The sequence below is a fragment of the Ranitomeya imitator genome, chromosome 2 (genome assembly GCF_032444005.1).
Source record: "Ranitomeya imitator isolate aRanImi1 chromosome 2, aRanImi1.pri, whole genome shotgun sequence".
Classification (NCBI taxonomy): Eukaryota; Metazoa; Chordata; class Amphibia; order Anura; family Dendrobatidae; genus Ranitomeya; species Ranitomeya imitator.
Window position 1 is genome coordinate 354,447,635 of NC_091283.1, and position 144,179 is coordinate 354,591,813.

The window sequence follows — 144,179 nt, forward strand, 5'->3', positions numbered from 1 at the left end:
GAGCCAACGGCTGGGTGGCAGATGTTTATAGCCTGGGAAGGGGGTATTACCCATGGAGCTTCCCAGGCTGTTAATATCAGCTCACAGCTGTATAATTAGTCTTTACTGGCTAGCAAAATGTGGGACACTAAAATAAAACGACGTAGGGTCCCCCTATAATTAATAATCAGCAAAGGCTATGTAGACAGCTGTGGGCTGATATTAATAGCCTAGAAAGGGGCCATGGATACTGACCCCCCCCTCCCCCAGGCTAAAAACATCAGCTCTCAGTCGCCCCAGAAAAGGCGCATCTCTAAGATGCGCCAATTCTGACACTTAACCTCGCTCTTCCCACTTGCCCTGTAGCTGTGGCAAGGGGGGTGATAGTTGGTGGGGTTGATGTCACCTTTGTATTGTCCGGTGACAGCAAGCCCCAAGCTTAGTAATGGATAGGCATCAGTAACATGCCCCCATTACTAACCCCATATTCACATTGTAAGAAAACACAGACACCCAGAAAAAAAGTCCTTTAATGAAAGAAAGACACAGACTCCTTCAATATTCTTAATTAAACCATACTTATGACCTCGCCTAATTCCACCGAAGCCCTCATCCTCCTGTAATAAACCAAAAATAAAAAAACAACAATATCCCTCACCTCACCGTCGTTCTGTCTTATGCCGTAATCCATGTCTGGGTGAGAAATAGTTTTCAACCTGGACGGTGCCAAGATGCGACTGTCCAGGCTGAGAACCACTGGTGAATGAGATGCTGTGAGTGCAGCCTCAGTGACTAGCCGTGACATCACTGAGGCTCCGTTCCCAGCCGTGCTGAATTGCTGTGACCTCGGTGAGATCACTGTGAGAAAGTCGCATGGTGCAGAGGCAAGTTCACTGGGAGAATAATCCTATTTCTCGCACCTAGACATCAAATGCATGAAATGAATGAAGGAATGAAAGCTACCTGATAAGTGGTGCCACAACACCAGTGCCCAGGCGTCCCCCACCCTGATGCGCGTTTTACGACCAGGTTCTTCTGGGGGAAGAAGCTTCTATTGAGAAGTTATGAGCTTTCCTAGGTTTTGGGAGATGTAGTTACAAACCTCCAGGGAAAAGTGATAAGGACCCTCCCGGGTGTGGAAAAGGATGTGACCAACCAAGAGGATAAAGGCTTGTGTGAAGCCATATGTTCTCTCTCTGTTATGCTTGCTGTTCAATTTGAAAGTGGGGACCATGTCGCGCAACGTGCTATGAAGAATCTAGGAACCAGCTGGCAGTCCATGCCCCCTGCAGCCCAGTGCACACTCTGTTGAACATCAAACGGGTAATTGACATGATTCGTCTGCTTATATCTTTTGTACTTCACCTGTATTTGCATATCTGACCATTGTATACGTATAACCATTGTGTATATAGTGTATTGTATAGTGTGCCCTTAAAGCGATCAAATATACAGTTAGGTCCATATATATTTGGACAGAGACAACATTTTTCTAATTTTGGTTATAGACATTACCACGATGAATTTTAAACAAAACAATTCAGATGCAGTTGAAGTTCAGACTTTCAGGTTTCATTTGAGGGTATTAACATTAAAATTGGATGAAGGGTTTAGGAGTTTCAGCTCCTTAACATGTGTCATCCTGTTTTTAAAGGGACCAAAAGTAATTGGACAATTGACTCCAACGCTATTTCATGGACAGGTGTGGGCAATCCCTTCGTTATGTCATTCTCAATTAAGCAGATAAAAGGCCTGGAGTTGATTTGATGTGTGGTGCTTGCATTTGGAAGGTTTTGCTCTGAAGTAAACATGCGGTCAAAGGAGCTCTCCATGCAGGTGAAACAAGACATCATTAAGCTGCAAAAACAGAAAAAACCCATCCGAGAAATTGCTACAATATTAGGAGAGGCAAAATCTACAGTTTGGTACATCCTGAGAAAGAAAGAAAGCACTGGTGAACTCATCAATGCAAAAAGACCTGGGCACCCACGGAAGACAACAGTGGTGGATGATCGCAGAATAATCTCCATGGTGAAGAGAAACCCTTTCACAACAGCCAACCAAGTGACCAACACTCTCCAGGAGGTCGGCGTATCAATATCAAAATCTACCATAAAGAGAAGACTGCATGAAAGTAAATACAGAGGGTTCACTGCACGGTGCAAGCCGCTCATAAGCATCAAGAATAAAAAGGCTAGACTGGACTTTGCTAAAAAAACATCTAAAAAAGCCAGCACAGTTCTACAAGAACATTCTTTGGACAGATGAAACCAAGATCAACCTCTACCAGAATGATGGAAATAGAAAAGTATGGCGGAGGCGTGGTACAGCTCATAATCCAAAGGAAACCACATCATCTGTAAAACACGGCGGAGGCAGTGTGATGGCTTGGGGCATGCATGGCTGCCAGTGGCACTGGGTCACTAGTGTTTATTGATGATGTGACACAGGACAGAAGCAGCCGAATGAATTCTGAGGTATTCAGAGACATACTGTGTGCTCAGATCCAGCCAAATGCAGCAAAACTGATTGGTCGTCGTTTCATACTACAGATGGACAATGACCCAAGACATAAAGCCAAAGCAACCCAGGAGTTTATTAAAGCAAAGAAGTGGAATATTCTTGAATGGCCAAGTCAGTCACCTGATCTCAACCCAATTGAGCATGCATTTCACTTGTTAAAGACTAAACTTCAGATAGAAAAGCCCACAACCAAACAGCAACTGAAAACCACCACAGTGAAGGCCTGGCAGAGCATCAAAAAGGAGGAAACACAGCGTCCGGTGATGTCCATGAGTTCAAAACTTCAGGCAGTCATTGCCAACAAAGGGTTTTCAATCAAGTACTAAAAATGAACATTTTATATAAAATTATTGAATCTGTCCAATTACTTTGGGTCCCTTTAAAAACAGGGTGGCACATGTTAAAGAGCTGAAACTCCTAAACCCTTCATCCAATTTTAATGTGGATACCCTCAAATGAAAGCTGAAGGTCTGAACTTCAACTGCATCTGAATTGTTTTGTTTAAAATTAATTGTGGTAATGTCTATAACCAAAATTAGAAAAATGTCTCTGTCCAAATATATATGGACCTAACTGTATAATTTAACCTTGGGCTTCTTTTTTGTCTCAATCTGCGAATCCACACATCCGTATACTGGGTTTAACTTTTCATGCAGTTTCTGGCTTGATATATTCTCGTTAACGGACCGGGCTTATATCGAGAAACTGGTGGTAGTCCGACCAGTCTGACCATGCACTGTTTTATTGGTGCTAGTTAAAGGGGCCTCTCAGCGAATCAGGGTTGTGGGCGAGTGTCTCCCTGGACCCGTGTGGACAGGGGGCATCTGTAAAACTGTACTAATCTAACGTGTATTCCCATGGGGTGCAGAGCATTACATTGGTGCAAGTAAGGAGACTGCACTATGTGATCCTTCTGACGTAATAGTGGCATCAGGCGGGGTATCAAGAGGCGGGTTCCTCACATGGGGTGGCAGTGAGGTGGGATTGAGACAATAGTGTGTGAGTGTGGGACCCATACTAACAGACAGTAAAGACTACCTTGAATATATTTTACCTCTGGGGTCTTAAGATCAGCTCAGCACTAGACAATATGAGTGAAAATACTGTAAGGTGTGTCAGGCTGCAGCTCTGTGCAAGTGACCAAAGATTGCAAGGATGTCCAGAGGCAGAGCCAGGGAGATGGCACCGTAGCCTTATCAATTCCATACTTGGTCATTTTTTCAATAAGGATAGTATGAGATACTTAATCAAATACTTTGCTGAAGTTGAGATATACTATATCTACTGCATTTCTCTGTTCCACCCATTCAGTGATTCCATCACAAAAGGAAATTAGATTAGTATGACTTGTTTGCTACAAACCCATACTGGCTCTGGTTAATTACTGCATTCTTATCCAAGTACTTACATAAATGCTGTTTAATAATTTGCTCAAATATATTTCCTAGTATAGAAGTAAGGCTCACTGGCCTGTAATTTCCTGGCTCCGTCTTCTTTTCTTTTTTTTTGGACTATAAGGACATCATTTGTCCTTCTCCAATCTTCTGGGACTTCTCCTGCTTTCCAAGATTTTTCAAAGATTTTGGATAGTGATTCTGCAATTTCCTTTGCTAACTCTTTCAGTACCCTAGCATGTAATTCATCAGGACCAGGAGATTGAAATTAATTTAAATTAGCTAAGTTTTCCCTCACCATCCCTCTGTTTATGGATAGAGAGGATTATTTTATTCCATCGATGGCACCATGAAGATCGGTTAATGATATATTTGCTTTCTTAGAGAACACAGATGTAAAATAGGAATTTAAAAGTCCAGCTTTCTCAACATCAGTTTTGACCACTTCACCCTTTTCATCCTGTAAAAATCCTATAGCATCTTTGACTTTTCTTTTTCTTTTGACATCCCTCCAAAATCCCTTTTTTATGCTTTTGGTCTCCCTTGCAAGCCTTACTTCATTACTGGCTTTAGCTCTTCTAATGCTTGTCCTGCATTCCCTTCTCTTTCCTTTTGTTATACATTTCTTTTTTCTGCTTTAACAAGTGTTTAAGTTCTCTGTTCATCCACCCTGATCTCTTTAAATGCTTTCAATTTTTCCTTCTTTTCAGGTTTGTTACCGATTGTGCAGTAAGAGTTTCATTGAGCAAAATCTCCCATCCTTCTTGGACATTTCTGTACTTTAGAACATCCAGCCATTGGACCTTTCCTACCCTCTTTCTGAGTCCATTAAATTCTGCCATTCTGAAGTCCATCCTTAAAGTCTGAGTCCACGCTAGTCTTCCTCCTTTTGTAATGCCGATTTAGCTACTCTGGTCTAAACATTTCTCCGCTCTACCACTGTTAGTGTTTTACCCAGATATTCCTCCCACTTTAGCATATAAGAGTGTCTTGTTAAGGAATCTGTGTCTGGAGTCTGTAGAATAGTGTATGGAAATTGTTCTCGTATAGAGTGGAGTACGAGCTTGTGAGATTGATTCCTAGGTATTTGAGCGAGTGGTATTTAAAGTTACACTGGAGATAATCTAGATGAAAGTCATTTATGTTAATTGGGAGGGCTTCAGTTTTAGTTGTATTCATTTTATTCCAATAATTGGCCAAATTGTAAGAGCAGTGAATGGAGAATGGAGGTTGGAGAGCGATGTATGAGGTTTTGTGAGTGTTAGGCCATGTTCACACAGTGCGTTTTTTACCGCGGAACCGCGGCGGTTTAGCCGCTGCGGTTCCGCAGCTGTTTTCCATGCAGGGTACAGTACACTGTACCCTATGGAAAACAGGACACACTGTGCACATGGTCCGGAAATTGTAAAAAAAAAGCCGCGCTGAATAGCTCCCGGAAAAAAGAAGGAGCATGTCAATTCTTCTTCCTGAACCGCAGCGGTTCTGCACCCATAGACCTCCATTGTGAGGTCAAAATCGCAGTAAAACACGCAGATCAAAAATATATCTGCGGGTTTTACTGCGATTTGATGTGCAGAACCGCTGCAGCAGGAAGTGCGGGGGAGCGGGCGGAAGTGCGTGGGCGGAGTGTGGCTGCCCCCCCGTGCTCCGATCCCGCCCCCCCGTGCTCCGATGCCCCCCCCGTGCTCCGATGCCCCCCCCCCCAGTGCTCCGATGCCCCCCCCGTGCCCTAATCTCCCCCCCTTATACTTACCCGGCGTCCCGGTGTCCGTCCGGCCGTCTTCTCCCTGGGCGCCGCCATCTTGCAAAATGGCGGGCGCATGCGCAGTGCGCCCGCCGAATCTGCCGGCCGGCAGATTCGCTCCAAAGTGCATTTTGATCACTGAGATATAACCTATCTCAGTGATCAAAATAAAAAAATAGTAAATGACACCCCCCCCCACTTTGTCACCCCCATTGGTAGGGACAATAAAAAAATTAAGAATTTTTTTTTTTTTACTAAGGTTAGAATAGGGGTAGGGGTAGGGTTAGGGGTAGGGTTAGGGATAGGGGTAGGGTTAGGGGTAGGGTTAGGGTTAGGGTTAGGGGTAGGGTTAGGGTTAGGGTTAGGGGTAGGGTTAGGGTATTTTCAGCCATTTTAGCCCTAAAAAGCTTCCTAGGAAACACACAGTCTCTGCATAGAAAACTGCATAAAAAAAGGATAAAAAAACGCATCAAAAAACGCATCAAAAAAGGACAAAAAAAGGACCAAAAAAAGGACCTGCGTTTTCTGCCAAGAGCTGCAGTTTTTTAAAAAAAACTGTCCTGAAAAAAAAAGGATGGAAATCCTGAACGTGTGAACATACCCTTAGGAAGCTATCATTGGCAAAAAGGGATCATTTGAATTCTTTGTCTTTAATCACTCATGGTAATTCTGCTTCATGTCATCTGTCTTATCCATGTTTTTTTTTTTTTTCTGTGCTATGTTGTGCATAAATATGTGATTCTTCAGAATTTCTTTTAGTCTTTGCCTGATGAAGAGACCTGTGTAGTCTCGAAAGCTTGCAATTTGTTACCATCTTTTCAGTTAGCCATTAAAAGGTATCAACTACTGAGGACTCTCAATTCTAAATATTTTGGTATTTTGTAAAAATGCGGAGGGTGATGTCTGCATAACATGTGTATAATTGGGAGTCTTCAGCAAAGAGATGGTACTGAAAACCAAATCTACTGATGGTTTATCCAATAGAGGCGGTGTATAGAGTGAAGAAGAGGGGGTCTAGGACTGAATCCTGAGGAATGGAACCCGACAGTAAGGGGAAGAGGACAGGAAGAGAAGCCACCAAAAAATACAGTGAAGGAGCGGTTAGAGAGTTACGAGGAGAACCAATAACTTGACCACCAAAATATTTCTCTTTCAGCATAATTTTGTGATGCAAAGACATTGCTCCAATCGAGCTGTAATACTTATTGATCTGATGCCTTTGGTGAATAAATGGATTTTGTTGTTCTTTAATCACAATTTGAATTTTTATGTGTTAGATTTTCTTGCACAAGGGCCGGACTGTGTATTGAGTCTTCTCCTCCCTGTCTGTGAGTCCCCGGCCGTCCACCTGCCTCTGAATAATTCTCAGATGTTAGAGGAGGCAGTTTGTTCACAGATCGGAGGCAGGCGGAGGGGCCGGTGAATGACAAACAGGTAAAAGACCCAGTGCACAATCCAGCCCCTGTGTACCGAAATCTAATTAGAAATCTTCAAAAGTGGATTTATTCATCAAATGTATCAACTTTTTTTTATAAAGTTTGGCCAAACCCGAACATCCATCCCTACTCTTTATATGAACCAGATCAGATTCCCCCGGAACTGAACTTAGAACAGAGAAATATAGCTGCAAGGCCAAAACTGGATGTTCCAAAGGGAAAACATAATAATATACACACGGCTCCGCCCTGTACACACACAGCTTCACTCTGCACACATCGTACACACACAGCTCTACTCCGTATGCATCATGCCCACACGGCTACACTCCACACATATTACACCCACATAGCTCCACTACATACATGTCGTACACACAAGGCTCCGACCCATACACACACGGCTACACTCCGCACATATTACACCCACATAGCTCCACTACATACATGTCGTACACACAAGCCTCCGACCCATACACACACGGCTACACTCCACACATATTACACCCACATAGCTCCACTACATACATGTCGTACACACAAGGCTCCGACCCATACACACACGGCTACACTCCGCACATATTACACCCACATAGCTCCACTACATACATGTCGTACACACAAGGCTCCGACCCATACACACACGGCTACACTCCACACATATTACACCCACATAGCTCCACTACATACATGTCGTACACACAAGGCTCCGACCCATACACACACGGCTTCACTCTGCACATATTACACCCACATAGCTCCACTACATACATGTCGTACACACAAGCCTCCGACCCATACACACACGGCTTCACTCCACACATATTACACCCACATAGCTCCACTACATACATGTCGTACACACAAGGCTCCGACCCATACACACACGGCTACACTCCACACATATTACACCCACATAGCTCCACTACATACATGTCGTACACACAAGCCTCCGACCCATACACACACGGCTACACTCTGCACATATTACACCTACATAGCTCCACTACATACATGTCATACACACAAGGCTCCGACTCATACACACACGGCTACACTCCGCACATATTACACCCACATAGCTCCACTACATACATGTCGTACACACAAGGCTCCGACCCATACACACACGGCTACACTCCGCACATATTACACCCACATAGCTCCACTACATACATGTCGTACACACAAGGCTCCGACCCATACACACACGGCTTTACTCTGCACATATTACACCCACATAGCTCCACTTACATACTTGTCGTACACACAAGGCTCCGACCCATACACACACGGCTACACTCCGCACATATTACACCCACATAGCTCCACTACATACATGTCGTACACACAAGGCTCCGACCCATACACACACGGCTTTACTCTGCACATATTACACCCACATAGCTCCACTTACATACTTGTCGTACACACAAGGCTCCGACCCATACACACACGGCTACACTCCACACATATTACACCCACATAGCTCCACTACATACATGTCGTACACACAAGGCTCCGACCCATACACACACGGCTACACTCCGCACATATTACACCCACATAGCTCCACTACATACATGTCGTACACACAAGGCTCCGCCCCATACACACACGGCTACACTCCGCACATATTACACCTGCATAGCTCCACTACATACATGTCGTACACACAAGGCTCCGACCCATACACACACGGCTACACTCCGCACATATTACACCCACATAGCTCCACTACATACATGTCGTACACACAAGGCTCTGACCCATACACACAGGGCTTCACTCCGCACATACTCCGCACATATTACACCCACATAGCTCCACTACATACATGTCGTACACACAAGGCTCTGACCCATACACACACGGCTACACTCCGCACATATTACACCCACATAGCTCCACTACATACAGTTAGGGCCAGAAATATTTGGACAGTGACACAATTTTCGCGAGTTGGGCTCTGCATGCCACCACATTGGATTTGAAATGAAACCTCTACAACAGAATTCAAGTGCAGATTGTAACGTTTAATTTGAAGGGTTGAACAAAAATATCTGATAGAAAATGTAGGAATTGTACACATTTCTTTACATACACTCCACATTTTAGGAGGTCAAAAGTAATTGGACAAATAAACATAACCCAAACAAAATATTTTTATTTTCAATATTTTGTTGCAAATCCTTTGGAGGCAATCACTGCCTTAAGTCTGGAACCCATGGACATCACCAAACGCTGGGTTTCCTCCTTCTTAATGCTTTGCCAGGCCTTTACAGCCGCAGCCTTCAGGTCTTGCTTGTTTGTGGGTCTTTCCGTCTTAAGTCTGGATTTGAGCAAGTGAAATGCATGCTCAATTGGGTTTAGATCTGGAGATTGACTTGGCCATTGCAGAATGTTCCACTTTTTGGCACTCATGAACTCCTGGGTAGCTTTGGCTGTATGCTTGGGGTCATTGTCCATCTGTACTATGAAGCGCCGTCCAATCAACTTTGCAGCATTTGGCTGAATCTGGGCTGAAAGTATATCCCGGTACACTTCAGAATTCATCCGGCTACTCTTGTCTGCTCTTATGTCATCAATAAACACAAGTGACCCAGTGCCATTGAAAGCCATGCATGCCCATGCCATCACGTTGCCTCCACCATGTTTTACAGAGGATGTGGTGTGCCTTGGATCATGTGCCGTTCCCTTTCTTCTCCAAACTTTTTTCTTCCCATCATTCTGGTACAGGTTGATCTTTGTCTCATCTGTCCATAGAATACTTTTCCAGAACTGAGCTGGCTTCTTGAGGTGTTTTTCTGCAAATTTAACTCTGGCCTGTCTATTTTTGGTATTGATGAATGGTTTGCATCTAGATGTGAACCCTTTGTATTTACTGTCATGGAGTCTTCTCTTTACTGTTGACTTAGAGACAGATACACCTACTTCACTGAGAGTGTTCTGGACTTCAGTTGATGTTGTGAACGGGTTCTTCTTCACCAAATTAAGTATGCGGCGATCATCCACCACTGTTGTCATCCGTGGACGCCCAGGCCTTTTTGAGTTCCCAAGCTCACCAGTCAATTCCTTTTTTCTCAGAATGTACCCAACTGTTGATTTTGCTACTCCAAGCATGTCTGCTATCTCTCTGATGGATTTTTTCTTTTTTTTCAGCCTCAGGATGTTCTGCTTCACCTCAATTGAGAGTTCCTTTGACCGCATGTTGTCTGCTCACAGCAACAGCTTCCAAATGCAAAACCACACACCTGGAATCCACCCCTGACCTTTTAACTACTTCATTGATTACAGGTTAACGAGGGAGACGCCTTCAGAGTTAATTGCAGCCCTTAGAGTCCATTGTCCAATTACTTTTGGTCCCTTGAAAAAGAGGACGCTATGCATTACAGAGCTATGATTCCTAAACCCTTTCTCCGATTTGGATGTGGAAACTATCATATTGCAGCTGGGAGTGTGCACTTTCAGCCCATATTATATATATAATTGTATTTCTGAACATGTTTTTGTAAACAGCTAAAATAACAAAACTTGTGTCACTGTCCAAATATTTCTGGCCCTAACTGTACATGTCGTACACACAAGGCTCCGACCCATACACACAGGGCTTCACTCCGCACATACTCCACACATATTACACCCACATAGCTCCACTACATACATGTCGTACACACAAGGCTCCGACCCATACACACACGGCTACACTCCGCACATATTACACCCACATAGCTCCACTACATACATGTCGTACACACAAGGCTCCGACCCATACACACAGGGCTTCACTCCGCACATATTACACCCATATAGCTCCACTACATACATGTCGTACACACAAGGCTCCGACCCATACACACACAGCTACACTCCGCACATATTACACCCACATAGCTCCACTACATACATGTCGTACACACAAGGCTCTGACCCATACACACAGGGCTTCACTCCGCACATACTCGCACATATTACACCCACATAGCTCCACTACATACATGTCGTACACACAAGGCTCTGACCCATACACACACGGCTACACTCCGCACATATTACACCCACATAGCTCCACTACATACATGTCGTACACACAAGGCTCCGACCCATACACACACGGCTACACTCCGCACATATTACACCCACATAGCTCCACTACATACATGTCGTACACACAAGGCTCTGACCCATACACACAGGGCTTCACTCCGCACATATTACACCCGCATAGCTCCACTGCATACATGTCGTACACACAAGCCTCCGACCCATACACACATGGCTACACTCCGCACATATTACACCTACATAGCTCCACTACATACATGTTGTACACACAAGGCTCCGACCCATACACACACGGCTACACTCCGCACATATTACACCCACATAGCTCCACTACATACTTGTTATACACACAAGGCTCCGACCCGTACGCACAGGGCTTCACTCCGCACATATTACACCCACATAGCTCCACTACATACATGTCGTACACACAAGGCTCCGACCCATACACACACGGCTACACTCCGCACATATTACACCCACATAGCTCCACTACATACTTGTTATACACACAAGGCTCCGACCCGTACGCACAGGGCTTCACTCCGCACATATTACACCCACATAGCTCCACTGCATACATGTCGTACACACGTCTCCGCCCCGTACACATACGGCTACACTCCGCACATATTACAGGTCGTATACACACAGCTCTGCTCTGTACGTCATACACTCCTACGTTCTGTACACATACGGCTCCGTTCCGTACACCTCGTACACACACGGCTCTGCTCTGTACACCTCGTACACACGGCTCCGCTCTGTACACCTCGCACATACGCGGCTCCGGTCCATACACCTCGTACACACACGGCTCTGCTACATCCACACTGTAAACCTCTTCTGACCCCACACATAAACTTCCCCTCATCCAGCACCATGACAACCAGCACAGCAGAGTCCTGCATACACTGAGGCCCCTGATCATGTGACCCCTGACTCCTCCCCTCCTGTGACCTCATCACAGGTCCTGTGCACAGAGCAGCCATATATGTGGTGTGCGGCTCTGAGGGTGGAGGTAGGTGCTGGAGATTCCTCATTACTGTGTGGGGCGGGGGGGACATTAACCCCTTGAGCAGTGAGACTATTTCGGTGTCTTTTAATGCCATTTTCTGAGAATCATAACTTTTGGTTTCCTTGTCATATGATACATACGACTCCACTATGAAAAACAGGAAACATAGTTTGGTGTCCACTTCTTGACCTCACCCACAGTATAATGCTCCCCCAGTACCAATATGGCACCACTAATACAGTGAGAAAAATATTTATTTGCCAATATTGCTAGTTTTCCCACCTACAAAGAATGGAGAGGTCTGTAATTTTTATCGTAGGTACAGTTCACCTGTGAGAGATAGAATCTAAAAGTAAAAATTTGAAATTCACATTATATGATTTTTACATAACTAATTTGAATTGCATGAACTAAAGATTTGATACAATAAACAGAACTTAATATTTGGTACAGAACCTGTGTTTGCAATTACAGAGGTCAGACATTTCCTGTAGTTCTTGACCAAGTTTGCGCAGAATGCAGCAGGGATTTTGGCCCACTCCTCCATACAGATCTTCTCCAGATTGTTCAGGTTTCGGGGCTGTTGATGGGTAACATTGCGTTTCCATTCCCTCCAAAGATTTTCTATTGGGTTCAGGCCTGGAGACTAACTACGCCACTCCAGGACCTTGAAATGTTTCTTACAGTGCCACTCCTTAGTTGTCTTGGCTGTTTCTTTGTGTTCATTGTGATTCTGGAAGACCCAGCCACGACCCTTACTGAGGGAAGGAGGTTGTTGGCCAAAATCTTGCGATACATGACCCATCCATCCTCTCTTTAATACAGTGCAGTCGTCATGTCCCTGTTGTGTGATGTTTCCCCCACCATGCTTTACGGTTGGGACGGTGTTCTTGAGGTTGTGCTCATCCTTCTTCCTCCTCCAAGGACAGTGAGTGGAGATGATGACGAAAAGTGTTATTTTGGTCTCATCTGACTAGATGACCTTCTGCCTCCTCTGGGTCATCCAAATAGTCATTGGTGACCTTCATATGTGCTGGCTTGAGCAGTGGTGACCTTTGGTGCCCTGTAGGATTTTAACCCATGACATTGTAGTTTGTTACTAATGGAAATGTTTGAGACTGTGCTCCCAGCTCTATACAGGTCATTGACCAGGTCCCCTCACGTGTAGTTCTGGGCTGAATCCTGACTTCTCTCAGAATAATGCCTTATCCCGAAAGGTGAGATCTTCCATGAAGCCCCAGACCAAGGAAGATTGATAGTCATCTTGTGTTCCTTCTGTTTTCTAATAATTGTGCCAATGGTTCTTGCCTTCTCGCCAAGCTGCTTGCCTATTGTCCTATAGCCCATCCCAGCATCATGCTGGTGTCTTTAGACTGCTCTATTGTCTTGACCATGGTGGAGAGGTTGGAGTGTTATTGAGTGTGTGGACAGGTGTCTTTCATACAGATAACGAGTTCAAACAGATGAAATTAATACATGTAATGAGTACAGAGTAGGAGGGCTTTTTAAAGAAAAACTAACAGGTCTGTGCCAGAATTCTTGCAGGTCGGTAGGTGATCAAATACTTGGTTCATGCAATAAAATGCAATTTAAATATTTGAAAATAATGCAATGTGATTTTCTGTGTTTTATTTTTAGATTCTGTCTCTCACTGTTGAAGTGTACCTATGATAAAAATTACAGACCTCTCCATTCTTTGTAGGTGGGAAAACCTGCAAGTTCAGCAGTGTATCAAATACTTATTTTCTCTACTGTAAATAAATTCTTCCACCCCCATTCCTGATGCAGAAACAGATGACCCCGGGACATAGCATTGACCTCATGGATCAGTTTTCCAAGTCTGGAAATGTGGATCCGGGACAGTCGGCAACTATGCTACAGATCATGGATAGTGAACTTTTTTCTGCCAAGGGCCATATGTTAACTTATAACCTCATTCGCAGACAATGCAAAATTATTAACTTCTATTTGGTCAATCAAGTATTTATCTCACTTCTAATTTGATAGCTGGAACTGCTTCTCTTTGGTGAGACATTGTCACTGTGTGACCCGACCCAACAGGTGGTCGGTCAAGGGATGGCACAACTCAAAAACAACGGAATGGGAAAGTTGAGAGGAAGGCCCTACCCATAGGGAATGGGGGATGGTCACCACCTGAGCGCAAACCTGAACCTGTCCCTGCACTCCCTTAACGCCCTATACGGGTCCTTCCCCCTACCGCCGTCAGGATACCTCATCCCTAACAGTCACCTATTATTGCCCTGGCTAGTGCACTGGCCGGCAAGGAGCATTAGCCTCACCTCTGCAGATAATACACACAGGGGAAAGTGACAAACACCAAAGGGACAGGGTGAAATAAAAAAAAACACACTTAGCTTATGAACACCGCTGCTAAGCACCACACCGCAGATAACAGTAGCAACTGGACTCCAATCACCAGACGTAGCTGACACCAGAGCGCTGCTCCTGCTAGGCTGGTCTCCAGAAAGAAACTATCACCAACAGTGAGCTGATGCATAAGGTGACCTTTTAAAGGATGGTGGGAGTAGTCACCACCTGCATCAGCAGACCCAGCAGCACTGCAGTAACATCAAATAGCCAGCGGGGAAAAACTGACATTAACCCCCAATAGTCCAAAAGGAAAAGGTTTTAAACTGAGTGGAACTAGAACTGCCACCAATCCAAAAATGGATCATGACAGACGTGATGTTAGGTAGTGTTCATGATGTTGCTACTTTTAACTGATTTTCCTGGTCTATGTTGGACTAGAGCGCAGCTGACTCTTTGTGATGATAAGTTTTGTAAAGAACTGATCACAGCAGTAAGATTTTTATTTCAATGCGAGTCTCCTCACAGTTGGAAATTCATCACTACTAATGTAATGTTTATAGAATTCAAGCATTCAGAGGTTTGCATCACATAAGACACTGAGACAGCTGCATACATCACATAGGTGATACTGAGATTGCTGTGTACATCACATAGGAGACACTGAGACTGCTGTGTACATCGCATAGGAGACACAGACTGCTGTGTATATTACATAGGAGACACATACTGCTCTATACATCACATAGGAGAGACACAGACTGCTATGTATACATCACTTAAGAGACACTGAGACTGCTTTATGTACATTACATATGAGAAATCAAGCCTGCTGTATACATCACATAGGAGACAGTGTGACTGCTGTTTATAAATCACATGGGAGTCAGACTGCTGCATACATCACAAAGAAGACAGTGAGATTGTACTGTATATACATCTCATAGTATACACCACAACTAATATCCACATCACATAGGAGAAACTGAGACTGCTGCATATATCACACAGGATACACCGAGACTGCTATATACACATCACATAGTATACACTGTGGCTGCTGTACACATCACATAGGAGACGCTGAGACTGCGGATACATTACATAAGAGATAATACTAAGACTGTGCTGTATATACTGTACATGACACTTTTGCAAGTGTAACAGGATGAAATGAACCATATATTTTGTTGTGCAATTTCTCCTGAGTACGCCGATACCCCATATGTAGGGGAAAACCACTGTTTGGGTGCACAGCAGGGCTTTGAAGTGAAGGAGCGCTATTTGACTTTTTGTATGCAAAATTTGATGGAATGATTAGTTGACGCCATGTCGCTTTTGAAGAGCCCCTGATGTGTCTAAACAGTGGAAACCCCCCACAAGTGACACCATTTTGGAAACTAGACCCCTTATGGAACTTATGTAGATGTGTATTGAGCACCTTGAACCCATAGGTGCTTCATAGAAGTTTATAGCATAGAGCCGTGGAAATAAAAAAATCACTTTTTTCCCAATGTGAGACAGTGACTGGTGTTACATATGAGGGTCACTGTATGTTCCCCCCAAGATGCGCATGGAGGCGTATTGAGGACATGGGAGTGCATTGCAGTCACAGGCGTAGCTGTGATTGCAATGTGGAATAAAAGTAAGTGTTAGTCCTGGACAAGCTATTTGTCCAGGGCAGATATAAGAAAACCTGCTGGGCTTTTGTGTTTTGAAACGAACTACAGGATGGTAGTCGTGCAGTCCATTTCATTCTTGGCCGGGATTTCCATGTGGCTGATGGCCAGAGATTCCAGTTAAAAACTCTGCGGTATAGGGTTTGGGTGTGTCAGGTTGAGAGTCATTGTCAGTCTGGTGTTTGTAGGAGTACAGAGCAGAAGGCTCTGCAGCGCTCCACCTGTGTGAGGCAACACAGGCCAGCGGAGCCAAACAGCCAAGGCACCTGAAAAGCCTGGCACCCCACAGCCGTGCAGTCGCTCACAGCAACTAGTCTCAGGAGGTGGACTGTCATGTTTAGTGACTTTAAATTTTAGGATATGGTTCCCGGCTGAGATCCGGAGGATATCGGATATTGCTATGAGTAAAGAGACATTAACACGGCGGTGTAGTCTCCCACAGAAACCAGTCAGAGGTGGACTGGCATGTTTAGTGACTGTAATCCAGAGGACATGTGCCCTGCTGTTATCCGGACGATATTGTGTGCTGTGTTTTTCTTGAGTGGAACATTAAAGAGACGTTTTGCTTTGAACTTTGCTGGGTCACAGCCTCATCACTGCATAAGTGTGCTACCGCTGCACTACATCAAATAAATCTTTTTTAGCTCCATATTTTGCATTTTTACGAGGGTAATAGGAGAAATTGCTCATTACAATTTGTTGTGCCATTTCTCCTGAGTACACCGATACCCTATATATGGGGGAAAACCACTGTTTGGGCACATGGCAGGGCTTGGAAAGAAAGCAGCGCAATTTGACTTTTTGAATGCAAAATTTTGATGGAATAATTAGCGGATGCCATGTCCAGTTTGAAGAGCCCCTGATGTGCCCAAACAGTGGAATTCCCCCACAAGTGACACCATTTTGGAAATTACACTCCTTTGGGAACTTATCTAGATGAGTATTGAGCACCTTGAACCCCCAGGTGCTTCACAGAAGTTTATAACGTTGAGCCGTGAAAATAAAAAAAATCTATTTTTTCCCGCAAAAAATCTTTTCAGCTACAAATTTTGTATTTTTGCAAAGGCAAAAGGAGAAAATGAGCCCCAAAGTTTGTTGTTCAATTTCTCCTGAGTTCACCGATACCCCACATGTGGTCAAAAACTACTTTTGTGGCACAGTGCAAAGCTCAGAAGGGAAGTAGCGCCATATTAGGCTGCGTGTCCACGTTCAGGATGGCCGGCGGTATCGCCGGAGCGGCTTAGCCGCTCTGCGGTAAGCCCCGCCCCCTTTCTGGGACGCGATGATGCCGGATGTGTTCACAGCACACATCCGGCATCATCGCTCCCCACCATAGGGCCCTGTGCTATATCTTGCGGCGACGGAGCGTCGCCGCAAGATATACGGACATGCTGCGATCTGAAAAGACGAAACAGAGGAGGAAACAGAGGAGGAAGAGGAAACAGAGAAGCACATTGCTAAGGAGAGTAAAACTAATCCCAAACTGTTCTTCAACTATATCAATAGTAAAAGAATAAAAACTGAAAATGTAGGCCCCTTAAAAAATAGTGAGGAAAGAATGGTTGTAGATGACGAGGAAAAAGCTAACATATTAAACACCTTCTTCTCCACGGTATTCACGGTGGAAAATGAAATGCTAGGTGAAATCCCAAGAAACAATGAAAACCCTATATTAAGGGTCACCAATCTAACCCAAGAAGAGGTGCGAAACCGGCTAAATAAGATTAAAATAGATAAATCTCCGGGTCCGGATGGCATACACCCACGAGTACTAAGAGAACTAAGTAATGTAATAGATAAACCATTATTTCTTATTTTTAGGGACTCTATAGCGACAGGGTCTGTTCCGCAGGATTGGCGCATAGCAAATGTGGTGCCAATATCCAAAAAGGGCTCTAAAAGTGAACCTGGAAATTATAGGCCAGTAAGTCTAACCTCTATTGGACTTGGGGATCCTAGTTAATGATAAACTTACCTGGAGCAGCCAGTGCCAGGCAGCAGCTGCCAAGGCAAACAGGATCATGGGGTGCATTAAAAGAGGTCTGGATACACATGATGAGAGCATTATACTGCCTCTGTACAAATCCCTAGTTAGACCGCACATGGAGTACTGTGTCCAGTTTTGGGCACCGGTGCTCAGGAAGGATATAATGGAACTAGAGAGAGTACAAAGGAGGGCAACAAAATTAATAAAGGGGATGGGAGAACTACAATACCCAGATAGATTAGCGAAATTAGGATTATTTAGTCTAGAAAAAAGACGACTGAGGGGCGATCTAATAACCATGTATAAGTATATAAGGGGACAATACAAATATCTCCCTGAGGATCTGTTTATACCAAGGAAGGTGACGGGCACAAGGGGGCATTCTTTGCGTCTGGAGGAGAGAAGGTTTTTCCACCAACATAGAAGAGGATTCTTTACTGTTAGGGCAGTGAGAATCTGGAATTGCTTGCCTGAGGAGGTGGTGATGGCGAACTCAGTCGAGGGGTTCAAGAGAGGCCTGGATGTCTTCCTGGAGCAGAACAATATTGTATCATACAATTAGGTTCTGTAGAAGGACATAGATCTGGGGATTTATTATGATGGAATATAGGCTGAACTGGATGGACAAATGTCTTTTTTTCGGCCTTACTAACTATGTTACTATGTTACTATGTCCGGAGTCGCAGGGCCGCCGCGTGCGTGTTACCACGCATAGTGGAGACGGGATTTCATTAAATCCCCTCCACTATGCTGTAACATCTGGACGCTGCGTGTCTGACGCTGCGGCTCTATGCAGCGTCAGACACGCAGCGTTTACTGCACGTGGACACATACCCTTAGAGTGCAGATTTTGCTGCAATTGTTTGAGGGTGCCATGTTACATTGACAGATCCCCTGAGGTGCCAGAACAGTAGAACCCCCCCATAAGTGACCCCTTTTTACCAATTAAACCTCTCAGTGTTTTCATCTAGGGGTGCAGTGATTATATTGACACCACAGGTGTGTCACAAACTTTTATACCATTGGGAAGTGAAGAAAAAATAATTTACATTTTTACCACCAAGATTGTGTGCTAGTCCCAAGTTTTACATTTTCACACTAGGAAACGGTAAACATGGCACCAAAATGTGTCCAACAATTTCTGCTGAATGTAGAAATACCCCATATGTGGCTGTACAGTACTACTTTGCCATATGGAGAGACTCGGGAGGGAGGGACAGAGAACTATTTGCCTCCTGGAATGCAGATTTTCCTTTACTAGTTTTGTGGATTCCACATAAAGAGCCCCTAAGTGCTAGAAAAGCAGAATCCCCCCTATTGTGACCCCATTTTGGAAATTATAACCCTTTGGGAATTTATCTACAGATGTAGTGACGATTTTTACTCCATGGATGTTTTCCAGAAACAGGCAGCAGTGGATGTTGCTGAGTAGAAATTGCGAACTGCCGTTGTAGTGACCAGTATGTCGTAGTGTCCATACATTGTGCCCAGCTCATTCTTCTGGAGAGATGCACCTGTAAATTAGGCGGGCTCTCATCACTACAGAAATGCCAAACGTGGGTGCTTAATGTAGTTTAGGCACACTGGGGCTCAGAAGGGAGGGGGACATTTAGATTTGGGAGCGGAGAATTTGCTGAATTTCTTTTGGCGATTGAGGAGCCATTTCGCTTTTCCAGCGGCTTAGTGCTAACAGTAACGTGCAAGCCCCCTATATTTCTGTTAACACATGATGGATCTGAGTTGGGACTTGTGTTTTTTTGTGTTCTTAGTGGAAGCTTTTATTGGGAACATTTTACATAACGTTTGGGAACACAGTTATCCAGCGCTCTATCTTGGGCACTTACTTTGGGGTTTCCATCTAAATCTCTGAATGACGTTATTCAGATGAAACCCCCGAGGGATCCATTCACTATTGTGAGGCAGCAGATTTACTGTGGACTCCATCTGGCCTCTGCTCCTCGGTTTCCTTTTTTTTTCAGAAGTGCACAAAATTGTGGCCAAGGTCAGTATGATTACAGCGATACCTCATTTATATCATTTTTTTTATTTTGGTGCTTGTATATAATGAAAACCATTTTTTAGAAAATATAATTATTTTTGCATCACTTTATTCTGAGTGCTATAACTTTATTTTTCTGCTGATGCAGCTGTTTGGCTGCTTATTTTTTGCGGGACAAGTTGATATTTTCAGCGATACCATTTTTATTTACATCTGTCTTTTTTTTATCACTGTTTATTACACTTTTTGTTCGGCGGTATGATGATAAAACATTGTTTTTTTTACCTTGTTTTTTATTTGTTTTTTATGGTGTTCACTGAAGGGGTTAACTAGTGGGACAATTTTATGGCGTGGATCGTTACAGACGTGGCGAAACCAAATATATGTACTTTTTTTTTTTTTTTTTTTATACATAAATGTATTTATTGGTAAAATATTTGTTTTATTTTATTTTTCTTTATTTGGGGATTTTTAAATATTTTTAGACATTATAATATATATATTTTTTACTTTATTACATTGCCCCAGTATGGGACATTACTATATAATGTCAGATCGCTGGTCTCTATTTTTCATGATCTCAGGTTGGGTGAGAGTTTATTTTTTTGCGCACCGAGCTGATGTTTTTAATGATACCATTTTGGTGTAGATATGATCTTCTGATCGCCCGTTATTGTATTTTAATGCAATGTTGTGGTGACAAAAAACGTAATTCTGGCGTTTTGACTTTTTTTTATTGGTACGCCTTTTAACGATCAGGTTAATCCTTTTTTTTATTGATTGATCGGGCGATTCTGAATGCGGCGATACCAAATATGTGTATGTTTGATTTCTTTTTCATTGTTTTATTTTCAATGGGGCGAAAGGGGGGTGATTTGAACCTTTATATATTTTTTATATTTTTAAAACATTTTTGTTTTTTACTTTTGGCATGCGTCAATAGTCTCCATGGGGAGACTAGAAGCTGCCACAATCCGATCGACTCTGCGCCATCAGGCGATAATCAGATCACCTGTATGTAGCAGAATTACTCATTTGCTATGAGCGCAGACCACTGGGTGGCACTCACAGTAAGCCGACAGTGACAACCATAGAGGTCTCCAGGAGACCTCTGGTTGCATTGCCAACCCATTGGTGACCCATTGGTGACCCGCGATGAAGTGACGGGGGCCTCTGATGGGCATATTTTCGGCGCTATTGCCGGAAGCGCATGTTAAATGCTGCTGTTGGCGTTTGACAGCAGCATTTAACGGATTAATTGCCGCGGGTTGATCACGATTCCACCCGCGCCTCTTCCAGGCACATGTTAGCTGTTCAAAACAACTGACATGTGCCGGGAAAGATATGGGCTCACCGCCTGAGCCCATATGAAAGGGAGGGTGTCCGATATCGGCGTACATTTACGCCCGATGTCGGGAAGGGGTTAAGCACCAGGATTATCAGCCGTGTGAAACCACAGACATTTTATATCATCCCGAACTATGGGTATATTATAGTTACGTTTGCTGTGTCTAGGATGGTGAAAGTGTGCTCAGAAACATGGTGGTCATATTATTCCACATGGAGATTCCCTTGGGAATATATTACATAAATTAGAATCATGTCTTTACACCATCTTTTTGTACATAAAATTACCTATCCTCCTCTCACCTGACCAGTTGGAGAGATGATTGTTGTGGATGAGACTCTTTAGGGTATGTGAACTTAATATCTTTTTCAGGCACATTCGAAGCTGGACACTGCTTCAAAAACTTATGAGAATTTTATTTTGTGATATACATTTATTCTGAAAAAAGAAAAAATTTTTGGTGAAGACAATTTGTTTCTTCTAGCAAAATGGCATGTATTGGATCGCACCATTTTAAAACAATTTTTTCTTCAGAATAAATGTATATCACTAAAATAATTTAATGCATATTAAAGATGCAATCATGCTGCATAGCATGCGCCGCCTGCCTGCTGAATGTGAATTTTTTTTTCAATAAATATTGTATTCAGTATGTAACATAAGGGGCATAAGCCATACAGATGAATATATAAGCAGAGCACCACATAAAGCCCCCCCTACAGGACGCCCCGAAGCACAAGAATCTCATTAACTGAAAACTACAAAGATTAAACAACAACCACAAGACGGATTTCATCAGCCAAGGTATCATTTTAACGGCGCTAACATGACAGTGCCTGTAGGTTACTGAGCACAATCATGCTGACAGAGTCCCTTTAACTCTAAAATGAAATAAGTTGTTCCTTGGTGCTCTGTACCCACAACCTCGAAGAGGGAAAGTATAGAGAGAACCTATCAGGTGCTTTGGAAAGGTAGGTGTGCATGTATACTAGTCTACCTCCCAGGGGAAGACTTGCTGACCTGTGAAAATGGTGAATTTTGGATGCAAGAGGTGTGGTGTGGATGAGTGAGTGTGAGAAGCGGACTCCAATTTAAAGTCATGACAGCAGAGAGTGGGTAGTGTTTGTTACATTCTAGTGTATATGATCAGAAAATATAACACATCTTTATATACCATGTTTTGAGGACCATAAGACACATCTCAAATTTTGGGGAAGAAAATAGGGCAAAAATGTTTTTGTATAAAATCGTGGTCCGTCTTATAGTTGAAATTTACGGTAGCTTTCCAGAGAGGAGGTGGTGAAGGGTCTGCAGGCGGCTGGTGGTGGCAGGAGTTTGGCTATGCTGCAGACCCTGGGCCGGGAGGAGGGCGAGTCCCGGCGGTGTGAGGCTGCAGGTCCCTGGCTTCCAGAAAATGTAGGCGCTGAGCGGAGTACCACCCCTGCCCATTGATTTCCTGGAGGTGGGTTTCAGGAAAACGGCCGCCAAAGGCGACACATGAGCAGATTGAAATCAAATTTTCCCCATTTCCCCCAAGTGTGTTTTATAGTCTGAAAAATATAGTATATTCACCTTATCTCCAGTAATTGTATTATTACATGGGATCTTTATGATGTTAAATAGGCCTCATCTTCTTCCCAGACAGCTCTCTACAGTATCTATGTAAAAGAATTTTCCTGATTGATCCATCAAGGATGGAAATAAATGGGGACAAGATAACGGAGAAGATATTACACCTCAGCCTAGAGATCCTATTCCAGCTTACTGGACAGGTGAGATATTCTGATGATGTCTCATTACATCATTCTTATCTATGGGAATAACAGATGGAGAGAACTGGAGAGGTGAGGGCTCTGGAAATATTTGTAGTGGAATGTATTAATGTGTCTCTCCATAACCAGGATTACACAGTAGTGAAGAAGAACTCTAGTGAGCGCTGTCAGGACCTTGTGTCTGAGGGATGGGAAAGACCCCTGAGCCCAATCATAGTGGCTACACCTCACCCCCTGATACATGAGGACATCAATGACCAGAAGATCCTAGAACTCACCTACAAGATGCTTGAGCTGCTGACTGGAGAGGTGACACTGCTGGGAATGCTGGGACATTATACAGTAATGCTATGAAGGGATCGGTGGATGACAATATCATTGTATGTGTCAGGTTCCTGTAAGGTGTCAGGATGCCTCCATCTATTTCTCCATGGAGGAGTGGGATTATTTAGATAGACACAAAGATCTGTACAAGGACATCATGATGGCTGTTCCCCAGCCGCTCACATCACCAGGTAATAGACAGGACTAAATAGACACGGCCTGTAATTATCTGTATGTAGAGAAGGAATTCAGTCCCTGTTTGTGTTTCCTCCAGATCTATCCAGTAAGAGGACAACACCAGAGAGATGTCCCCATCCTCTTCTTCTACAGGACTGTAAGCAAGAATATCCCAATGTTCCTCAGGATTATCAGGTAGATGGAGAGAAGGTGTCAGAAGATCTCCCCTACGATGTGTAGACGGATGTGAAGTTCTTGCTTTCAGTATTGTTTTATCCACTAGCATTATAAAACTGCACCCCTCAAGGTGCTCAAAGCCACATTCAAGAGGTTTATTAACCCTTCTGGTGCTTCACAGGAATTTTTGGAATGTTTAAAAAAAATGAACATTTAACTTTTTTTTCACCAAAAATTTACTTCAGCTCCAATTTGTTTTTATTTTACCAAGGGTAACAGGAGAAATTGGACCCCAAAAGTTGTTGTGCAGTTTGTCCTGAGTATGCTAATACTTCATATGTGGGGGTAAACCACTGTTTGGGCGCATGGCAGAGCTCAGAAGGGAAGGAGCGCCTTTTGAATTTTTCAATGCAAAATTGGCTGGAATTAAGATCGGACACCATGTCACATTCAGAGAGCCCCTGATGTGACTAAACAGTGGAAACGCCCTGCAAATGACACCATTTTGGAAACTAGATCCCCTGCGGAACTTATTTAAATGTGTGCTGAGCTCTTAGAACCCCCAAGTGCTTCACAGAAGTTTATAATGTAGAGCCGTAAAAATAAACAATCATAATTTTTCCACAAAAATAATCTTTTTGCCCCCAATTTTTTATTTTACCAAGAGTAATAAATAAATTGGACCCTAAGAGTTATTGTGCAATTTGTTCTGAGTACACTGATACCCCATATGTGAGGGTAAACCACTGTTTGGGCACCTGGCAGAGCTGAGAAGGGAAGGAGCGCCAGATTTTACTGTTATGGTTTGCAGGTACAATGACCCACTGGGAGAGCCCATGAGGTGCCGAAATAGCAGAACCCCCCATAAGTGACCCCATTTTATGAATTACACCTCTCACTGAATTTATCTAGAGGTGCAGTGTTCATATTGAATTTTATACCATTGGCCAGCCATGCGGAGAGACTCTGGAGGAACGGAGGGTTACGCTGACGTCCGTTTTTTAATGTCAGCATGGGCCACAAAACAACCAGCACACGTGCATACGCATAACACACATAGATGTCATCCATGTGACATGCATCGGCGCCGGGGAAGAAGCGTTACAGTAAGCGCTGTTCTGCGGCGCTGGGTGCTGAACACGACTCTCATCATTCTCCCCTACTCCGCCGGCGATCGGCATAAGCAGGGGACAATGATTCTCCCCTGCTTGTGCCGATCGCCGGCAGAGCAGGGGAGAATGATGAGAGCCGTCATTCTCCCCTGCTTGTGCTGATCGCCGGCAGAGCAGGGGAGAATAATGAGAGCCGTGTTCAGCACCCGGCGCCGGGGAACAGCGCTTACTGTAACACTTCTTCCCTGGCGCCCATCCTTGTACTAGTACAGCGCACGCATGCCACACGTGTGCCACAAGTATTACACACATGGACACTGACATCTCCGGTACCGAAAATATCAGGACATGTGAAAGAGGCCTACTAGCAGGTTTTTATGTTTAGTTGCTGTCACACACTAAAAGACGCTTTTGATTGCAAAAAAGTTTTTGCATCACCACATTTTGAGAGCTATAATTTGTCCATATTTTGGTCCACAGTGTCATGGGAAGTCTTGTTTTTTGCAGGGCAATTTGACATTTTTGTTGGTACCATTTTCAGGCACATGACATTTTTTGATCGCTTTTTATTCCTATTTTTGGGAGGTAGAATGAACAAAAACCAGCAAATCATAAATTTCTTTTGGGGGGGCGTTTATACCGTTCTGTGTGTGGTAAAATTGATAAAGCAGTTTTATTCTTCGGGTCAGTGCGATTACTGCGATACCTCATTTATATCTTTTTTTATGTTTTGGCGCTTTTATACAATAAAAACTATTTTGTATAAAAAATAATTATTTTTGTATCGCTTTATTCTGAGAGCTATAACTTTTTTATTTTTCCGGTGATGGAGCTGTATCACAGCTTGTTTTTTGCAGGACAAGATGACATTTTCAGCAGCACCATCATTATTGATATCCGTCTTTTTGATCGCATGTCATTCCACTTTTTGTTTGGCGGTATGATGACAAAGCATTGTTTTTTGGGTTTTTTTATGGTGTTCACTAAAGGGCTTAACTAGTGGGACAGTTTTATAGGTCGGGTCATTACGGACGCTGGGATACCAAATATGTGTACTTTTATTGTTTAGATTTTTTTAATGCAAATATTTATTTATTGATAGAATAAATATTGTTTTTTTTTATTATTTTTTTTTAATATTTTTACAATTATTTAAAAAAAAATTTTTAATTCATTCTAACTTTTACACTGTGTCCCACTATGGGACAATCATTTTTTGCATGCTGATTGCTTCTATAGCATGCAGATCTGCATGCTTTTGAAGCTGTCAGCGCTGCGGTTTGTGTGCACTAACCTTAGAGACTTCCGAACATGCACTGAGCATGACAGGAAGTTTCTCATCTCAGCTCTGGAGACCCGGATGTCATCATGACAACTTCAGGTCTCCATGGCAGAGATCGGGACCTCGCGTCACGCTGCAGAGTCTCATCCAAAGGCAGAGGAGGTTCCGTCAGCCCCTGTGCCGACTCCGGAATGCTGCAAACATGTTCGATCGCAGCATTTTGGGGGTTAGAGTGCCGGGAGCGGTCAGTGACTGCTCCTGGCACTTAGTGCCAAGTGTCAGCTGTGAGAATCAGCTGACACCCGGCCGCACACCACCTGTGTGCGCAGCGGATCGCTATGACGTACTATCCCTTCCATGGTCAAGACGGGCCCAAGGCACATGGACGGGATGGTACGTCAGATGTCAGAAAGGGGTTAATATCTGATTGGATGAAGCCGATCAGGTGATGTGTATTTGTAATGACGAAAGTGAGGCCTAAGGATACAACGTCTTTATCATATGCAGAATTATTAGTTTGTTTTCCTCAGTCGAAATGGGCCAAAAAAAGAGATTTAGCGGACTCTGAAAACTGAAAAATTGTTACAAGTCTTACGGAGGACCCAGCTCCTGAAATTGCTCAGTTATCGGGGTGTGATAAAAAAAATTTTTTATTTGTTTTAAATAGTTAACATAGTTGCAAAAAACATGTTGCAAAGAAAGTTGCACATTAACGACCAAGATGCATGGTCTGAGCTTTACACAGAAGTACAAGATGGAGGCAGAAACCTGACCACCACTGAGCAAGACACAGAAGTACAATATGTTCAGTGCTCAGAGACACAGCTGAGGTGAGGAGGCTAAAATCTGACCAATACTGAGCAAGACACAGAAGTACAAGGTGTTCAGTGCTCAGGGATATGACCGAGGCGAGAAGGCCGAAACCTGACCACCACTGAGCAAGACACAGAAGTACAAGGTGTTCAGTGCTCGGAGACACAGCCGATGTGAGGAGGCCAAAAACCGACCAATACTGAGCAAGACACAGAAGTACAAGGTGTTCAGTGCTCAGGGATATGACCGAGGCGAGAAGGCCGAAACGTGACCACCACTGAGCAAGACACAGAAGTACAAGGTGTTCAATGCTCAGAGACACAGCCGATGTGAGGAGGCCAAAACCCGACCAATACTGAGCAAGACACAGAAGTACAAGGTGTTCAGTGCTCAGGCATATGACCGAGACGAGAACGCAGAAACCTGACCACCACTGAGCAAGACACAGAAGTACAAGGTGTTCAGTGCTGAGACACAGCCGAGGTGAGGAGGCAAAAACCCGACCATCACTGAGCTTGACACAAAAGTACAAGATGTTCAGTGCTCAGGGATACGACCGAGGCGAGGAGGCAGAAACCTGACCACCACTGAGTAAGACACAGATGTGAGGAGGCCAAATGTTCAGTGCTCAGAGACACAGCCGAGGTGAGGAGGCTAAAACCCGACCAATACTGAGCAAGACACAGAAGTACAAGGTGTTCAGTGCTCAGGGATATGACCGAGGCGAGAAGGCCGAAACCTGACTACCACTGAGCAAGACACAGAAGTACAAGGTGTTCAATGCTCAGAGACACAGCCGATGTGAGGAGGCCAAAACCCGACCAATACTGAGCAAGACACAGAAGTACAAGGTGTTCAGTGCTCAGGCATATGACCGAGACGAGAAAGCAGAAACCTGACCACCACTGAGCAAGACACAGAAGTACAAGGTGTTCAGTGCTGAGACACAGCCGAGGTGAGGAGGCAAAAACCCGACCATCACTGAGCTTGACACAAAAGTACAAGATGTTCAGTGCTCAGGGATACGACCGAGGCGAGGAGGCAGAAACCTGACCACCACTGAGTAAGACACAGATGTGAGGAGGCCAAATGTTCAGTGCTCAGAGACACAGCCGAGGTGAGGAGGCTAAAACCCGACCAATACTGAGCAAGACACAGAAGTACAAGGTGTTCAGTGTTCAGGCATACGACCAAGGCGAGGAGGCAGAAACCTGACCACCACTGAGCAAGACAAAGAAGTAGAAGGTGTTCAGTGCTCAGACACAAAGAAGTAGAAGGTGTTCAGTGCTCAGAGACACAGCCGAGGTGAGGAGGCAAAAACCCGACCATCACTGAGCTTGACACAGAACAGTATTATTATTATTATTTATTGTTATAGCGCCATTTATTCCATGGCGCTTTACATGTGAGGAGGGGTATACATAATAAAAACAAGTACAATAATCTTAAACAATACAAGTCATAACTGGTACAGGAGGAGTGAGGACCCTGCCCGCGAAGGCTCACAATCTACAAGGGATGGGTGAGGATACAGTAGGTGAGGATAGAGCTGGTCATGCAGCGGTTTCGTCGATCGGTGGTTACTGCAGGTTGTAGGCTTGCCGGAAGAGGTGAGTCTTCAGGTTTTTTTTGAAGGTTTCGATGGTAGGCGGAGTCTGATGTGTTGTGGTAGAGGGTTCCAGAGTAGATATAGTACAAGATGTTCGGTGCTCAGGGATACGACCGAGGCGAGGAGGCAGAAACCTGACCACCACTGAGCAAGACACAGAGGTACAAGATGTTCAGTGCTCAGAGACAGAGCCGAGGTGAGGAGCCTAAAGTCTGACCAATACTGAGCAAGACACAGAAGTACAAGGTGTTCAGTGTTCAGAGACACAGCCGAGGTGAGGAGGCAAAAACCCGACCATCACTGAGCAAGACACAGAAGTACAAGATGTTCAGTGCTCAGGGATACGACTGAGGCGAGCAGGCAGATACCTGACCACCACTGAGCAAGATATAGAAGTACAAGATATTCAGTGCTCAGAGACACGGCCGGGGGTGAGGAGGCTGAAACCTGACCATCACTGAATAAGACATTAACTGATACAGATTGTTCACAGGTTTTTTGGACTGAGGGGATGAGAGAGACTCCTGATGGAGCAGATGGATGGGATCATGGCAGGATAAGTAATGGGCACAGACCTCCTCTTTCACTGAGATGCCAGCGAGGTGGAGGTGGGCACTGCTATGGGCTGGTATTATTACAGATGTGCTAGTTGGACCTTTTTATGTTGAAGATGAGCTCAAAAGCAACTTCCAAACCTAGTGCCAGTTTTGAGACGTTTTTATTCCAGCAATCATGCAGGAAAAAGTCTGCACTAAAATTTATATGCAGGACAAGGGTCCATTGCAGTATGACAGTCTCCACATACCGAGGTCAAGGCAGGACGCATTACCATAATGGGTGATTATTTTACTAACATCACTTTGTATTGGTATTGGGTGCAACAGAAAGATTCAGAGGTCATTATACTGGACTCTTAAGGTTAATATGGTTACACACGTCAAATCCCTTTGAAACTGTCTATTGCAATGTATCACATGTCGTCCTTTTCTTCTGTTTGCACCTCATGTATATGAATATTCTGACCTTTTCTTTGGCTCTTTATTTACACCTGTGGATATAATCACTTGGTGACTAAAACCCATGTATTATAATTTTGTATTTATTTACTTAGTACAGATTTTATGTTGTTGCTTTAAAAAAAAACACTTATTATTTTTTCTAGCTTTAATGGTAACTATCGTCGTGCTGCTAGCAAGTAGCGAGATACCAATGCTCTGCTTAACCGCATAGATGTAACAGTCGCTAATTATCGAAGCATCTATGGAATTAAAATTCCATCTTTTGATTCCATTCAATCAGTGCCACACAGTAGTACAGGTGTACATATTGCCTCACCATTGGTTTACATCGCCTCATCTTCTTCCCATCCAGGTCTCTCCAATATCGGATCCTCTTAGCGGAAATCTTCTATATAATAGAATTGTCCTGACTGCCCCATCAAGGATGGATAAAGACAGGGACAAGATGGTGGAGAGAATATTACACCTCACCCTAGAGATCCTCTTCCGACTTACTGAAGAGGTGAGAGATTCTGATGAAGTCACATTACATCAGTCTATGGGAATAACAGATGGACAGAACTGGAGAGGTGAGGACTCTGGAAATGTCTGTAGTGAGATTTATTAATGTCTCTCCATAACCAGGACAAGGCATTGAAGACCTCTAGTGAGCATTGTAAGGCCACCGTGTCTGAGGGATGGGGAACACCCCTGAGCCCAATCATGGGGCCTCGTCCTCATGTATCAGGAGGTGAGGTGATCAATGACCAGAAGATCCTAGAACTCACCTACAAGATGATTGAGCTGCTGACTGGAGAGGTGACACTGCTGGGAATTCTGGGATGTTATACAGTAATGCTATAATGGGATCAGAGGGATGACAGTATCATTGTATGTGTCAGGTTCCTATAAGGTGTCAGGATGTCACCGTCTATTTCTCCATTGAGGAGTGGGAGTATTTAGAACAACACAAAGATCTGTACAAGGAAGTCATGATGGAGGTTCCCCAGCCCCTCACATCACCAGGTAATAGGGCTAAATACACACGGCCTATAATTATCTGTAGGTAAAGAATGAATTCACTCCCTGTATGTGTTTCTTCCAGTTCCATCCAGTAAGAGAACAACATCAGAGAGAGGTCTCCATTTTATTCTTCCAGAGGACTGTAAACAAGAAAATCCCGAGGATCCTCAGGATCATCAGGTAGATGGCGAGAAGGTGTCATGAGATCTCCCCTATGATGTGTAGATGGCTGTGAAGTTCTTGCGTTCAGTCTTGTTTTATCCACCAGTATTATATGTTTTTGTGTAATGAGAACGGTGGAGATGGCAGGATTAGAGCTGATCAGAGATGTGCCTCTTCCATCTGTCTGAGACTTTTACAATATTTGTTTCAGGGTGAAGATCTGACTCATACTAATACTACAGAGACATATGTTAAGTGTGATGAGAGGTGTAAAGAGGAGCTTCCAACAGATAACTGGCTAGGTGAGTAGTAACCACTAAATGCATAGAAGTCACAGATTGTTCTCAGTCACCGGCTGTGGATGCATGCATTATTGGTCGTATCACAATCATGTGGTCTCTAATTTGCAGTTCAACCACTACATGCTCCTTTACTTAAAACTGCTCCCATTACGTTTTGGCATGGGTCGCCTTCCTGTTGGAATGAGATCTGTACTGTTCAAAGCTTACAGTCGGGAGGACCTCCCTACCCCCTGGAATTAGAAGATGTTGGACCTTAGCTTTGCACATATTTAAATTGAAAATCCAGTTGACAGCGTACGTAGTACGTAAAATGTGCTGAGAGCTTAGAAAATCATTTGATGAATATCTGTATGGTGGACTAAGAAATAACAGAGGGTGATGTTGCTGATGCCCTCTAGAATCCTGCAGTGTTGGTGGAAAATATTCCATCCATTGTATGGCTACAAATTTCCTCCGAAGAAATAGGATTTCCGCAAAAAAAGTTTTTGTATAATGATGCCATCTCTTCTTAAGTCAACTGAAATAGGAAATGACATGAAAGATAAGAAGGAGGATATGGGTCAGCTGACATAGGAGTGGCTACTGAGGATGATAGAAAGGAGATGACTAATCAAAATGAGAAAATATCAGGGTATCAGGTGATATGTCTGTATGAGGTGCAGACATCACAGGCATTCAGAGGACGCTACTCTACCCATCCAACGCCATCTTAATGGGGTCAAATAGGATGGGTATATGATATACAGATGAATCATTTTATTGTTTATTTGCAGAAGGAAATACATGAAGAGAAGATTATAAAACATCCTCAACCATGATGGATATTATCAATGACTTCCAATCATTGAGGCATAGAGATCACCTAGCGTAATGTACATTGTAAGGAGACCAAAAAGGAAAAGACGGTAGAGTTTCAAAAAGGGGAAATATGAATTCTACCATAAAGGCATCTCAGATAACTCATCAGTAAAGTTAACCTCTCATTTCACCTATCTCCATACTAATCGTGCAGATTTATGTGTAGGCAGTAGTTTAGGAGAAGAGGGAATACTGGACACCTGGCATTTTCCCCTCCATCTCTACAGTAACAAAATCTCTCTTTTGTCCCACTGTAACAGTAGCTTCAAAAAATTACAATACAGTAGTGATATTCCCCTATGTGTCCCCCATACATACGCTTCCGCTTATGTCTATTTGTGCCAAAATATAGTAGAATTGCCTCCACCATGGCAGCCATACAGTCCAAATATTATGCTCCCATACTGTTATAATGTACCTCAATATAGTAGTAATATTCCCCTTCGAGGTCCATTTGTCACTCTATGACGGTCTTCGTTAAGGAAAGGGGGCCTCAAACTGTCCCTGGAACTGGAACCTTAACTATCCCTGTCCCGGCGGTACTCTTGATGGTGGAGAGGACCAAGTTTCCGCTATGCTCCTGTTCTATCCTAAGCTGCCCCTCCCTCTTCCCCAGGAGGCCTGGATCAGATATGTTAGTGTATAAACATGCAAGACAAACAGGGATAACAAAAAGCAACTTGCATACAAAAACACTCACCAAGGGTAGGGAGGAATATAGGGAAGGATAGGCATGTACTAACCAAATGGGAATAGGATGATGGAGAAAGAATACACCCCAAAACTGCATACAACAATCTCCTGCAGCATCTACGTTGTCCAATTTCAGCACACCAACTCCAACAAACGAGGAAGTAAACTATCAAAGGCGGGGATGAAAAGGTCTGGCCAGTTTTTATAGAGGGAGGAAATGAGCAGTTGTGAGATGGAGCTGCATGTCTCTACCCAGAATGCAAAGAGTTGTTAACCTCTTCAGCGCCAAAGGAAACAAAGTCCATTTAATATGAGGAACAAAACACACAGGCTAAATGGAAGACCTGCGATTCACAGTACGTAAAGATCGCCTAACCCCAAATCTCCCGGGAGGACGTGATACACTCATGACACCAATACAATACATCATCCCTCAGTGTTGTCCTCATACATTAATGGTGTCAATTTATGTGGCCGCCTTACATTAAATAATATCCATCGATGTGGCCACCTTACATTAATAACATCTCCCATGTGGCACTTATACATTAATAATGTCCACCTTTGTGGCACCCATACATTAATAATATTTAGATGGCAGAAATCCCCATAATTCATCAATAGATGTAATGACTAGTTTGACCCCATCGGCAGGTTCTGGAAATTACCACGCAGTGGATGTTACGAATGAAAATTGCAAATATGGGGCATGGCCTGGTTGGACATGTAGAAGGAAACATGCAGTAAGAGCTCCTGCAAGTTCCTGGTTAACATTCTGTTTGCCTGGGAAGTGAAAGGCGCTTTGGAGAGCTTAAAAGATGAAACTGTGGTGGCAGAACCTCCAGGTACAGACAGATATATCTCCCGTCATGACAAGGCAGGAGAAAAAGCTTAAACAAGCTGCTTCACAGGCAGAGAGCAGTCAGCAAGATGGCACCTCTGCTAAAACAATAACTGAGAAGGGGAAGTGGAGGAACATTTGCCGTGCCTGGAACAATATGCTAAGACCCCCAGGAGCAGTGGAGTCTCACTGCTACCAAGCCCCTCAGCTTGCTTGGATTGTGTGTCACGGAAGGAGAGTGATGTGGAGATTGAGCAGAAAGATAAGTCAGCAATAAATGCACCTCTGACTACTACCACCCCCATCATTCACCCCACTAGTAAGAATGCAGTGCCTAATAACAATGAAAGTGAGGAAGCAGGACCAACAATGAAAGATATATATCTAGTCCTAACATCCCTAAATGGACATATCGGGTCTCTACATATGGACGTCTCCATAATCAGACAGGACATGCAGAAAATGAGAGAACGCATTACTTCTGCAGAGGGCAGAGTAGGGTAGTGGAGGACACTTTGCCGCCATTAATAAAGGAAGTTAAAAAAGACTCAAAATACTGAGACATTGATTAGTAAAACTGATGATTTTAAAAATCAGCTTCAGCGTAACAATATTTGCCTTGCTGGAAAACCTGGAAAAAGCTGAGGAGAATAATTCGGTGGACTTCTTTGAGAACTGGCTAATTACTATTTTTGGCAAAAATGAGCTCTCCAACATGTTTGCAATAGAAAGGGCTCATAGAGTCCCCTCAAAACCCCTTCCATCGGGAGCTCCGTCGAGGCCAGTTTTGATCAAAATGCTCCACTTTAAAGACAGAGACAAAATCCTAAAGCTAACATGGATATCTCAAGACATATGGATTGCAGGCACCAAACTTTCCATTTTTCTGGACTTTTGTGCTGAGATTCAAAGAAGAAGAGCACAGTTTCAAGACATTAACAAGAAACTCCTTCTGCTCCAGGTCCAATATACTATGCTGTATCCAGCAAAGCTAACAGTGTCAGCTCTTAGGGCAACGAATTTCTTTGACAGTCCCAAGGACGCCCTGCGGTGGTTGCATATCCATGAACGCCAACTAGGAAACTGTTGAGATATATACAAATTTCTTATCCTTTTATAGAGGTTTCTGGATGTGCCTCATACATATAGCAAAATGTTTGAGTACATTGTGTTATATTATATACACTGCTCAAAAAAAAAAGAGAAGACTAAAATCCCACATCCTAGATATCACTGAATGAAATATTCCAGTTGTAAATCTTTATTCATTACATAGTTGAATGTGTTGAGAATAGTAAAACCTAAAAATGATCAACGTAAATCACAACTAATATCCTACGGAGGTCTGGAGTTGGAATGATGCTCAAAATCAAAGAGGAAAATGAAGTTACAGGCTGATCCAACTTCAGTGGAAATGCCTCAAGACAAGGAAATGATGCTCGGTAGTGTGTGTGGCCTCCACTTGCCTGTATGATCTCCCTACAACGCCTGGGCATGCTCCTGATGAGGCGGCTGATGGTCTCCTGAGGGATCTCCTCCCAGACCTGGACTAAAGCATCCGCCAACTCCTGGACAGTCTGTGGTCCAACGTGACGTTGGTGGATGGTGTGAGACATGATGTCGCTGATGTGTTCAATCGGATTCAGGTCTGGGGAATGGGCGGGGCAGTCCATAGCATCAATGCCTTCATCTTGCAGGAACTGCTGACACACTCCAGCCACATGAGGTCTGGCATTGTCCTGCATTAGGAGGAACCCAGGGCCAACCGCACCAGCATATGGTCTCACAAGAGGTCTGAGGATCTCATCTCGGTACCTAATGGCAGTCAGGCTTCCTCTGGCGAGCACATGAAGGGCTGTGTGGCCCTCCAAAGAAATGCCACCCCACACCACTAATTACCCACTGCCAAACCGGTCATGCTGAAGGATGTTGCAGGTGGCAGATAGCTTTCCACGGCAACTCCAGACTCTGTCACGTCTGTCACTTGCTCAGTGTGATCCTGCTTTCATCTGTGAAGAGCACAGGGCGCCAGTGGTGAATTTGCCAATCCTGGTGTTCTGTGGCAAAGCCAAGCATCCTGCACAGTGTTGGGCTGTGAGCATAACCCCCATCTGTGGACGTCGGGCACGCAGACCATCCTCATGGAGTCTGTTTCTAACCATTTGTGCAGGCACATGCACATTTGTGGCCTGCTGGAGGTCATTTTGCAGGGCTCTGGCAGTGCTCCTCCTGTTCCTCCTTGCACAAAGGCTGAGGTAGCGGTCCTGCTGCTAGGTTGTTGCCCTCCTATGGCTCCCTCCACATCTCCTGGTGTACTGGCCTGTCTCCTGGTAGCGCCTCCAGCCTCTGGACACTACGCTAACAGACACAGCAAACCTTCTTGCCACAGCTCGCATTGATGTGCCATCCTGGATGAGCTGCACTACCTGAGCCACTTGGGTGGGTGGTAGAGTCCGTCTCATGTTACCACGAGTATGAAAGCACAACCAGCATTCAAAAGTGACCAAAACATCAGCCAGAAAGCATTAGTACTGAGATGTGGTCTGTGGTCCCCACCTTCAGAACCACTCCTTTATTGAGTGTGTCTTGATAATTGCCAATAATTTCCATCTCTTGTCTATTCCATTTGCACAACAGCATGTGAAATCTATTGTCAAACAGTGTTGCTTCCTAAGTGGACAGTTTGATTTCACAGAAGTTTGATTTACTTGGAGTTATATTCTGTTGTTTGAGTGTTCCCTTTTTTTTTGAGCAGTGTATATACTCTTAATGCATAGGGTAAGATACATGTTATAATCGTTCATAGAAATGTTATGGGTCTGTTGTCTTTATCTTTATATCCTGTTACACTAGAAAGTGTTAAAAAGAAGAATAAGGGGAGAAAAAAATGGAGATATTCCTTCAGAGCAGATAATATATTTGTTTACAGCGCCTTCCCTAGTAAACTGAACTAATAATGTATAGAATATACGGGAACTCGTTGTGTCCCTGTATATAGGAGTTCTTCGTCTGTATGTCATCTACATGGGGTGTAAACGAGGGCTGGTTCCTGACACTCTTTGGTAGCTGCTTAGAGTTCAGTGGTTACATTTCCTAGCCTTTGGTATTTTTTTGCTTCAAGTTGTTGGGTGGGGGAGGGAAGGAGGGGAAAGGTTGTCTTGTTCTATTCAAGTTGTGTCTAGACCTTTTCATATGAATAGTTAAAGTGATAAAATGCGAGGGGAAATTTATACAAAGTCTCATGAAAATGGCAGGTCAGGTTAAAATTATTTCATGGAACGTGCGGGGACTAGTGAACCTAACAAAAGTCATGCCATCCATGAAAACCTCAAAGGATTTAATCACGTCGTGGTGTGCTTACAAGAAACATATTTGCTACCAGAGAATGCTCACTCCCTAACCAAATGCTGGAGAGGCCCTGCCTTCCAATCCACATTCAGCCCATTTGCCAGAAGAGCTGGCATATTAATACATTGAAACTTATCATTCACCTGTAAAAAAATCTTTGATAGAATCGGAAGATTTATCAGTTTAGTGTGTGTTTTGTATGGGGTACGGATGTGTATAGTGGCAGTGTACATTCCGCCCCCTTTTTCCATGACAGTTATACATCTACCCCGTTGATTGTTATTGGAAATTTTAATACTTACCTTAATGTTACTCCAGACAAATATCGTAGAGTACCGATTGGGGGGAGAGGACAAAACAACCATAGCCCATGTGATACAGGAACTACAATGGGTTGATGTTTGGCATAACAAATTTCCACTGGTTCGTCAATGTTCATGTTTTTTGGCTTCACATTTGTCCTTGTCAAGAATAGATCTTGCCCTGGAAAATAAGTTTCTGCTACCTTGGAGTGCTAAAGTAGAATATCTCACAAAGCAGTTATCTAATCATTACCCATTATTAGTGGTTCCTAGTATTCTCCCTTGATTTAATCAGTGAGGTGTGGAAGTTGTGAACAACTTTTTTCTTTGTGAATAATTGAATGTTTCTACATAATTTGCAATTTGTATGGACATTTTATAAAGAAATGTTGTAAAAATATTATATGAAATATATATATTTAAAAATATATATGCAATTTTTAAAGATATTTTCTTCAAAAAGTAATAATTGGTTTCATTCTTGCAGATGGCTGTGACAGGAGATCAGAGGAACATCTGACATCTTCAATTTTTAAATCAAATAAACTTGATATCACACAAGATTCAAATCAAGTATATCCCATTATCCCAGGTATCCCATCATCCCTTCACAGCAAAGATCTCTCATCTAACCCTACCGATCAGGTCCTATCTTCTGATTCATCACAGACTATTAAGAAAAATAAAAGTCAGGAAAGATGCATTAAAAATAAAACTGCTCTAACAGCAGAGAAGCCATTTACATGCTCAGAATGTGGAAAAGATTTTTCCCTTAAAAGGTCGTTTGTTAGTCATCAAAAAATTCACACAAAGGAAAAAAGATTTTCTTGTTCAGAGTGTGGGAGATATTTTAACAAGAAATCAGAGCTTGTTAAACATGAGAGAACTCACTATGCGGAAAAAACACATTCATGTTCTGAATGTGGAAAATGTTTTGTAGATAAATCAAATCTTATTTTACATCAGACAAACCACATATGCAAGAAACGTTTTTCATGTTTAGATTGTGGGAAATGTTTTAAAAAGAAAACGTACCTTGTTAGACATCTTAAAACGCACTCAGGGGACAAGCCATTTTCTTGTTCAGAATGTGGGTATTCTTTTGCAGAGAAATCAAATCTTGTTAGACATCAAAGAATTCACACAGCGGACAAGCCTTTTTGTTGTACAGAATGTGGTAGATGTTTTACAGATAGGTCAAGTCTTATTAGGCATCAGAGAATACACACAGGGGAGAAGCCATATTCATGTTCAGAATGTGGGAAATGTTTTACAGAAAAATTAGATCTTGTGAGACATCAGAGAATACACACAGGGGAGAAGCCATTTTTTTGTTCAGAATGTGGGAAATGTTTTACCATCAAATCACAGCTTCTTATGCATCAAAAATCTCACACAGGGGAGAAGCCATTTTCCTGTTCAGAATGTGGAAAATGTTTTGCAGCTAAATCAGGTCTTGAGAACCATTCTAGAATACACACAGGGGAGAAGCCATTTTCATGCTCAGTATGTGGAAAATGTTTTACAGCTAAATCAGATCTTGCGAGACATAGGAGAATTCACACAGGGGAAAAGCCATTTTCATGTTCAGAATGTGGAAAATGTTTCATAGCTAAATCAGATTTTGTGAAACATAAGAAAATTCACACAAAAGAGAAGCCATTTTCATGTTCAGAATGTGGGAAATGTTTTACCTTCAAATCACATTATCTTCAACATCAAAGAACTCATGACTCATAACTAGAAGTGAGAATTGTTTTACTTGAAAATCACAAAGACAGAAGCCATATATTACATTTTCAAATTATACAAGCACACATATAACAGAGAAAATCAACGTAAAGTCAAATAAATAATCAAGAATGGGAAAGCTTAAGGGAGGTCCAGGCAAAAAATATTCATAATCTATCAACAGAACAGGTAATCAATATAAGATTGGTGGGGATTAGTGATGAGCGAATGTACTCGTTGCTCAGGTTTTCCCGCGCACACTCGGGTGATCTCCGAGTATTTGTTAGTGTTCGGAGATATAGTTTTCATCGCCTCAGCTGAATAATTTACAGCTATTAGCCAGCTTGATTACATATGGGGATTCCCTAGCAACCAGGCAACCCCCACATGTACTCAGCCTGGCTAGTAGCTGCAAATCATTCAGCTGAAGCGATGAAAACTATATCTCCAAACACTAACAAATACTCGGAGATCACCCGAGCATGCTCAGGAAAACCCGAGCAACAAGTATACTCGCTCATCACTAATGGGGATCTGTCACCTGGTACATCCTCCAATCAGTCAGTATAAACTCCAGCATTGGCTTTATGCAGACACATAAAATAGAGCTGGAAATCACAGCATTCAATGTGTAGTAGTCCAAAAAAAGAAACAAATGTCACCGCACTGCTGCTATAAGCCTGACCCTAAAATCTTCAACCCAGTACATGCGAACAGCATAGGATACCAGCTAGAAGCGTTCCTCTCTATAACCGATGGGGGTGCAGCTCCAAGGGAAAAAAGCAATCCAAATCTTGCAAAAGTATAAGAAAAAAGCGCACTTACCCCAGGTGTGGTGGTCACAATTTATTCGGACATATAAAACAACAACGGCAGGGAGGAAAGTGAATGAGAACGGACTACGGCCGTTTCGTGCTATGCAGCACTTCAACGGGTCCTTGATCAAGGACCCGTTGAAGTGCTGCATAGCACGAAACGGCCGTAGTCCGTTCTCATTCACTTTCCTCCCTGCCGTTGTTGTTCAATGTGTAGTGACTGCTGTCAATTACTGCAAATAATTGACATTCAAAAGTCTAGGATCCGTTTTACAGTACTGAGAAGCTGCTACTACTCATTGCATTAAGCCGCACATTGCAGCTCTATTCATTGTGTTTAAATACTGCCAGCCTCTGGAGCTTTTTGCAACAGATCGATGGGATTCCAGGTGTCGGACCCCACCGATATGATATTGAATACCTACAGTGGGGGAAATAAGTATTTGATCCCTTGCTGATTTTGTTCGTTTGCCCGCTGACAAAGACATGAACAGTCTATATTTTAAGGGTAGGTTAATTTTAACATTGAGAAATAGAATATCAAAATTAAATTCTAGAAAATCGCATTGTATAAATTGTATAAATTTATTTGTAATTTGCAGTGAGAAATACGTATTTGATCCCCTACCAACCATTAAGAGTTCTGGCTCCTACAGACCAGTTAGACGCTCCTAATCAACTCGTTACCTGCATTAAAGACAGCTGTCTTACATAGTCACTTTTATAAAAGACTCCTGTCCACAGACTCACTTAATCAGTCAGACTATAACCTCTACAACATGGTCAAGACCAAAGAGCTTTCTAAATATGTCAGGGACAAGATCATAGACCTGAACAAAGCAGGAATGGGCTACAAAACTATAAGTAAGACGCTGGGTGAGACGGAGACAACTGTGCAATAGTAAGAAAATTGAAGAAATACAAAATGACTGTCAGTCGACATTGATATGGGGCACCATGCAAAATCTCACCTCGTGGAGTATCCTTGATCATGAAGAAGGTGGGAGATCAGTCTAAAACTACGCTGAGGGAACTTGTTAATGATGTCTAGGCAGCTGGGACCATAGTCATCAAGAAAACCATTGGTAACACATTACGCCATAAAGGCTTAAAATCCTGCAGTGCCCGCAAGGTCCCCCTGCTCAAGAAAGCACATGTGCAGGCCCCTCTGAAATTTGACAATGAACACCTGGATGATTCTGTGAGTGATTGATAGAAGGTGCTGTGGTCAGATGAGACAAAAATTGAGGTATTTGGCATTAACTCAACTCGCCGCGTATGGAGGAAGAGAAATGCTGCCTATGACCCAAAGAACACCGTCCTCTCTGTCAAGCATGGAGGTGAAAGCATTATGTTTTGGGAGTGTTTCTCTGCTAAGGTCACAGGACTACTTCACGGCATCAATCAGAGAATGGATGGAGCCATGTATCGTAAAATCCTCAGTGACAACCTCCTTAACTCCGCCAGGACATTAAAAATGGGTTGTGGCTGGGTCTTCCAGCAAGACAATGACCCAAAAGATACAGCCAAGGCAACAAAGGAGTGGCTGAAAAAAAAGCACATTAAGGTCATGGAGAGGCCTAGCCAGTCTACAGACCTTAATCCCATAGAAAACTTATGGAGGGAGTTGAAGCTCCGAGTTGCAGAGCGACAGCCTCAAAATCTTAATGATTTAGAGATGATCTGCAATGAGGAGTGGACCAAAATTCCTCCTGACATGTGCGCAAACCTCATCATCAATTACAAAAAACATCTGACTGCTGTGCTTGCCAACAAGGGTTTTGCCACCAAGTATTAAGTCTTGTTTGCCAGAGGGATCAAATACTTATTTCTCACTGCAAAATGCAAATACATTTATATAATTTATACAATGTGTTTTTCTGGATTTTAATATTTAATCACTCAATGTAAAAATTAACCTACCATTAAAATTATAGACTGTTCATGTCTTTGTCAGTGGGCAAACTTACAAAATCAGCAAGGGATCAAATACTTATTTCCCCCACTGCATACCAAGGATAGGTCATTAATATCTTCAGTATAAAAAAAATTTACACTGAATCTTTGTGTGCCCCATGCTTTACAGAATGTATCTGGTAACTCACCCATCTATGTCACTGCTCCTGTGATATCCCAGTAAAACATATGGATAAAAGTTAATAGTTCATGTAAACTAAAAGCAGCCCATCTCGACGTAAAAATCATTTCTTTATTCAGTGTGAAGGAGTAGAAAAATGAATTTCAGGTCATTTAAAATATCATGATAGAAGAATAAAACATTGACTCGTTTCAGGTTGGTGAACCCTTTGTCAGATGCTCATGAGCAAGTTACAGAGTTCAGGATGGAGAAACCCCCAAAAATGTCAATCGAGTTTCAAAAAGAAGCAGGTTCCTTTGTCAGTTTTCAGGGTGTCTCCATTTTTAGAAATAAGAGGCAGCAGATTTCATATGTGAGTATATGACCAGATACATTCTGTACAGTGCGGGGTCACACTCTGAGTCAGTGTAAAGTTTTTTATACTTTTAATATTACTTTTGAGTGTGTAGATGCACTTTTATTTCCTGCTGGGAAGAGCGTAGATATTAAATTCATGCCCAGAATTTTAATTTATAGTAGGAGTGCTGGTGTTTTTTTAAATATTTTATATATTTTTAAATTTGTTTCAAAAAGCAAATAAAAAAATGAATAATGTCTTCTAAGTATTTCATATTGTTATGTAATTACACTTTATGTAGAACTAAAATTGGGACAACCTTTTGTCATTGGATTCAGCTTTTACGTTGCGTACCATTGCACTATGTGCAATTCTGATTCATCACAGACTATTACCGTAATAAAAAATAAAAATTACACAAGGGATGTTAGAGATCAAAGGGCGCTTACAGGAGCGAAACCATATTCATGTACAGAATGTGGAAGATTTTTTTTTCCCTCAAAATGTCTTTTGTCACACATAAAACACTCACACAGAAGAGAAAATATTTTCATGATTCGAGTGGGAAATATTTTAACCAAAATTAGAGATTTTTACAAATTGGAGAATTTACATTCAGTTCTTGAGTTACGAACATTCGATTTACATACAAATCATAGTTACAAACATAACATGCAAAAAAAAAATTAATAATACCTCATTGTTCACCTCTCCGGCTGCTTTGTTGCCTCCACTTCTTTTCACTGTATCTCCAGCTTCTTTACTATAGGAGAGGACTTCCGACTTCATCCAGGAGGTCACTGAGTGTTGTAAGGTCTTGATCTCATAACACAACACAGAAAGGTCTGGACACAAGTACAAGTACTGGCCCATAATGAAGAGATTCAGAGATGCAACATGTAACAGTGGAAAGAAGAGGAGGACTGGATGGCAGGCAAAGGTGTGTCCGGAGAGGTGAGCGATGAGGTGAGTATTAGTAAAAAAAAATTCACCTCATTGCTCACCTCTTCGAGCTCTCCACTGCTTGGTCCTTTTCTTTCCGTCATTGCATGCCATGTCTTCAGACTCTTCACTATAGTGATGGACTTTGATGTCACTGCACATCATAAGATTGCTGCTCAAGTCTAGAAATGCAACCTTACAGCATGCGGTGAACTCCAAGGCCTTCATGCAGTTGGAACTGCTGGCCTAAAATTAAGAGGTCGGAGATGCGGGAAGCAAAGTTTAGTGATTGCTTAAAGCTCTTCACCATTCACCATATAAATGATGAGACATAAAGCCTTCCCTTTTTCTTCTTTGATTAACTGAACCTGGCTTGACGTGCACCCAGCCGTAATGACAGAAGCAGTGATGAATCCAGAGGTGGGTGATCTGGCTAATGCCATAACTTTTTCGTATACGGACGATGATGCTGCTCGGATTTTATCTGGCACCGGTATGGAGATTACTTTTCTGAGCAAGCCAACTACTGAGATGCTTAGGAGAAAGTTGGAAAATGAAAGAAGGAGATTAATCTCCTTTGAATTACATGTCATGACCCTGACAGAATATTTCAGGGCCCGGAGGATCCCACGGGGGTTGCAGCCTCATCTGAGACCAACCTTATTACCGGACAATGTACAATTTTGCATCAAATTTGAGTCCATTTCTAACAAATATGCATTTGATATTATGTTATTGAATATTGAATTTTTGAAGGAAGAAATGGTAACCATAAGGAAGAATATTACAGAGCTGGAGGACCAGTTGAAGGTCCAGCACAGCACAGGTCTGGGGCCCCTTGAAAACCAAGATGGACAAGAGTCTGATGAAATTTAGGAGTGATATTGATATTACCAAAAGGACTAAATGGTTCCGGGATGCAGAGGAGTATAAGGTGGGCCGTGTTTTTTCCTGGCAGATGGGGTCCAATCAATATCCCATTAATGGGAAGAAGAAATTTACTACATCTAAGAGACGGAAAAGACCACAAGACAGGAAACAGTCGAACTTCGGCTTCACTACTGCTGATTCAGAATCTACGGACGATTCCAATGTGGGAGGAACCAAGAGGAATCATCATTTTTTAGGGAAGGAAAAGGTGGACAAAACTACCCCAGGAGGCGTGGCCGGCGAGGGGGTCGCAAACATAGGAAATGGAGGGACGTCTCGGGAACCACGAGCAGGACGGAGCACCACAATGAAGACGAGAAATATGAAGGACAACTGATAAACAGCAAGGAGTTGGTGGTAAATATTTCATCTGTTGTTCTATCTGATACTGAAATTAAGGTTTTATCCAAAGGACTGTCGTTTTGCCCATCAAATAACCCAGACTGGTTTGGTATGGAGGCTGATTTACAAGGAGACTGAGGTTATCATCCTATTTTTCTGATAAGGCTGATAATTTAAATACTGATGTGGGTAATATGACGAAGGGCTTTACTCTGAGGGAGGATGAGTTATATAATAAGAGCAATTTCCAACCACCAAATAGAAATCATTTTGTGGAGTCCTATATTGAGTTTGTACAGAGACACATTGAGAAAATGAAAAATAACTTTAGACCTGCCACAGTTCAAAGTTTGACATCCATTAAAAGGAAGACTCTGAATGCCTTGGCTGAGAATACCTTAATAACGATCAAACCAGCCGATAAGGTGGGGGCGGTGGTGGTAATGGACAGTTCTAAATACAGGGCTGAAATATTGCGTCAATTGTATGATGGATTGGTATATGAAAAATTGTCATGTAACCCGACCCTTCGCTTTCAGAGGGAATTATAGCTTGTGGTCAGTGACTCCCTGGCCATGGGACTTATTGGCCACAAGCTGTCTGAATACTTGATTGTTGAAGCTCCTGTGACACCTGTACTGTATGTTCTACGAAAAATACACAAGGATTTGACTAATCCCCCGGGGCGACCGATCGTCTCGGGGAGGGGCTCCCTCTGTAATAAAACTGCCATCTTTTTGGATCGAGTGCTGCGACCATATGCCATCTCAGCACGATCTTATATTAGAGATTCGAATGACTTCCTTGAGAAAATTGATGATTTGACAATATCTGAGACAACCATCTTGGCATCTTTTGACGTTGTGTCTTTGTACACGTCAATTGAGCATGACAAGGGCCTAGAGGCCGTTTCTTGTGTGCTATCGGGCTCTGACGGGTCCCCAGAGTGTGCACGGCTTGTCCTCACATTGCTTGAATTCATCCTCAGACGGAATTTTTTTCTTTTTGGGATGATTTTTTCTTGCAATTGAGGGGTACCACCTTGGGGTCAAATGTGGCTGCTACTTATGCCAACATCTACATGGCGGTACTGGAGGACAGGTTCATGTAAAATTCCACCCTCTGGCGCCACGTCAGAGCCTGGTGGCGATATATAGATGACATTTTTTTGGTATGGGAAGGTAGTCCTGAGGAATTGGATAATTTTCATATGGATCTGAATCGGATATATCCGGAATTACAATTTACTCTAATACATTCAACAGCACAGATACAATTCTTTGATACTTTGGTTTATAAAGATGGGAATAAGTTGAGTACTGATATTTTTGTGAAGGAAACTGATAGGTATGGTCTATTGTTGTTTGGCAGTAATCATCCGAGGAGAATGGTGAGTTCTCTGCCATGGAGCCAGCTACTAAGGATTCGGAGGATTGTGTCTGATGAAGAGAGGGTTGACCAACGGTTAGATGAGATGTGTTCTAAGTTCATAGCAAGAGGGTATCCCGGTAGGGATGTGGTTAGATACAAAGAGAAGGTTATAAAATGCTCCCGTGAGAGCATTCGTAATAAAACCTGGGGTAGACAGACCAGACATGTGATCGCATTCCATTTGTATCGACATACAATTCAGCAACTAATCAGATTGGTAATATCCTCAGGAGACATTGGGCCCTGCTACAACGTGGTTTACCGTCCGTCCCTGGTTTTGGGATGTACCCTATGATGTCCTTCAGACGGGGATGCAATCTGAGAGACAGGTTGGGGAAATCTGACATTGGGGCTTCAAGAACCTTGGTTCAGAGGACTTTAAGCACAGCCAGACACGGGAATTTTCCGTGTTTGGGCTGTGCTTGCTGTAACAATATGTTAAAAGGGGAATTTTTTTATCATCTCCATACGGGTAAAAAGATTTTTTTGAAGGAGAGATACACTTGTGCCTCAAGCTTTGTGGTGTATATGATTGTGTGCCCGTTTGGGCTTACCTATGTAGGTGAGATGACTATGGAGGTTAGGGCCTGTATCAGTAAGCATAAAGGTACCGTCACACTAAGCGACGCTGCAGCGATACCGACAACGATGTCGATCGCTGCAGCGTCGCTGTTTGGTCGCTGGAGAGCTGTCACACAGACAGCTCTCCAGCGACCAACGATGCCGGTAACCAGGGTAAACATCGGGTTACTAAGCGCAGGGCCGCGCTTAGTAACCCGATGTTTACCCTGGTTACCAGCGTAAAAGTAAAAAAAACAAACACTACATACTTACCTTCAGCTGTCTGTCCCCAGCGCTCTGCTTCCTGCACTGGCTGTGAGCACAGCGGCCGGAAAGCAAAATGCTTATTCCTACGTTAAGGATACTAATGACTTTTTGAATAAAATTAAAGACATCAGGGTTACAGATTCTCTAATTTTAGCGTCCTCAAATAAAGGGATATTAGTGGATGGTTTCTGCGCTGCTAGATGAACTTGAGATGTATACTTCGGTATACAGAGCCTCCCCAACATGTTTCATCAGGAATCTGGCATCATCAGGGAACAGAGGCTTAAGCCTGATGACGCTAGATTCCTGATGAAACATGTTGGGTAGGCTTTAGGTTTTACTAGTTTCAGTCAGTCTGTGTTATTGACAACAATATTAGAGGGCAGTTGGTAGCGGCCGCACCAAGCTAATACTTACCAATATTCACTAGTGTGAGATATAGGGAATTACTATTTTGTGAGCATTGTGGAAAAGGGGTTATATCCAGTGTCCCCTTATACACTCTGATTGTCATATATTTTAGTCTTATTCTTTTAATAGTTCATTAAAAGTTAATTTTTGACAGTTAGGGATCAGTTGCCTTCGTTGGCAAATTGTAATTCATGATGGAGATACGGGCTCGTATCCTCAAGCATAAAAGTACCATTAGGACTGGTCTCATTGATATGAATGTGCCAAAGAATTTCACTGAAAATTGGAATTCAGTAAACCAATTGACAGACAGGGTAATAGATAGCATTCCTATGCAGAGGAAAGGTGTGGACAGACTTAAACTCTTAAAAAACAAAGAGCTGAGGTGAATATTTGAATCAGAAAGTCTACAGCCTGGTTGTTTGAATATTGAGTTTAATCTACATAGTTGATCCAAGTAAAGCAGAAAAAATAGAAGTGCACTCACCGGTCCAAAAAAATGAAAATCCTTTATTCAGAACATACGCAGGTGATTAAAGGGGAACGTGGAACAGAAGGACGACGGTCGTTTCGCGCTGCTGCGCTTCTACGGGTCCTGGTATCATAATCTACATAGTTGTCTGCCCTGATATCTTGATCTCTTTCTCCGTGTACATTATCAGTATGTGTTTTTAAGTTTTTATTACTGTTCTCTTTTTTTTATTTTTTTTTCCTCATGTTGCAAGATGAAGGTGGATGAAGTTACGGGAATATAGGTTGACATGGTTTATATGAAACAGATGTGGAACATCATTTTACTATACATTTAATATCAACATTATTGTTGTTTATATTGTCTTGTGTCTTCCCCCTTCCCTTATCCCCCTTCTTTTTCCTTGCCTTTGAAGATGTTTGTTTTGAGTGGATAATCGTAAGTTTCTTGCTACCATGAAAATGAGGCTATAGCCAGGATTGGCTGACATCTGTGGGTGGATGTGTGCCTGATGTCACCTGGATGGCGGTTGTGTGACTGCTTCCTGAGTGACATGGTGAATTTCCGCTTTGCAATATGCGCCATTTGCGCCTGCGCTCTGTGCTTGCACGTCCTCTGGATTGTGGTCATGTGATCGCTTCCCTTATGACGTTTGCAGGCCAGTCACTCTCATTGGGCGATGTGCACGCAAGTGCAGTGCTACCCTAATGGGATAGGCAGTTAGTTGCTGTCACAACCCAGATTCTTTGATACAATTGGACGAGCATGAACACATCTCCATACATAGTAAGTTGTCATCTTCTTGAGTGAATTTGGCATGTTTTCTGGATGTCAGGTTATTGACTTGTGGGAGGGGATCAATTATGTATGCATGTATTCGATTGATGAACTGTGACCATAAGAACATTCATGCCTGCTGAGGACTGGTAGAACATTATACTCTATATTATTGATGATTAGGTCACTTCATATGGGGAATTTTTCATTCATTCATTCCAGTTTTTATACCGTTTTTTTATTGAATGCTGAGATTTTGTATTAAAATTTAAATGTATTTGATGTATTTTATATGAGGGGGCGGTGCCTTTGTAGTGATTGGTATATGTCTGTAACCCACACTCTAAAAAAACACCGTATACACCAATGTTTGTACTTGAAAAAGACCTATAACAGTGAAGCGTTGTGTGTATTTATATATATATATATATATATATATATATACACACTGTGTGCAGAATTATTAGGCAAGTTGTATTTTAGAGGATTATTTTTATTATTGATCAACAACTATGTTCTCAGTCAACCCAAAAGACTCATAGGTATCAAAGCTTAATATTTTTGGAAGTTGGAGTGGTTTTTTTTTTTTTTTAGATTTGGCTATCTTAGGAGGATATCTGTTTGTGCAGGTAACTATTAGGCCGGCGTCACACACAGCGTAAAACAATACGGTCCGTATATTACGGCCGTAATACGCTGAAAAGTCCCGAAAAAAGTGGTCCGTAGCTCCTCCGTAGGCAGGGTGTGTCAGCGTTTTTTGCGCATGGCATCCTCCGTATGCAATCCGTATGGCATCCGTACTGCGTGGTTTTCTCGCAGGCTAGCAAAACCAACATACCGCTATAGAAGTGATCCATGTGTCCCAAAAAGAAAAGAAAATATATATATACTGTCTATATATATATATATATATATATATATATATATATATATATATATGTCAGTAGACACATATATTAGAGAGAAAAGCCGGTAATTCAGTGCGGTGTACAGTAAAATCACACTGACAGCTTACAGTAGAATAGGTAGAATAAATGTGTACACATAGAATAGGGAGCCAGGAAGCTTTCTAGGTAATTTCCCACGATCTATGAACAGCCAGCAGAGGGCGCCTCACCGCAAATGAAGCTAAATATAGATCATTGATCTATTTTTAGCCTCATTCCCTGGGGTTTTGCAGTGAGGAGCAGCCTGCATTAGCACAGGTCCTTGCTGCAAAATGTTTTAACCCCTTCAGAAGGATTTACATCGTTGGACGTTACAGATCTGCGGAGGGTAAGTATATTGTTGGTTTATTATGTTTTTTTACTCACAGAACGAGGGTCTTCAGTGACTGGATTGGGCGTTGAATAAAATACTGCAACAACCATTGTTTTTATTTCATTAAAATAATTTTAAAAAATGTGTTTGTGTTTTATTTAACCCTTTACTAGTATTGGATTAATAATGGATAGGTGTCATAATTGACGCCTCTCCATTATTAATTAGGCTTAATGTCACCTTACAATAGCAAGGTGGCATTAACCCTTCATTACCCCATATCCCACCGCTACACGGGAATGGGAAGAGAGTGGCCAAGTGCCAGAATAGGCGCATCTTCCAGATGTGCCTTTTCTGGGGTGGCTGGGGGCAGATATTTTTAGCCAGGGGGGGGCCAATAACCGTGGACCCTCTCCAGGCTATTAATATCTGCCCTCAGTCACTGGCTTTACTACTCTGGCGGAGAAAATTGCGCGGGAGCCCACGCCAATTTTTTCCGCCATTTAACCCTTTATTTTAAGAGCTAGAACGGCCAAATTTTGCAGATACACACTACTGACATTAGTAGTGTGGAATCTGCAAAAAAAATGGAGAGAAGACATGGTTTACTGTATGTAAACCATGTCTCAAATCATGTCGGGTTTTAGGAAGGAGAAGGAAAAAGCCGGTAATTGAATTACCGGCTTTCAAGCTGTCTAGCGCTGGAATAAATATTAATATATATACATATATGTGTCTCACTGACATATATATATATATATATATATATATATATATATATATATACCTATTCTATGTGTACACATTTATTCTACCTATTCTACTGTAAGCTGTCAGTGTGATTTTACTGTACACCGCACTGAATTACCGGCTTTTCTCTCTAACAGCGCTGCGTATTTCTCGCAAGTCACACTGCTTGTCCGTGTGTAATCCGTATTTTTCACGCTTCCATAGACTTTCATTGGCGTATTTCTTGCGCAGTACGGTGACAAACGCAGCATGCTGCGATTTTGTACGGCCGTAGAAAGCCGTATAATACTGATCAGTAAAATACGGCAAATAGGAGCAGGGGCATAGAGAATAATTGTGCCGTATTTTTTGCGAGTTTTACGGACGTAGATTCTGCGCTCTTACGTCCGTAAAACTCGCATGTGTGACGGCGGCCTTACTGTGCAAAATAATTAGGCAACTTAATAAAAGCCATATATAATCCCATCTCACTTGTTTATTTTCACCAGGTAATCCAATATAACTGCACAAAATTTAGAAATAAACATTTCTGACATGCAAAAACAAAACAAAAATAAATTAGTGACCAATATAGCCACCTTTTTTTATGATGACACTCAACAGCCTTCCATCCGTAGATTCTGTCAGTTGCTTGATAAGCTTACGATCAACATTGCGTACAGCAGCCACCACAGCCTCCCAGACACTGTTCCGAGAGGTGTGCCGTTTTCCCTCCCTGTAGATCTCACATTTTATGAGGGACCACAGGTTCTCTTTCTTTTCTTTCAACGTTCTTTTTATTAAGTAAATGGTAACAAGAACAGGATAAATACAGTAGTTTCGAACATAGCTACAAAGGACTATATCAGTGTATGGATAGGATGTCAAAAAAGAAAAAAAAAAAAAAAAAAGAAATAGAGTCCACTTAAGGGAGCTATAACATCGGCTCCAACATCAGCTACGAGTCCAGGTGTTAGGAGAGTCGGTAATATCCTAAATTTGAATAATTTCCCTGGAATAACCATTTAGATTAATGATGAAATAATCAAGTTAATCGAGATCTTCAAAGAAGAGAACAACAAAGGGAGAAAGGGAGGGAAGGAAACAAAAAGAGGGGATAAGGGAGAGGATTGATGAGAAAAGACAGAAGGGAGGAGTGGGGTATTGGGGGGGGGAGAGGGGAAGCCCGGCGAAGGGTAAGCAAGAACATAAATAGTTTTAATTGTCAGGTCAGCTTGCAGAAGTTTCTAATATAAACTTAAGCCCCCGTCACACATAGCGAGATCGCTAGCGAGATCGCTGCTGAGTCACAAGTTTTGTGACGCAACAGCGACCTCAGTAGCGATCTCGCTATGTGTGACACGTAGCAGCGACCAGGCCCCTGCTGTGAGATCACTGGTCGTGTCGGAATGGCCTGGACCGTTTTTTGATCGTTGAGGTCCCGCTGGGTAGCACACATCGCTGTGTTTGACACCTTACCAACGACCTCGTTGACAGGACGTCCCATTGAATCGTCATGAAATAGCATCGTTGTACAGGTCGCTGCATCGCTGCTGCGTCGTTGGGGAGATCTCACTGTTTGACATCTCACCAGCGACCACATAGCGACGCAGCAACGATCCCTGACAGGTCGTATCGTTGTCGGGATCGCTTAAGCGTCGCTATGTGTGACGGGGCCTTTAGGGTTGGATCTAAATTGGATCCAGGGTTCCCATGTCTTGTGAAAGGAGAGTAATGATTCTTGTGTGTTGGCTACTAACTCAGCTGTGTGGAACAATAGATCAATTTTTTCCAGTACTTGTTTTTTGGAGGGGGTTTGGTTGACTTCCAACGAGTAGGAATTGGGTATCTACCAGCTGCTACAATGATATTAGCCATTTTGGAAGCTGAAGGATTCTCTGGCCATAGAGGTAGGTTAAGAAGAGCAGATTGAGGTTTCAACAGGGGGGGTCGTTTCAGGTCGTACACACACGGCTCCGCTCCGTACACCTCGTACACACACGGCTCCGCTCCGTACACCTCGTACACACACGGCTCCGCTCCGTACACCTCGTACACACACGGCTCCGCTCCGTACACCTCGTACACGGCTCTACTCCATACACCTTGTACACACACGGCTCCGCTCCGTACACCTCGTACACACACGGCTCTGCTCTGCACACCTCGTACACACGGCTACCTGGCTCCGCTCCGTACATCTCATACACACACGGCTACATGGCTCCGCTCCGTACACCTCATACACACGGCTCTGCTCCATACACCTCGTACACACACGTCTCTGCTCCGTACACCTCATACACACACGGCTCTGCTCCGTACACCTCGTACACACACGTGTCTGCTCCGTACACCTCATACACACACTGCTCTGCTCCGTACACCTCGTACACACACGTGTCTGCTCCGTACACCTCGTACACACACGGCTCCGCTCCATACACCTCGTACACACGTCTCTGCTCCGTACACCTCATACACACGCGGCTCCGCTCCGTACACCTCGTACACACGCGGCTCCCCTCGGTACACCTCGTACACACGCGGCTCCCCTCGGTACACCTCGTACACATATGGCTCCGCTCCATACACCTCGTACACACGTCTCTGCTCCGTACACCTCATACACACACGGTTCTGCTCCGTACACCTCGTACACACACGGCTCCGCTCCGTACACCTCGTACACGGCTCTACTCCATACACCTTGTACACACACGGCTCCGCTCCGTACACCTCGTACACACACGGCTCTGCTCTGCACACCTCGTACACACGGCTACCTGGCTCCGCTCCGTACATCTCATACACACACGGCTACATGGCTCCGCTCCGTACACCTCATACACACGGCTCTGCTCCATACACCTCGTACACACACGTCTCTGCTCCGTACACCTCATACACACACGGCTCTGCTCCGTACACCTCGTACACACACGTGTCTGCTCCGTACACCTCATACACACACTGCTCTGCTCCGTACACCTCGTACACACACGTGTCTGCTCCGTACACCTCGTACACACACGGCTCCGCTCCATACACCTCGTACACACGTCTCTGCTCCGTACACCTCATACACACGCGGCTCCGCTCCGTACACCTCGTACACACGCGGCTCCCCTCGGCACACCTCGTACACACGCGGCTCCCCTCGGTACACCTCGTACACATATGGCTCCGCTCCATACACCTCGTACACACGTCTCTGCTCCGTACACCTCATACACACACGGTTCTGCTCCGTACACCTCGTACACACGCGGCTCCCCTCGGTACACCTCGTACACATATGGCTCCGCTCCATACACCTCGTACACACACGGCTCTGCTACATCCACCCTGTAAACCCCTCCTGACCCCACACATAAACTTCCCCTCATCCAGCACCATGACAACCAGCACAGCAGAGTCCTGCATACACTGAGGCCTCTGATCATGTGACCCCTGACTCCTCCCCTCCTGTGACCTCATCACAGGTCCTGTGCGCACAGAACAGCCATATATGTGGAGTGCGGTTCTGCAGGTGGAGGTAGGTGCTGGAGATTCCCCATTACTCTTTTATGTTGACACTTTATAAGAATCATAACGTTTTAATCCTCTGCCTCTGATAGATGCATACCACCCAACTGTGAAAGACGGTAAGGAAACATGGATTCCTCACACAGTACAGTGCTGGTCTCTTACCCCCAACACAGTATAATGTTCCCCCAGTACCGCCATCCCCCCACACAGTATAATGTTCCCACAGTTCCACCATCCCCCCCCCACACAGTATAATGTTCCCACAGTACCACCATCCCCCATACACAGTATAATGTTCCCACAGTACCACCATCCCCCCCACACACAGTATAATGTTCCCCCAGTACCACCATCCCCCCACACAGTATAATGTTCCCACAGTTCCACCATCCCCCCCCACACAGTATAATGTTCCCACAGTACCACCATCCCCCATACACAGTATAATGTTCCCACAGTACCACCATCCCCCCCATACACAGTATAATGTTCCCACAGTACCACCATCCCCCATACACAGTATAATGTTCCCACAGTACCACCATCCCCCATACACAGTATAATGTTCCCACAGTTCCACCATCCCCCCCACACAGTATAATGTTCCCCCAGTACCGCCATCCCCCCCACACACAGTATAATGTTCCCCCAGTACCGCCATCCCCCCACACAGTATAATGTTCCCACAGTACCGCCATCCCCCACACACAGGATAATGTACCCACAGTACCGCCATCCCCCACACACAGTATAATGTTCCCACAGTACCGCCATCCCCCCACACACAGTATAATGTTCCCACAGTACCGCCATCCCCCACACACACAGTATAATGTTCCCACAGTACCGCCATCCCCCCAACACACAGTATAATGTTCCCCCAGTACCGCCATCCCCCACACACAGTATAATGTTCCCACAGTACTGCCATCCCCCCACACACAGTATAATGTTCCCACAGTACTGCCATCCCCCCACACACAGTATAATGTTCCCCCAGTACCGCCATCCCCCCACACACAGTATAATGTTCCCCCAGTACCGCCATCCCCCCACCCCCCCAAATACAGTATAATGTTCCCACAGTTCCGCCATCCCCCCCACACACAGTATGATGTTCCCACAGTACCACCATCCCCCCAGTACCGCCATCTCCCACAGTATAATGTTCCCCCAGTACCGCCATCCCCCACACACAGTATAATGTTCCCCAGTACTGCCATCCCCCCACACAGTATAATGTTAGGTGCTGGAGATTCCCCATTACTGAGTGTGGGGGGCAGTAACCCCTTCAGTGCTGACACTACTGTGCCCTCGGCCTCCCTTATCTCTAGTGCTGGGACCTTTCTCTTTCCTCCCATTTCTCTGTATTTTGTCGCCATTTTTGGCTCCATATAATGTAACTGATTTGCTTCTATTCATATATTTTTGTGGAATGGAAAAATGTCAGGAATTCCCTTGTTGTTCCTGTATAATTCCTGTGATACTGAATACATAGAGGTAATTTATTCATAGAATGGTAGAGTTGGGAGGAACCTCCAGGGTCATCGTGTCCAATCCCCTGCTCAATGCAGGAATCACTGAACCATCCCAGTCAGATGTCTGTCCAGCCTCTGTTTGAAGACTTCCATTGAAGGAGAACTCACCACCTCTCGTGGCAGCCTGTTCCACTCATTGATCACCTTCACTGTCAAAACGTTTTTTTCTAATATCTAATCTGTATCTTCTCCCATTCAGTTTCATCCCATTGCTTCACATGTTTCCATGAACAAATGAGAATAATGATGATCTCTCTATGCTGTGACAGCCCTTCACATATTTGTAGACAGCTGTTAAGTCTCCTCTTAGCCTTCTTTCTTGCAAGCTAGACATTCTCAGATCCTTTAACCCCTTCGAGACCCAGCCTGTTTTCACCTTTCTGACCCGGCCAATTTTTACAGTTCTGTTCTGACCACTGTCCCTTTATGAGGTAATAACTCTGGAACGCTTCAATGGATGCCACTGCTTCTGAGGTTATTTTCTCATGACATATAGTACTTTATGATAGCAGTAAAATTTCCTCGATATGACTTGCGGTTTTTGTGTAAAAAAATAGAAATTTGGCGAAAAGTTTGAAAATTTAGCAATTTTCCAAATTTTCATTTTCATGCCCTTAAATCAGTCATATTGCACAAAATCGTTAATAAATAACATTTTCCACATGTCTACATTACATCAGCACAATTTTGAAAGCAAATTTATTTTTTGTTAAGAAGCTATAAGGGTTAAAAGTTGACCCGCAATTTGTCATTTTTTCAACAAATTTTACAAAACCATTTTTTTTAGGGGCCACCTCACATTTGAAGTGAGTTTGGGGGTCAATATAATAGAAAATACTCAAAGGTGACACCTTTCTAAAAACTGCACCCCTCAAGGTGCACAAAATCACAATAAAGAAGTTTATTAACCATTCAGGTGCTTCACAGGATTTTTTGGAATGTTTAAAAATGAACATTAACTTTTTTTTTACAAAAAATTTACTTCAGATCCAATTTGTTTTATTTTACCAAGGGTAACAGGAGAAATTGGACCCCAAAAGTTGTTGTACAATTTGTCCTGAGTACACTGATACCCCATATGTGGGGGTAAACCACTGTTTGGGCGCATGGCAGAGCTCGGAAGGGAAGGAGCGCCGTTTGATGTTTTCAATGCAAAATTGGCTGGAATTGAGATCGGACGCCATGTCGCATTTGGAGAGCCCCTGATGTGCCTAAACAGTGGAAACCCCCTACAAGTGTCACCATTTTGGAAAGTAGACCCCGTAAGGAACTTATCTAGATGTGTTGTGAGCACTTTGAACCCCCAAGTGCTTCACAGAAGTTTATAATGTAGAGCCGTAAAAGTAAAAAATCAAATCTTTTTCACAAAAATGATATTTACGCCCCTAATTTTTCATTTTCCCAAGTGTAACAGGAGAAATTGGACCACAAAAGTTATTTTGCAATTTGTCCTGAGTACACTGATACCCCATATGTGGGGGTAAACCCCTGTTTGGGTGCATGGCAGAGCTCGGAAGGAAAGGAGCACGTTTTGACTTTTTCAACGTAGAATTGGCTAGAATTGAGATCAGATGCCATGTCGCGTTTGGAGAGCCCCCGATGTGCCTAAACAGTGGAAACCCCCCACAATTGACACCATTTTGGAAAGTAGGCCCCCTAAGGAACTCATCTAGATGTGTGTTGAGCATTTTGAACCCCAAAGTGCTTCACAGAAATTTTAATGTAGAGCCGTGAAAATAAAACCTTTTTTTCCCACAAAAGTGATTTTTTTAGCCCCCAATTTTGTTATTTTCCCAAGGGTAACAGGAGAAATTGCACCACAAAAGTTGTTGCACAAGTTGTCCTGAGTACGCTGATACCCCATATGTGTGGCCAACCACAGTTTGGGCTCATGGCAGAGCTCGGAAGAGAAAGAGCGCCGTTTTGGAATGCAGACTTTGATGGAATAGTCTGCGGGCATCACGTTGCATTTGCAGAGCCCCTGATGTACCTAAACAGTAGAAACCCCCCAAAGTGACCCCATTTTGGAAACTAGACCCCCCATGGAACTTATCTAGATGTGTTGTGAGAACTTTGAACATACAAGTGTTTCACTAAAGTTTATAACGTAGAGCCGTGAAAATAAAAAAAATCTTTTTTCCCCCACAAAAATGATTTTTTAGCCCCCAAATTTTTATTTTCCCAAGGGTAAGAGTACGATGATACCCCATATGTGGGGGTAAACCACCGTTTGGGCGCATGGCAGAGCTCAGAAGGGAAGGAGCACCGCTTTACTTTTTCAATGCAGAATTGGCTGGAGTTGAGATCGGACACCATGTTACGTTTGGCGACCCCCCTGATGTGCCTAAACAGTGGAAACCCACAATTCTAACTCTAACCCTACCCCACCACACCTCTAACCCTAGTCCCAACCATAACCCTAACCCAAACAGACCCCTAACCCTAATCCCAACCTTAACCACAACCCTAACCCCAACACACCCCTAACCCTAATCTCAACCCTAACCATAACCCTAATCACATCCCTAACCCTGACACACCCCTAACCTAATCCCAACCCTAACCCTAATTCCAACCGTAAATGTAATCCAAACCCTAACTTTAGCCCCAACCCTATCCCTAACTTTAGCCCCAACCCTAACAGTAACTTTAGCCCCAACCTTAACCCTAACTTTAGCCCTAAACCTAGCCCTAACCCTAATCGGAAAATTAAAATAAATACATTTTTTTATTTTATTATTTTTCCCTAACTAAGGGGTTGATAATGGGGGGGGGGGGGGGTTGATTTACTATTTATAGCGGGTTTTTATATTTGGCAGCTGTCGCTCACTAAAAGACTCTTTATTTCAAAAAATAGTTTTTGCATCACCAAAAGCTATAATTTTTCTATATTTTGGCCCACAGGGTCATGTGAGGTCTTGTTTTTTGCGGGACAAGTTGACGTTTTTATTGGTATCATTTTCGGGCACATGACATTTTTTGATCGCTTTTTATTCCGATTCTTGTGAGGCAGAATGAACAAAAACCAGCAATTCATGAATTTTTTTTTTTTGGGGGGGGCGGGGCGTTTATACTGTTCCACGTGTGGTAAAATTGATAAAGCAGTTCTATTCTTCGGGTCAGTACGATTACAGCGATACCTCATTTATATCTTTTTTTTAATGTTTTGGCGCTTTTATACAATAAAAAGTATTTTATAGAAAAAATAATTATTTTTGTATCGCTTTATTCTGAGAGCTATAACTTTTTTATTTGTTTGCTAATGACGCTGGGTGACAGCTTATTTTTTGCGGGACAAGATGACTTTTTCAGCAGTACCTTTTTTTTATATCTGTCTTTTTGAACTTGTATTATTCCACTTTTTGTTCGGCGGTATGATGATAAAGCATTGTTTTTTTGCCTTGTTTTTTTTTTTTTTTTTTTTTTTAATGGTGTTCACTGTTATGACCTGGTGGTTAGGAGCACCCGGAATGACCTGATGGTTAAACTCACACAGGACAAGCTCTGGGAAGTGGGAGCCCTGCCGTCCGCAACCCCTAATCCTATCACACAACTAGAAATAGCCGTGGAGCGTACCTAACACGACCTAGACGCCTCTTCACAGCCTAAGAGCTAACTAGCCCTAAAAATAGAAAATAAAGCCTACCTTGCCTCACAGAAATTCCCCAAAGGAAAAGGCAGCCCCCCACATATATTGACTGTGAGATAAGATGAAAGTCACAAACACAGAAATGAAACAGGTTTTAGCAAAGGGAGGCCAGACTTACTAAACAGACTGAGGATAGGAAAGGTATCTTTGCGGTCAGCACAAAACCCTACAAAAAGACCACGCAGAGTGTGCAAAAAGACCTCCGCACCGACTCACGGTGCGGAGGTGCCACTCTGCATCCCTGAGCTTCCAGCTGGCAGGGCAAGATCATGATAGCCTGCTGGACAAGGAAACAATGAACAAATAAATAACTAGCAGGAACTTAGCTTCTGCTGGAGTAGACAGGTCACCAGAAAGATCCAAGAGCGAACTGAACCAGTACAAGAACATTGACAGCTGGCATGGAGTAACGATCTGAGTGGAGTTAAATAGAACAGCCAGCCAAAGAATAAACTACGTCACCTGTGGAAGGAACCTCAGAAGCAGCAGCTCCACTCATAGCCACCAGAGGGAGTCCATGGACAGAACTCGCCGAAGTACCATTCATGACCACAGGAGGGAGTTCGATAACAGAATTCACAACAGTTCACTAAAGGGGTTAACTAGTGGGACAGTTTTATAGGTCGGGTTGTTACGGACACGGCGATACCAAATATGTGTACTTTTATTGTTTTTTATTATGATTTACATAAATGGATTTATTGTTAAAATATTTATTTGGGGATTTTTTTCAAAATATTTTTACACATCATATTTTTTTATTTTTTTAAACTTTATAACATTGTCCCAGGTTGGGACATCACTATATAAAGTCAGATCGCTGATCTGACACTTTGCATATCACTGTGTCAGATCAGCGCAGTACTAGTACGGCGGAGGTCGGGAAGGGGTTAACCACTTAACGACCGCAGATATGCCTTTTAACAGCACCAGAAGGGTACTTGTTATGATCTGGTGGTTTAGGAACAACATGAGACAAGCTCTGAAGGAGGTGGTATCTGTACTGACCGCAAACCCTGAACCTAGCAGCGCAACTAAAAATAGCCGTGGGAGGTACCTGACGCTCCCTAGACCCCTCGGCACAGCCTAAGATCTAACTTCCCCTAAAGATGGAATCAGGAAACCTATCTTGCCTCAGAGAAAATCCCCAAAGGAAAGATAGCCCCCCACAAATATTGACGGTGAGAGGAGGGGAAAATAACATACGCAGAAATGAAATCAGATTTTAGCATAGGAGGCCAGTCTAGCTTGATAGATAGGACAGGAAAGGATACTGTGCGGTCAGTATAAAAACTACAAAACAATCCACACAGAGTTTACAAAATCTCCACACCTGACTAAAGGTGTGGAGGGTAAATCTGCTTCCCAGAGCTTCCAGCTAACAGAAAAAATCCATACTGACAAGCTGGACAAATATAGAATGCACAGAACAATAAGTCCACAACATGTGGACTGAAATGAGCAAAGCCAGAACTTATCTTTGCAGAACTGGTCAGGAAATCAGGAGATTCCAAGCAGAGATGTAAATCCAGCCAGGAACATTGACAAGTGGCGCAGGCTGAAGAAAGAGCCAGACTTAAATAGCGGACAATAAGTGGAGGCAGCTGATGACAGCTAACTCCAAGGAGCAGCCATACCACTAGAAACCACAAGAGGGAGCCCAAGAGCAGAACTCACAAAAGTGCCACTTACAACCACCGGAGGGAGCCCAAGAGCGGAATTCACAACAGGTACTTATGCCTCAGTGCCGCTTTTTAACGGTGCTGAGAAATAAAGGTATTGCACCCCCCAGTGTCTGAAAATCTCTGGAGTATCGGCTACCGGGGGTAGCTGAGACCCCGGAGTACATGATTCCATGATTCAGATCGGTCTTTATTGTCTACCGCCAAAAAATTTAAAAGTCCTATTTTCCATTTACTTCTCTCTTTTTCTGATATGATCTAGCATACGTGAGGAGAGAGAATTGGGTCCCCCGAGCCCTCCTGTCACCTCCAACATCCCCTGCTCCCTCCGGCTCTGTCTCCCGGCCCTCGGTATCTTCTTCCAGGAAGAAAATGGCGGACGCATGCGCAGTGCACCCACCGAGATCTGCCGGCCGGCAACAATAGGAGATATTTCCTATTGGTTTAATTTGATCACTGTGATAGACCCTATCACAGTGATCAAAATAAAAATAGTAAATCAAACCCCCTTTTATCACCCCCTTAGGTAAAAAAAAATGTATTTTTTTTCTGTTGGGGTTAGGGTTAGACCTGAGGTTAGGGTTGGATCTAGAATTAGGGTTGGGGTTAGGGTTGTGGTTAGTGTTATGGTTGGGATAAAGGTTAGTGGTGTGTTGAGGTTGGGGTTAGAGCTGTGTTAGGGGTGAAGTTAGAATTGGGGGGTTTCCACTGTTAGTTACTGTTTAGGTAAATCAGGCGGTCTCCAAACACAACATGGTGCCTATCCCATTCCTTCTGAGCCCTGCCATGCATCCAAACAGTGGCTTTCCCCCATATATGGGGAATTGGCATACTCAGGAGAAATTTCACAACATATTTTGTGGTCCATTTTCTCCTGATACCGAAAATAAAAAAAGTTTGATTCCAAAGTAAATTTTTGGTGAAAAAAGTAAAATCTTAATTTTTTCCTTCCACATTCCTTTAGTTCTCATGAAGCACCTGAAGGGATAATAAGCTTCTTGAATGTGGTTTTGCGCACCTTCAGAGGTGAAATTTTTAGAATGGTTTCATGTTTGAGTATTTTCTATTATATTGACCCCCAAACTCACTTCAAATGTGAGGTGGTCCCTAAAAAAATGGTTTTGTAAATTTTGTTGTAAAAATTCGAAATCGCTAGTCAACTTTTAACCCTTATCACGTCCTAACAAAAAAAAGTTTCCAAGATTGTGCTGATATAAAGTAGACATGCGGGAAATGTTATTTATTAAATATTTTGTGCGGTGCAATATGACTCTCTGATTTAAGGGCACAAAAATTAAAAGTTTGAAAATTGCTAAATTTTCTAAATTTTTGCCAAATTTCTGTTTTTTTTCATATCGATTAAATGTTACCACTAACATGAATTTGCCACGAAAAATCAGTCTCGCAATCAGTGGGACCTGTTGAGGCGTTCCAGAGTTATAACCTCATAAAATTATAGTGGTCAGAGTTGTAAAAATTGGCTTGGTCATTAAGTACAAAATTGGTTCTGTGAATAAGTGGCTAACCGTTCCTCATAGGACATACTTAGTAGTCCGCTCACCATCCTGGTAGCTCTTCTCTGAATTTGCTCCAGTTTTTCAATGTCTTTTTTAAAATGTGATGCCCAGAACTGTACATAGTATTCTAGATGAGACCCGACCAAGGAGAGGAGTAGAGGGGGATAATTACTTCACGTGATCTAGACCTATGTTTTTCTTTTTCTTTGCTGCTGCTACATAACACTGTTGACTTGTGTGCAGTCTGTGATTCATTAGTATACCTAAGTCTTTTTCACACTTGCTGTTGCTTAGCACTATTCCTCCCATTCTATATAGGCTTTTTTCATTTTTCTTACCCAGATGTAGGATTTGCATTTCTCCCTGCTAAAAACTATTGTTAGCTGCCCACAGTTTCAGTTTGTTTAGATGTTTTTGAGTCCTCTCTCTCTTCTCTTGTATTGGCTATCCCTCCTCTTTGTGTAATCAGCAAATTTATCATATGACTTTTCCACAATATCAGCACATGTCCTGGGAATAAAAAGCTTTTATCTCGTTTCTCTGTTAGAGGTGGAGTTATTATTTTTCTATGACAATAACTGACATCCTGGGATCACATACTGAGATGCTGATACCCTGTGTGACCACCGAGATGAGACAGTTGCTATTAATTGCAGCATCTAATCAGTTAATCAGCCCTAACAATCAGCGTGATGTGATAGAACCTCCTGATGTGCACACTGCCTCCGCTCAGCATCGGGACGTACAGTAACGATAAGGTTCAGAGTAGGACTAAAGGGATTTTCCAACTATCGTTAGAATATAAATCATCATTGGGGCCTTCGACCACTACAGCGGGAATCCTGAGGCTTTCATCGTTCCTCTTGTTTCTCCTACTTCACAAATAGAGGAGTGATGATCACACATCTTGTTACATCCTTGTCTGCACCTGCTCCTACAACATCTATGTCTGTTGTTTGGCGGTGACATAATTGCACTGTGGTGGCACTCGGTCACACAAGTGCCATCCAACCAAGTGCATTGTTGTGGCTGAGACTTTTGGTGATTTTCTGGTGACTACAGTGGCTAATGCATAGCACCTTGATGTCTCTAACATATACATACACATTATATATATATATATATATATATATATATATATATATATATATATATATATATATATACAGTGGGGCAAAAAAGTATTTAGTCAGTCAGCAATAGTGCAAGTTCCACCACTTAAAAAGATGAGAGGCGTCTGTAATTTACATCATAGGTAGACCTCAACTATGGGAGACAAACTGAGAAAAAAAAATCCAGAAAATCACATTGTCTGTTTTTTTAACATTTTATTTGCATATTATGGTGGAAAATAAGTATTTGGTCAGAAACAAAATTTCATTTCAATACTTTGTAATATATCCTTTGTTGGCAATGACAGAGGTCAAATGTTTTCTGTAAGTCTTCACAAGGTTGCCACACACTGTTGTTGGTATGTTGGCCCATTCCTCCATGCAGATCTCCTCTAGAGCAGTGATGTTTTTGGCTTTTCGCTTGGCAACACGGACTTTCAACTCCCTCCAAAGGTTTTCTATAGGGTTGAGATCTGGAGACTGGCTAGGCCACTCCAGGACCTTGAAATGCTTCTTACGAAGCCACTCCTTCATTGCCCTGGCGGTGTGCTTTGGATCATTGTCATGTTGAAAGACCCAGCCACGTTTCATCTTCAATGCCCTTGCTGATGGAAGGAGGTTTGCACTCAAAATCTCACGATACATGACCCCATTCATTCTTTCATGTACCCGGATCAGTCGTCCTGGCCCCTTTGCAGAGAAACAGCCCCAAAGCATGATGTTTCCACCACCATGCTTTACAGTAGGTATGGTGTTTGATGGATGCAACTCAGTATTCTTTTTCCTCCAAACACGACAAGTTGTGTTTCTACCAAACAGTTCCAGTTTGGTTTCATCAGACCATAGAACATTCTCCCAAAACTCCTCTGGATCATCCAAATGCTCTCTAGCAAACTTCAGACGGGCCCGGACATGTACTGGCTTAAGCAGTGGGACACGTCTGGCACTGCAGAATCTGAGTCCATGGTGGCGTAGTGTGTTACTTATGGTAGACCTTGTTACATTGGTCCCAGCTCTCTGCAGTTCATTCACTAGGTCCCCCCGCGTGGTTCTGGGATTTTTGCTCACCGTTCTTGTGATCATTCTGACCCCACGGGGTGGGATTTTGCGTGGAGCCCCAGATCGAGGGAGATTATCAGTGGTCTTGTATGTCTTCCATTTTCTAATTATTGCTCCCACTGTTGATTTCTTCTCTCCAAGCTGGTTGGCTATTGCAGATTCAGTCTTCCCAGCCTGGTGCAGGGCTACAATTTTGTTTCTGGTGTCCTTTGACCGCTCTTTGGTCTTCACCATAGTGGAGTTTGGAGTCAGACTGTTTGAGGTTGTGCACAGGTGTCTTTTTATACTGATAACAAGTTTAAACAGGTGCCATTACTACAGGTAATGAGTGGAGGAAAGAGGAGACTCTTAAAGAAGAAGTTACAGGTCTGTGAGAGCCAGAAATCTTGATTGTTTGTTTTTGACCAAATACTTATTTTCCACCATAATATGCAAATAAAATGTTAAAAAAACAGACAATGTGATTTTCTGGATTTTTTTTTCTCAGTTTGTCTCCCATAGTTGAGGTCTACCTATGATGTAAATTACAGACGCCTCTCATCTTTTTGAGTGGTGGAACTTGCACTATTGCTGACTGACTAAATACTTTTTTGCCCCACTGTATATAGTATGTATATATATATACATATCTCGTAAATAAAAAAAAAAGACTGACTCTCTTTCAAATAGAAAACTGTCGTGTACAGGTGCATACTAAGAGTAGAGATCACTATTAGTGATGAGCGAGTGTACTTGTTGCTTGGGTTTTCCCGAGCACGCTCGGGTGACCTCCGATTATTTGTTAGTGTTCGGAGATTTAGTTTTCATCGCGGCAGCTGAATGATTTACAGCTATTAGCCAGGCTGAGTACATGTGGGGGTTGTCTGGTTTCTAAGTAATCCCCACATGTAATCAAGCTGGCTAATAGCTGTAAATCATGCTACTGAGGTGATGAAAAATTAATCTCCGAGCAGTCGTAAATACTCGGAGACCACCCGAGTGTGCTTGGGAAAACCCGAGCAACGAGTACACTCGCTCATCACTAATCTCCAGTAATTATATTAGTACATTTATGATGTTACATCGGCTCATCTTCACCCCATTCAGGTATCTACCATATTGGATCCTCTCAGTGGAAATTTTATATATAAGAGAATATTTCTAATTGACTCTTCAAGTATGGATAACGACAGGAACAAGATGGTGGAGAGAATATTACACCTCACCGTCGAGATCCTCTTCCATCTTACTGGAGAGGTGAGAGATTCTGATGATGTCACATTACACCTTTCTTCTCTATGGAAATAACGGATGGACAAAACTGGAGAGGTGAGGACTCTGGAAATGTCTGTAGTGAGATCTATTATTGTGTCTCTACATAACCAGGATTACATAGTAGTGAAGAAGACCTCTAGTGAACGCTGTCAGGACCCTGTGTTTGAGGGATGGGGAATACCTCTGAACCCAATCAAAAAGCCTCCACATAAGCCCCTGATACATGAGGACATCAATGACCAGAAGATCCTAGAACTCACCTACAAGATGATTGAGCTGCTGACTGGAGAGGTGACACGGCTGGGAATGCTGGGACATTATACAGTAATGCTATGAAGGTATCGGGATGATGACGGTATCATTGTATGTGTCAGGTTCTTATAAGGTGTCAGGATATCTCCATCTATTTCTCCATGGAGGAGTGGGAGTATTTAGAAGGACACAGAGATCTGTACAAGTACGTGATGATGGAGAATGCCCAGCCTCTCACATCACCAGGTAATAGGACTAAATACACACGGCCTATAATTACCTGTATGTAAAGAATGAATTCAGTCCCTGTATGTGTTTCCTCCAGTTCTATCCAGTAAGAAGACAACACCAGAGAGATGTCCCCGTCCTCTTCTCCCACAGGAATGTAAACAAGAAGATCCCAATGTTCCTCAGGATCATCAGGTAGATGGAGAGACTGTGTCATTAGATCCCCCCTATGATGTGTAGATGGCTGTAAAGGTCTTGTGCTCAATCTAGTTTCATCCACCAGTAGCAAACCTGGGAATCCACCATCCACAGGAATTAAGGTAAGTATACTTAACATTATTTTACTGGTGACCATTAACATAGTAACATAGTAAGGCCGAAAAAAGACATTTGTCCATCCAGTTCAGCCTATATTCCATCATAATAAATCCCCAGATCTACGTCCTTCTACAGAACCTAATAATTGTATGATACAATAATGTTCTGCTCCAGGAAGACATCCAGGCCTCTCTTGAACCCCTCGACTGAGTTCGCCATCACCACCTCCTCAGGCAAGCAATTCCAGATTCTCACTGCCCTAACAGTAAAGAATCATCTTCTATGTTGGTGGAAAAACCTTCTCTCCTCCAGACGCAAAGAATGCCCCCTTGTGCCCGTCACCTTCCTTGGTATAAACAGATCCTCAGCGAGATATTTGTATTGTCCCCTTATATACTTATACATGGTTATTAGATCGCCCCTCAGTCGCCTTTTTTCTAGACTAAATAATCCTAATCTATCTGGGTATTGTAGTTCTCCCATCCCCTTTATTAATTTTGTTGCCCTCCTTTGTACTCTCTCTAATTCCATTATATCCTTCCTGAGCACCGGTACCCAAAACTGGACACAGTATTCCATGTGCGGTCTAACTAGGGATTTGTACAGAGGCAGAATAATGCTCTCATCATGTGTATCCAGACCTCTTTTAGGCTACGTTCACATTAGCGTTTTGCGTGTTTGCGTCGGGCGATGCAGCGGCGACGCATGCGTCATGCGCCCCTATATTTAACATGGGGGACGCATGGACATGCGTTGTGCTGCGTTGTGCGACGCATGCGGTTTTTTTTTGCCGCTAGCTTGGGGGCGCAGAAAACGCAACAAGTTGCATTTTTCTTGCGTCCAAATTTCGGCAAAAAAGGACGCATGCGTCGCAAAACGCAGCGTTTTTGGTGCGTTTTTATTTGCGTTGTGCGTTGCGTCGCCGACGCAGCGGCGCACAACGCAAATGTGAACGTAACCTTAATGCACCCATGATCCTGTTTGCCTTGGCAGCTGCTGCCTGGCACTGGCTGCTCCAGGTAAGTTTATCATTAACTAGGATCCCCAAGTCCTTCTCCCTGTCAGATTTACCCAGTGGTTTCCCGTTCAGTGTGTAATGGTGATATTGATTCCTTCTTCCCATGTGTATAACCTTACATTTATCATTGTTAAACCTCATCTGCCACCTTTCAGCCCAAGTTTCCAACTTATCCAGATCCATCTGTAGCAGAATACTATCTTCTCTTGTATTAACTGCTTTACATAGTCTTGTATCATCTGCAAATATCGATATTTTACTGTGTAAACCTTCTACCAGATCATTAATGAATATGTTGAAGAGAACAGGTCCCAATACCGACCCCTGCGGTACCCCACTGGTCACAGCGACCCAGTTAGAGACTGTACCATTTATAACCACCCTCTGCTTTCTATCACTAAGCCAGTTACTAACCCATTTACACACATTTTCACCCAGACCAAGCATTCTCATTTTGTGTACCAACCTCTTGTGCGGCACGGTATCAAATGCTTTGGAAAAATCGAGATATACCACGTCCAATGACTCACCGTGGTCCAGCCTATAGCTTACCTCTTCATAAAAACTGATTAGATTGGTTTGACAGGAGCGATTTCTCATACACCCATAAGGCCTCTTTCACACTTCAGTTATTTGGCATCAGTCACTACCGACATAGTGACGGATTGACGGATCCGTCACAATTGTTGTAAAAACGGTTCTAACGGATCCGTTTTTTTGACGGATCCGTTACTTGGGGATTGTCTGGGAAAAGTATCTTCTTTTTGGAGCATGCGCAATTGAAAAAACGGATTGGGGCGACGGATCCGCCGAAAAAACGGTTGCGGCGGATCCGTCACCCATAGGCGCCCATTCTATGGAACGGCGGACACGACGGATCCGTCGCGATCCGCCATTTCGGCGTTGACAAAAAACGTTTCAATGTCCGTCTATTTTCAGAAAACGTCCGCCAAATTTCGACGGATACGTCGCATGGCGGATGGAACGGACGACCATCCGTCACAATCCGTCACTAATGCAAGTCTATGGGAAAATAACGGATCCGTCAAAAAAAATTGACTGATCCGTTATTTGAGGAAAATGGCGGTTTTAGACTGACGCCAAATAACTGAAGTGTGAAAGAGGCCTTAAGGGAGTAAAAACAACTGACAGCTTATTGTGTCCATAATCCAGTGTTTACTAGGAGAGTAAGCTGGAAAAAAAACAGTGAAAAGACGGGAACACTCCATGAAATTAATGATCACTAATGAGAAAGGAGAGAAAACCTTTGCACGAAAGACAAATGCTGTCACTAGAATGGAATTGTAAATATAGCAAGAAAGTGATATATGAATATCTGAAGCGATGTGAAATTAGCAAGAGAGTTTGCTCTCCTATAAACTGTAAAACACTGGATTATAGGCATATTAAGCTGTTAGTGCTAAGAGCTGTTGCTTGAAACTCGTAGACACGTGTTTCCTACCGTCCATACTGTATATCTTTTTTTTTAATTTTTACTCCCTTGTTTTTAATGGTCGCCAATAAAATAATATTTTGACATACTTACCTTATTTCCTGCGGATGACAGCTTTCCCTGTTCACTGCTATGCTCTCCACCCAGAAGCCTGTCTGGAGTCTCCATGCACCGCACCTTATATCGCTTGGTGAGCTGATATAACTCCTTTTTTTTTCACTTAATTATATGTTTTATACTTCTATGATGAGAGTGGTGGAGATGGCAGGAATAGAGCTAATCATAGATGGGACTTCTCCGTCGGTCTGTGACTTTTACAATATTTGTTTCAGGGTGAAGATCTGACCCATATTGATGCTACAGAGACATATGTGAGGGGTGATGAGCGGTGTAAAGAAGAGATTCCTACAAATGACTACCCAGGTGAGTAGTAACCATTAACCCCTTCATGACCCAGCCTATTTTGACCTTAATGACCTGGCCGTTTTTTGCAATTCTGACCAGTGTCCCATTATGAGGTAATAACTCAGGAACGCTTCAACGGATCCTAGCGGTTCTGAGATTGTTTTTTCGTGACATATTTGGCTTCATGATAGTGGTAAATTTAGGTCAATAAATTCTGTGTTTATTTGTGATAAAAATGGAAATTTGGCGAAAATTTTGAAAATTTCGCAATTTTCACATTTTTAATTTTTATTCTGTTATGTGACACAAAATAGTTAATAAATAACATTTCCCACACGTCTACTTTACATCAGCACAATTTTGGAAACAAAATTTTTTTTTGCTAGGAAGTTATAAGGGTTAAAATTTGACCAGCGATTTCTCATTTTTACAATGAAATTTACAAAACCATTTTTTTAGGGACCACCTCACATTTGAAGTCAGTTTGAGGGGTCTATATGGTTGAAAATACCCAAAAGTGACACCATTCTAAAAACTGCACCCCACAAGGTGCACAAAACCACATTCAAGAAGTTTATTAACCCTTCAGGTGCTTCACAGCAGCAGAAGCAACATGGAAGGAAAAAATGAACATTTAACTTTTTAGTAACAAAAATGATCTTTTAGAAACAATTTTTTTATTTTCCCAATGGTAACAGGAGAAACTGAACCACGAAAGATGTTGTCCAATTTGTCCTGAGTACGCTGGTACCTCATATGTGGGGGTAAACCACTGTTTGGGCGCACGGCAGGGCTTGGAAGGGAAGGAGCGCCATTTGACTTTTTGAATGAAAAATTGGCTCCACTCTTTAGCGGACACCATGTCATGTTTGGAGAGCCCCCGTGTGCCTAAAAATTGGAGCTCCCCCACAAGTGACCCCATTTTGGAAACTAGACGCCCCAAGGAACTTATCTAGATGCATAGTGAGCACTTTAAACCCCCAGGTGCTTCACAAATTGATCCGTAAAAATGAAAAAGTACTTTTTTTCACACAAAAATTCTTTTAGCCTCAATTTTTTCATTTTCACATGGGCAACAGGATAAAATGGATCCTAAAATTTGTTGGGCAATTTCTCCTGAGTACGCTGATACCTCATATGTGGGGGTAAACCACTGTTTGGGCACACGGCAGGGCTCGGAAAGGAAGGCGCGCCATTTGACTTTTTGAATGGAAAATTAGCTCCAATTGTTAGCGGACACTATGTCGCGTTTGGAGAGCCCCTGTGTGCCTAAACATTGGAGCTCCCCCACAAGTGACCCCATTTTGGAAACTAGACCCCCCAAGGAACTTATCTAGATGCATATTGAGCACTTTAAACCCCCAGGTGCTTCACAGAAGTTTATAACGCAGAGCCATGAAAATAAAAAATCATTTTTCTTTCCTCAAAAATGATTTTTTAGCCTGGAATTTCCTATTTTGCCAAGGGTAATAGGAGAAATTGGACCCCAAATGTTGTTGTCCAGTTTGTCCTGAGTACGCGGATACCCCATATGTGGGGGTAAACCACTGTTTGGGTGCACGGCAGGGCTCGGAAGGGAAGGCATGCCATTTGGCTTTTTAAATGGAAAATTAGCTCCAATCATAAGCGGACACCATTTCGCGTTTGGAGAGCCCCTGTGTGCCTAAACATTGGAGATCCCCACAAATGACCCCATTTTGGAAACTACACCCCCAAAGGAACTAATCTAGATGTGTGGTGAGCACTTTGAACCCCCAAGTGTTTCACAGAAGTTTATAACGCAGAGCCATGAAAATAAAAAACATTTTTTCTTTTCTCAAAAATGATTTTTTAGCCCGCAATTTTTTATTTTCCCAAGGGTAACAGGAGACATTTGACCCCAAAAGTTGTTGTCCAGTTTCTCCTGAGTACGCTGATACCCCATGTGTGGGGGTAAACCACTGTTTGGGCACTTGCCGGGGCTCGGAAGTGAAGTAGTGACGTTTTGAAATGCAGACTTTTGGAATGCTCTGCGGGCGTCACGTTGCGTTTGCAGAGCCCCTGATGTGGCTAAACAGTAGAAACCCCCCACAAGTGACCCCATTGTGGAAACTAGACCCCAAAAGGAACTTATCTAGATGTGTGGTGAGCACTTTGAACCCCCAAGTGCTTCACAGGAGTTTATAACGCAGAGCCGTGAAATTAATAAGTACGTTTTCTTTCCTCAAAAATAATTTTTTAGCCCAGAATTTTTTAATTTTCACAAGGGTAACAGGAGAAATTTGACCCCAATATTTGTTGTCCAGTTTCTCCTGAGTACGCTGATACCTCATGTGTGGGGGTAAACCACTGTTTGGGCGCACGTCGGGGCTCAGAAGGGAAGTAGTGACTTTTGAAATGCAGACTTAGATGGAATACTCTGCGGGCGTCACGTTGCGTTTGCAGAGCCCCTGGTGTGCCTAAACAGTAGAAACCCCCCACAAGTGACCCCATTTTGGAAACTAGACCCCCCCAAGGAACTTATCTAGATATGTGGTGAGCACTTTGAACTTCCAAGTGCTTCACAGACGTTTACAACGCAGAGCCGTGAAAATTAAAAAATCATTTTTCTTTCCTCAAAAATGATGTTTTAGGAAGCAATTTTTTATTTTCACAAGGGTAACAGGAGAAATTGGACCCCAGTTATTGTTGCGCAGTTTGTCCTGAGTATGCTGATACCCCATATGTGGGGGTAAACCACTGTTTGGGAACACGTCGGGGCTCGGAAGTGAGGGAGCACAATTTGACTTTTTGAATACAAGATTGGCTGGAATCAATGGTGGCGCCATGTTGCGTTTGGAGACCCCTGATGTGCCTAAACAGTGGAAACCCCTCAATTCTACCTCCAACACTAACCCCAACACACCCCTAACCCTAATCCCAACTGTAGCCATAACCCTAATCACAGCCCTAACCCCAACACACCCGTAACCCTAATCACACCCCTAACCACAACCCTAATTCCAACCCTAATCCTAAGGCTATGTGCCCACGTTGCGTATTCGTGTGAGATTTTTCAGCACCATTTTTGAAAAATCCGCGGGTAAAAGGCACTGCGTTTTACCTGCAGATTTACAGCGGATTTCCAGTGTTTTTTGTGCGGATTTCACCTGCGGATTCCTATTGAGGAACAGGTGTAAAACGCTGCGGAATCCGCACAAAGAATTGACATGCTGCGGAAATTACAACGCAGCGTTTCCGCACAGTATTTTCTGCACCATGGGCACAGCGGATTTGGTTTTCCATAGGTTTACATGGTACTGTAAACCTGATGGAACACTGCTGCGAATCCGCAGCGGCCAATCCACTGCGGATCCGCAGCCAAATCCGCACCGTGTGCACATAGCCTAATTCTAAAGGTATGTGCACACGCTGTGGAAAACGCTGCGGATCCGCAGCAGTTACCCATGAGTTTACATTTCAATGTAAACCTATGGGAAACAAAAATCGCTGTACACATGCTGCAGAAAAACTGCACGGAAACACAGCGGTTTACATTCCGCAGCATGTCACTTCTTTCTGCGGATTCCGCAGCGGTTTTACAACTGCTCCAATAGAAAATCGCAGTTGTAAAACCGCAGTGAAATGCGCAGAAAAACCGCGGTAAATCCGCGATAAATCCACAGCGGTTTAGCACTGCGGATTTATCAAATCCGCTGCGGAAAAATCCGCAGAGGACCAGAATACGTGTGCACATACCGAAACCCTAACCCTAACCCTAGTTCTTACCCCAACCTTAGTGGAAAAAAAAAAAATTATTTATTTTATTATTGTCCCTACCTATGGGGGTGACAAAAGGGGGGGGTCATTTACATTGGAACGAATCTGCCAGCCGGCAGATTCGGCGGGCGCACTGCGCATGCACCCCCCATTTTGGAAGATGGCGGCGCCCATGGAGAAGACGGACGGACCGCGGGAGGCTCGGTAAGTATGATGGGGTGGGGGGGAAGCACGGGGGGTGGATCGGAGCATGGGGGGGTGGATCGGAGCATGGGGTGGATCGGAGCACGGGGGGGTGGATCTTAGCATGGAGGGGTGGGTCAGAGTGCAGGGGGTTGGATTGGAGCACGGGGGGTGGGATTGGAGCACGGGGGGAGCAGACAGGAGGACTGAGGGGAGCGGAGCAGTGTGCAGGACTGATCGGAGGACTGGGGGGGGATCGTGGTGGGGGGGGGCAGACCAGTGTTTCCAGCCATGGCCGATGATATTGCAGCATCGGCCATGGCTGGATTGTAATATTTCACCAGTTTTAATAGGTGAAATATTACAAATCGCTCTGATTGGCAGTCTCACTTTCAACAGCCAATCAGAGCGATCGTAGCAACGGGGGGGGGGGGGTGAAGCCACCCCCCCTGGGCTGTACTACCACTCCCCCTGTCCCTGCAGATCGGGTGTAATTGGAGTTAACCCTTTCACCCGATCTGCAGGGACGCGATCATTCTGTGACACAGCATATGCGTCACAGGTCGGATTGACACCGACTTTCATGATGCATACGCTGTGTCACAGGTCGGGAAGGGGTTAAATACAGAGAAATCACAGATTCTTCTCAGTCACCGGCTGTGGCTGCTTTATCGTTGGTGCAGTCCGGCTGTATCACAATCGTGTGATCACCATTTTGTCTTTGGACCACAGCATTCTTCTCCATCAAATGACTTTGGGCATTGTAAGCCCTTTTCTATAGAATTTACCATCTTGAGGATCCACCTACCCCCTGGGATTAGGAGAAGCTGTCCCTTATCTGCCCAGGTCTGTAAACTACAAAGCCAAATAACAGCATACTTAGAATGTGCTGATAAAACACAACTTTTTTTCAACAAAAATTCAACTTTTTTTTTATTTTCGCAAAGGGTAACAGGAAAAATAGACCCCAAAATTTGTTATGCGATTTCTACTGTTCTTCAACTATATCAATGGTAAAAGAATAAAAACTGAAAATGTAGGCCCCTTAAAAAATAATGAGGAAAGAATGGTTGTAGATGACGAGGAAAAAGCTAACATATTAAACACCTTCTTCTCCACGGTATTCACGGTGGAAAATGAAATGCTAGGTGAAATCCCAAGAAACAATGAAAACCCTGTATTAAGGGTCACCAATCTAACCCAAGAAGAGGTGCGAAACCGGCTAAATAAGATTAAAATAGATAAATCTCTGGGTCCGGATGGCATACACCCACGAGTACTAAGAGAACTAAGTAATGTAATAGATAAACCATTATTTCTTATTTTTAGGGACTCTATAGCGACAGGGTCTGTTCCGCAGGACTGGCGCATAGCAAATGTGGTGCCAATATTCAAAAAGGGCTCTAAAAGTGAACCTGGAAATTATAGGCCAGTAAGTCTAACCTCTATTGTTGGTAAAATATTTGAAGGGTTTCTGAGGGATGTTATTCTGGATTATCTCAATGAGAATAACTGTTTAACTCCATATCAGCATGGGTTTATGAGAAATCGCTCCTGTGAAACCAATCTAATCAGTTTTTATGAAGAGGTAAGCTATAGGCTGGACCACGGTGAGTCATTGGACGTGGTATATCTCGATTTTTCCAAAGCGTTTGATACCGTGCCGCACAAGAGGTTGGTACACAAAATGAGAATGCTTGGTCTGGGGGAAAATGTGTGTAAATGGGTTAGTAACTGGCTTAGTGATAGAAAGCAGAGGGTGGTTATAAATGGTATAGTCTCTAACTGGGTCGCTGTGACCAGTGGGGTACCGCAGGGGTCAGTATTGGGACCTGTTCTCTTCAACATATTCATTAATGATCTGGTAGAAGGTTTACACAGTAAAATATTGATATTTGCAGATGATACAAAACTATGTAAAGCAGTTAATACAAGAGAAGATAGTATTCTGCTACAGATGGATCTGGATAAGTTGGAAACTTGGGCTGAAAGGTGGCAGATGAGGTTTAACAATGATAAATGTAAGGTTATACACATGGGAAGAAGGAATCAATATCACCATTACACACTGAATGGGAAACCACTGGGTAAATCTGACAGGGAGAAGGACTTGGGGATCCTAGTTAATGATAAACTTACCTGGAGCAGCCAGTGCCAGGCAGCAGCTGCCAAGGCAAACAGGATCATGGGGTGCATTAAAAGAGGTCTGGATACACATGATGAGAGCATTATACTGCCTCTGTACAAATCCCTAGTTAGACCGCACATGGAGTACTGTGTCCAGTTTTGGGCACCGGTGCTCAGGAAGGATATAATGGAACTAGAGAGAGTACAAAGGAGGGCAACAAAATTAATAAAGGGGTTGGGAGAACTACAATACCCAGATAGATTAGCGAAATTAGGATTATTTAGTCTAGAAAAAAGACGACTGAGGGGCGATCTAATAACCATGTATAAGTATATAAGGGGACAATACAAATATCTCGCTGAGGATCTGTTTATACCAAGGAAGGTGACGGGCACAAGGGGGCATTCTTTGCGTCTGGAGGAGAGAAGGTTTTTCCACCAACATAGAAGATGATTCTTTACTGTTAGGGCAGTGAGAATCTGGAATTGCTTGCCTGAGGAGGTGGTGATGGCGAACTCAGTCGAGGGGTTCAAGAGAGGCCTGGATGTCTTCCTGGAGCAGAACAATATTGTATCATACAATTATTAGGTTCTGTAGAAGGACGTAGATCTGGGGATTTATTATGATGGAATATTATTATTATTATTATTTATTATTATAGCGCCATTTATTCCATGGCGCTTTACATGTGAGGAGGGGTATACATAATAAAACAAGTACAATAATCTTGAAAAATACAAGTCACAACTGGTACAGGAGGAGAGAGGACCCTGCCCGCGAGGGCTCACAATCTACAAGATAGGCTGAACTGGATGGACAAATGTCTTTTTTCGGCCTTACTAACTATGTTACTATGTTACTATGTTACTGAGCATGTCGATATCTCATATGTGGGGGAAAACCACTGTTGGGGCGCATGGTGGAGCTTGGAAGGGTAGGAGCACCATTTGACTTTTTGAAAGCAAAATTTGCTGTACCATTTGGTGGATGCCATGTCGTGTTTGGAGAGCTTCTGATGTGTCTAAACAGTGAAAACCCTGCCCAAAGGTGACACCATTTTTGGAAACTAGATCCGTCAAGGAATGTATTTAGATATGTGTTGAGCATCTTGAACACACATGGTGCTTCACAGAAGTTTATAACGTTGAGCCGTGAAAAAAAAAAATATCACATTTTCCCACAAAAATGCTATTTTATCCCCAATTTTTTTATTTTCACATTGATAACAGGAGAAATTAAATCATACAAGTTGTTTAGCAATTTCTCTTGATTATGCCGATAACCCTTATGTGTGGGAATACTACTTTTGAGGCATAGTGCAAAGCTCAGAAGTGAAGAAGCTGCATATTGGAGTTCAGATTTTGTTGCGCTGGTTTGAGGGTGCCATGCCACACTGGAACAGCCCCTGAGGTGCCAAAACAACAGAAACCCCCATATATCTACTCATTTTACAAACTACACCCCCCCAGTGAATTCATCTAGGGATGCAGTGAAAATATGACACCTCAGGTGTGTCACAGAATTTAATACCATTGTGCAGTGAAGAAAAAAATAAGTATATTTTTACTACCAAAATCTTGTGTTAGCCGCAGATTTTACAATATCACACAAGAAGTGGGTAAAAAATGGCACTATAATTTGTCCCACAATTTCTTTTGAACGTGGCAATATTTCATATGTGTCTGTACAGTACTGCTTAGCCACACAGTGAGACTTGGGATGGACGGAGCACTATTTGCCTCCTGGAATACAGATTTTTCTAGAATAGTTTGCGGACTCCATATACAGACCCCCTAAGTGCTAGAAGAGCAGAATCCTCCCTTAAGTCACACTATTTTGGAAATTATACCCTTTTTGATTTTATCTAGAGGTGTAGTGATGATTTTGACTCCATGGGTGTTTTCCAGAAACAAACAGCAATGAATGTTGCAGAGAAAAAATTGCAAAATGCTTTTGTAGTGACCAGTACGCTGTAGTGACCAGCACATTATAGTGACCAGTACATTATGCCCAGCTCATGGTTCTGGAGACCCGCACCTATAAATTAGGCTGGCTCTCAGCACTTCAGAAATGCCAAACATGTGGACGCTTTACGTGGTTTTAGGTAGAGGGTAAATGATGCGCACTCTGTTTTAATAAGGGTGCAGGCTGAACATTGACCGAGTCCAGTAACCATAGCCAAGGGAGAGAACATCCACACTCAATGAGTCTTGTAAGATTGCAAAAAAGGATTTGTGTTTATTTCATGTACAGAAAATGTTCACCACAGAGAAAACAATAAGTGAAAACAAGGTAACGTTTTGAACCTCTCAGGGTCTTTGTCAAACCTCACTTAAGAGTGGAGGGAGTCAGTAAAAAGTAGGTCCAAGTAGAAAGAAACCAGAAGACCCGTCTGGGGCTCTCCCACGGTTTGTGTGCAGTATGGGCGCCTTCCCGCTGTCTGTGATGATCTGTGATATGTTATTTAGGCACACTGGGGCTCAGAAGGGAGGGGGCATTTGGATTTGGGATTTCAGAATTTGTTGAATTTCTTTTGAGGGGCGACGAGCCATTTTGCTTTTCCAGAGCCTTTGTGCTACCAGTAAATGGAAGCCCCTATATTTCAAATGATGGACCTGAGTGGGCACATGAGTTTTTTTGTGGATTGAGTTGAATCTTTTGTTAGGAACATTATACATAACATTTGGGGTTACATTTATCCGATGCTATATGTTGAGCACTTACATCATAGTTTACATCTAATTTTTTGAGTGATTTGATTCAGATGAATGAATGAATCTCTGAGGGTTCCATTTCACTATAATGAAGCAGCAGAGTTACTCTGGACTCTGGCCACTGTTCACTGTTCAGGGGTGTCCTTTTCAGAAGTGCACAAAACTGTGCTCGCCTAACAAGACGGACACCGCCTGATCACAAGTCCTACGGTTTCCACAGTATCTTTATCTGCCTCATTACAGGGAATCTTCCAAATGGGGTTCTGTCTGAATTAGGCATTTCAGAGATTTACACGGAAACACCCGTTTAGGCACTCAGCGCAGAGTGCAGGATAAATGTACGCCGAGCCTTACTGCAATTTTTGGGAGGCAGAATGAACAAATCAACAGCAAGTGAAAAATTGGTTTTATATTTTTTTATGCCGTTCCTCGTGTGGTATAAGTTATATGGCGACTTTATTCTTTGGGTCAGTGCGATTACAGCAATTCCAGATTTACATGTTTTTTTAATGTTTGGCTGCAAAAACTACGTTTTATATCACCATATTTTGAGAGCTATCATTTTTTCATATTTGGGGGAGAGCGTGTTTTTGCGAGACAAGTTGATGTTTTTATTGGTACCATTTTCAGACACATGACATATTTTGATTGCCTTCTATGCTTATTTTTGGAAGGCAGAATGAACAAAAACCAGCAATTCAGGAATTTGTTTTTAATTTTTTTTCATGTCATTCTGCATGTGGTAATATTTATAAGTCGGCTTTATTCTTCGGGTCAGTATGATTAAAGTGATACCACATTTATATAATAATAAATACCGTATATACTCGAGTATAAGCCGAGATTTTCAGCCCACTTTTTTGGGCTGAAAGTCCCCCTCTCGGCTTATACTCGAGTCATACCCAGGGGTCGGCAGGAGAGGGGGAGCGGGGGCTGTCTAATTATGCTCACCTACTCCAGGCGCGGTCCCTGGCTTCCCCGGCGCCGGCAGTCTCTTCCTGTACTGAGCGGTCACATGGTACCGCTCATTACAGTAATGAATATGCGGCTCCACCTCCCATAGAGGTGGAGCCGCATATTCATTACTGTAATGAGCGGTAACGGTGACTGCTCAGTACAGGATGAAGCTGCGGTGTCGGGGAAGCCAGGGACCGCGCCTGGAGTAGGTGAGCATAATTAGACAGCCCCCGCTCCCCCTCTCCTGCCGACCCCTGGGTATGACTCGAGTATAAGCCAAGAGGGGGACTTTCAGCCCAAAAATGTGGGCTGAAAATCTCGGCTTATACTAGAGTATATACGGTGAGGTGAGTATAACGGGGAGGGGGAGCGCTGCGCTGCGCGATATTCACCTGCTCCCCGTTCCGGGCGCCGCTCTGTCTCCAGCAGTGACGCTCAGGTCAGAGGGCGTGGTGACGTGGTTAGTGCCCGCCCTCTGCCTGAAAGTCAGTGCAGAAGATGCTGAAGATGGAGTGGCGCCGGAACAAGGAGCAGGTGACTATTGAAAGTGCCGGGGGCCTGAGCGACGGAGAGGTGAGTATGTGATTTTTTTTTTATCGCAGCAACAGCAAATGGGGCAAGTGTCTGTATGGAGCATCTATGGGGCCATAACGTTTTTGTAGCACTATATGGGGCCATAACGTTTGTGCAGCACTATATGGGACCATAACGTTTGTGCAGCACTATATGGGGTAAGTGTTTGTATGGAGCATCTATGGGGCCATAACGTTTGTGCAGCACTATATGGGGCCATAACATTTGTGCAGCATTATATGGGGCAAGTGTCTGTATGGAGCATCTTATAGGGCCATAATCAAGGTTTGTGCAGCAGTATATGGGGCAAATATCTTTATGGAGCATCTTATGGGGCCATAATCAGCATTTGTGCAGCATTATATTGGGCAAATGTGTCTATGGAGCATCTTATGGGGCCATTATTAACCTTTATGCAGGATTATATGGGGCATATTTTAATATGGAGCATCTTATGGGGCCCATCATAAACTTTATGGAGCATTATATGGGGCTCCTGATTCAATATGGATATTCAAAAACACTTAACCTACTGATGTCTCAATTAATTGTACTTTTATTGGTACCTATTTTTACTTTTGACATTTACCGGTAGCTGCTGCATTTCCCACCCTAGGCTTATACTCGAGTCATTAAGTTTTCCCAGTTTTTTGTTTCAAAATTAGAGGGGTCGGCTTATACTTGAGTATATACGGTATTATTTTTGCATCGCTTTATTCTGAGAGCTATACATTTTTTATTTTTCCGCTGATGCAGCTGAATGATGGCTTGTTTTTTTGCGGGACAAGATGACATTTTCACCGTTAGGGTATGTGTCCACGTGCAGTAAACGCTGCGTGTTTGACGCTGCATAGGGACGCAGCGTCAGACACGCAGCGTCTAGATGTTACAGCATAGTGGAGGGGATTTAATGAAATCCCGTCTCCACTATGCGTGGTAACACGCACGCGGCGGCCCTGCGACTCCGGACATGCTGCGCGTCTTTTCAGATCGCAGCATGTCCGTATATCTTGCGGCGACGCTGCGTCGCCGCAAGATATAGCACAGGGCCCTATGGTGGGGAGCGATGATGCCGGATGTGTGCTGTGAACACATCTGGCATCATCGCGTCTCCAGAAGGGGGCGGGGCTTACCGCAGAGCGGCTAAGCCGCTCCGACGATACCGCCAGCCATCCTGATCGTGGACACGCAGCCTTACCATGTTTATTTATATTTGTCTTATTGATTGCGTTGTTTTACACTTTTTCTTAAGTGGTATGATGATAAATCATTGTTTTTGCCTTTTTTTAATAGTATTCACAAATTGGGTTAACTAGTAGGATAGTTTTATAGATCGGGTTGTTCCGGTCACGGTGATACAAAATATGTGTAATTTATTGTTAATATATTTTTTTCCATAAAAATATTTATTCATGGATACAATATATTTTCATTTTTATTTTCTTTTATTATATATTTTTACAATGCAAGAGCATCCCTATTCTATGCAAGCTGTCTACGGTGCACTGACAGTCAAACTTGCTTCATTATGCTCTGATCATGATCAAGCAACTTTGCTAGCTCTAGTCATGACAAAATCAGGTCACCATGGCAATGATCGGACCCTGCAATGACATCACGGGGTCTCCAATCCAAGGGCAGAGAGGCTTTCTTGCCTCTGCCTGCTCCCACAATGCTGTGATCCAGTTCGATTGTGGCATTTAGTGGGTTAAAGTACCGGGAGCGGTGTGGGATCACTCCTGGCACTGAGTGCTGGGTGTCAACTGTCAGAATCAGCCGACACCCGGCGGCCATCACGCGCGCACAGCTTCTGTGCGTGCACAATTGCCTAGATGTATCCGTAAGTGCCGGTCAATAAGTACCAGGTCTTGGGGATGTATGGATACCTCTAAGGTCGGAAAGGGGTTAATAATGTCCCTTCATGTGGCCATATTACATTAATAATGTTCCTCTATGTGGCCACCTTACATTAATAATATCCTCCTATGTGGCCATCATCATATCTTAGAAATAATAATAATAACTGTATTTATATAGCACCAACATATTCTGCATCACAATACAAAGTAAACCGTAGCTCACTGGTTACAGGAGGAGCGAGGGTCCTGATCACAAGCTATAATCTTTAAGGAAATATGGGACATGGTCTGGCCATCAGTATAATACATAGGGGTTATGATATAAAGCTGCATGATCAGGTCACGAGCCAGGATCTGTGTAAGAGCAATTACCGTGTGCTATTGGGAGCACGGATGATGTGGGGACAGTGAGTAGGAGGGAGCGGATTGTGAGGAGAATTTAGGAAAAGGGAAAAGCTAAGAAGCAGATTAGTGAAGTGAGCAGATTGGCCTGTCTAAAAAGATGTGTTTTGAAAGCACTCTTAAAAATGTGGGGGCTAGGTATCAATCTGATTGACCAGGGTAATGCATTCCAGAAAACTGGCGCAGCATAAGAGAAGTCAATGAGACAAAAGTGGAATGTTCCTGCATATGACCTCTTTACATTAATAATGTCCCTCTATGTGTCCCCCATACATTAATAACTTCTCCCCATGTGGAACTTAAACGTTAGTAATGTCCTCCATTTAGCAATAATGTGCTCCTATGTGGCCGCAATTTTTTAAATAATTTCCTATGAGGACACATACATGACAAGCACATTCTGCATTCTCCGCAACCAAGAGTGGAAGAGGGGAGCCAGTTGAGGCCAGCATTATTTTCAACTGTAGTTGCATATTCGTACACACCCCCAGGTGAAAACTACTACTGAAATATTTCCCTGTATTTACTCATCAGCTATCAAAGGATCAAAGCTGAAGAGAACTCCAGTGTTACGTTGCACGCAGCGAAATGATGTCACAACGTGACACTGATGTGACACCATTGTACTGCCTGCGATGTGATGCCGGAGTACTTTGCAACTAAGGGACTTCAATAGGTTTGCGGCTGTAGAGTAAGTGCGGGGCATGGGGCAAACTGGGTGAATGGGAAATAAGAAAGACGCTTGTAGTGGGAGTGAGAAAAGCTAAGAGATTTGGTTGCTTTTTTACGTATTAGTGTGATGACACTTTGGCAAAACGCAGTGGTAGAATAGGGTTATTACTTCTAGATGGGACCACATAGGGGTCAATATGTGCTTTGTGGCCCACAATAGTGATGTTCCCTTATGTGTCAATAAAATTGCCTCCACCATGGCAGCCATATGGTGATATTGTCTAAATATTATGTCCCCATCACACAGTAAATGGCACAGCCAGGTAAGCCCAGCCAGTGGTGCAGTGGGTACACACCCAACGCTGTCACAAAACTCTATTTTTCCAATGACAGATGATGGGCCTAAGTCATGACTTGTTTTTTTTTGTGGGATGAGTACCGTAGTTTGTTTTATTGGTATCATTTTTGGCTACATAACATTTTTGGTGTTGAAGTGCTGCCTTTCTCTTTTCGGACGTACATTGAGGTTTGGTTTGGCCTGCGAGGCTCTCATACGCTACATTTTTCAGCTTGTGCTGCGCCTATATTTATGTATTTAACTTCTTTGGGGGATTTTTTTTCAATATTTCAGACACAGAGTGTAAAAAGCGTACAACATCATGCTCTACTGGTTCCTGCTCTGAGGTCTATTATTAGATTGTGAATAACTGTTTGTCTTTGGGAATAACTGAATTTTGCTACATAATTAGCAATTTCTATGAACATGTTACATAGAAATGTAAAGATATTTTTAAAGATATTTTATAAAAACAAAATAATTGGTTTTATTTCTTGGCAGATGACTGTGACAGGAGATCAGAGGAACATCTGACATCTTCAATTTTTAAATCAGACGAACTTGATATCACACAGGATACAAATCAAGTATGTCCCATTATTCCAGACATACCATCATCCCTTCAGAGCAAAGATCTCTCATCTGATCCTAGTGAACAGGTCCTATTTTCTGATTCATCACAAAATATTCAGAAAAATAAAAGTCACAAAAGACACATTATAAATCAAATTGCTCATACAGCTGAGAAGAGATTTACATGTTCAGAATATGGAAAAGATGTTTCCCTTAAAACGTCTTTTGTTACACACAAAAAAAATCACACACAGGAGAAAAGATTTTATTGTTCAGAGTGTGGGAGATATTTTAACCAGAAATCAGAGCTTGTTAGGCATGAGAAAACTCACACAGGGTTGAAGCCACATTCATGTTCAGAATGTGGGAAATGTTTTGCAGAAAAATCATATCTTGTTATACATCAGAGAATTCACACAGGGGAGAAGCCATTTTCCTGTTCAGAATGTGGGAAATGTTTTACAGATAAATCAGATCTTGCGAAACATAGGAGAATTCACACAGGGGAGAAGCCATTTACATGTTCAGAATGTGGGAAATGTTTTATAAGCAAATCACCTCTTCTTATACATCAAAGAACTCATACAGGGGAGAAGCCATTTTCCTGTTCAGAATGTGGAAAATGTTTTACAACTAAATCATATCTTGTGAAACATAGAAGAATTCACACAGTGGAGGAGCCATTTTCATGTTTTGAATGTAAAAAAAGTTTTTCAGATAAATCAAGTCTTATTTTACATCAGACAAGCCACGCATGCAAGAAGCTTTTTTCATGTTTAGATTGTGGGAAATGTTTTAATCAGAAACCACATCTTGTTAGACACCTGAGAACTCACACAGGGGAGAAACCATTTTGTTGTTCAGAATGTGGGTATTGTTTTGCATACAAATCAAATCTTGTTAGACATCAAAGAATTCACAAAGGGTAGAAGCCATTTTTTCTGTTCAGAATGTGGGAAATGTTTTACAGAGAAATCAGTTTTTGTGAGACATCAAATAATTCACAGGCTTTGGATTTAGCCTCTACCATAGCAGTACACCTAACGGCTCCATTCAGTAGCGCGGACGCGCCATTTTACACGCAGGCTAACGCTGCCACCGGCCGGGGCAGTGCCTGCCATCGTGATCCAGATCAGGAGAATTTGCGATACTCATCTCTTCTGACTTTCTTCGGGCACCGCAAGCATCCAAGACTTCGGAACAATCTGCTCTATCGTCTTCCTGTACATCGGCCGCAAGGCATGGACTTTTTGGGACATTCCAAGTGACTATATCGCAGCTATTTTTATCTTCCTTGGACGATTTCATCAGGTAGTGACACAATAGTGTTTATCGTTTATAAGTAAATATAGTGTGGTGGTATTGGGCTGTCTCTCCTTTTTTCCATTTGCTGACGGTGCTGGTTTTATTTTTATTTTATTTATTAATTTCTTATTCTCTATTTGTTTACATGTTTTGAGTTCTATGTATTAACACTTTATAGTTTTTATGGTCCTCTAGTGTGTGTATTTTCCCAGCGCAGATTTTCCTTTTCTTTTTAGATTTATCTATTTCTTGCGGGTGGGTGGTTCCGCGATACTATCTGCTGCAGGTTTTGTTTTAGTGTGAGCGCTACAGGTGTCGCTTCTGTGTTCTGATTAGAAACCACATCTTGTTAGACACCTGAGAACTCACACAGGGGAGAAACCATTTTGTTGTTCAGAATGTGGGTATTGTTTTGCATACAAATCAAATCTTGTTAGACATCAAAGAATTCACAAAGGGTAGAAGCCATTTTTTCTGTTCAGAATGTGGGAAATGTTTTACAGAGAAATCAGTTTTTGTGAGACATCAAATAATTCACACAGGGAAGAAGCCATTTTCCTGTTCAGAATGTGAAAAGGTTTTACAGCTAAATCAGATTTTCTGAAACAGGAGAATTCACAAGGGAGAAGCCATATTCCTTGCATCCATTTTTTTTTGTAGTGCTGCCAAATTTTCTTTAATTATTAGTAGTATTTCCCTGGCTAGATGTGTTCCTTCTGCACCTGTTTGGTTTCGTATATTTCTGTTTTGACCCCGGCTTTTTTCTGACAATTCTTACGGATCCTGATTTTGCCTATGTGACCTCCTGGCTCTGACCCTGCTTGGTGACCATTCCTACCTCTGGACATCAGGCTTACCATGGTAGCATTCCACTGGGTTTTATTGTAAAACCAGATCTCTGTACAGGGGTTAAACACTATTGGGATTTCTCTGGAGTTGGCTTGTGCCAAGTCTGTCCGATGCAGCCTTTTGAGCCTGTGGCCTCAGGCAGATGTTTCATAAACATAAAGATATAGAATATTTTGATATACCAATTTTCTGATATTTATTTAGAGGAAACTTACCAACAATTCAAATAACTAAAACCTGTCTAAACACTATAGCAAATTATAAAGTTACAGAAATTGCACTAAAAAATTTGGTACTCACTGAATTACAACTTTTTTTCATTGTCTCTTGTATTTCTGCATTGGATCATGTTTTACAATTCCAACAGTAATCTGCAAGTATTGATAGATTAGATTGATAGATTTCCTTGATATATTGCCTCCATAGCCGCAATTTCTTGGTGAAATCTCTGTGTGCTCGTCGCTCACTCCTCTGCTGTTTGCTGGAGAAAAGTCTAGATGCGAGCGTAAGAAATGAATCTTTAAAGGGACTCTGCCACCTGAATTTGGAGGGAACAATTTTCAGCCATAGAGGCGGGGTTTTCGGGTGTTTGATTCACCCTTTCCTTACACGCTTGCTGCATGCTGGCAGCAATATTGGATTGAAGTTTATTCTCTGTCCTCTGTAGTACATGCATGCACAAGGCAATCTTGCCTTGCGCAGGCGTGTACTATGGAGGACAGAGAATGAACGTCGATCCAATATTGAAGCCAGCATGCAGCCAGCGGGTAAGGAAAGGGTGAATCAAACACCCGAAAACCCCGCCTCTATGGCTGAAAATTGTTCCCTCCAAATTCAGGTGACAGAGTCCCTTTAAGGACATGTTACAGCCAAGATATGTTTTGAGGAGATTTTCCACCAACTCTTCATAGTTATCTGCTTTTGAATTTTTTAAAAAATTAGTTACCACTAATGTGAGTGCTAGCCATGCCACTTTTTCTTGCCCTGCTCAAAAACTCCTCATCTTGAAAAGCTGAATTTATCAATGAGGTACTTGAATGCTTTTACATTTTTATCCTTTGCCTTTACAAAGTTCTTCATTGGGCCTAACTTAATATGCAATTGTGGTAACTAAATATAATGAGGGTCAACAACAGGACATTTTTACTCCCTGGCTGAAGTGAACGTCAGAGAGGCGAATCTCTTTTATTGTGAACTGCATAACCAACTGGAATTGAAAGTAGCTGTTACGGCAACGGACGAAGACAGAAGATCGCAGCATCTGGTGGTTCCTACTCTGCCACTGAGAAGAAGCACTTCTACAGTATATTAAACATATTTCTTTCTTTCAGCAGAACAGGGGTTAATCGGCCATGTTGGAAATTCCTGCATTCAGCTGTGCTCAGTTAACCAGTCCTTTCCCCTATAAAATCAGGGCTTAATTACCAAGTCCTTGTCTGAGTTAGCAATTGTTGCAAGACATGGGAGTGGGATCAGTTGGTTTTGTGAAGGAGTGCTGGAGGAGTTTATTAAAGGGAATCTGTCACCTGAATTTGGCGGGACCAGTTTTGGGTCATATGGGTGGAGATTTCAGGTGTTTGATTCACCCTTTCCTTACCTGCTGGTTGCATGCTGGCCGCAATATTGGATTGAAGTTCATTCTCTGTCCTCCGTAGTACACGCCTGCGCATGGTAATCTTGCTTTGCGCAGGCGTGTACTACGGAGGACAGAGAATGAACTTCAATCCAATATTTCGGCCAGCATGCAGCCAGCGGATAAGGAAAGGGTGAATCAAACACCTGAAAACTCCGCCCATATGACCCAAAACTGGTCCCACCAAATTCAGGTGACAGGTTCCCTTTAAGCGACTGTTGCCTGGTTTGTACTCTTGGAAATTCCTCATACTTTCTTGTTTTGCTTTCTTACCCCTCACTACACCCCCTGGTGAATACCTCTGTTATATGTGAGTGTATATCTTGTGTGTGAGCGTTTTCAGTTTATCATTGTCTGTGTTACCCTGTCTGTCAGGTTGGGGTACTGCGGTGCACAGTAGCACCCCATCTACCCTGGGTGGGGGAAGGCGACAGACGAAGGGCTAATCTAGGAGATAGGGCAAGGGCAGAGGTCCCTGGTGTCTTCGCCATCTGAAGTATCCCAGGGAAAAGGGCGAGCTAGGGCGCCCCCTAGTGTTAGGGCCTGGAAAGGTGCCCCTGGTCCCAGGTCACTCGCCAGTCGAATTGTGACAGTAGCACATTGACATTATGAAGCAAGACGACTTTTAGGCTTGTTTTGTGGAAAATAGTAACATAGTTAGCAAGGACGAAAAAGACATTTGACCATCCAGTTCAGCCTATATTCCGTCAATTCCTCTCGAGTATGTTAGTTGTTTTCAGAGCTTTCGTTAAACTGTTGTTGTTGTATGCCACAAAATCGCCATCCATCAAGACGTATTGGACAGAATCTTTCACAGTTTTGCAGCACAGAAATCCGAACATTGTCCACTAGGAAATTCCACTACTGTAGCCTGGAACCTAAGAGCACAACCTTGCTCTTGGATAGATACAAATCTCCAACAAGATTGTTCTGTTCACTTTGTGTTATAATGTGTGGTTCAGTTGAGGTTGCTGACAGAAAGTCTGGGTCGTGAGAGGAAGTTGCTTTTTTTTTTTTTAACCATAAAAATTTTTTATTTTATTACACATTGTAGGAAGTTGCTTCATGACACCAAGCACGCTCTTCTTCCTCACTTGACACGATTTAAAAGGTTTGTGGTGCTTGGAACCAGCAGTTCTTTTGTATGTGTTACTGGCCATATTGCAGATAAAATGTTTGAATGCTGAAAAGTCCACGTCTTCTTCCTTGAAACTACTTTTCTAATGAAATAGCAATTGGTAGTGTGATCGGTTGGCTCTCTCCAGATTATTAGGACTGCAAAAGGCACGGTTTGCCTCTTCCCATGCAACCACTGGGTAGGATATGATGCACATCTATTGCTCAACTCATGTCTTGATTTCCTACACTACAGCTAAAATACAGGTTGTAGGCTTTCCTTATCAGGGTAGTCAAGTTTTGCGTATGTGACGCACAAGTGAGTTCTCTACATATGTAGCAAAAATTATCCGCTTTAATGCAAGAACAAGGCAAAAAACATAGAAACATGTCAGTGCGCTAAGAAACTAATCTAATAAATACTGAAACTGTATACGTTGTAACATCCCTGCCAGCATCACTGCATGGCTTCCCATCTGCCATCTTAATCACCAGTCTTGGCCATGCTGTGAGTTCTGTCCTCTGCCGGCTCCATGCTGTGGGCCTCATGTCCTTGCTTGCTGCAAACTTCCTGGCTGTATGCTTAGGGCGGTAGCCCCGGCACTTTCTGAGTCTTATAGAGACACTGTGCACACTCCTAATTTGTCCCCAGCCTATTACCAAGAGGTATCGGGTACTTAAGGCATCTCCGCCAATAGGGAGATCGCTGAGCAACAGATTCTCTCAGTCTGTATTCTGCTACTGAGTTGCCAGGTCCTGTCCTGTTTTCCGCCTCCCTTGGGGGCTGCATGCTCAGACCCGTGTCTGTGATCCTTGTGTCCTGTTTTCTGCCTCCCTGGGGGCTGCATACTCAGGCCCGTGTCTGTGCTCTTTGTGTCCTGTTTCTGCCACCCTGGGGGCTGCATACCCAGGCCCGTACCTGTATTCTGTGTGCTTCCGTCATCCTGGGGGCTGTAAAACCAGGCCTGAATCCTTTGTCCTGAACTTGTTCCTGTGTCTGTCCTTGTCTGAACTTCGTCCTATACCTGTTCCTGTTCGTATCCTTGTCGGTTTCCTTCCCTCCTCAGCTGTGTGTAGCCTTGTGTCTGCTCTGCTCCTGTTCCGCACTCTGTGGCTCTGCTCTGCTCCTGTTCCGTACCTTGTGGTTCTGCTCTGCCATGCTCTCCGCATCCTTCGGTTCTGCTCCACTTGCCGCATCCCGCGGTTCTGCTCTGCTCACCGCAACCTGTGTCTCTGCTCGCCGCAACTTGCAGCTCTTCTCTCCTTGCCGCATCCTGCGGCTTTGCTCTGCTCGCCACAATCTGCGGCTCTGTTCTACTCAACGCATTCTGCGGCTCTGCTCTGCTCCCATCCCGCCTCCTGCGGCACTGCCCTGCTCTCCGCACCCTGCGGCTTTCCTCTGCTCCCGCTCCACACCCTGTGTGTCCTAGTCTGAACTGGTTCCTTACAGTTCCCTCCAGTTTGTACTGGTTCCTACCTGCTCCCTTATCCTACGCAAACCTGCCTTTGTTCCTGCCCTACCCGTTATGGTCTTGATTCCTCCGGTCTGTTCCTTACCTGCCAAAGTGCCAACCATTCCCACGTGCCAGCCGTGCCCGCCTGCCTGCCAGAGTACCAGCCGTGCCCGCCAGAGTACCAGTCGTGCCCATCCGTACTTGCTCGCATCTGTCACTATTGTTCCATCCCTCCCAGTGGGATCAGCTGCTACAGCTAGACACCGCCCTTGAGTGGTACCTGGCAGCTACCTGCCGCACAAGCCTGACCTCACCACTAGAGTCTCCAGTGAACACCAAGGTAGCTGCTTAGTCACACCCCTCCAGGGTAGTCTGTTTTGTGGCAGAGTGGGGCCACAACCCTCGCTCGCACCACCCAGTCTGGGCGAGAGCGTTACATAAGTTATACAGAGAGCATTTCTAAAAGTAGGTGATGCAACTGTAATTAGGATTACGTCATCAGAGCTGAGCTGGCATTTTTTGATTGTTCACTATGGATGAGCGAGTGTGCTCGGTTATATTCGGATATCACGCAAGGATCTGGTTGCTCGGATGTGCTTGCTAATTGGCAAGCATTAGGCGGTGCTTGATTTCAAACTCGAATCCCCACCACCGCATGTTTAGCGCCTGTTACTCAGCCAATAAGCATGCAGGGGATTACCTGCGAGTCACTGTAATAACCATCTTGGTAGTGGCACTATTGTGATTGACTGGCTGTATGACCTAATCAGGGAGAATAAAATGACAGGTGCCACCAGGCTCAGCACACTGATGCAATTGCACAGCTTTATGACCGTTTTTATTGGAGGGAGAGAATACTTGACCATGTGTGTGTGTGCATAGTATAACAAATTTAAGACCTATAGTGTTGATATTGCTGTTTAAGCTGAACCATCATACGAAGAGCCCTTGTAAGGGACAATCCTTTGCTTTGCTGTGTTTGTATCACATACAATCTGCATTTAGCCTAAAGAGTGAGTTGGTTGCAGGAGCAGAGCTGAATACAGGCTGTAGACCAGGGGTGTCAAACTGCATTCCTCGAGAATGATTCCAGCACCTTGTGCAATGCTAAGGAAATCTTGAAAACACACATGGTTTGAGGCCCTCGAGGAATGCAGTTTGACACCCCTGCTGTAGACAGTGATTAGAGCTTTGCAGTCCGTTGCTAGATGTATAGCTGTGACAGTTGTTTTTGTGTGTCTGTGTTTGTGTGTGTGTGAAAAAATTAAATATATTGTGATCCAATGACTATTACATGTTTTTGGTACATTTTGGTGTTATATAAAAAGTGTTGAAATTTCTTTATGGATTTAATTACTCACCCATGCAATATTCCATGCTCTGGGGTACAGTTCTGTGATTTATAACACTCCAAAACAGCATTGCAAATTTTTGCTGTAGTCACTTACTCATCTATAGAGCACTACATGCTCTGGGGTAGATGTCAGTGATATATAACACTCCAAAAAAGCATTGTTTTCTGAATTCAATTAGTCATCTATACAGTGTAACATTTATAGTGGGCGACAAAGATGGCAAAATTATTTGAGACTCCTGAGGTAGTGACCGAAGGAATTTTGGAGCCAGAAGAGGCTGATGCAACAGCAGGAGCCTGTTGTCTGGATCCAGATGCTTTCTCAGAACAACCAAGCCACAGCCTTCACCGCTGGGGTTCTAGCGGACTGTGGATTGCAGAACCAAGATCCAGGAATTGTTGAGCTGACTGTGGGGGCCTAGGTTGGACAGAAGAGACAAGAAGGTAAGCCAGGACCAGGGCTGAAGAAATGCTAGTGGACCCGCTAGCCGAAAGATACTGACAGTCTGGAATCCGGCAGTGAAGAAGGTGTCCATCAAAGAGTTTGGGACTCCTCATTACATTTTGTTCAACTATCTGGCCGTAGAGACGAAACACTTGCCTCGAAGGCTGCAAGAGTTGACGGCTGCAACTATGGTCACGCTCCTCAAAATGGAGGATCAACATCGCTGGTATGCGGTGTGTTATGAATAGGTAATTTAGAACCACAATGGACCTTGAAGTTCAGAGCACACAAGTGACCTGACAAAAACCACAAAACATAGGACGAGCTCTGAGACGTGGGAACTCTGCTGACCGCAATCCCTAAACCTATCAAACCACACTAGAGGCAGCCGTGGATTGCGCCTAACGCTCCCTATGCAACTCGGCACAGCCTGAGAAACTAGCTAGCCTGAAGATAGAAAAATAAGCCTACCTTGCCTCAGAGAAATTCCCCAAAGGAAAAGGCAGCCCCCCACATATAATGACTGTGAGTTAAGATGAAAATACAAACGCAGAGATGAAATAGATTTAGCAAAGTGAGGCCCGACTTACTGAATAGACCGAGGATAGGAAAGATAGCTTTGCGGTCAACACAAAAACCTACAAACAACCACGCAGAGGGGCAAAAAGACCCTCCGCACCGACTAACGGTACGGAGGTGCTCCCTCTGCGTCTCAGAGCTTCCAGCAAGCAAGCAAAACCAAAAAAGCCAGCTGGACAGAAAATATAGCAACAAAAGTAACACAAGCAGAACTTAGCTTATGCTGAGCAGACAGGCCACAGGAACGATCCAGGAGGAAGCAAGACCAATACTAGAACATTGACTGGAGGCGAGGATCAAAGCACTAGGTGGAGTTAAATAGAGCAGCACCTAACGACTTAACCTCATCACCTGAGGAAGGAAACTCAGCAGCCGCAGTACCACTCGTGACCACAGGAGGGAGCTTGATCACAGAATTCACAACAGCGGTGGGTGTGATCCCATAAAGAAGGGAGCAGGATTAACCCTTCTCGAGGAATGAACTGCGAGATGCTCCTCAATACAGCGTCTACAACCCCCGGGAGATCATACTGTCCTTGATGTTCCCCATATCCTATGCGAGAGCAAGCGATTGTGCAGGTGACCCTGGGGGCTGTCACCCATTTCCATGTGTTGGGGGTTCTGGCACTACCGGAAACCGGGTCACTTATAGTCCGTGTTGGACTGGAGTACAAAGGGCAAACCAGTAACCAAGTCCAGGGCCCCACTTTTCAACTACATGCAAATCTGACATTATCCACAATCACAAATTTATATAACAATGAACTGGGTAGATTGTTAAATGAATAAGATGCTGCCTTTTTACATAGTGATTCAAGTATATTATGCAAAGTGCTGCTCATATAAAAGGGTGGTGGCTACTTTTGCACAGGAGCCCACCGGAGGATTTTACTATTCTCATGTGGGCCAGTCTATGGCTACGTTCACACTAGCGTTGTGCGCCGCTGCGTCATCGACGCAACGCACAACGCACGCAAAAACACGGAAAAACGCACGCAAAAACGCTGCGTTTTGCGACGCATGCGTCGGTTTTTGCCGAAATTTGGACGCAAGAAAAATGCAACTTGTTGCGTTTTCTTGGTCCGACGCGAGCGGCAAAAAAGACGCATGCGTTGCACAACGCAACAAAAAAAACGCATGCGTCCCCCATGTTAAATATAGGGGCGCATGACGCATGCGTCGCCGCTGCGTCGCCCGACGCAAACACGACGCAAAACGGGAAACGCTAGTGTGAACATAGCCTAAGCCTGCTTACATCCCAGGCACCTGTGAATCGGGCTCCAGAAAGCAGGGGGAGGCAAAGCCTTTATAAGTGTAGGAGTACAGCTGGACTATGCTTTAAAAATATTTGAATGAGGCCTGACAGTTGTTGCCTTTCAGTGGTCTATGGATGACCCTCCTTTTAATTTTTCATTGCTTTGCACTTTCTGCAAAGCTTTGATGAATATAGAAGTACATCCACTAGCTTTTCAAAATATTTACATTAAATACATTTTCCTGGATTCAATTAGTCATCCATTCAGTTGAACACTTATTGTTACAGTACAGTGGTAGGTAAAACTACAAAAAAAAAGTTGAAAAATATTTCTAGGTTCAGTTACTAATCCATAGAGTATTACATGGTCTTGGGTAATTTTCCGTGGTGTATAACCCTCCAAAAAAGCATTTAAAAATTTCTCTGGATTCAATTAGTCATCCATATAGTATTAAGTACTTTCTGTTAAATTTCAGTGGTGTATAAGACACCAAAAAAAGTTCCAAAATTATTTCTGGATTCAATTAGTCATCCATATAGTTTAATGCGGTTCTTACATATAAAACTCCACAAAAGCGTTAATAATTTTTTTGTGGATTCAGTGATTCATCCATACACTATAACGTGGTTCTTGTTGCATTACAGTGCTATAGAAAAATTGAAAAAACCCTTCCAAAGCTTTTTATGGATTCAATGATTTATCCATACACTGTAATGTGGTTCTTGCTACATTACGGTGCTATCTAAAGCCCCCCAAAAAATATTGAAATTGTATCTGGATTTAATTACTCATCCATAGAGTATTACATCCTCGGTGGTATATGTGAAACGGGTGTGTCAGAGACTGCAGACATTCACACTGCATATAGCTGCAGAAGGTCTCCGGTTGTCTTTGCAGACTTCATCCTAGTCATTCTGACTTTAGGTCCCAGTGGCAACCCCCCTGCTCTAATTGACACACCTGGACTGGGGTGTTTATAGACTCTCGGTTTGCTTCTGGGAGTTGCCGGTGATATTTCCATTTCCCACTGTTGAGGCTTGAAGCTATAGCAGTCGGCTATCTTCCTCTTTGGTGTTTGGAGGACATCTGTGTTGTCTTAGGGTCTGTCCCCTAGTAAATGGCGTCCATGCGTCTTTTTTTCTAAAAAAAATTTCATCGGATTAGAGAAATTATGATGTGAGTAATAGGGAGCTTTTCGCAATCAAGTTGGCATTTGAAGAATGGCAACATTGGTTGGAGGTGGCTGTCCATCTTATTACTGTTATCACTGACCATAAGAACTTGTCATATCTTCAATTGGCTAAATATCTCAACCCTAGGCAGGCTAGATGGTCCCTGTTTTTTACTAGGTTCAATTTTGTGGTCACTTTCCGTCCAGGGTTCAAAAATAGAGTAGGTATTGGTGTGCACTCTAGGTCACTGTAGAAGCGAGGTGCTGGTAGAACGGACCGTGGTGGTCCCTGAAATAAATAGCAAAAATTCACCGCACACTCTAATGGAATGATTTGCAACCATCTATGGAATTTTATTTTAGACAAAGAAAAAAAAAGTGCCAAGTTACAAAAATTGGTCCAAAACCCAGTAAAGGAGAGACACTTTAAAGTAGGGTGTCTCTACTTTACTGGGTTTTGGACCAATTTTTGTAACTTGGCACTTTTTTTTCTTTGTCTGAAAAAAAATTCCACAGATGGTTGCAAATCATTCCATTAGAGTGTGCGGTGAATTTTTGCTATTTATTTCAGGGTTCAAAAATGTCAATGCTGACGCTGTGTCCCGGAACTTCCCTGGTGGTGGTGACCATCAGGACCCTGCCCCGATTTTTCAGAAGGGGACAGTCATTTTGGTATTGTACCCTGAGCTGGAGGATGAGATGGTGGAGGTGCAGGGGGATGTCCCTGCCTCCTGCCCTCCAGGAAGGTTATTGGTACCACCAAATCTGCACCTCAAAGTAATATGGCCACACCACAACTCTGTGCTTGCTGGTCATCCAGGTGGTAAGGCAACCGTGGACCTCATTTCTCGTTGTTTTTGGTGGCCAGGGTTGCATCAGGATGTGGGTGAACAAGTATTTGTTTGAAGTGTCTGCGCACGTTCCAAAGTAATGCATACTCGTCTGTCTGGTACTCTTCTTCCACTACCTCTTCCCAGCAGACCATGGACACACTTGTCCATGGATTTTATTACTGACCTACCGGTGTCTGCAGGCAAGACTGTGGTTTTGGTGGTTGTAGATACGTTCAGTAAAATGGTCCATTTCTTCGTATTAACGACACTTTCAAATGCCAAGACACTTGATCAGGTGTTTATAAATGATATTTTGAAGCTTCTTCCTCTGATGTGGTGTCAGATTGGGGGGAAACAATTTGTTTCCAAGTTCTGGATGGCTTTGTGTTCTTGATTGTGGGTGTAACTGTCCTTTTCCTCTGCCTTCCATCCCCAGTTGAATGGACAGACCAAGCGTGTTAACCAGAATTTGGAGACCTACCTTAGGTGTTTTATCACTGAAAATTAGGATTAGCCATCCTACTTACCGCTGGCCGAATTTGCTATCAATAATCACCATCAGGAATCTACCAGCAGGTTACTGTTCTATGGTGCATACGGCTAACATCCTCAGTTTGGTACTTTTAGCAGGGGAGGGGCTTCAAGAGTTACTGAAGAGGAACCTTTTGCTTTGTCGCTCTCCTGAGTGTGGGGAGGAGGGGTTCTGAGTAATTTGAAGATTATGGGAGACAGGTACAACAAATGTATGGCTGACTGAAAACGTGTGCCAGGTCTGGACCTGAATGTGCATGTCTTTGTGTGGTTGTCTACCAGGAATATCAGGTTGAAGGTTCCTTCCTGGAAGTTGGGACCTAGATTCATTGGTCCCTATAAAATAACCACTGTCATTAATACAGCAGCGTTTTGGCTTGAGCTACCTCAGGCTCTTAAAATCCACAATGTCTTCCACAGGTCTTTGCTCAAGAAATTTGTGGAACCTCTTGAGCACTCGCCCCTACCGCCCCCAATAATGGTTGATGGATATCTGGAGTTTCAGATTTCGAGGATTGTAGATTCTCGCCTCCAACTTCATTCCCTACAATACTTGGTGCACTGGAATATCTATGGCCCAGAAGAAAGGATGTGGATCTCTGCATCACATATGAATGCCCCCAAGCTGATTCATTCTTTTCACACCTCTGTCCTGAGAAGTCTGGTCCTGAGTGTCCTGAGGCCACTCTTTGAAGTGGGGGTACTGTAACGGGTGTGACATAGCCTGCAAACAGTTACACCGCATCTAGCTGCAGAAGTTCTCAGCGGTTAGCTTTGCAGACTCCATCCTAGTCCTTCTGACTTTAGGACCCAGTGGAAACCACCCCAGGCTCTAATTGACACACCTGGACCGAGATGTTTATAGACTCCCAGCGGCGATATTTTTATTTCACACTGTTGAGGCTTGGAGCTATAGCAGTTGGCTATCTTCCTCTTTGGTGTTTGGAGAATGTCAGTGTGTCTCTCTGAGTCCACTCAAGCTAAGAGTTCCCCTTGTTTATCCATCCCGTCTGTCTTTAGTTATAGTGAGGATCGACCAGCGCTTACCCCATCCTTTCATAAGCAGGCAGGGTTTAGATATCCTGCTCGGCAATAGATGCAGAACCAATATAGGGGAGCTTAAGGTAGACAGGGTGACGTTAGATCTGCCTATGTGTCTCCACTCCCCGCTTCGTTAGTGTTGGGCTCCCTTCCCTTCATCCCTTTGTGTTACACTTAGTCTTTCCTACACTGTGCATGACATTATGACCCTCAAAAAAATTGCTCAAAAATGTATTGGTATTATACTGCTCATCCATAGAGAGTTACATGTTCTGGGGTACATTTGGATGGTATATAATCTTAAAAAAAAAAAGTTTAAAAACGTATCGATATTAGATTGCTTATCCATAGAGGATTACGTGTTATGGGGTACATTTTGGTGGTGTGCAACCTTCCAAAAAAAAAGATTTTAAAAATTGTTCTGTATTCACTTACTCATCCATAATGTATTCCATGCTCTGCGGAATATTTCTGTGGCATATAACACTGCAAAAAAGCATTGAAAATTTTTTCGGGATTCATTTAGTCATCCATAGAGTTTTAGGTGCTTTATGTTACATATCGTTGGTATATAACACACGTTTTTTTTCTGTATTCAGTTACTCAGCCATATTATTATAGTATTACTTACTATGTGGTACATTTCGGTGGTATATAGCACTAAAAAAGTTAAGAAAAGTTTCAAGATTGTATTAGTAATCTACACACTGTTAACTTGCTTAGTGGGTGACAAGGCAACAAAGATGGCAGAATCACGCAAGACTCCTGAGGGAGTGACTGGAGGAATATCGGAGTCACACCAAGCTGGCGTGACAGAGGAGTTGGCTGTAGCCTGTGGTCTAGAACCACCTTCTTTTGTGTCTTCAAGTTTCTTGGTGGTGTGTGAACAGGTTCCTACAGACTTGTTCAATGTGCAAGTAGCCCATGTGTTTCTGGTTCTATAATTGTTCTCTTGTTTCTACAAGACTAGGGAGTCCACCATTCCTTATGGGTGATTTGCATCAAAGCTGTTCCATCCAGCATGTCCACATGGATATCCCCTCTCTGAACCCTGCTTATACAGGTACTATACAGATGATCAGGTTTTTAAATACATCAGATAGGGATTATATACATTAGTTAGGACTGCTCTATATGGGTATACCTTGACGATTGGTGGAGCAGCTTAGTATACATTTTTTTGCAAAAAAAAGTATCAACTAAATACCCTGTTTTTTCTGTCTTTTGACAAGCACTTGCTTAGCATTGTGATTTTTTTTTACAACAGAGTATTTTTGACCTCACTGTGCTATGTTGTGTCTTCAAGTTTCTTCGTGGTGTGTGAACAGGTTCCTACAGACTTGTTCGATGTGCAAGTAGCCCATGTGTTTCTGGTCCTAGAACCACCAAGGCCTGAACCCAGGCCGCAGCCTTCACTACTGGGGTCCTTGCCGAATGGAGAGCCAGTAACCAGCAACTAGAAGATTGGAAGAGAGAAGGAGCTGAACCAGGGCTGGAGAAATGCTATCTGGCTCGCTAGCCGTAAGGGACTAACAGTTGGCATCCTGGAGGGTGGTTGTTGCGGTGGGTGTGATCCTAGAAAGAAGGGAGCAGGATGAACTCTTCTTGATGGATAAACAGGCCTGGGTGAGGCTCCTCAATGTGGCTCGAGATGTGGTGACTACCACCTCCATAAGATCGTATTATCCTTCGGTTCCTCACCTCCTATGCTAGAGCAGATGATGGTGCAGGTGACACGGAGCTGTCACCCATTTTTACATGTCGCGGATTCTGACACAACTCAAAGCCGGGTCACTTGCAGGCCAGCACCTGAGAATCGGGCTCCAGGAAGTAGGTGGAGGCAGTCCCACCAGTCTCCTGAGGAAGGAGAAGGAGAAGCAGACACCTGAAGAGGATTACCATATTATCCTCTGTGAAGACACAGCATTTAATCTTAATTATCCAGACGTCTATTTTTAGTAAGCCCAGGGGCATAAATTATCTATAGGTTGACGTTTCAATTTGTGTTTCTTTCTTCAGTTGCTAAAGAGTCTGAAATGTTGACTCTTCTTGAAGGTTAAATTGATATTTGTAAATTAATGAATGGCTGTTATTTACCTCTTATATCAGCTTCTACAGTTTACTGTACTGTTACCTTTGCTAACAGGGATGCAGGGTCACTAAACAATGATGTTTGCTGATATGGTTACACATCATACCAGGCCATGCAATTTGTTGACTTTCAAATATTGAAGTATAAACTATATAACCAAACAATGCCAGTTAATCTCCTCACCCCTTCCCCGGACCTGTGAATAATGGCTTGAATAACAGTTGAGAACTATAAAAAGGGATATGCCTCTGTAGCAAGATACATCTAAATATACAAGTCATCCAAGTATCCAGAGTTGCAAAGAACCAGAGACTCGTAACAAAACCACAGCCAGGAACACACTACAGGATAGCGGCCAGATCATGGCTCCATCACGACGGACACAAATTTGACATTCTACAGAATGCCAGCTCAGGTGTCACGCCGTTAATGGCGATAAAGGGGCAGGATGGCATACTGGGACCCGCACCTGTCCCTGCCACTATAATGGGGCCCTGACTTTCCCTTATCAGGGGTACCTATGATGGTAAGGAGGCCTGAGCCGCCAGCGTATCCCTGTCTCCTGTGCAGGCCCTATCAGTGGCCCCCTTCTCCCCCCAAAGAAGGTGGACTGCACCAGTGTATTAATACGACAATTAAACAGGGTATACAGACAAGGTAACTAAAAGTCTCAAACTCACCAAATGTTCGCACATCCACAGAGGTAACACATAGAAGGGAAGAGAAGGAAAAAACTAGGAAGGAAAACAGGTTTAACATGCAACCAAAACAGCGGACACCAATCTCTGTAAATAAACCTCCAAGCTCCTATACCACGCTCCTTCAACCTCCAAGCCAGGCAGCAGAACTGATCACTGACAACAGTTGTAGACAAAGCTGAGTCTATATAGGAGCGGAGATTACCAAAACCAAATCAGCTGAGAGACATAGCTCTCAGCACCTTCAGTAACAAGGTTTAACTCCTGCCCTGCTGGCACAAGACAGCCAGGTCAGAATTCAGGAGAAGAGCTTCTGTTCATCGTGTGTGAACGAGGCCCAGAGCGCTGCGGTTCTCTGGAACCTCTCTGTCGCGGTAGCCCCATGACAGTACCCCCCTTCTACGAGGGACCTCCGGAACCTCAGGACCAGGTTTCTCAGGATGAGCTGTATGAAATGCTCAGACTAAACTTACTGCATGGCCATCGGCTGCAGGTACCCACATCCTCTCCTCAGGACCATACCCTTTCCAATGTACTAGATATTGTAGAGACCGGCGAACAAATCGAGAATCCATGACCCTGGCTATCTGGAACTCGACATTTCCATCAACAAGGACCGAAGAGGGAAGTAAAGGTGTTGGATTAGGTGATGCCACAAACCTCTTGAGTAAGGAGCGATGAAAAACATTATGAATCCTAAACGACTGAGGTAAAGCCAGCCGAAATGCAACAGGATTGACGACGGACACAATCCTATAAGGGCCAATAAACCTAGGGCCTAATTTCCATGAGGGAACTCTCAGTTTAACCCCTTAATGACAGCCAATACGTCTTTTAACTGACCTGAGATATGAGAATAGTATCCCCATACAGGTGACAATCAAGCAGCTGTTGGCTGTACACTATAGCTGACAGCTTGCTGTATCAGCCACGATCAGTGTTGGCACCGTTCATATCTGTTTAACCCCTTAGTTGCTGCTGTCAATAGTAACTACATCATTATAAATGGGTAACAGAGTGTGGGGGCTCCCTCTTTATCCCAATTGGTGCCCTCAGATCATGATTGTGTGGTCCTGATGTTTGCGATGGCAATTCATGACCAAATAGCGGCCTTAGAGTCTGTCGGCTGTTGTAACCTGTTCAGAAGTTACCGACATTTAGGTGGTAAAAATACACATTTTCATTTCTGTCATACCACTTTGCATTAATTCCTGTAAAGCACCTGAAGGGTTAATAAACTACCTGACAGCAGTTTTCAATACGACAGGGGGTGCTGTTTTTAAAATGGTATCACGTTTGGGGGTTTCCCAATATATGAGACCCCTAAAGTCAATTCAAACATCGATAGTTCCCTAAAAAAATAAATGTTGTAAATTTCCTTGAAAAAATGGAAATAAAAGAACATTTTACAAATGATGCTGATGTAAAGCCGACATGTGGGAAATGTTATTTATTAATGGTTTGCTGTGGTATGACCATCTAGATTAAAGGGATAATCATTCAAACTTTGAAAATTGCTAATTTTTTAACATTTTTCTCAAATTTTTGATATTTTTTATAAATAAAACATATTGACCTAAATTTACCATTATCATAAAGTATAATGTGTCACGAAAAAACAATCTCAAAATCACTGGGATTTGTTGAAGTGTTGCAGAGTTATTACCACATAAAGTGACACTGGTCAGATTTAAAAAATTTGGCTCCGTCACTAAGGGGTTAATATTCTTTGAGGACAACCACACCCAATCACCCACACATAGGTCCGGACCTTTCATACGTCTCCGATCAGCCGCATTCTTATATCTGGAACTCCTCCTTTTTAACTTATCAAGAACCCCTTGCCATACGGACGTGATGGACGAAGAAAACCTCTCCTCTTCAGGCAACCCCGAGGAATCCTTCCTATTAAATTAACTGAATTGAGGATGAAAACAATATGCCCCAAAAAACGGGGACTTACCAGTGGACTCATGAGTACGGTTGTTTATTGCAAATTCTGCCAACGGTAAGTACTTAACCCAGTCCTCCTGATTTTCTGAAATGGTAGCTAGACGGAATATAGAGCGCACATAGGGTCTTATCCGAGATAAGGGAATATTCGTGAGAGATAGTATAAATTCACTCACCTATTATGGTTGTGTAAGACACAACCACTGCACTTAGCATTGGCAGCTGCTGCAAGCCCCGATGTGATGATCCTTGGCTAGATGAAGAGAATGGGGCATCAGACTGCGCTGCTCACTTGTCAGGATAATGTACCAGAGAAGTCCAATATAGATATAGACTGTCCTGAGGTAGTGGTGTGATCACCACGAAACGCGTAGAAATAAAGTCTAATCTCTATTACATCTATTTGGACTTCTCTGGTACATTATCCTGACAGGCGAGCAGCGCAGTCTGATGCCCCATTCTCTTCATCTAGCCAGTAATTTTCTGAAATGAAACACCTGAGATAAGTTTCAAGATTTTGATTTACACGTTTTGTTTGACCATTGAATTGAGGATGAAGCTGAAGAAAACGACAAAAGAATCCCCAGCCGGCTGCAAAAAGCCCTCCAAAACTTAGAAATAAACTGCACCCCATGGTCTGGCACAATATCTGAAGGAACACCATGTAATTTCACAACCTCCTTGATAAAGATCTGTGCCAGAGTCTTGGCATTAGGTAACGCGGGAAGGGCAATAAAATGTGACATCTTGCTAAATCTGTCAACTACGACTAAAATAACTATTACCCTCAGAAACCGGGAAGTCAGTGATGAAGTCTATTGACAAATGGGTCCAAGGTCTACTGGGAATCTCCAGAGGTTGGAGAGACCCAGACGGGCGAGTACGGGGTGTCTTGGAACACGCACACACACAGCAGGCAGCGACATATTCCTGTATATCATGATTTACCCCAGACCACCAAAAACGCCGAGTGAGAAGGTCCGTGGTAACTTTACTTCCAGGGTGATGGCCAGGACCGAATCATGATGTTCATTAATGACCCTAAGACGAAGATTATTAGGAACATAAAGTTTACCTAAAGGACAGGCTGTTGGGGCGTCCCCCTGCGCCTCTAAGACCTCTCTCTCAAGATCCAAATTAATTGTGGTGACAACTACACCCTTCTGAAGTATAGGACCTGGCTCACAATTATCCCCATCCCCTGGAAAACAACGGGATAACGCATCAGCCTTGACTTTCTTGCTTCCTGGCCTATACGTAATGTAGAAATTGAACCTGGCGAAAAACAGACCACCTGGCTTGCCTAGGTGTAAGACGCTTTGCAGATTCTAGATAACAACAGATTCTTGTGATCTGTGATCACCATGACTGGGTGAAGTGCTCCCTCCAAAAAATGGCGCCATTCCTCAAATGCCCATTTAATTGCCAACAGCTCCCTGTTACCAATATCATAATTCCTCTCAGTAGGAGAAATTTTTTTCGAGAAAAATGCACATGGACGCCACTTACTCTGAGAAATCCCCTGAGACAATACAGCTCCCACTCCCACCTCAGAGGCATCCACCTCTACCACAAATGGCTGCGTGATGTCAGGCTGTATTAGTATGGGTGCAGTAGATAAACACTTCTTCAAAGTCAAAAGCCTGGCAGGCCGTACTGGACCAGACAGAGAAGTCCGTGCCTCTCTTGGTCATGTCTGTTAAAGGTTTGGCGACTACTGAAAAGTCTTTAATAAATTTGCGATAGTAGTTTGTAAAACCTAAAAACCTCTGTAAGGCCTTAAGGTCCTCAGGACGCTCCCACTCCAAGACCGCCTTGACCTTAGCCGGATCCATACGAAATCCTGTGGAGGATAAGAAATAACCCAAAAACGGAATCCCTTTGACCGCAAACATGCATTTCTCAAGTTTGGCAAACAGTTTATTGTCCCTGAGTACCTGAAGGACCTGCCGTACATGATCCTGATGGGACTCGAGGTCAGGGGAATAAATTAAGATGTCATCGAGATATACCACCACAAACCTACCTATGAGGTGACTAAGTATATCATTGACAAAGTGTTGGAACACAGCAGGAGCATTACTTAACCCAAAAGGCATAACCAAGTTCTCATAATGTCCCTCTGGAGTATTAAATGCCGTCATCCATTCATCCCCCTCCTTCATCCGAATGAGATTATATGCCCCCCTGAGATCTAATTTGGAGAACCACTTAGCCCCCACAACCTGATTAAAGAGGGAGCGGGAAAGAATCCCGGACCGTAATTTAGTTCAAGTCACGGAAGTCTAAGCATGGGCGTAAACTCCCGTCCTTCTTCTTTACAAAGAAGAACCCGGCAGCAATGGGTGATGACGGGGGTCTGATGTGACCCTTGGCCAGACTCTCCGTGATATAGTCCTTCATGGCCTGTCTCTCTGGGGTAGAGATGTTGTATAGCCTACTCTTAATAATAATAATAATAATAATAATAATCTTTATATAGCGCCAACATATTCCGCAGCGCTTTTCAGTTTAACAGTTTTTCAAACACAACAGGCAGCTTCAAACAACAACTCTTAGGCAGATTAGCACCAGGAATGAGACGTATGGCGCAATCATAAGGACGGTGTGGAGATAGCTCTTGACTCCCCTCTTCAGAGAATACATCCTCAAAATCTGAGATGAACTCTGGCAAAACCTGAGAACTCAACCCGGCCAGCCGAGTGCCCAGGCAATGTTCCTGACAAAACTCACTCCATCTATTAATCTCCCGAGTCTGCCAGTCTAACACCGGGTTGTGTAACATGAGCCATGGTAAACCAAGAACTACCGGTGACTGCAAACCCCCCAACACATAACAATCTATTGACTTGGAGTGCAACGTCCCTATTTGTAGGCTCACCCCGCGGACGATCTGAGTGACAGTCCCCTGGCTCAAAGGTGCAAAGTCAATATCAATTATAGGTATGGGTCTAGACAACTCTTGAGTTTTAAGCCCATGTGCCTGAATAAACCCAGCATCAATTAAATTAAACCCTGCCCCAGAGTCCAGAAAGGCAGAGATATTGAGCCTACTTTCACCAAGACGAATTTTGGCTGGTAGGAAAAATTGTGGTTTACCTAAGGAGGAAACTTGTACACCTGAGTTGCCAACCTCCCCGCAACCCGGGCTCAATAGTTTGTTTTTTAGAAGGACACACATTCACATAATGACTCCTTCTGCCACAAAAAAAACATGCACCTCCCTTACGCTGTACTACTGCAGCTCCTTTAGAATGAGAAGCGCCACCCAACTGCATAGGTTCTCCTAGAGACACAGATTCTGGTGAGTCAAAATCTGAATTACTCCTGAATAGCGGTGATTCATTAAGTCTCTGGCACAGGCGGCGATTCACACGGATAGCAAGAGACATAGCTGCCTCCAGTATGGTTGATGTCTCCTGTAGGGCGAAGGCATCTTTTATTTTATCAGACAGGCCCTGATAAAATTGACTGCGGAGTGCAGGGTCATTCCACATTGTGTCAGTAGCCCATCTCCGAAACTCAGAGCAGTACTCCTCTACTGGCCGGTCTCCCTGTGTAAGATGGCGTATTGTGGACTCAGCGAGGGAGATGCGGTCAGGATCATCATACACTTGACCTAAGGCTAAAAAAAACTCCACAGTCCGTAACGGCAAAGCGTCAGCGGGAAGTGAAAAAGCCCTGGCCTGAGGGTCACCTTGTAGGAGCGACACTACAATTCCAACCCTCTGCTCCTCTGAACCTGAAGTGTGAGGACGCAACCTAAAATACAAATTACAGGCCTCCCTGAATGTAACAAATTTGTCGCGCCCCCCAGAGAACCTGTCAGGTAACGCAATTTTTTGCTCCAGCGCAGCTTGTGGAGGTGTAGCAACCCCTGCAGTGGCCACTGGAGTGCGCTGTACAACCGCCGAGCGGAGGTCAGCCACCTCTAGGCTGAGTTGCTGCAATTGTCCAGCTAAAGCAGCAATGGGGTCCATATTGGACCAAGAAAATTTTTAAGGTCAGTGATACTGTTAACGGTGATAAAGGGGCAGGACGGCGTACTGGGACCCGCACCTGTCCCTGCCACTATAATGGGGCCCTGACTTTCCCTTATCTCAGGGGTACCTATGATGGTTAGGAGGCCTTAGCCGCCAGCGTATACCTGTCTCCTGTGCAGGCCCTATCAGTGGCCCCCTCTCCCCCCAAAGGAGGTGGACTGCACCAGTGTATTAATATGACAATTAAACAGGGTATACAGACAAGGTAACTAAAAGTCTCAAACTCACCAAATGCTCACACAACCACAGAGGTAACACATAGAAGGGAAGAGAAGGAAAAACTCGGAAGGAAAACAGGTTTAACATGCAACCAAAACAGCAGACACCAATCTCTGTAAATAAACCTCCGAGCTCCTATACCACACTCCTTCAACCTCCAAGCCAGGCAGCAGAACTGATCACTGAAAACAGTTGTACTGTACACAAAGCTGAGTCTATATAGGAGCGGAGATTACCAAAACCAAATCAGCTGAGAGACATAGCTCTCAGCACCTTCAGTAACAAGGTTTAACTCCTGCCCTGCTGGCACAAGACAGCCAGGTCAGAATTCAGGAGAAGAGTTTCTGTTCATCGTGTGTGAACGAGGCCCAGAGCGTTGCGGTTCTCTGGAATCTCTGTTGCGATAGCCCCGTGACATCAGGGGACCATGGCTGAAAGAATACAGATCTGCTCCATTGACCATCACTGATCCCATGGTTAAGTTTGGAGTAGTCAGGATTTGAACCCACCGGTCTCTTGAGCCCCATAGATACGTTTGGGAAAGCCAGGATGTGGTCACCTGGCTTAATGGAAATGTTCGGAGAAGCCAGGATGTGACCCTATGGTCACCTCGCCTTGGACCTCAATGGACTGTCAGCTTTCTAAGCTTGTCGATACCTCCTCTCTGTGTGTGCCACTAGTGGGGGTAGTCAGTCCTAGAAACTTGGCAAGTCAGTGGAAGGGTGAGACCTGTTGTGTCTTTCCCAGTGTTCATGTTGTACTGGCCTGTACTTGACAAGTCCATCTAGTCTTGGCTGTTCCATCTACCTCCCTCTTTGTGTGTCAGCTGCCGCGGGTCTGAGATCTGTCCTGGATTAGCATATGACGTCCACCAGGAGCCAAGTCTAACCCCACCATCAAGGGGCGAAAAGTCAGGTGTTCGCCTAGTCAAGCCCACCCCGGACCACGGCACCATGGTTACACCACCCTGTTTCACAGACTTTATGTACCACTGCCTTTCCCATGACCCTCGCGTTACATTCGTCTTGCACAAAAAAGAGTACCGATTGTTCACCCTGCTAGACCCATGCTACAAGGAGAACTTTGCTTCCCTAAGGGGAAGAGGTCTTCTAAAATGGTGCTTTACCAGTAGGACATTGCGGAGAATATGTTAAAACAATGCCCATCAGACAATGCTAGTGGCAGGGGCAAACTTCCTTTTTCTTTCCCCCATGACAGAACCATGGAGAGAGGGGATCTGCCCTTCAAGGAAAGAAAACCTACAGCTAAAAAAGCGATATCTCTTCCTCGCATCGGTGTAGGCATACCTGAAGAATCATGAAGAAAGAAGATGGAACTTGTTCCAGGCCTGGCCAGACCGGTACAGGCAGCGGGGTGCACCTGCCATGACTGATGCGGTGTCCCAAAGCTGCCACCGCTGGGCCTTCATGGGTGTGCAGGAGTAGTGTAGCCATTGCACCATGCATCTGGTGACGGATTCTGGGCGACCAGCTCTGCGCATGAGTGGGGACGAGCGGGGGTCACTCCTTGATGAGTTGGCTAGCGGGGTCACATGACCAGATGTGTCTTCCGGCGATGAAGCGGGAAGGAATACAGGGATGTGCCGGAGGCTGCTTACCTTTTAAAAGGCAGTAAAGTGCTGTAATGATGCACCCAGCAGCTCAGGTGGTCCCCTGTAGATATGAAGGTCTTGGAGGAACAACTGCAGCAGCAGTCAGAGAGTCAGCGATGGCAACAGAAGGTGCGGCAGCACAAAGCTTCATGCATCGGGTTCGCAGTGGATTTTCCAGCAGCAGGTCTACCCAGCACAACAGAAGCTCTGGCGTGGTGGATGTATCTCCAGCCTCCAGGGAAAATCCATCAGTGGATATGATCCCTCCTTCTAAACCGGTACCCGTAGCTGCATCTGATTGACATGTGAGCTTCAAGAAAGTTCATTTTGTAATTGGGGCCCCTTTTGTTCTCATTTATTCTGGGAGGAAAGTGCTTAGCTAAAACCAAACACAGGAGTTGTGCAATCTGTAATGAAGAGTTACCCATTACCTGGGGGAAAAGACTCTGTCAATCAAGCATAGAACAAAAGCTATGGAGGAAACCCCAAATTTCACCTCCTAATTAAGGTCTATAATGAGGATGGAGGTCGAAAACACCTTTAAGACCTTTTCCCAGGGGGGTAGTGTCCAAAAACAAAAATCCAGGAGGAGGTGCCCTGAAACCGGGACCAGTAGCGTAAAAGAAGGGGAGCGGAAACATACTGGTTAATCGGACCCTTCATCATCATTATCATCATCATAATCATCAGAGGAAGATATAATAATAATAATCTTTATTTTTATATAGCGCTAACATATTCCGCAGCGCTTTACATTTTGCACACATTATCATCACGAGCGGGCGCCATTGTTTCCTAGTGGAGAATAATCGATGTGAATGCTTTTCTGCCCAATGATGACAAAAGTATTCTCGGAGTGATACTTTAATTGGCTAACCAGAAAATAATGTTTGCAAACATATTATTTTCTGGTTAGCCAATAAATCGATCGATTTCCTAGTGGAGGAAACAGATAGTCTGGTTAAGGCTGTCAGGTCCACAGTGGAAGTGATAGACCCTCGCCCAGAGTCAGTACAGCATGTAATGTTTGGTGGGCTGGCGCAGAAAAATTGTAGATTATTCCCTCTTAATGATAAGATACAATCTCTGATTAAGGCTGGTTTCTCACTTCCTGATATTTTCGGTACTGGAGATGTCCGTGTGTGTCCTACATGTGGCACACGTGTGGCAACCGTGTGCCGCACCAGGACCACAGGGATGCCCGCGGAGAAGCAGCGCTACAGTAAGCGCTGTTCCCCTGCTTGTGGTGCTGAAACCAGCTTTCATCCCATCCCTTCTCCCCTGCTCGGCCGGCGAGCAGGGGAGAAAGAATGAATGATACGCAGTGGGCACAGACTCAGTAAGGCTTCTTTCACATTTACGTCGGTACAGGGCCGTCACAAAGCGTCGGTGTGATGTAACGACATACTTTGTAAGTTTGTGCATAACATGAGCAGCGGACGCAGTATTTCAACGCGTCCGCTGCCCATTCTAAAGACCCGGGGAGGAGAGAGAGATCTCCGCCCGGGCATGCGCAGTTAAAAATCCAGGATTCAACGTACGAATAAACGTTCCCTTGAACAATTTTTCAAAACGACGGGCCGCCAAAACCCCACGCATCCAGTGGACGACGCATGCAACGTATGGCCATACGTCGCAATGCGTCGCTAATGCAAATCTATGGTGCAAAAACACATCCTGAGGGCAACTTTGTAGGATGCCTTTTTTCTCCAAAACGACGCATTGTGACGGTTCCAAAACAACGGAAATATGAAAGAGGCCTAACTAGCAGTGGCGGTACTGAGTCTGTGCTCGCTCGCCAGCATGAACTCTTGTGACCTCAGGACCATGGGAGAATGTAAGTGATGAGGTCACTGTGACAGAGCTTGAACTGCCGTGACATCACTGCAGTGACATCACTGCTAGTTACTGAGCCTGCGCCCACAGCATCTCATTCATTCCCCAGTAGTTTACAGCCGGGAACGGTCACATTAGCACCACTCCTGGTTGTAAACTATATATACCCCAGATATGGATTACACCGTAGGACTAACTGTACACCAGACAGGTATGGTATATTGAAACCAAAAAAGAAATGGACACCAGAGCTAAAAATAACTACTTTATTGAAGAATATATATAAAAAAAATTTTGAACAACAATAATATAAATATTAAATGATGCAAAAGAAAATGGAAGGCAACACAATAGTGCCACGTACAAATAGCCACACCGATAATAAATATAAGCAATAGAATGTAAGCTACTCCTGTCATATAAGGCTTTTAAAGGCAGTGAATTATAAACAGTTTAATATGTAACATACATGGAAATGGTAAGAAAACTACCAACCATATTAGAAAGCAATAATACCCAATAAATATAGGAAAAAAAACCTTTTAACGGAGTGAATCTCTCATAAGAGCAAAGCTAAATAAGACAGGGCTAAATATAGAGGGGGGTTCATATATAGCAGGGTACAAAATGCAGCATATGAATAAATATATAAGGGGGGAAAAATCCCATGCAATAGAAGGGCTGCATAAATAATAAATAATAGCCTGTGAACCAACCTGTAGCTGTACGTGGAAGAGGAGGCCCCGACGCGCGTTTCGCACAATAGCTTCCTCGGGGGGTATATGGTATATTGTTTGTTTATTATTTTGACATTTTTTACAGGCTTCGCTTGGAATGGCAGACTAATAAAGATGAAAAAATGTGTATATTGTTTAGTTCATTAAGACTTTTTTCTTACTGTGTGGTGTTTGATTAACCTTTTAACAACAATAGGATTAGTAATGGAGAGGTATCTTATTGATGCCTCTCTATTACTAAGCCGGCTTAATGATTAATTACAATAGGAAGGTGACATTAACCCTTCATTACCCCACATGCCACCGCTCCAGGGCAAGTGGGAAGAACCGGACAAAGCTCCAGAATTGGCGCATCTAATAGATGCACCTTTTCTGGGCAGCTGTGGGCTGCTTTTTTTAGGCTTGGGGGCCATGGCCCCTTACAAGCCTGAAAATAGCAGCTCGCACCTGTAAGTTTTTCCGGCTGGTTGTAAAATATAGGGAGGACCCCACGTCAGTGTTTTCTTTCATTCATTGTCCCCTGCTCGCGCTGCTGGCTGTTATGTTTGCTAATGACAGGTGTTATGAAGGCAATCCAGAGACACAGTGTGCTTAGCGATCAGAGCGCACACAGTGATCTGACAAATACCCAAAAATACAAGAACGAGCTCTGAGACGTGGAAACTCTGTAGACTGCACACCTGATCCTATCCTAAACACAACTAAAAGCGGCTGTGGATTGCGCCTAACAACTACCTAGGCAACTCGGCACAGCCTAAGAAACTAGCTAGCCTGAAGATAGAAAAATAGGCCTGACTTGCCCCAGAGAAATTCCCCAAAGGAAAAGGCAGCCCCCCACATATAATGACTGTGAGTAAGATGAAAAGACAAAACGTAGGGATGAAATAGATTCAGCAAAGTGGGGCCCGATATTCTAGGACAGAGCGAGGACAGTAAAGCGAACTTTGCAGTCTACAAAAAACCCTAAAGCAAAACCACGCAAAGGGGGCAAAAAAAACCCACCGTGCCGAACTAACGGCACGGCGGTACACCCTTTGCGTCTCAGAGCTTCCAGCAAAACAAAAGACAAGCTGGACAGAAAAAAAGCAACAAAAAAGCAAAAAGCACTTAGCTATACAGAGCAGAAGGTCACAGGAACAATCAGGAGAAGCCCAGATCCAACACTGAAACATTGTCAAGGAGCAAGGATAACAGCATCAGGCGGAGTTAAGTAATGAAGCAGTTAACGAGCTCACCAGAACACCTGAGGGAGGAAGCTCAGAAGCTGCAGTACCACTTGTGACCACAGGAGTGAATTCAGCCACAGAATTCACAACAGTACCCCCCCCTTGAGGAGGGGTCACCGAACCCTCACCAGAGCCCCCAGGCCGACCAGGATGAGCCGCATGAAAGGCACGAACAAGATCGGAAGCATGAACATCAGAGGCAAAAACCCAGGAATTATCTTCCTGAGCATAACCCTTCCATTTAACCAGATACTGGAGTTTCCGTCTAGAAACACGAGAATCCAAAATCTTCTCCACAATATACTCCAATTCCCCCTCCACCAAAACCGGGGCAGGAGGCTCAACAGATGGAACCATAGGTGCCACGTATCTCCGCAACAACGACCTATGGAATACATTATGTATGGAAAAGGAGTCTGGGAGGGTCAAACGAAAAGACACAGGATTGAGAACCTCTGAAATCCTATACGGACCAATAAAACGAGGTTTAAATTTAGGAGAGGAAACCTTCATAGGAATATGACGAGAAGATAACCAAACCAGATCCCCAACACGAAGTCGGGGACCCACACGGCGTCTGCGATTAGCGAAAAGTTGAGCTTTCTCCTGGGACAAGATCAAATTGTCCACTACCTGAGTCCAGATCTGCTGCAACCTATCCACCACAGAATCCACACCAGGACAGTCCGAAGACTCAACCTGTCCTGAAGAGAAACGAGGATGGAACCCAGAATTGCAAAAAAATGGAGAAACCAAGGTAGCCGAGCTGGCCCGATTATTAAGGGCGAACTCAGCCAACGGCAAAAAGGACACCCAATCATCCTGGTCTGCAGAAACAAAACATCTCAGATATGTTTCCAAGGTCTGATTGGTTCGTTCGATCTGGCCATTAGTCTGAGGATGGAAAGCCGAGGAAAAGGATAGGTCAATGCCCATCCTACCACAAAAGGCTCGCCAAAACCTTGAAACAAACTGGGAACCTCTGTCAGAAACAATATTCTCAGGAATGCCATGCAACCGAACCACATGCTGAAAGAACAAAGGTACCAAATCAGAGGAGGAAGGCAATTTAGCCAAGGGCACCAGATGGACCATTTTAGAAAAGCGATCACAGACCACCCAAATGACTGACATCTTTTGAGAAACGGGAAGGTCAGAAATGAAATCCATCGAAATATGTGTCCAAGGCCTCTTTGGGACCGGCAAGGGCAAAAGCAACCCACTGGCACGAGAACAGCAGGGCTTAGCCCTAGCACAAATCCCACAGGACTGCACAAAAGTACGTACATCCCGTGACAGAGATGGCCACCAGAAGGATCTAGCCACTAACTCTCTGGTACCAAAGATTCCAGGATGACCAGCCAACACCGAACAATGAAGTTCAGAGATAAGTTTATTAGTCCACCTATCAGGGACGAACAGTTTCTCTGCTGGACAACGATCAGGTTTATTCGGCTGAAATTTTTGCAGCACCCGCCACAAATCAGGGGAGATGGCAGACACAATGACTCCTTCCTTGAGGATACCCGCTGGCTCAGATAAACCCGGAGAGTCGGGCACAAAACTCCTAGACAGAGCATCCGCCTTCACATTTTTAGAGCCCGGAAGGTACGAAATCACAAAGTCGAAGCGGGCAAAAAATAACGACCAACGGGCCTGTCTAGGATTCAAGCGCTTGGCAGACTCGAGATAAGTCAAGTTCTTATGATCAGTCAATACCACCACGCGATGCTTAGCTCCTTCAAGCCAATGACGCCACTCCTCGAATGCCCACTTCATGGCCAGCAACTCTCGATTGCCCACATCATAATTACGCTCAGCGGGCGAAAACTTCCTGGAAAAGAAAGCACATGGTTTCATCACTGAGCAATCAGAACCTCTCTGTGACAAAACCGCCCCTGCTCCAATCTCAGAAGCATCAACCTCGACCTGGAACGGAAGAGAAACATCTGGCTGACACAACACAGGGGCAGAACAAAAACGACGCTTCAACTCCTGAAAAGCTTCCACAGCAGCAGAAGACCAATTAACCAAATCAGCACCCTTCTTGGTCAAATCGGTCAATGGTTTGGCAATGCTAGAAAAATTACAGATGAAGCGACGATAAAAATTAGCAAAGCCCAGGAACTTTTGCAGACTTTTCAGAGATGTCGGCTGAATCCAATCCTGGATGGCTTGGACCTTAACTGGATCCATCTCGATAGTAGAAGGGGTAGAGATGAACCCCAAAAATGAAACTTTCTGCACACCGAAGAGACACTTTGATCCCTTCACAAACAAAGAGTTAGCACGCAGGACCTGAAAAACCATTCTGACCTGCTTCACATGAGACTCCCAATCATCTGAGAAGATCAAAATGTCATCCAAGTAAACAATCAGGAATTTATCCAGATACTCACGGAAGATGTCATGCATAAAAGACTGAAACACAGATGGAGCATTGGCAAGTCCGAACGGCATCACTAGATACTCAAAATGACCCTCGGGCGTATTGAATGCAGTTTTCCATTCATCTCCTTGCCTGATTCTCACCAGATTATACGCACCACGAAGATCTATCTTAGTGAACCAACTAGCCCCCTTAATCCGAGCAAACAAGTCAGATAACAATGGCAAGGGATACTGAAATTTAACAGTGATCTTATTAAGAAGGCGGTAATCAATACACGGTCTCAGCGAACCATCCTTCTTGGCTACAAAGAAGAACCCTGCTCCCAGTGGTGATGACGATGGGCGAATATGTCCCTTCTCCAGGGATTCCTTCACATAACTGCGCATAGCGGCGTGTTCGGGCACGGATAAATTAAATAATCGACCTTTAGGGAATTTACTACCAGGAATCAAATTGATAGCACAATCACAATCCCTATGCGGAGGTAGAGCATCGGACTTGGGCTCTTCAAATACATCCTGATAATCAGACAAGAACTCTGGGACCTCAGAAGGGGTGGATGACGAAATCGACAAAAATGGAACATCACCATGTACCCCCTGACAACCCCAGCTGGATACCGACATGGAATTCCAATCCAATACTGGATTATGGGTTTGTAGCCATGGCAACCCCAACACGACCACATCATGCAGATTATGCAACACCAGAAAGCGAATAACTTCCTGATGTGCAGGAGCCATGCACATGGTCAGCTGGGCCCAGTATTGAGGTTTATTCTTGGCCAAAGGTGTAGCATCAATTCCTCTCAATGGAATAGGACACCGCAAAGGCTCCAAGAAAAACCCACAACGTTTAGCATAATCCAAATCCATCAGATTCAGGGCAGCGCCCGAATCCACAAACGCCATGACAGAAAACGACGACAAAGAGCATATCAAGGTAATGGACAGAAGGAATTTGGACTGTACAGTACCAATGACGGCAGACCTAGCGGACCGCTTAGTGCGCTTAGGACAATCAGAAATAGCATGAGTGGAATCACCACAGTAGAAACACAGACCATTCAGACGTCTGTATTCCTGCCGTTCAACTCTAGTCATAGTCCTATCGCACTGCATAGGCTCAGGTTTAACCTCAGGCAGTACCGCCAAATGGTGCACAGATTTACGCTCGCGCAAGCGTCGACCGATCTGAATGGCCAAAGACAAAGACTCATTCAAACCAGCAGGCATAGGAAATCCCACCATGACATCCTTAAGAGCCTCAGAGAGACCCTTTCTGAACAAAGCTGCCAGCGCAGATTCATTCCACTGAGTGAGTACTGACCATTTCCTAAATTTCTGACAATATACTTCTGTATCATCCTGACCCTGGCACAAAGCCAGCAAATTTTTCTCAGCCTGATCCACTGAATTAGGCTCATCGTACAGCAATCCGAGCGCCAGGAAAAACGCATCGACACTACTCAATGCAGGGTCTCCTGGCGCAAGAGAAAATGCCCAGTCTTGAGGGTCGCTGCGCAAAAAAGAAATAATAATCAAAACCTGTTGAATAGGATTACCAGAAGAATGAGGTTTCAAGGCCAGAAATAGCTTACAATTATTTTTGAAACTTAGAAACTTAGTTCTATCTCCAAAAAACAAATCAGGAATAGGAATTCTTGGTTCTAACATAGATTTCTGATCAATAGTATCTTGAATTTTTTGTACATTTATAACGAGATCATCCATTGAAGAGCACAGACCCTGAATATCCATGTCCACACCTGTGTCCAGAATCACCCAAATGTCTAGGGGAAAAAAAAAAGTGAACACAGAGCAGAAAAAAAAAAAAAAAAAAATGATGTCAGAACTTTTTCTTTCCCTCTATTGAGAATCATTAGTTGGGCTCCTTGTACTGTTATGTTTGCTAATGACAGGTGTTATGAAGGCAATCCAGAGACACAGTGTGCTTAGCGATCAGAGCGCACACAGTGATCTGACAAATACCCAAAAATACAAGAACGAGCTCTGAGACGTGGAAACTCTGTAGACTGCACACCTGATCCTATCCTAAACACAACTAAAAGCGGCTGTGGATTGCGCCTAACAACTACCTAGGCAACTCGGCACAGCCTAAGAAACTAGCTAGCCTGAAGATAGAAAAATAGGCCTGACTTGCCCCAGAGAAATTCCCCAAAGGAAAAGGCAGCCCCCCACATATAATGACTGTGAGTAAGATGAAAAGACAAAACGTAGGGATGAAATAGATTCAGCAAAGTGGGGCCCGATATTCTAGGACAGAGCGAGGACAGTAAAGCGAACTTTGCAGTCTACAAAAAACCCTAAAGCAAAACCACGCAAAGGGGGCAAAAAAAACCCACCGTGCCGAACTAACGGCACGGCGGTACACCCTTTGCGTCTCAGAGCTTCCAGCAAAACAAAAGACAAGCTGGACAGAAAAAAAGCAACATAAAAGCAAAAAGCACTTAGCTTTACAGAGCAGAAGGTCACAGGAACAATCAGGAGAAGCTCAGATCCAACACTGAAACATTGTCAAGGAGCAAGGATAGCAGCATCAGGCGGAGTTAAGTAATGAAGCAGTTAACGAGCTCACCAGAACACCTGAGGGAGGAAGCTCAGAAGCTGCAGTACCACTTGTGACCACAGGAGTGAATTCATCCACAGAATTCACAACAGCTGGCCGTCCGTCAGAGCAGGGGACAATGGATGACAGCCAGCTTCAGCACCACACGCAGGGGGACAGCGGCTTACAGTAGTGCACTGTTCTCCATGTGCGCGTGTGCGTGAAGTTTGGCGGGCCATGTGTCCGGGTAAAAACAGATATGTCTGCGTGTTTTGCTCACGGACACACAGTCCATCAAAACACGCTGACATCTGCATAGACCCATTCATTTGAATGGGTCTACGTGTGTCAGTGTCTCCGGTATGTGAGAAAACTGTCACTACATGTACTGGAGGCACTGACGTGTGAAACCGGCTTAAGATAGAGCGTAATAGACCCAAAAGAAAAAAACTCCTCTACCCCGTCCTTCAAAAGGAAATATCCCTTTGATGATCTGGTATCCGTGTTTATCTAGGGATAAAATTCTAGATTTCATTCCCTTGATGTAGGCGGCAGCAGCATTCCTGGCTGATGCATCTGTTGATTCAGTTAGATTAGCGGTCAGATCAGCCTTCTCCTATATCGCACGTAGAGCCCTCTGGCTTAAGTGTTGGCCAGGGGATGTCGAAACAAAATCAAAGTTATGCTCCATTCCCTGTGAAGGTGAATTTCTGTTCAGATCAATATTAGGTGACCTTCTCGAAAAAGCAGGGATAGAAAACCTTCCCATTCCCACATATAAAAAGTCCTTTTGGAGCAGATTTTTTTTTCATAGAAGGCCCCCCAGAGAGCAGATCAAATGGGAAGAAAGGAAAAAGAAGAGGAAGCCTACCCAGTGATGGCCTTTCCCCAGTTTGAGGACGATTATCCCTCTATCTCCTGGCCCGGGAAAAGATTTCCCGGAGCTCCTGGATATTAAGACTAATAGTTGGGCCTAAAATTAGAATTCCTCTCAGTCCCAATCTCAAACTTTGTCGTGACTCCTCTGTAGTCCTCTCCAGAAGAACAATTGACCCTATAACACGAGGTACTAAACTTAGACAAAGCCGTCCTCCAGGAAATTCACCTTTGGGGAAAAAGAGAAGGATTCTTCTCTCCCCCCCCCCCCCCCCTCTCTTTCTAGTGAAGAAACCAGATGGACACTTCAGGATGATGACCAACTTGAAAAAGCAAAATAGTTGACTAAAGAATCAAACGTTCAAAATTGAGTCAATAAAAACAAGTGTCAAAATCCTGTTTCCTGGCAGTTCTGGACCTGAGGGATACTTATTATCATATTCCCATACATTATGACTATCAGAAGTTCTTCAGAGTAGCGGTCTCCATAAGGGTGGTAATCAGATGCTTTCCATACAGAGCTCTACTTTTGGCTTGTTGGTGGCTCCTCAAGTGTTTACCAAACTGGTGGCAGAAGCAATGGCATGCCTGATGGAGCAAGACATCCTGATTGTCCCCTACCTGAACAACTTTTTAGTGATAGGCAACTTGATTTAGCACTGCAAAGCTCAGCTAGAAAGAGTCATGACCTCTTTGATGAGCTTAGGATGGGTCTTAAACTTAAAAAAATCGAAGGTATAGCCAAAAAGGGGTACAGTTGATCCTGGGACTTATATTAGGCTCCAAGAAACAGGAGTGTCGCCTCCCAGAGGAGAAAATAGAAAAAGTTATGGGTCAGATGTTGAGGGCATTGCTGTACCCATCTATGATTCTTATGAAAGCTATATAACTGCTTGGTTCCCTAACCTCCAAATACACAACAGTGATCTACAGTGGGACATCTTAGGAAACCAGGTTTCCCTAGGAGGATATTTAGAGGGACATATGACTCTGTCTGCAAGAACTATTAATTCCCTGGGTTGGTGGCCAAAAATGGAAAACATGGCCAAAGGGATTCCTTGGGTAAGCAAAGTTACTTGAGTGATTACCACAGATGCAAGCCCCAGGGATTCGGGGGCACATCTAAATGACATAGTTGCTCAGGGAGTCTGGCTATGGGAGCAGAAAGTGGTTTCCTCAAACAGGAAATAACTTTTGGTGGTCAAACAGACTGATAGAATTCTTGGACCTCCTTCAGGGTCAGCATGTAAGAGTATTTTCGGACAAACAGGTAGTAGTAGCCTATCTGAACCACCAGGGCAGAACCAGGTCTCGTCCCTTGATGGATAAAACAGCCCAGATTTTCCAGGTGTCAGAGATCAATTTCCTTTTTCTGTCTGCGCTTCACATGCGGGGAGTAGAGAATTACAAGTCAGATTTTTTGAGCCAGACCCAGTTAAAACGGGTCGATTGGGTCTAAAAAGTCCATATTCATCTAGATTGAAGAGACATGGGGTTCTCCCTGTCATAGATCTCTTTGCCAACAGCCCGAACAAAAGAGTAAAGACCTTTTGCTCTATAGATCCCAGGGGAAACCCTCAGGCTTTAGATGTCTTCATGATTCCATGGAATCATTTTCTGGCCTATGTCTTTCCCCCGATTATCCTGATCCCGGTTGTCCTAAGAAAAATCAGAGAGGACAGGGCAAGGGTAATTCTGATAGCCCCCTTCTGACCAAAAACAACTTGGTTCTCCTGGCTGAGGATGATGTCTATCACTGACCCTTGGGTGCTGCTGGAGATTTCAGATCTTCTCTCCCAGGGACCGGTATATCATCCTCAGGCAGCAAATTTACACTTGACAGCATGGAATTTGAGAGGACAATCTTGAGCGGCAGAGGTTTTTCCCCAAATTTTACTTATTTGCTACTCCAGAGAAGAAAGTCAGTTACCACTAGAGCTTATGGGAAAATGTGGAAAAAGTTTCTGTCCATCACGGGCAGCACGGTGGCGCAGTGGTTAGCACTGCAGCCTTGCAGCGCTGGGGTCCTGGGTTATAATCCCACCCAGGACAACAAAGAGTTTGTATGTTCTCTCTGTGTTTGCGTGAGTTTCCTCTGGGCTCTCCGGTTTCCTCCCACATTTCAAAGACATACTGATAGGGATTCTAGATTGTGAGCCCCATTGGGGACAGTGATGATTGTGAAGAAACCAGGTTGTATCTTAATTTCCCAGACAACCATGTTTTTTGCAAACCAAAAGAACTGTCTTTTTATCTGTATATTGGCTTGTGAACTGTCTGTGTTATGTCTGATGGGTCAGGAAAACAGACTTGCCAACTGATATACTATCTAACATACTGTGTAAAGGTACCATCACACTAAGCGACGCTGCAGCGATACCGACAACGATGTCAATCGCTGCAGTGTCGCTGTTTGGTCGCTGGAGAGCTGTCACACAGACAGCTCTCCAGCGACCAACGATCCCGAAGTCTCCTGGTAACCAGGGTAAACATCGGGTTACTAAGCGCAGGGTCGCGCTTAGTAACCCAATGTTTACCCTGGTTACCAGCGTAAACGTAAAAAAAAAAAAAACACTACATACTTACATTCCGTGTCTGTGACGTCACCGCTGTGCTCTGCTTTCCGGCCGCGCTTACACAGTGCAGAGAAGCACAGCGCTGGGGGACAGACACGGAATGTAAGTATGTAGTGTTTTTGTTTTTTTTACGTTTACGCTGGAAACCAGGGTAAACATCGGGTTACTAAGCGCGGCCCTGCGCTTAGTAACCCGATGTTCACCATGGTTACCAGTGAAGACATCGCTAAATTGGCATCACACACGCCGATTCAGCGATGTCTGCGGGAGTCCAGCGACGAAATAAAGTTCTGGACTTTCTGCGCCGACCAACGATGGCACAGCAGGATCCTGATCGCTGCTGCCTGTCAAACTCAACGATATCGCTTGCCAGGACGCTGCAACGTCACGGATCACTAGCGATATCGTTCAGTGTGACGGTACCTTAAGTCTGTAATAGTGACATTACATAGGGTGTGTTAAGCTTTGTTTATTGATGAGTGCTTAATAGTGCTACTTAATCCCATCACCATTATTTACCTTATCTTGATGTTGGACTGAAGGACCCTGGGTAATTCTAAAAATACCTTACATGCCTTGCGTATAAAAAGACTCAGAGATCACATCTTGGGAGACGGAAGTAACACAGAGCTACCAGCCAGACATTCTGCAACCCACTCAACAGACAAGAGAAAGTACTGCAGCCAATTCATCATGGCACCATCATGAGGGACACTGATCTATGATTCTATAGGAAACAACCTAGGGGTTTTCGGCTCCGATTGGAAGGACACAGATCTGATCCAGTGACCATCTCTGAACCATGGATATGTTTGAAGAAAGCCAGGTTTAGGACCTGCTGGTCGCCTGGTTCCATGGAGATGGTCAGATAAGCCAGGTGGTGACTCTCGTGTCAACTGGCTTTGGACCTTGTATGGACTCTATGGACAGTTCGTGGTCATCTCCCTATGCTTATCGTTACCTCTTCTCTGTGTGTGTATCACAGGTGGAATAGTGACCCTGGGAGCTCTGACATCAGGTCATACTGGAAATACGTGGAGACGTAGTGATCTTTTACATGCGCCTATGTAACTGTCAACTGGCTTTGGACCTTGTATGGACTCTATGGACAGTTCTTGGTAATCTCCCTATGCTTGTCGTTACCTCTTCTCTGTGAGTGCATCCACAGATGAAGTAGCGACCCTGGGAGCTCTGACATCATGTCATACTGGAAATACGTGGAGACGCAGTGATCTTTTATATACGTCCATGTAATCAAGCAATTCCAGCCTTGTTGGGATTGTTCTGTTTGCTATTGTGTGCTGTGGTTCAATAAAGTATTGCCACACTGTTTTACCTTAACCCTGTGTTGTCTGTGTAGTGTATTGCCCACTGGGAGATAGAGCGGGCGTTCAGTGGTATGAGCCGTGGTCCATGCAGTCTTGCTAAAGACAGCCGGGCAGCGGACGAGAGCACCCACTGACCCCGTTTCTCCACAATGATAATGTGTGCAAAACTGTAAAGCGTTGCGGAATATGTTAGCGCTATATAAAAAATAAAGATTATTATTATTATGTCCACCTCAGGGGTCAGAATTCATGATGGGGTTCCAATTACAGCCATCCCGGAATTTTTGCAAAAAGAGATTAGAACAGGGACTTGCTACTAGCACCTTAAAGGTTCAGCTGGCTACATTAGAAGCCCTGTATAATCATGATGAGGTGGGCAATCATTGGGTGGCTAGATTCATTAGAACCTCCACTAAATCGAGACCCATTGCTAGCCAGAGATTATTACCACCATGAGATCTGAATTGAGTACTATCAACCTTAACCAATTCCACTTTTGAGCCCTTGAATTCTGCTTCCCTTAAGATTTTATCTCTTAAGACACTTCTTTTAGTGGCATTGACATCAAACCGCAGGGTGAGCGATATTCAGGCCCTGTCTGCAGGCCCCCCTCAACTCAAGTTTTAGAGGTTAGGGTCATTCTGAAACCTAATCCTGCCTATCTACCTAAGGTAGCGCGATTGTTCCATAGGTTGCAAGAAGTAGTCTTCCCATCTTTTTGCTCCAACCCCAAAAATGCAAAAGAAGAAAATTTCCATACATTAGACGTGAGAATGTCTGTAACGAATGGAAACAGAGGCACAGATGTAGAAGTTCACATTCGTATTTATTAAAGTTTGATGTGGAACCACTAGACCACAGTCCGGGGGGCTCCGAAGGGGGCGCTACTGCGTGAGCCCCAGACACTTGTAGTAAGTCCCCTCGAACAGGGACAGAATGGAATGCCTGGAGGACACGGATGCTACCTTCAGTTAGACCCCGTACTCGTGGCGGCTGTCCCAGCGGAACAGACGGACCATCAAGGTTAGCGGGTATTGCAGAGCCGACTGGAGGATACCGGGTGTAGAAGCTGGCGCCAAGGGTACTGGCGTGGTCCGGAAGGGAGGCTGGCGGACTGGCAGGACTAGACGGGACCAGTGTAGATACTGCGGATGCAGTCCTGCATAACCGGGTAACTGGTAGCAGAAGATCTGTGGAGACAGACAGAATAAGTGAAGTTCCTTGCAGATACTTCAGAAACAGAAGTGCAAGATACAGGAACCGGAAGTTAGCAACAATAGATACTTGTTGCTCCGGCGCCCTCCCTATGGAGGAAGGGCTAGAAATAATAGCTAAACACACGCCATTGGTTAGAGGCAACATTTGGAAAATAAATGCACACTGTCTCTTTAAGAGACCGGGAGTGACCGCGCGTTCGGCCTAAGAACTCTGCCAGGGAACCTGCTGGCCGCACGCCAGGAAGCAGGAGAGGGAGGAGGGGTGGGGGCCGTGTTCAGCCAGCACAGAGCGAGAGTCCTGACAGAGACCCCCTGGAGGTACAGTAAACAGACCGGGTGTAACAATGTGTTTAGTTCAGCCACCCAGGGATATAGGAAGGATAGGTCTCTGTTTGTGTATTTTCAGGGGCCCAGAAAAGGCCTCAAGGCCTGAAAAGGCACATTGGCAAGGTGGATAAGGGATGCAATCTTGCTGGTCTACTCGTCAAGTGGGAATGTCGTCCCGGAGGGATTGAGAGCTCATTCTACAAGAACGGTGGCAACCTCCTGGGCGGAGAATTCAGAGATTTCTATAGAACAAATCTGTAAGGCTGCCACATGGTCATCTCCTTCTACCTTTTACAAACACTACCAATTGAATCTAGCTTCTTCCTCTGATCTCACCTTTGGGAGAAGGGTTCTACAGGATGTGGTCCTTCCCTAAAATAAAATTATCTGCAATTCTCTCAGTGGCGCTGTCATAGGGGAAGGAAAAACACGTACCATATATACTCGAGTATAAGCCGAGATTTTCAGCCCATTTTTTTGGGCTGAAAGTCCCCCTCTCGGCTTATACTCGAGTCATATACCGGGAGGTCAGCAGGGGAAGGGGAGTGGGGGCTGTGTAATTATACTTACCTGCTCCTGGCGCGGTCCCTGCAGTCCCTGGCTTCCCCAGCGCTGCAGATTCTTCCTGTACTGAGCGGTCACATGGCACCGCTCATTACAGAATTGAATAGGCGGCTCCACCTCCCATAAGGGAGGAGCCGCATATTCATTGCTGTAAATGATCGGTAACTGTGACCGCTCAATTACAGGAAGAAGCTGCAGCGTCGGGGAAGCCAGGGACTGCAGGGACCGCGCCAGGAGCAGGTAAGTATACAGGGAGCGCAGCGCTGCGCGATATTTACCTGCTCCTCGCTCCGATGCGGCTCCGTCTGCAGCGTCCTCTAGCAGTGACGCTCAGGTTAGAGGGCGCGGTGACATAGTCAGTGCGCGCCCTCTGCTGAGCATCAGTGCTGGAGACGGAGACGCACGAGGAGCAGGTAATTATTGAAAGCGCCGACACCCTGAGCAAGAGAGGTGAGTATGTGATTTTTTTTTTTTATTGCAGCACCAGCAGCATTCTATATGGCACAGCTTTATAAGGAGCATCTATGGGGCCATAATCAACGGTGCAGAGCAATATATATGGGGCACAGCTTTATAAGGAGCATCTATGGGGCCATAATCAACGGTGCAGAGCAATATATATGGGGCACAGCTTTATAAGGAGCATCTATGGGGCCATAATCAACGGTGCAGAGCAATATATATGGGACACAGCTTTATAAGGAGCATCTATGGGGCCATAATCAACGGTGCAGAGAAATATATATGGGGCACAGCTTTATAAGGAGCATCTATGGGGCCATAATCAATGGTGCAGAGCAATATATATGGGGCACAGCTTTATATGGAGCATCTATGGGGCCATAATCAACGGTGCAGAGCAATATATATATGGCACAGCTTTATAAGGAGCATCTATGGGGCCATAATCAACGGTGCAGAGCAATATATATGGGGCACAGCTTTATAAGGAGCATCTATGGGGCCATAATCAACGGTGCAGAGCAATATATATGGGGCACAGCTTTATATGGAGCATCTATGGGGCCATAATCAACAGTGCAGAGCATTATATATATATGGCACAGTTTTCTATGGAGCATCAGTGGGGCCATAATGAACAGTATAGAGCATTCCATATGGCACAGCTTTATGTGGAGCATCTATGGAGCCATAATGAATGGTGCAGAGCATTCTATATAGCACAGTTGTATATGGAGCATCTATGGGGCAATAATGAACGGTATGGAGCATCTATTTTTATTTTTTAAATTTACCAGTAGCTGCTGCATTTCCTACCCTAGGCTTATACTCGAGTCAATAAGTTTTCCCAGTTTTTTGTGGCAAAATTAGGGGGGTCAGCTTATACTCGGGTCGGCTTATACTCGAGTATATACTGTAATTACTTTCCAGTAATGGGATTTTTCAGAGCCTATGACAACACCTTTATATTACCTCTCATCACATGTGATTGACTACGCTCTTTTTGTTTGTGTGTGACTTATGTATAGGTCACAGGGTGTTTCCTTATTAGTATTATGGTTAAAACGTACTGCATTTTTCGGACTATAAGATGCACCAGACCATAAGATGCACCCCAAATTTGGGGTGAAAATTGCAGAAAAAAAAGATTTTTTATAAGATGGGGGTCCATTTTATTGTCTGAATTTAACCCCTTAATCTCATATGACGTACTATCCCGTCAAGGTGACCTGGGACTTAATTCCCAGTGACGGAATAGTACGTCATAAGCGATCGCCCGCGCTCACGGGGGGAGCGCGGTCGATCGCGGCCGGGTGTCAGCGGACTATCGCAGCTGACAACCGGCACTATGTGCCAGGAGCGGTCACGGACCACTCCCGGCACATTAACCCCGGCACACCGCGATCAAACATGATCGCGGTGTGCCGGCAGTATAGGGAAGCATTGCGCAGGGAGGGTGCTCCCTGCGTGCTTCCCTGAGACGATCGGTACAAGGCGAAGTGCTCACCTTGTACCGAGCATCTTCTCCCTGTAGGCCCCGGATCCAAAATGGCTGCAGGACTACTTCTGGATCCTGTAGGGAGTACTTCCGGGACCAGAGCAGGCTCTGGTAACTAAGCAGCAGGGCACGCCAGCTCGCTGATCTGACACAGTGCTCTGCAAAGTGTCAGATCAGCGATCTGTCACTATACAGTGATGTCCCCCCTGGGACAAAGTAAAAAAGTAAAAAAAATTTTTTTTAGATGTGTAAAAAAAATAAATAAATTCCTAAATAAAGAAAAAATATATATATATTGTTCCTATAAATACATTTCTTTATCTAAATAAAAAAAATAAAAGTACACATATTTAGTATCACCGCTTCCGTAACGACCCGACCTATAAAACTGTTCCACTAGTTAACCCCTTCAGTGAACACCATAAAAAAAAAAAATGAGGCAAAAAACAACACTTTATTATCATACCACCGAACAAAAAGTGGAATAACACGCGATAAAAAAGACGGATATAAGTAACCTTGGTACCGCTGAAAATGACATCTTGTCCCGCAAAAAACGAGCCGCCATACAGCATCATCAGAAAAAAAATAAAAAAGTTACAGTCCTCAGAATAAAGCGATTCAAAAATAATTATTTTTTCTATAAAATAGTTTTTATCGTATAAAAAGCGCCAAAACATAAAAAATATAGCAAATAGATCAATGGCTGCACTCAAAATTTACTGTGCTAAGGCAAGGAAATGTGCGATACATGAAATGGGAATAGCATAATGGCTTGTGAAATCTATGAATAAACATATGAGATTCTTAGCACAAGTTTTGGCCAAAAGTTGTGAGCCCATCCACCAAACGTCAAGGTAATCTCAGAACGGATGGGTACCTGCGCTGACTGCCTAGTGTGAACACTTACCTATGGCTAATAACATGGTAAAGCCAGCCATTGATCTATTTGCTATATGACTTTTTTGGTTATGCACCAGTTCAGACTAGATTGCTGTTCAGTTTTCCTATATTTACTATGTCCTATTTTTTCTGACTTGAACGCCCCACCCTTCACCATGCTGTGATTTTAATTACATCCAAACACAGTTGGTTCTGAGCTTCCTATATAAGCAGGCTTTACCATGTTATTAGCCATAGGTAAGTGTTCACACTAGGGAGTCAGCTCAGGTACCCATCCGTTCTGAGATTACCTTGACGTTTGGTGGATGGGCTCACAACTTTTGGCCAAATCTTGTGCTAAGAATCTCATGTGTTTTTTCATAAATTTCACAAGCCATTATGCTATTCACATTTCATATATTGCACATTTCCTTGCTTTAGCACAGTAAATTTTGAGTGCAGCCATTGATCTATTTGCTATATGACATTTTTGGTTATGCACCAGTTCAGACTAGATTGCTGTTCAGTCAGTTTTCCTATATTTAAAACATAAAAAATGATATAAATGAGGTATCGCTGTAAACGTACTGACCCGAAGAATAAAACTGATTTATCCATTTTACCAAACGCGGAACGGTATAAACTCCCCCCCCAAAAGAAATTCATGAATAGCTGGTTTTTGATCATTCTGCCTCACAAAAATCGGAATAAAAAGCGATCAAAAAATGTCACGTGCCCGAAAATGTTACCAATAAAAACGTCAACTCATCCCGCAAAAAACAAGACCTGACATGACTCTGTGGACCAAAATATGGAAAAATTATAGGTCTCAAAATGTGGTAACGCAAAAAATATTTTTTGCAATAAAAAGCGTCTTTTAGTGTGTGACGGCTGCCAATCATAAAAATCCGCTAAAAAACCCACTATAAAAGTAAATCAAACCCCCCTTCATCACCCCCTTAGTTAGGGAAACATTAAAAAGAAAATTTAAAAAAATGTATTTATTTCCATTTTCCCATTAGTAACATAGTAACATGGTAAGGCCGAAAAAAGACATTTGTCCATCCAGTTCAGCCTATATTCCATCATAATAAATCCCCAGATCTACGTCCTTCTACAGAACCTAATAATTGTATGATACAATATTGTTCTGCTCCAGGAAGACATCCAGGCCTCTCTTGAAGCCCTCGACTGAGTTCGCCATCACCACCTCCTCAGGCAAGCAATTCTAGATTCTCACTGCCCTAATAGTAAAGAATCCTCTTCTATGTTGGTGCCCGTCACCTTCCTTGGTATAAACAGATCCTCAGCGAGATATTTGTATTGTCCCCTTATTTACTTATACATGGTTATTAGATCGCCCCTCAGTCGTCTTTTTCTAGACTAAATAATCCTAATTTCGCTAATCTATCTGGGTATTGTAGTTCTCCCATCCCCTTTATTAATTTTGCTGCCCTTAGGACTAGGGTTAGGGCTAGGGTTGGGGCCAGGGTTGGGGCTAGGGTTAGAGCTAGGGTTGGGCTGGGGTTAGGGTTGGGGCTAGGGTTAGGGTTGGGGCTAAAATTAGGGTTGGGGCTAAAGTTAGGGTTGGGGCTAAAGTTAGGGTTGGGGTTGGGGCTAGGGTTGGGGCTAGGGTTGGGGCTAGGGTTAGGGTTGGGGCTAAAGTTAGGGTTGGGGCTAAACTTAGGGTTGGGGCTAAAGTTAGGGTTGGGGTAAAGTTAGGGTTACATTTACGGTTGGGATTAGGGTTAGGGGTGTGTCAGGGTTAGGGTTGGGGCTAGGGTTAGGGTTGGGGCTAGGGTTGGGGTTAGGGTTGGGGCTAGGGTTAGGGTTGGGGCTAAAGTTAGGGTTGGGGCTAAACTTAGGGTTGGGGCTAAAGTTAGGGTTGGGGTAAAGTTAGGGTTAGGGTTACATTTACGGTTGGGATTAGGGTTAGGGGTGTGTCAGGGTTAGGGGTGTGGCTAGGGTTATGGTTGTGGTTAGGGGTGTGTTGGGGTTAGGGTTTCAGTTAGAATTGGGGGTTTCCACTGTTTAGGCACATCAGGGCTCTCCAAACGCGACATGGCGTCCGATCTCAATTCCAGCCAATTCTGCGTTGAAAAAGTAAAGCAGTGGTCCTTCCCTTCCGAGCTCTCCCATGTGCCCAAACAGGGGTTTACCCCAACATATGGGGTATCAGCATACTCAGGACAAATTGGAAAACAACTATTGGGGTCCAATTTCTCTTCTTACCCTTGGGAAAATAAAAATTTGGGGGTCTAAAAAAACATTTTTATGGGAAAAAAATTAATTTTTATTTTCACGACTCTGCGTTATAAACTGTAGTGAAACACTTGGGGGTTCAAAGCTGTAAAAACACATCTAGATAAGTTCCTTAGGGGGTCTACTTTCCAAAATGGTGTCACTTGTGGGGGGTTTCTACTGTTTAGGTGCATCAGGGGCTCTGCAAATGCAACGTGACGCCTGCAGACCAATCCATCTAAGTCTGCATTCCAAATGGCGCTCCTTCCCTTCCGAGCTCTGCCATGCGCCCAAACGGTGGTTCTTCCCCACATATGGGGTATCAGCATACTCAGGACAAATTGGAAAACAACTTTTGGGGTCCATATTCTCTTGTTACCCTTGGGAAAATAAAAATTTTGGGGGCTAAAAAAACATTTTTGTGAAAAAAAAATTAGTTTTTATTTTCACGACTCTGCGTTATAAACTGTAGTGAAAATCTTGGGGGTTAAAAGCTGTCAAAACACATCTAGATAAGTTCCTTAGGGGGTCTAATTTCCAAAATGGTGTCACTTGTGGGGGTTTCTACTGTTTAGGTGCATCAGGGGCTCTGCAAATGCATTGTGACGCCTGCAGACCAATTCTTCTAAGTCTGCATTCCAAATGGCGCTCCTTCCCTTCCAAGCTCTGCCATGCGCACAAACGGTGGTTCCCCCCACATATGAGGTATCAGCATACTCAGGACAAATTGGATAACAACTTTGGTGGTCGAATTTCTCCTGTTACCCTTTGGAAAATAAAAAACTCGGGGCTAAAAAATAATTTTTGTGAAATTTTTTTTATTTTTTATTTTCACGGCTCTGCATTATAAACTGTAGTGAAACACTTGGGAGCTCAAAGCTGTCAAAACACAGCTAGATAAGTTCCTTAGGGGGTCTAGTTTCCAAAATGGTGTCACTTGTGGGGGGTTTCTACTGTTTAGGTGCATCAGGGGCTCTGCAAATGCATCGTGACGCCTGCAGACCAATCCATCTAAGTCTGCATTCCAAATGGCGCTCCTTCCCTTCCGAGCTCTGCCATGCGCACAAACGGTGGTTCCCCCCACATATGGGGTATCAGCGTACTCAGGACAAATTGGATAACAACTTTTGTGGTCGAATTTCTCCTGTTAATCTTGGGAAAATACAAAAATGGGGGCTAAAAAATAATTTTTGTGAAAAAAAAATAATTTTTATTTTCAAGGCTCTGCATTATAAACTGTAGTGAAAAACTTGGGGGTTCAAAACTGTAAAAACACAGCTAGATAAGTTCCTTAGGGGGTATACTTTCCAAAATGGTGTCATTTGTGGGGGGTTTCAATGTTTAGGCCCATCAGGGGCTCTCCAAACGTGACATGGTGTCCCATCTCAATTCCAGTCAATTTTGCATTGAAAAGTCAAACGGCGCTCCTTCCCTTCCGAGTTCTGCCATGCACCCAAACAGTGGTTTACCACCACATGTGGGGTATCGGCATACTCAGATCAAATGGCACAACAACTTTTGGGGTCCAATTTCTTCTCTTAGAAAAAACAGCAAAATAAGGCAGACATGCTTACCTGCCTAGGCCTCAAACAAATGCAGGATGCAGTGGACCCATGTGGTTAAGATAGAAAAAACACAGGTGCAGCATAACCGAAACGGCAGCCACTCTCGACCTGACAAACTAATGGAGGGGGTGGCTGCTCGGCGCTGTTCACACAATGGAGATGCACGGCATCCAGGCAAGCCTAGTAGTGACACCCTTCTATTAGATCAGGCGGGCCTGCCCAGCGCTAAACAAATGCACCCCATGTGAACAGACACCACAGTTTACAAGACAAAAATGGGCCCAATTGAACCCTGGAAAAAAGTGCAAAAAACACACACAAAAAAATTATGTGAGGTATTAGTTGATATTTTAGTTTCAAAAAAATTTTTACTGAAATTTTCAATAACAGTACAAAATTTAAATGTAGATGTACTCCCCTCGCAGGGGAGTCTATAACTGAGAAATATATGAACATAAACTTATTTTGAACGTAGGGGAAGACAATACCAAGACAACATAGGGCGGAAACATTAAGGGAAAGGGGGACTGCATTTACATCTTAAAATGTATCAATCATTGTCCCTGCGGGTTCCAACCCCTATGGGGACAGGCGTAGAGTCTGACTCAAGAGTAGATTAGGCTGCAGGTCCATCCATGGACTCCATATCTTGAAGAACTGATCCCACATGTCATTTCTGGTGGCCTCAATGCGTTCATAAAGCATGATTTTATTCATCCTATCCTTAACCAATTGTAGCGACAGCGTGGGGGACCTCCACTTCGAAGCGATGTGAATTTTAGTAGCCATAAAGAGGAAAGTAGCCAACTTAAATAGACTTTTAGGAAGAGTCGGGTGTCCCGCCCCAAGGAGGAAAACAGAGGCGTCCAAACTGGTTTTTCTCCCAGCCAATTGGTCCACTAGAAGATTAATCTTTTGCCATAAATTGGATACCACTGGGCATGTCCACCATATATGTGGCATGTCCCCAGGTAAGTTACATCCCCGAAAGCATAAGTTTGAGACATTCGGGAATATGCTATGGAGTTTAGTTGGCACTAAATAGGTCCTGTGAAGGACTTTGACCAAGGTCTCTACTAATGAGGATTGATGACTGCCCTTGGACAACGTGTCGCAGCACCTCCTCCAAGTCTCCACCGACAGCTCGACACCCAACTCCTCCTCCCACTGTCCCATGAATCTCAGCTTCTCTCGATCATGGGGTGGGTTTGTAATTGAATAGAGCAATGATATCATCCCTCTAGGATCAGAAAGGCACTTTTGTTCAAAACTGGAGACAGGGACGGGGCGTCTACCATGTGTCAAACTCCCAGCAAAGTGTAAAACTTGATTAATGTGCATTGCTTCTCTAATCGGGGGTTAAAATTTCCTTATGAATTCTGCTCTATCCATCAGAACATTGAATGGGTTACAAAGGTGTTTTATTGTAGTAATCCCCCTTAATATCCACCACACGAACAAATGTGAATTAAGACCTGAGGTAAACATCGGGTTACCTAGTATAGAGGTCAAAGGTGAGGGATCAGATTGCAATAAGTGTTTGAATCTAACTCTTCTCCATAAATTGAAGGAGTGAGCTGTATAAGGTGCTGTTAGAGAGAGTTCTTTAGGGAATTTTCCTGTAGACCACATCAGGCCTGGAACTGAAAGTGGCTTGATAAGATGCGACTCCAAGTGAACCCACCTTGGTTTGTTAATTTGGGCGCAAATATTTGTTAGTTGTGCTATTTGTGCAGCTTTGTAGTATAGAGATAGATTTGGAAGCGAAACTCCTCCATGTCTCCTATGAAAGAACATTAATTTTTGAGGGATTCTAGCTCTTTTTTTCTGCCATATAAATTTAGAGATTGTAGCGTGAAGGCTAGAGAACGTTTTGGCTGAAATTGGTATTGGGAGAGATCTAAACAGGTACAGGAACCACGGAAGAGTCACCATTTTTATTGTAAGAATCCTTCCTAGCCAAGAAAGATTCAGTGATGCCCATCTAGATAAGTCAGTATGGAGGTTCTGAATAAGCGGTGAATAGTTCCACTTAAAAAGGGTCGCTCTATTTGTTGTGATATTAATTCCCAAGAAGGTTAGGTAATTATCCTTCTTTTCGAATTTAAATTGGGAGGTGATAGTGTCTTGTACAGCTTTACTAGTATTTATAAAAAGTGCCTCCGATTTATCTATATTGATTTTGAGTCCTGAAATGTCCTCAAATGAGTGGAGCAGTGAAAGGTTGGGAATCGTTGTATGAGGGTTGGTAATAGCCAAAAGGAGGTCATCTGCGAACAGGCTCACCTTGTATTGGTCGCCTAGGTTGGATAATCCAGTAATGTTCTGATTTGTTCTGATGGCTTCTGCCAAAGGCTCCATGGCCAAAGCGAACAGTGCCGGGGAGAGAGGGCATCCCTGTCTGGTACTGCATTGGATAGATATGGGTGAAGGATTCAATGTTGGGAGTTTTAGATATGCCGTAGGATAGTCATAAAGTAATTTAATACACTCTACAAATTCATGGGTGAAGCCAAATTTAGATAGGACATGAAAGAGGTAATTCCAGGAGAGCGAGTCGAATGCCTTCTCAATGTCCAAGGCTAGTATTAAAAGTTTTTCCTTGCGAGAAGTTGCAGTGTGGATAAGATTAAGATTGCGTCTGATATTGTCCGGGGCCTGCCTAGACGGTATAAACCCCACCTGATCCCTGTGAATAAGAGATGGCAGTATGCGATTTATTCTACTTGTAATGATTGCAGTGAATATTTTTAAGTCCACGTTTAGTAAGGAAATGGGCCTGAAGTTCTTGGTCAGTAAGTGGTCTTTTTTAGGTTTGGGCAGAACTGTAAGATGAGAAACTAGGAACTCCGGGGGCATCTTTGAGCCATGTAGAAGGGCATCTCCGAATTAATTGATATGGGGTGAGAGAATTTCAGTAAATTTTTGGTAATAGATGGCCGTGAGTCCATCAGGGCCTGGAGCCTTCCCCTTTTTCAGCGTTTTAATAACTGATTGAATCTCCTCAATGGATATTTCTGAGTGGAGTTGTTTAGCTAATGAGTCTGTGATTTTAGGCAGGTGAAGATTTTGTAGAAATTGTTGTATTGGGTGACGTGATAGGGACTTGGGCTGGGCATATAAATTTTGGTAATATTCATGGAATTTTCCATATATGTTATCTGGATGGGATGATATCCTTCCCGAGCTATCTTTTATCGAGAAAATTGTGTTGATCATTTTCCTAGAGCGTAACTTGCGAGCTAGCAGTCTACTTGGTTTATTAGCAAACTTGTAAAACTTGGCTTGCGTCCAAGTCAAAGCCTTCTCGGTTCTTGTAGTAAAGAACAGCGTCTAATTATATTTTAGTTTCCTGAATTTGTTTAGAAAGGTAGAGGGAGGTGGACATCTGGTTAGCCTGCTCTAGTTTTGCTAATTTGTTTTCTAATCTGGTCTGAAGTTCAGTTCTTGCTTTTTTTTGGGGGCTGCTAGCTTAATTAGCGAGCCAGTTATGTATTTCTTATGTGCCATCCAGACAATTCCGGGGGATACATCTTCTGTATTGTTAATCAATTAATTCGTCCTTGATTGTATTGGTAATCACAGGGTCAGTAAGTAGTGATTCGTTAAGTCTCCATCTGTATAAGCTGGAGGTGGACACATTGAATTTAAAGACTGAAAGTACAGCGTCGTGGTCAGACCATGCAGAATGTACGTGGGTGAGTATAATACAGTGGGAAGTGAGGTGGTTTTTGTTAGCTGAAGATCTATCCTGGAATATGTTTTGTGTGCAGGGGAGTAGTACGTATAACCTCTATTATTACCATTCATCTCTCTCCACATGTCCGCCAAGTGATGTTCCTTCATTAATCGGAGAACTTTTTTTCTCTCATTTTTAGCAATGTCAGTACGTCTTATGGTGTTGCTGCCTAGTGATGGATTTATCGTGAAATTAAAGTCCCCGCACCAAATCAGGTGTTGGAATGAGTAGGTGGCTAGCTTGTTTAAAATAGATTTAAAAACCCAAACTTGAGAGGAAGCCGGAAAATAGCTATTTATTATACAGAGTTTTTGCCCTTGTAATGTGCCTAGCAGAATTAAATACCTTCCCTCATCATCTGATAGAGAACTTGTAATGTCTATTGAAAAACTATTCTTGAGGAGTATTGCCACTCCTTTCGTTTTGTTTGGGCCTGATGATGTAAATACACGGGAATAGTTCTGGTCAAAATACCTTGGGCATGATGAGGTGGAGAAGTGCGTTTCCTGAAGACAAAGAACATCAGGGTTTTGTTTTTTTTGTAGTTTAGGAAGGCCTTTTTACGCTTGGTGGGGGAATTAAACCCTCTCACATTGTGGGATAGGACCCTACACATAAAGGGATTGGGTTAGCATTGCGTATATAAGCTTACCCCTAAGTTTTCCCCCAACCCCACGCATCTCCTGGCACGGGTCTAAGAGGAGACCCAGTAATGAGATAAAGCATCTGGAGCAGACATCCACGATCCTGCAAAAAGTAAATACAAGAGAGGGGGAAGGAAAGAAGACGAAACAGGACAACATAAAACATACATATATATTCCAGTGGGCTAAAAGCCCAGACAACTTAGCGAACTGGTGACCCATATGTGGGGAAAACCAGATTTCACCAAAATTGGGCAACATGTAAAAATCCCCAACGAGCCCAACCCCTTCAAGTTGCTATAAGTCACGAGTACCTTTAGTATGGCGTAAATATAACTTCAAAAGATTATTGGTCCTCGTAAACAGTTTTACGCCGACTCCCTTTATTGGATTGTATTTTAAGCAGGTGTAAGTAAAAAATAAATATATAAAAAAAAAAATAAAAAAAAAATAAGTATAAAATAATACATACATATATATATATATATATATACACATAAAAATAAAAATAAAAAAAAAGGGGGGGGGGGAAAGGTAGAGGATATGAGTAAACTCCTAGGGAGATAGCACAGTCCCCGAACCCCATCCGGACGACTCGGCCCACCCTTTCATGGGTGGTATTCCACTCTCACAGGCAGAAAATGTGAAAAGAAACCGTTAAATGAGACTGCTGCACTGTTAGTAATCTTTCAAGTAATGTTCGCACGCTGGCTTCTTGTCACTCTGGGAACCTCTCTCCACTCCCTAGTTGGTCTTGGCTTCCTCTGAGGCAATGGTTGTGGATCATCTGATATCTTGATGCCCATCTGTTCGATCATACGTCTTCCCTCCTCAAGTGACCGACATGTGAAGTGCTTGTTGTCATGAGAGAAAGACAGAGCGAATGGGAAGCCCCATCTGTACCTTATTTTGGCAGTTTGCAATGCTGCTGTGAGTGGTCTGAACTCCCTGCACCTGTTAAGTGTGGCGGGAGCAATGTCAGCATATAGATGGACGGAGTTTGGCACCCCTGGAAGATTTGGAGAGTCTCGTGCTGCCGTTAGAATGAGGTCTCTAGTCTCCTCATAGTGTAACTTCAGGATTACATCCCTTGGGACATTATCAGACCTTGGTTTGCCCAGCGCTCTGTGTATCCTAGTAATGTGCAGCGTGGCAGGATACGCCCGTGGAAGGAGTGCAGTGAATAGGGCAGAAGCCGTCTCTTTCAATGACACTATTGATTCAGGAAGACCCCTTATGCGGAGATTGCTTCTCCGTGATCGATTTTCATAGTCTTCACATTTAATTTCCAGCTCATGTATGCGCTCCATTTGCTGTCTTATATGTTCCTGATCTTCCTCAAGTGCATCTGCCACCGTGTCCATTTTGTCCTCTAATGAGGAAGTGCGCTGCAGTATCTCCTGCATTTGTACTGTGACTGTCTGCATGGCTAGGGCAAGCTCCCGCCTGAATGTCTCTTGGAGGGTTTTAATAAGGGCTGCTGTGGGCACTACAGCATCATCCTGAGCAATCCCCTCCTCGCTACTCCCCGCAGTATCCTGCTGCATAGTGAGGGGATTGGAAACATCCGAGGCCGGAGCCGTGGCGGCCATTCTGGAGCTGCAGGAGTCGGTCAGCAGATCCGCTATTGAGCGGCTTACCGGCTGAGTGGGGCCTCCCTTTTTCGGCATGGTGGTGTGCCGGTGTCTGGGGTGAGTAAGAGAACCCCTGGTGTCTCTTTTGTGCTGGTCGGCGTGCTGATAGGGGTGGTATGTGGCTCAATGGGGAGCGGAGCTCAGTGCCACCAAACCGCCGACATCAAGCTCCGCACATGCTCCCCATTAGTTGATATTTTGGCCAAAATACGGAAGCTCATGACCCGCGACAAGGGTCCCCACGCTCATGAGTCCTAAATCTAAATAGCAAGAGCACAAAAAGAGGATTCAGAGATCCTCCAAAAATTAGAAAAAACAGCAAAATAAGGCAGTCATGCTTACCTGCCTAGGCCTCAAACAAATGCACTATCAGGATGCAGTGGACCCATGTGGTTAAGATAGAAAAAACACAGGTGCAGCATAACCGATGAGGCAGCCACTCTCGACCTGCCAAACTAATGGAGGGGGTGGCTGCTTGGCACATTGCTGCACATAAAAGACTTGTATGCGGCACTGTTCACACAATGGAGATGCACGGCATCCAGGCAAGCCTAGTAGTGACACCCTTCTAATAGATCAGGCGGGCCTGCCCAGTGCTAAACAAATGCACCCCATGTGAACAGGCACCACAGTTTACAAGACAAAAATGGGCCCAACTGCACCCCGGAAAAAAAGTGCAATTTCTTCTCTTACCCTTGGGAAAATAAAAAATTGGTGGCGAATAGATCATATTTGTGAAAAAATATGATTTTTTATTTTTACGGCTGTGCATTATAAACTTCTGTGAAGCACTTGGTGGGTTAAAGTGCTCACTACGCCTCTAGATAAGTTCCTTAGGGGGTCTACTTTCCAAAATGGTGTCACTTGTGGAGGGTTTCAATGTTTAGGCACATCAGGGGCTCTCCAAACGCAACAACATGGCGTCCCATCTCAATTCCAGTCAATTTTGCATTGAAAAGTCAAATGGCGCTCCTTCCCTTCCGAGCTCTGCCATGCGCCCAAACAGTGGTTTACCCCCACATGTGGGGTATCGGCGTACTCAGAACAAATGGCACAACAACTTTTGGGGTCCAATTTCTTCTTTTACCCTTGGGAAAATAAAACAAATTGGAACTGAAGTAAAAAATTTTGTAAACATTCCAAAAATTCCTGTAAAACACCTGAAGGGTTAATAAACTTCTTGAATGTGGTTTTGAGCACCTTGAGGGGTGCAGTTTTTAGAATGGTGTCACACTGACACTGACATGAGAAATTGCTGGTCAACTTTTAACCCTTATAACTCCCTAAAGAAAAAAAATTTTGGTTCCGAAATTGTGCTGATGTAAAGTAGACATGTGGGAAATGTTACGTATTACCGTATATACTCGAGTATAAGCCGACCCGAGTATAAGCCGACCCCCCTAATTTTGCCACAAAAAACTGGGAAAACTTATTGACTCGAGTATAAGCCTAGGGTGGAAATGCAGCATTTACCGGTGAATTTCAAAAATAAAAATAGATCATTATTTCCCCATAGCTGTGCCATATAGTGCTCTGCACCGTTCATATTGCCCCATATCTGTGCCCCATATATGCTCTGCACCGTTCATTTTTGCCCAATATCTGTGCCCCATACAGTGCTCTGCACCATTCATATTGCCCCATAGATGCTGCACAGATGCCCCATACAGTGCTCTGCACCGTTCATATTGCCCCATAGATGCTGCACAGATGCCCCATACAGTGCTCTGCACCATCCATATTGCCCCATAGATGCTGCACAGATGCCCCATACAGTGCTCTGCACCATTCAAATTGCCCCATAGATGCTGCACAGATGCCCCATACAGTGCTCTGCACCGTTCATATTGCCCCATAGATGCTGCACAGATGCCCCATACAGTGCTCTGCACCGTTCATATTGCCTCATAGATGCTGCACAGATGCCCCATACAGTGCTCTGCACCGTTCATATTGCCCCATAGATGCTGCACAGATGCCCCATACAGTGCTCTGCACCGTTCATATTGCCCCATACAGTGCTCTGCACCGTTCATATTGCCCCATAGATGCTGCACAGATGCCCCATACAGTGCTCTGCACCGTTCAAATTGCCCCATAGATGCTGCACAGATGCCCCATACAGTGCTCTGCACTGTTCATATTGCCCCATAGATGCTGCACAGATGCCCCATATATTGCTCTGCACCGTTCATACTGCGCCATAGATGCTCCACATAAATCTGTGCTGCTGCTGCTGCAATAAAAAAACAAACAAAACACATACTCAGCTCTCTTGATTGCAGCTCCCCGCGTCCGGTCCCGGCGCCTCCATCTTCCCGGCGTCTCTGTTCTGACTGATCAGGCAGAGGGCGCCGCGCACACTAAATGCGTCATCGCGCCCTCTGCCTGAACAGTCAGAGCGCAGACGCCGGGAAGATGGAGGCGCCGGGAAGATGGAGCGACGCCCGGCGGCTGGAACGTGGACAGGTAAATATGCCATACTTACCTAGTCCTAGCGATCCTGGCGCTCCCCACCTTCCTCCCCGTCTTCTGTGCTGCAGACTCTTCCTGTCAGCGGTCACCGGCACCCCTGATTAGAGAAATGAATAGGCGGCTCCACCCCTATGGGAGGTGGAGCCGCCTATTCATTTCTGTAATGAGCGGTCCCACGTGACCGCTGAAGAGGGGAAGAAGCTGCAGCACAGAACACCGTGGGACGGCAGGGACAGCGCGAGGATCGCTGGGACTAGGTAAGTATACCTCAGCGCCCTCACCCCCTCACCCGCCGACCCCACCGCTACCGTGACTCGAGTATAAGCCGAGAGGGGCACTTTCAGCCCAAAAATTTGGGCTGAAAATCTCGGCTTATACTCGAGTATATACGGTAATTATTTTACTTGACATATCTCTGTGATTTAAGGGCATAAAAATTCAAAGTTGGACAATTGCAAAATTTTCTAAATTTTTGCCAAATTTCTGTTTTTTTTCACAAATAAACGCAAGTTATATCGAAGAAATTTTACCACTGTCATGAAGTACAATATGTCCCGAGAAAACAGTGTCAGAATCGCCAAGACCTGTTGAAGCTTTCCAGAGTTGTAACCTCATAAAGGGACAGTGGTCAGAATTGTAAAAATTGGCCCGGTCATTAACGTGCAAACCACCCTTGAGGGTTAAGGTATCTTACCTGAGGGCTGGCGGTGGCAGAGCAGGGTCACAGGAGGCATGGTGTTGTGTTATGATCCGGTGACCTTGGAGCCGCATGAAACTGGGGCTTTTTTTTAGCCAAGGGTGTAGCATCAATGCCCCTTAAAGGAATAGGGTTCTGCAAAGGCTGCAAGGGAAATCCACAACGCCTGGCAAACTCAAAGTCCATTAAGTTCAAGGCGGCGCCTGAAGCCACAAACGCCATGACAGAAAATGATGACAATGAGCAGATCAAGGACACAGATAACAGAAATTTAGGTTGTACAGTACTGATGGTAAATGAACTAGCGATCCTCTTTGTCCGCTTAGGGCAGACTGAAATGACATGAGAAGCGTCGCCACAATAATAACACAACCTATTCTGACGTCTGAATTCTTGTCGTTCCATTCTAGACAGAATCCTATCACACTGCATTGGCTCAGGAATCTGCTCTGAGGACAACGCCACAGCGTGCACAGTTCTGCGCTCGCGCAAGCGCCGGTCAATCTGAATGGCCAGAGACATAGAATCACTCAGACCGAAAGGCGTGGGAAACCCCACCATAACATCTTTAACAGATTCAGAAAGACCCTTTCTGAAAATTGCCGCCAAAGCATCATCATTCCATTTAGTCAACACAGACCATTTTCTAAATTTCTGACAATACAATTCTGCCGCCTCTTGACCCTGAGACAGGGCCAACAAGGTCTTCTCCGCTTGATCCACAGAATTCGGTTCATCATATAATAATCCTAAAGCCTGAAAAAAGGAGTCTACATTAAGCAAAGCCGGATTCCCAGATTCCAGGGAAAATGCCCAATCCTGATGATCGCCACGCAGCAGGGAGATGACGATTTTAACCTGCTGAATGGAATCACAGGAGGATCGAGGTCTCAGAGCAAAAAACAGTTTACAGTTGTTTTTAAAACTCAAAAATTTGGACCTGTCACCAAAAAACAAATCAGGAGTAGGAATCTTCGGCTCTAAAACAGAAGTCTGAACAATATAAACAGAAATACCCTGTACCCTAGCAGCAAGCTGGTCTACACGAGAAGCTAATTCCTTAACATCCATGCTAGCACAAGACTCCTCCTCAGCCACCCAGAGAAAAAGAGGGAAGAGAAGACAAAGCAGACTGCAGAAAAAAATGGCTCAACACCTTTCTTCCCTTCTTTTGAGATGCATTAAACTCATTATTGGCCAGTTGTACTGTTATGATCCGGTGACCTTGGAGCCGCATGAAACTTTCTCTGGAGTAGGTGGCAATTGTACTGACTGCAAATCCTAAACTAACACCGCAACTAGAAGTAGCCGTGGGGTGTGCCTAACAAACCCTAGACACCTCGACACAGCCGGAGGACTAAATACCCCTATAGATGGAAATAGGAATTCTACCTTTCCTCAGAGCAGAACCCCAAAGTATAGGCAGCCCCCGACGAATATTGACTGTGAGTAGGAGAGGAAAGACACACGCAGGCAGAAAACAGGATTTAGCAAAAGAGGCCACTCTAGCTAAATAGGAAAGGATAGGACAGAATACTAAGCGGTCAGTATTAAAACCCTTCCAAAAATATCCACAGCAGATAATACAAAAAATTCCACCATCTAACTAAAGATGTGGAACGCACATCTGCAACTCCTGAGAATCTAACTAGACTGAGTAAATACTGACACAATCTAAGCAGGACAAGAAAAAACAAATGAATAGCACCGAATTATCAAGCACACAGCATGTGTGCCACAGAAACAAAACCAGACACTTATCTTTGCTGATTTGTCAGCAAGGCAGGAGGAACCAGACTGAAGTCCAACACCTCCAAACAACCATGGACAACTGACAAGGACTAATGAATCCTGCACACCTAAATACCCCAGTCAGAACTGCAATCAGCAGATACACCTGACGAGGACTGCAACTGTTATGATAAGGTAATTCAGTACCACAATGGACATAGAGGTCAGAGCACATACAGTGATCTGACAATAACCCAAAAACATTGAACGAGCTCTGAGACGTGGGAACTCTGCTGACCGCAATCCCTAATCCTCTCCAACAACACTAGAGGCAGCCGTGGATTGCGCCTAACGCTCCCTATGCAACTCGGCACAGCCTGAGAAACTAGCTAGCCTGAAGATAGAAAATAAGCCTACCTTGCCTCAGAGAAATACCCCAAAGGAAAAGGCAGCCCCCACATATAATGACTGTGAGTTAAGATGAAAAGACAAACGTAGAGATTAAATAGATTTAGCAAAGTGAGGCCCGACTTTCTGAACAGAGCGAGGATAGGAAAGGTAACTTTGCGGTCAACACAAAACCCTACAAAAACCACGCAAAGGGGGCAAAAAGACCCTCCGTACCGAACTAATGGCACGGAGGTACACCCTCTGCGTCCCAGAGCTTCCAGCAAGCAGGAAAAAACAAATATACAAGCTGGACAGAAAAAAACAGCAAACAAAATAGCAAAGTGGAACTTAGCTATGCAGAGCAGCAGGCCACAGGAACGATCCAGGAGGAAACAGGCCCAATACTAGAACATAGACTGGAGGCCAGGATCAAAGCACTAGGTGGAGTTAAATAGAGCAGCACCTAACGACTTCACCACATCACCTGAGGAAGGAAACTCAGAAGCCGCAGTACCACTTTCCTCCACCAACGGAAGCTCACAGAGAGAATCAGCCGAAGTACCACTTGTGACCACAGGAGGGAGCTCTGCCATAGAATTCACAACAGTACCCCCCCCCTTGAGGAGGGGTCACCGAACCCTCACCAGAGCCCCCAGGACGACCAGGATGAGCCATATGAAAGGCACGAACAAGATCGGGAGCATGGACATCAGAGGCAAAGACCCAGGAATTATCTTCCTGAGCATAACCCTTCCACTTAACCAGATACTGGAGTTTCCGTCTTGAAACACGAGAATCCAAAATCTTCTCCACAATATACTCCAACTCCCCCTCCACCAAAACCGGGGCAGGAGGGTCAACAGATGGAACCATAGGTGCCACGTATCTCCGCAACAATGACCTATGGAATACGTTATGTATGGAAAAAGAATCTGGAAGGGTCAGACGAAAAGACACAGGATTAAGAACCTCAGAAATCCTATACAGACCAATGAAACGAGGTTTAAACTTAGGAGAGGAAACCTTCATAGGAATATGACGAGAAGATAACCAAACCAAATCCCCAACACGAAGTCGGGGACCCACACAGCGTCTGCGATTAGCGAAACGTTGAGCCTTCTCCTGGGACAAGGTCAAATTGTCCACTACATGAGTCCAAATCTGCTGCAACCTGTCCACCACAGTATCCACACCAGGACAGTCCGAAGACTCAACCTGCCCTGAAGAGAAACGAGGATGGAACCCAGAGTTGCAGAAAAACGGCGAAACCAAGGTAGCCGAGCTCGCCCGATTATTAAGGGCGAACTCAGCCAAAGGCAAAAAGGACACCCAGTCATCCTGATCAGCAGAAACAAAGCATCTCAGATATGTTTCCAAGGTCTGATTGGTTCGTTCGGTCTGGCTATTAGTCTGAGGATGGAAAGCCGAGGAAAAAGACAAGTCAATGCCCATCCTACCACAAAAGGCTTGCCAAAACCTCTAAACAAACTGGGAACTTCTGTCAGAAACGATATTCTCTGGAATGCCATGTAAACGAACCACATGCTGGAAGAACAATGGCACCAAATCAGAGGAGGAAGGTACGGTAATTTAGACAAGGGTACCAAATGGACCATCTTAGAGAAGCGATCACAGACCACCCAAATAACTGACATCTTTTGAGAGACGGGAAGATCCGAAATAAAATCCATAGAGATATGTGTCCAAGGCCTCTTCGGGACCGGCAAGGGCAAAAGCAACCCACTGGCACGAAAACAGCAGGGCTTAGCCCGAGCACAAATCCCACAGGACTGCACAAAAGAACGCACATCCCGCGACAGAGATGGCCACCAAAAGGATCTAGCCACTAACTCTCTGGTACCAAAGATTCCAGGATGACCAGCCAACACCGAACAATGAACCTCAGAGATAACTTTATTCATCCACCTATCAGGGACAAACAGTTTCTCCGCTGGGCAACGATCAGGTTTATTAGCCTGAAATTTTTGCAGCACCCGCCGCAAATCAGGGGAGATGGCAGACACAATTACTCCCTCTTTGAGGATACCCGCCGGCTCAGATAAACCCGGAGAGTCGGGCACAAAACTCCTAGACAGAGCATCCGCCTTCACATTTTTAGAGCCCGGAAGGTACGAAATCACAAAGTCAAAACGGGCAAAAAACAGTGACCAACGAGCCTGTCTAGGATTCAATCGCTTGGCAGACTCGAGATAAGTCAAGTTCTTATGATCAGTCAAAACCACCACGCGATGCTTAGCTCCTTCAAGCCAATGACGCCACTCCTCGAATGCCCACTTCATGGCCAGCAACTCTCGATTGCCCACATCATAATTTCGCTCAGCAGGCGAAAACTTCCTGGAAAAGAAGGCGCATGGTTTCATCACCGAGCAATCAGAACTTCTCTGCGACAAAACAGCCCCTGCTCCAATCTCAGAAGCATCAACCTCGACCTGGAATGGAAGCGAAACATCTGGTTGACACAACACAGGGGCAGAAAAAAAACAACGCTTCAACTCTTGAAAAGCTTCCACAGCAGCAGAAGACCAATTGACCACATCAGCACCCTTCTTGGTCAAATCGGTCAATGGTTTAGCAATACTAGAAAAATTGCAGATGAAGCGACGATAAAAATTAGCAAAGCCCAGGAACTTTTGCAGACTTTTCAGAGATGTCGGCTGAGTCCAATCATGGATGGCTTGGACCTTAACAGGGTCCATCTCGATAGTAGAAGGGGAAAAGATGAACCCCAAAAATGAAACCTTCTGAACACCAAAGAGACACTTTGATCCCTTCACAAACAAAGAATTAGCACGCAGGACCTGAAACACCGTTCTGACCTGCT

At 44.0% G+C, this 144,179-nt stretch overlaps 1 protein-coding gene across 1 annotated transcript; it reads left to right on the plus strand.

Annotated features, from left to right (window-relative positions):
• Positions 1-12,107: 12,107 nt before the first annotated feature.
• LOC138666562 (zinc finger protein 585A-like) lies at positions 12,108-85,984 on the plus strand. Its single transcript, XM_069754767.1, has 19 exons — positions 12,108-12,162; positions 23,142-23,272; positions 23,402-23,581; positions 23,664-23,787; positions 23,871-23,968; positions 30,138-30,287; positions 30,410-30,583; positions 30,667-30,790; positions 30,870-30,967; positions 31,161-31,251; positions 37,781-39,031; positions 40,584-40,715; positions 53,897-53,934; positions 65,571-65,720; positions 65,850-66,029; positions 66,113-66,236; positions 66,316-66,413; positions 69,340-69,430; positions 83,477-85,984. Exons 2-19 carry the CDS (start codon positions 23,195-23,197, stop codon positions 84,475-84,477), a joined length of 4,182 nt encoding a protein of 1,393 aa, XP_069610868.1. The 5' UTR covers positions 12,108-12,162; positions 23,142-23,194; the 3' UTR covers positions 84,478-85,984.
• The last annotated feature ends 58,195 nt before the right edge of the window (positions 85,985-144,179 follow it).

What these genes read in the sequence shown, in the direction of transcription:
- LOC138666562 (XM_069754767.1), top strand. Translation starts at nt 23,195, where the DNA reads ATGGAAATAAATGGGGACAAGATAACGGAGAAGATATTACACCTCAGC. An exon ending in CCAGCCGCTCACATCACCAG is followed by an intron (nt 23,788 to 23,870) that starts GTAATAGACAGG and finishes TGTTTCCTCCAG; the next exon opens with ATCTATCCAGTAAGAGGACA. An exon ending in TCCAACAGATAACTGGCTAG is followed by an intron (nt 31,252 to 37,780) that starts GTGAGTAGTAAC and finishes TCATTCTTGCAG; the next exon opens with ATGGCTGTGACAGGAGATCA.